The 144,179-nt window shown below is 42.7% G+C and overlaps 3 protein-coding genes across 5 annotated transcripts; 2 read left to right on the top strand and 1 right to left on the bottom strand.

The window, feature by feature from the left end:
• The first annotated feature begins 16,973 nt into the window (after positions 1 to 16,973).
• loxl1 (lysyl oxidase-like 1) lies at positions 16,974 to 36,479 on the top strand. The gene is made up of 7 exons (XM_030415401.1): positions 16,974 to 18,481; positions 23,386 to 23,494; positions 24,454 to 24,591; positions 29,718 to 29,874; positions 30,213 to 30,308; positions 31,213 to 31,328; positions 34,025 to 36,479. The coding sequence occupies exons 1-7, from the start codon at positions 17,386 to 17,388 to the stop codon at positions 34,029 to 34,031; spliced, it is 1,719 nt and encodes a 572-aa protein (XP_030271261.1). The 5' UTR covers positions 16,974 to 17,385; the 3' UTR covers positions 34,032 to 36,479.
• Positions 36,480 to 46,832: 10,353 nt separating this feature from the next.
• LOC115579730 (secretory carrier-associated membrane protein 5-like) lies at positions 46,833 to 55,229 on the bottom strand. Its single transcript, XM_030413340.1, has 7 exons — positions 55,041 to 55,229; positions 54,540 to 54,595; positions 52,932 to 53,051; positions 51,426 to 51,582; positions 49,815 to 49,916; positions 48,788 to 48,905; positions 46,833 to 48,459 (listed from the first exon to the last, which is right to left on the bottom strand). Exons 2-7 carry the CDS (start codon positions 54,544 to 54,546, stop codon positions 48,280 to 48,282), a joined length of 684 nt encoding a protein of 227 aa, XP_030269200.1. The 5' UTR covers positions 54,547 to 54,595; positions 55,041 to 55,229; the 3' UTR covers positions 46,833 to 48,279.
• A 12,952-nt stretch (positions 55,230 to 68,181) lies between these two features.
• On the top strand, positions 68,182 to 131,527 carry igdcc4 (immunoglobulin superfamily, DCC subclass, member 4). Of its 3 annotated transcripts, XM_030414895.1 has the most exons (20): positions 68,184 to 68,672; positions 91,688 to 92,002; positions 100,830 to 100,971; positions 103,566 to 103,699; positions 109,237 to 109,371; positions 111,335 to 111,487; positions 111,873 to 112,283; positions 112,367 to 112,531; positions 112,845 to 112,982; positions 113,295 to 113,477; positions 113,605 to 113,817; positions 114,490 to 114,591; positions 114,732 to 114,918; positions 117,729 to 117,856; positions 119,022 to 119,192; positions 119,372 to 119,506; positions 122,236 to 122,338; positions 122,491 to 122,722; positions 122,849 to 122,977; positions 124,384 to 131,527. In XM_030414895.1, the coding sequence occupies exons 1-20, from the start codon at positions 68,606 to 68,608 to the stop codon at positions 124,915 to 124,917; spliced, it is 3,777 nt and encodes a 1,258-aa protein (XP_030270755.1). In that variant the 5' UTR covers positions 68,184 to 68,605; the 3' UTR covers positions 124,918 to 131,527. The 3 variants fall into 3 exon arrangements, with proteins under 3 accessions (XP_030270757.1, XP_030270756.1, XP_030270755.1); XM_030414897.1 differs by lacking the exon at positions 122,849 to 122,977 and having other exon boundaries at positions 68,182 to 68,672; positions 122,491 to 122,671; XM_030414896.1 differs by lacking the exon at positions 122,849 to 122,977 and having other exon boundaries at positions 68,182 to 68,672.
• The last annotated feature ends 12,652 nt before the right edge of the window (positions 131,528 to 144,179 follow it).

The following is a 144,179-nucleotide window of genomic DNA, read 5'->3' as shown; positions in this document are numbered from 1 at the left end:
TAATTAGGTCAGTGATCAAAGCAGGATTTCTCTATCACTCGGGAGGGGGGAGGAAAAAAATACATTTTGGTGGCTCTCTGCTCTCCGGCTCTACGCAGTAACAAAAAGAAATAAAAGCGGGGAGTTTGGGGTTGAGATCTAACGCATAATTTCTTATGGAGAGCCTGCTGAGAGATACTGCACTCTTATGTAACTCAGCAACATCATTATGAAGACAGTCAGAAAAAGGCAGAGAGCCTCCATCTTTAGCCACTACCTCTGGCAGAAACAGTCAGATCGCCCACGCCATCTACTGGCGGAGAGGTGGAGGGATTTTAACCACCACTAATGACCACCCAGGGGAGAGGGCCAGGCGCCGAGGAAACTAACAGTCCTTTCAGGGACTGGATTTGAGGCTTTTGAACACTGATGACATGTATGATCCAGCATCGGCCGGTATCATTAGTCATGTGAGGGAAAATCCAGGCTCTGGGACCCACAGTGCTGCTCTCAGGCTCTGCTGCTCCTTTGTCTGCGGTGATGTGTAATTTGTCTACCTTCCGCATTCATCTGACCTTCCACTTGACAAGGCATCGTCTAAAAGACAGGTTTGTGTGCACCGGGCATTCGCGGTATCTTGCTGACACACACAATGTAAGCATCGAGCAGTGCTGAGGTCCCTGCTCCACTTCTCCAGTCTCTCATCTGCTGGAAGCACTACATCATAATCTGGAAACACCAAGCACAAGACAGGGAAGGTACACGGATAGAAACCGCTGACCCGGGTGTTTTTTATATGAGGTTTCTTTTTCTTGAGTTATGAAATATATACAAAATTGAAAAAAAAAAAAAAAAAAGGCGTGATCAATTTGATAGGCATGACTGGACTGAAAAATGAGTGTTGCCTCGCTTTAATTGCAAGTATTGAAGTTTTTGCGGCTCACTGGGTTAAGCATCCTATTATTTCATGAGTTCACTCATTCTGCGCAACCTGCTTAAAATAACCCTTGTGCAAATTAAGAGACTTTATATTACTGCGTTTAGGATTTTCTCATAAGGCATTCCGGGTATGGCCATAAAAATGACCTTAATCGCTGCAGTAACCATATATTAATTCATATAGCTCAAACTGGGGAGCCATATCGTCCTGATAGGTTGAAGGTAAGAGCCCGACTCCAGTGTATTCTGGCGTGATATGTCATTCCTTTCCTGACAATGTTGATTTGCCACAATGTTCGGCGTATATTTATGGAAGAGTAACTTAATTTTGTGCTATAACATGACTATGTTTAGCTGTTGCCACCATAGAACAATGACGTATGACGCCTCTCCATGGGATCCCATTTCAGAAAAGATATGTATGGAAGTGAGTGGCAAGAGACACATTTCTTTTTTATATTCCTTTTGAATTATTCCATGATGTGTTAATGTAAACGATAATTTTTAAACTTGAGACAGTCCAACTTTGTAATAAAACTAATGAAATATAAGAAAGACTACACACCCATTAAGTAATGTCGATAGCTTAAAGCTCGCAAAAACCCAGCCGGTCCCGTACGTTAGCTAGCTCATAGAACCAACAATCCCTTCACATAACTGCATTTGTGTGTGTATAAACATATATATATCTATATATACTGTATACATATATATATTTGGAAACTTCTTGCTATTGCTTAACCATGCTAATATTGATGCTATCAATCAATGATAGTGAAGTTTATCTTGCTAGCTGCGATGGTAATGGATTACATCCAACTATTGGCCAGCGCCCCATTCTCTGTGTGACAAAGAATTCGACCATTAAACAGGAGGAACCACTGACTTGCCTTTAAAGCTGCTGTCGGGGTTTCTTTTTGCTAACTTACTGTCAGATGTGCAATTAGCAATCCCCTCCCTCCTCTCTATGTCAGCAGACTTACATGACTCCTTTTTTTTAGGCAGCCTCTTCCTTTTCTTAAAGCATTTTTCAACACTTGGCCTGTTTGGTGGTATAAGAGAGAATCAGAATCAGAAGTAAGCGAGAGCTGCTGTAACACGCTGCCACTCACACGACGCCATCTTTAAAAGAAGTTGGAGACATCATTCAGAGCACTGGAATTGGTAGTTTTCTCTGTTTCGCCACCACTGGTGTCAGTACCACAAGAGGAGGATACAGTTCTCTCTCTGCAGGGTTCCCAATGAATGGACCGTGGGTCCTGATTGGATAAGGTGAGCAGGGATATCAGAAAATGTATTTACATTTTACTGCATGAGCAGGAGGACATGGGTTACTGACCAAACACTCTATAACAGTGATGACTGTTGTAATATAGAAATTAACACTTTACAGCAGCTTTAACTGCTAATAAATGCATAATAAAGTATGTAATACTTTTATGAACTCATCAAAAAAAAAAAATGGTCAAGGTTTTAAGACATGATAGGCCAAACCCAATAAATAAGATTATAATGCTATTACAAACAATTATAACAACATTTTATTAGGCCTTTTTACAACGTTCTAATGCAGTCTACGAACTCTTAACAAGTTTCTCATGAGTGCTTGTAATTTGTTTCATAATCTACCGATATATGTTTTTATTACGCCATTATTACCTATTAACTACACTTTTTTACAAGGACTATAATATGAAACATTGCTCTTTACTACAATTCCCTGAAATACATGAATCATTCCTTGGACGAGTGGTTTGTTTTACAGTAATGTTTTGCAGAGCTTAGTGTACAGCCATTACCTAATTGTGTTCTTGCTTATCAGACACAACATAACTCCCTCAAGGAAACTGTTTCAGTAATTAGAGAGCAGCACATTTCTCCCCCCTCCCTCATTTTCTCCTGCCCCTTCACTTTCACCTTCACCCTCCAGAGAACACGGACCCTAGATACTAATGCAAGTTTTCCAGCAAGCTGCCAATTAATCCGCGTTGACCCCCAAGTCACACAGATCTGTCGCTTCCCTTCAAATACCCAGGAGCCTGCTTTCCGAGGTCTTAACCTTCATAGAAAAGAGCATCTCGGACCACAGATGAGTGCTGAGGGTACAGATTTAATATGCGAAAAACAGAAAAGGAGTGAAAAACATTCCGAATGTGTGTCACCGCTAAATCAAAGTTCAACGGCGGTCAAAGTTCGATGACCTGCTGGCTCTCAGGTATGACTCACTGTCCTCTGGTCTCCTACATAACACCAAGACATATTTTACGGAGGTAACAGACAAAATAATGCTTTTGAAAAATTTGCAGCACAATGTGGGTTACAAGAATGGACGTACGTGGGTTTTAAGGCTTTAGGCTTTTGTTGCGCCTAATGCGCAAACAGCCCCCTTATGGGCAATTTATTTCACGAAAATTACTGAAATTAGTTTGTATTTTCGATGCACAAGAGGGAGAAAAAATATGTATGTAGCAAAAGAACGAATCATGTGTTCTGTTCGCTCAGTAGTGCAGCATCTTTGAGCAACAGCCACCATGACTAATCCAAGATGAAATGAGCTAGAGGGAGGGCACAGGGCTAGCTTCAAATGGAGAGGGGAGATACTGTTCATACACATACACACAGACACACTAATAGTCACTTGCTTTTACACTGAAATCCTTCTATGAGTGTGGAAGATTAAATCCTGATAAATTACCTGTAAAAGAAAGAAAAGGGGGAAAAATATGCTAATTGCATTTCCAGATTTATGATTTTTGTGTTTAAATAAATCGCGGACAAAGGAGCAAGCTAGAAATGTTGATAGGTCAGGAAGTGTTTTTCCCAGCTAGTATTGAGTGATGGAGTTGCTGTAATTTCTGCAGGGACTGCAGTACGAAAGAAAACAAAAAATTGTGAAAATTGTAACGTAAATGACCCAGCACAAATCACAGATCGGGGAGCGCTGTCCGTCGCCACAGATTTAGTGATGGCTCCGTCCGAACAATGGGTTACAGCCTCCAATTCTCTGGTGAGCTGCTCAGATGTAATTGCCTGCTGTTGCTCTTATCAAACTCCTGCCACTCTCATGTTGCGCTTCCTCTCTCTGCCCTACACTTACCCCCTGGGAACCTCTCCGGAGTAAACAGAAATTACACGAACAATGCCATTTTTATTTTTTTTTTTGTCTTTTTCTCACCTCGTGAAAGAGTCTGTGAAGTGAAATCGGTTGTCACGTCTCCCATTCAGAAAATCGAGAAACACGAATAGCCCAGTGCAAGAACCAGCTTCTCTTAGTGCTGACCACTGAGAATTTGGGGGATTTCAAAATAAAGGCGTGTCTTAACGATGGAGGCAATATGAACCAGTGTTTTTACTTTGCATCGCTGCCATTGGATCGTTGATCACTGATCGTTCCGGGGCGATGTATCGTTACACCCATAGTGGCCACGATACAGCCTGCCTGTGGCTCAGATCTGGCAAACAAGAGTGTGCCGCCAAAGTGTCATCATTCCACATGGTGTCTGATCCAATTTTGCTTAATTTTGTTTTGTGTTCCCCTGACTATCTCCAGATAATTGGAGTGTGCCTCGCTCTGGTTCTACTGGGAAATGGTTTTGGTGCCAGTTTGTTACACTTGCATTGCACCATTCTCAACGGCAGCCAGTGCTCGTTGGGGTACAGTAGAGAAAGACTTTCAGTTTTAGCGTCTGGTGTTCGAAAGTCTTTCCCTTGATTGGATGTTTTCGGACAAAATGCTGTGGCAGTGTGTGTTCAAGGATTGATACACAATCTGCAATGATAAAGAGGCAGGCCGAGAGTGGATGTGTGTGTGTGTGTGTGTGTTTGGGGGGACGTGCAGAGGGCCAGGGGAGTAAATAAGAGTGTGGATGACAGCGATGCACCTCACTGTAATAAGTAAACACATCACAGCCCCATGTGATTTATTGCAGGGCTAGGATGACATTTTCAGCTGCAGGACAAGGAGCCAGGGTCCTGGGTTTTTTTTTTTGTTATTTTATTTTATTTTATTCACATGCAGAGGACAAATCCTGCATTCTTATTCTCGCATTTCCCCAGTGAAGAAAGGGCAGCGTGCTTATCTGGCAAGAAGAGGAGAATCCAGACGCCTGGGCTTGAAAGGGGTGAGAGGTACGGTATTGGAAAATAGGGGTGGGAGGTTGCAGCTTGATAAAGACCCGAGAAGTACACCATGGACCAGAATAATAAGTCGCTCATGTCAGTGATTCCTTTGTATGTATATTTATTATTTGGTTAAGGATTCCCACCTTCTGCAAAGGGCACACTAAAGATGCAAAAAAAAAATAATCCTGATGTTGCACACTTGCAGCTAATCCTGCTGAATTGAAATTTTATCAAACTGAACTTTTAATATCTTTTTTTGGTGGGGGAGGGGAAACGGAGATCATGAATTTGTACCACCCTGTTTCATCAAAAACCCACTGGGGCCTTGTCAACTTGTCGGTGAACATTTTGCGCTTTAATAAAAGATCTAAACTTTAAATGGGAAAAAAACCCACCAAATTATTTATTTTGATGTGAATCAGTATTGCGGGGTTGGCTTCGCTTTAAAAGTACAAAAACAGCTTTTTAATTCAAACCTGGACCCAAAATAGTTAACAGGAGAAGAAAGGTCTGGCAGAGCAGATCCCAAGTCAGCATTTCAGGGCTATTATGCCTGCCAAGGGAAGCTCATACACAGTAAAACTTTAAACACAGAGGTGTTGACAAGTGCTAAAGTAGTCGGCCTCCTCCGCGCTGCAGTGTTTACATACAGTCGTATACTGTAAACTATATTAAGTAACTATCGTATAAACTCGGAGGGTGCAGCGCCACTAAAAAGCCACCGTCTTCCTCACACCCTTTGTGCTTATCTTTCACCAACAAAAGCAAAGTGTGAGCTTATTGTCCTCTTACACACGGCGGAAATTTATCATATACAGCAAAAGATAAGACTTCAGCATTAGCGGGATTTCAAAGTGAGAACAATGCTAGTTATGCTATCATTTATTTGAGATTATCTTTTAAGATAACAAAGAGGATTTTCCCATCCGTGACTGCGGTTGACACAAACAAGATGAATGAATGTGCGAAAGGATTATGAGAGGATTCGCGTTGACAGGTCTAAGGTAACAGTCCAGGTAACAAGAAAAGCTGACAGACCACATTCGGCTCTTAAAAAAAAGTGATTGTAATCAATAGCAGGTATTTCACTTCATGGATTCCTGAGGGGGACACCAAAGTATAATGAACAATGATATAAAGATACGTGACTTCAGGGTTGTACCAGCATGTTGGAAGACGCAGCTGCTAGGTATCAATATTTTGTTCCGCATTGATTCAAGGTTCAACCGTGAGGTAACAGGCAGACACATGCATTCATAACTGTAACTGTATTAAATGTCAGACATCTTTCAGCCCAGTCGCCAGGGTCAAAATTTTGCCGTTATACTGTATATACTGCACATGTCCTAGGCTGCGGATTGTATTTGTATTTCCACAAAATGTGTCATATCACTTTTACATCACATGTTAACTGACTATCCTATCAGGAGGTAAAGAGGATGGTGGAAATGTTTGATGGTTTTTTTCGGCATTTGTAAACATGACACCCCTGGATATTTGCAAGGAGAAGTCAGGACACCTTCTTGCCGTGTGTGTGGAGAACAAAACACGTTGCTATGTTGAGACAAAACGCTGTTTTTCTAACCCAGGTCAAGTTTTTCTGTGTTTTTGTTTCTGTCCAACCCTTTGTGACAAGAGAAAAATAACATTTTTCTTGGTTAGCTACCCACTTCGGTCGGCCTGCACCACCAACACTCCCAGAAACAGAGCAGGGTGTGTGAGGTGCAAGTTGATTGGCAGTGGACCAAACCACTTTGAGACACACGGAGGGGGGTGGCGGGATCTTTAAAAACACATTGTTTTGCATCTTAAATGTTTTGAATGAATATTAGTATATAACTTAAAATTACGTGTTTTCACTGATTCAGGTCATTAAGGGGAGACAAATTGCTTTTTTTTCAGATGAAGGGGGGATCCGGACCCTCCCGTCCCCTCCCCATGACTTCTGCCTTTAAATGAAATCAATATTATTCAGAGAACTTTTTCATACCAAACACTTCAGAGCATCTTAACATGCATTTGCCCGTGAAAGACCCACAAGGGGGCAGTCATTTGTTGATGTGCTTGACAGTTCAGATGTGGTTGGGAGGGGAAAGTTGAGCATACCGCCGCACCAGTCATGGAGAGAAACAAGAAACCATGTACGAGGGTCGAACACTGACCATTCGGCCGGGGCGTGTTGTTGGCATCAGCCTCCTCTGTCAGTCCGCCAACGGTGGAAGACGGCGAGGACAGGAGAAGGAGATAAAGCATCACCTTGTATCTTCACCTCTATCAGGTCCTGTGCACGGGTTTGTCTGGCAGCCAACACTCCCTCTGCCTACAGTGCGATCATCAGGAAATGCCTGGGAAGTGTTTTAACCTGCCCACCTTAATCCAGAATGCCAGAACACTAAATCAGGCAGCCCAGAGCAAATATTCCAGTTGTTTTTTTGGCTCGCCGCTGCAGCGGGTTTGCACAGCACTCTCACTCTGTTTCTTTTCTCTCAAGCACTTTGGCATTGACCCTGCATAGCAGCATACATTACAGGAATACTCTCCACAGGGCCAAGGCAGCATGTGTCGGTGAAATATTTATTACATATATTCGACAATGAGAAACACATCCCTATAGTGCTCTGGAGCAAGGCACCAAGCTGGGCTGCGGCGCGTCCAACAGTGGAAGACTTTGTTTGGAAGGGGCAGCGTTTGAGGTTATGACTGCATGTGACTGTGAAGCAGGGCGTTATTGCAAAAGAGCACATGTTCTCAGCACAACCCTCGCAGGATAAATAAAGGTTTAAAAAAACACACTTAAGCGTTGGCCTCTGACTGCAGTGTATGTAACAGAGATATTCTGTCATCCTATTGGGACTATCCGGCATCTATTAGTTTAAGATTGATTCCACATGTTCTTATTTTGGGTCTTAAATCAACGTGAAATACGATTTGTATTAACTTCAGTAGATAATCTCAGCTGTAGCTTGTACTCGCGGTGAAGTTCCTGACTTTGCCGGGATCATTCTGAATAATAAACATCTAACGCCCTCGATCCCAGGATAACAATCTGGGCTCGTCCCAAAGGGGTAAAGGGGTGTGACGAAGCTTAAATTCCCACACTCGCCATCCTACCCTTCTGACTTTAAACAAGACGACGTTTCAGAGGTGGAATTTCAGGAAGAAGCTCCACATTCAACACCCGACTGAAATGATTAAGATGCTTCAAATTTCTGAGCAAATCCTTTCCCTGTGCAACCCGTTTTCATGTGATACGTCGGATTTTATCCCTCAGATGAGAAAACGACCAATAGTCTTATTGCTGACCATTGGTGTGAAATTTCTGAGCCCAGAAAATGTAATCAGTAGTGAAGGCCTCTCATCAAAATGAATAATGATATCTGGCCAGGGAGGCTAGTTCCCCTTTTAGAAACACAGCCTCTCGGAGGAGATAAGGGGAAAGAAAATAGTTGTTTCGCTTTTCTCTTATCAGTGAGAACTGCATAATGTAATCTGACTCAATGGCGTATCAGATCAATCACTCTGTCTGGCTGAGGAGGGAGAGGGGGAAAGGGACAGAGAGATAGGGGGTGGAGAGACTATACGGACTTAAGAAAAAAAATGCGTCAGTAAAAAAGGAAAAATCTGTACATTATACAGACGATATGACAATATGTAACTTATTTCCTGTCACATACACTCCTGGAGTACACAGGATTATGTACGGAATCAAACCAACTGGTAGTTAGCACAATAAGTTAGAACCATCGTTATACAGGAACCGACACGTAATATGTCGGGGATAGTGCATATTGTATGGGAAAATTGTTTCTCTTTTATCATTTTATTTAACTGTTGCAAGAGAGGGTTGAACAGTGTAACATATGATCCGTGTATGTCCACCTCTATATGTTAAGTCGCGTTCGGAAATCAATACTTTTCAGCTGGTAGGACGGCGGCTAGCAGAACAAGCATCTGCTAACGTGAGTTGTTCAAAAACTCTCTTTTTAGCAAACTCTGTGTACACAAACAATGTTCTCAATGCTCGTGTTCATGTGTAGAGACTCGGGTGATACTACGAGCAAAGTTTCATGTTGTGTCGAGCCTTCTTAGTGTTTTAAATGCTATCGTAAAAGTGCCCGTAGCACTCCCATTGAAAATTAGTTTGGCCCGAAAACGAAAATACAGTAATTCGTAATTATGATTTTATATGAAGGTTTGACTCATATACATTCACAAAAAAAGCCTAAGTTGCATTTTGGCGAGAGTTTCGCTTTAGGCTAGTGTTAGCAGCTCTTATTGAAGATCAGTCCGGTCGCTAGTGCTTACTTTTAATGAGACCTTGGGACAATTTACAGCCACACTTTTTGACGACATAAACCGTATCGGAAGTCAGGACATCTTCAGTCGTGTTTGTGGCGACAACCCTGCATGTTTTAAGCCAAAATATCATCTTTTCCGAAACCTACCATGTGGATTTTGTGCCTCAACCTGACTAGAGCATAAACACAGCAAGTTTTGAGAGAAGAAGGGTTGAAAGTGGAACCCAAAGAAACACGAAGTTGCAACATAAAGAAACGCAACATTTTTGAATGTGCAGTATGGACCTTCTGCTGCTAGGGAGCTCTCTATCGAAACAAAACCAAAGACAGAGTGTTGTGTGGAGCGGGGACACACAGAGCCGGCTATACAGTGAGGCGCAAAGCCCGACCCTCTGGATGATGAAGACCCCGAGTCACAATGGACTCTGCTCTGATCCGGAGCCAGTTACCAACGTGAGGAGCGCTCAGAGATGACTTTTTAACTTTTGGGATTCAAATGTAGATTCATCTTCACTCCTGTTTATCGACCTGACATCAGCAGCAATCCGTGAAAGAAACCACCACTGTCAGGTGCTTAAGTAACTTTCCTTGCCAATATTTATTCTAGTGATTTGGTTGTGGATTCGGGGAAGGTAAAGTTTAAACAACCCAAGCTATTTTGAACCAAGATAGGATAGCTCATCTTGTAAGACCCCAAAAAGTCTGTCTCTTATAATATTTAAAGTGGAAATTACATTTGATTGAAATAAGTCAGCTAGAAACACCTGGAGAGTGTTTTCACCGTGATGCTAACGTCTGCTTAGTTAGCTAACGTCTGCACGGCCAAGAATCATAGGCTGGAAATAAGTTTGGCCTCCCTCGGTCTGTTAAAAATTATGAAGACTTTGTAGTGGTTTCTCTGCTCTCAGCACAGGTAGCCCGTCACCCTAATGGCGTAATAACATTATTCTGCTCTCCGAGAGATAATTCACTCCGCACCTTCACAAATCCACCGAACGCAGGCTTTTCCATTATTTTCGTACACTATTCTGAATGTGAATGCGTTTCGGGAGTGCCTGCCTTTGTGTCTGTACAGAGCAGGCCCTTTGATGACTCTTTCTCCTTGAACAATATCAAGCGGAGGTGTGAGATGATTTCAGATTCAGCCTGTTGTCTGTCTCTATGCTCTGTATCCCGGCTCAGCCAGCATCTGATTACCAGGACCTTGTTGTGTTGTCAAGAGAATGTAACAAAGAGGGGAGGAGAGAGCCGAGAGAGAGAGAGAGAGAGAGAGAGAGAGAGAGAGAATGAACAGAGGAAGGGTAGTTCTCTGGGACGTAGAGACAACAGCACGCAACACATCTGTGGAGATGACTCTCCGGGGACCAGCTGTGGATTTCTGGAGCTAATTGAATAGGCTGCTCCAACAAATTTGCAGGCTCCTCTCTCTTTGGGAAACACATGACAATGGAATTCTCCGTCTTGCATCACTTGCCCCCACCCACACCACCTTACCCGTCTTGACTTTGTTTTCCCTCTTTTTCCCTCTTTGCTCGATATCTCCCAGCACTCATCGTGGTGCATAGCGTGTGCTCGCGGTGCCCACAGACAAGCGGTAGGCGTTTACTATGCCAGTCACTTCCTTCCATCTCCATGTCCCTGAGAGACCTAATTGATATTCCAAAGCAGAGTTGGAGCCGCATCTCAGGCTCACCTTAGTCATTAGTGAGCCCCACAGGGCTGTTTGCATTATAATCTCTGATTTAGATTGTGTGTTGCCTCCGTGTCCTTCCCCCGAGGTTGAGCTGCGTGTGCAAAAGGCCACCGTCGTAGGGGATCTGAGCTGAAATTAGCCCCTGCCTCTGAAGTTTGCATACGAGATGAGGGTTACAGGTCACGAACTGGCACTTAAACAGACAGATCAGATGTGCAGATTAATGTCGTTCCAGGTTCTGTCACAATGTGCGAGGAGTGAACACCGACATCCAATGGTCCATCTTGACATTTGTATGGTAACGAGGGAAGTGAAAGTGCTCATAACTCATGAAATCCGGCTTATTTATGGAAGGAGCATGAGAGGAATTGCAAATCTTCGGGATCTTGAAATGTATCCTATCTACTGTACTGCATAAGCCAAGTATTTGGGGCGTGTTAATGCACATCTGTGCATTGCTCAATTGTTTTTATTGTCTTCTTTTTTTTTTCTCCGCCACACTCTGGTGGATTTTCATCATACTCATCAGCATCAGACAAGCGCAGATATCCCCCACAGCTGGTTCCCTTGGCTAACCTCAACCAGAGTTTAACATTAATCACATCACTCCCCTCCTAATGTCACATCACTATGGGGAGGGAAGCTATTGTCAAAGCTATGTACCTGTTTGGCAATTATCTCCCTGTGTCCTCCCTTCTCCATCCTTACCCCTTGATTTCCACCACCCACCTCATTGCTACAGTGTGTTTTGAAGGTTCTTCGAACTCAGGGTCTTAATTATAGATGCATTAGCTAATATGTCTTTCTTCAAGGAAATATATCAGTACTTGAGGGCACAATAGAGATATATCACCTTTTTGTTTTTGGCTTTTCCTTTATTTTTGAGGTGTGAACATGGTGTAAAAACCACATTCCACAACACCTCCATGTGCTGCTTCTCCTACAGTTGCTTCTCCTTGGTGGTCCAATCGATTACCGGAGGAATTTGAATGCTGTAAGCAGAGCTTTTATGTCCAGAACGATCCCTCTGGGAACAATCAAGGCAATCTTGGCACTTCCATCTTAATACGACTTAAACATGAGAATAGCATTTAAAACACTGGGGGGTTCCAGCCTGGCACATGCAAGATCATCTATATGTTGCTTTAATGTGTATGAAGCAAGTGGTGTTCTGATTCTAATCGCTGTAGCTGCGGGCTTGTGAGCTTTTACTGTATCTTGTACTGTAATGTCGAGCATGCATTCGGTGCCTCATAACTAAGACCTGTTGTTGTGTAAACACTTTTTAAGACATTAGAATGATGCTCAAAGATCCAAGAAAAGAGTATCCTCTTCTGCAGCGCACTTAAGGTGCATACTAATCATTTTCTTAGCATTGCTTTAAAAGGAAGATCCCAAGGAAGGGTCCATTTTAATGCTGCGCTAAGATGAAAAAACACATTTAAATCGTCTTATGACTGAAGGCGTTTTTATCGCGTCTGTCTCGCGGTATCTGATACTGAGCCAAGAAACAGAGTGCAGGTGCCTGATGACTCTCCTTGAATGAAAATTAAATTAATGGAAAGCAGGTGGGTACTTCAAAGGCTGACTGCGCCGACGGTATGACCAAATGTGCTTGCAATCGCCAACCTCAGCTGTTGTCTCTGCCATGGCGGAGTGGAAGTTAGGATTATGAATGGAAGTAATTACTTAATATTAGAGACGGCGCAGATGAAAGACAGGGGATCTGATGTGTTCGTCTGGAGTCGGCAGTTATTACGGGGTCAAACAACAGACACAGATCGTGGTTCAGCGTTGCCGCCGATTTCTCTTTATGACTCTTATAATTAAAAAGTGTCTACCACTCAGAGGTGTGAGGTAACAAAGCACAAAGACTTTGTAACTGTTCTGACAACTTTCTTACTTTTACTCCCCGCCACTTGAACACAAACATCTGAACTTTCTCCTCCTCATGTTTTCAAAACTGGCTCGGTACTTCATGCCTTTGAGTGGAATTATCGATTATTCATATTTGGTGTCATTGCACACCGCCTTCCCAACACAGAAACAACGTGACAAGACTGAAACAGACAGAGGGCGGGACTGGAATGGGGAGAAAAGGCATGTTAGTGTCATGTATCCGTGGAGACCTCTGCCTGGATTCTTGTATTTTCTCTCTCTCTTTTTTTTTTTCTTGGCTGCTCTTGGGACGCTTTCCAAACCCATCATGTTGGTATTTGACATCCTGGAATGAGACTCAACAATCAACTATGTTTGTGGTGCGTTTAGGACCAGCTAGGACAAATCCTGCTGATTCTGATCCTATCTCAACTGTCTTTGAATTATATTAATATGACATGAGGTTCAGTTGGTGATCTGTGTCCATTAGAGAGATGCTTTTCTACTTCCAGTGCATTTCAGAGACTGTACTTTCTTCATTAAACTCGAGGGAAGAAGTTGTATCTGTACTTCTACTTGAGTAAAGAACATGTGTAGTTTTGCCACCTCTGCTTCTACTGTAGTCTGGGCTCTGTATTGTCTTCTCTGAATCCATGTTTGTGTTAAGTCAGTGTACTGGATGTCTGCTGTACTGTCACACGTTCTGCTTTCCCCGCACTGATAAACTCATTTCACTGCAGCAGTGAATAATTAAAGTGCCCTATTTTAACAACGTCGCGACACATCAAATGTATGCTCCTAAACAACGATTGCACATTTCTGTAAAGCTTGGATTTAATAGTAATGAAAAAATCTTCACCGTGACCCAATTTCTTTTATTTATTTATTTATTTATTTTTTTTTTTTGCAAAATAGTTGGTAATGTTCTTCAGAAAAATGCAGTCACAGCAATCTTTTAATGTTTTCCTAGCAGATTAGAGCTGGAGAGGGAAGCTGTTGGACAACAAAGTGCTGAACGTGTCAAATTCTTGACCGATTTCAGGAAGTGGTTGAGTACACAAATTTAGCTGTCACAGAAATCTCAGTTTATAACAACATATTTCCTGAACCAGTCTAACTCTTTGAACATGAATGCAGAGTGTGTCTTGAACGTGCAGGACAGGAGCCGTTCCGACGGCTGCACGTTCTTCATCCGTCTTTCCATCTTTGCAGTATATCAGACATTTTCCTTCTGGAATAACGGGGGGATCAAATGAGTAAACTGCAAAATGCAACTCTTGCAACATCTGACAGCCGCAAAGTTGAAAAGATGTATTTCTTTTTTTTTTCACGTAATAAATATTTTTTCTTTTTCCTCCATAATTACGAGATCTGTTTGTCTCTTTATGCAATCTTGTGTTGTCAGCTGTCAACATTAGGGTGAAATTTGCACGGCACTAAAACCTGTTTCCATGGAGAGCAGGCATCTGTTTTGACAGAAAAAAATATGTGGCAGCCAGCCTGATTAAAAACATTTATCAGTTCAGAACCTTTGTTAGTTGGATCACAAGACTGTGTTTGGCCACGCTGGGATCAACACTGTGCAGCACTTGAGTTTCCACTAGGAAACAGAACCAGGACATAATTTGTCACTGTGGAAAATACATTAATCAGTAGAATTATGGGCTAAAAACACTAATACATCTGTTGTATCATAACATTTGATAACTTTTATCTGCCATCTGCATTGACACAGAGGATGAATGTGTTTGTAGGTATATAAGAGCATCCCCAGCTCTGATTCTGTGCAGCTAAAGGTTGCTCTCAGCAGGATGCCTGCTCCCTGGGCTTTCCTCCTGTGCTGCATAGTCACTTAGATCAATGCGCTCTTTCACCAAACTTCACAGAGTACATGGTGTTTCCAGCAGACAGGAGACTCACACAGCAGTCGCACAAAAACAACCAACCTTGCCTCTCAACTTCGACTAATCTCTGTGGAATGTCTCAGTGACAAGATTTCAAGGCATCCCGAGGCTCGATGTAGCTTTGCCTCCTTTAAGCTGCAATTTCTGTCCCTGAGTTAAAAAAAATCCCCCGGGATCAATCTATAATTAAGAAAAAAAAAAAACACTGAATATAACCAAAACAAAAAAAGTCTTAGGGCGTGTAATACAAATGCTGGGAGTTAGAGACGAAAACAAGACTGATCCAAGAGATAGAAAGATTCCTGGCTGTAAGAAGCACCAAACAAAGTGACAGTGGAAGCTCAAAAGAATCTGACACTGTCCTCCCACAAGGAATTTCCCTTTGTGCCACTTTGAGGTAAAAACCCCTCGTACGGTATCGCCGCAAGCAAGAACTAATTACATTGTGAGGAGCTAGTGAAAGTAGAATAATACAAGAAGATAGGCTAATGGGTTGTGGATTTGACTTGATTGAATCAACGGTGACTTCTTGGCAGAGGTATGCACTCTACTGCGTGGCTTTTATAGTTTTATCATATAATTGTCAGAAATATCTCTCTGTGATTCGGATTCATTTCAGAAACAAGATGGCTTTGTGCACATTTTACACACTTTATCTCACAATCTATACGGTGTTACTTTTGAATTAGCTGTTGTCAGGCAAAAATAAAACTGCTTTTGTTAAAATAGAAGAAAATTACAATGTTGTATCGTCACGATCACGCCTGTGTCAGCCTTTTATAAATGTGTTTTGAGTCATTGCACAGGAGAATGAGGGGGCCACTCCTGTCTGCAGATCCATATGTACTGTATATATAAATAGTAATGATATTATATCAATATCATATCAGTATTGATGCACTCTGCTCCACCCTCATGCCCCATCATCTCCCCTGAAGACTGCTCACTGCATTCTGTGGTGCAGAAATGATAATGATGGAGCTTTTCTTTGCAGTGCATTTGCCTGTTTGTATTAGAGGACACAAATTGAAATCAGCATGTGTGCATCAGGCTGTTTTTCTGGAGCCTGCCTCAGAGAGGCACAGTGAATGCTGACTGCTCCACCCCTGGAGAAATGCTTTCCTTTCTTTGGTCTGTGGTCACTGCGGTCACTGCCCATGCGACCCATGCCAAGGAAAATACGTTGCAAACAGCTGATTCCGCATGCACTCCATCAAGCCGAGCAGCGAGCAAGCTGTTTCAAATCCCACTCGAGTGGTGTTTACTAATGACTCGTTTCTCAGAATATTTGTGTAATTCAGGGTCTCAGAGTGCAACAGCGCTTTGATGGTGCTCGCAGACAACAGCACACGCAGTGTTGTCTTGGCGGGGAGCGCTGCATGTATGCATGTCTTTTGTGCATTCAGTGTTCGACAAGCAACAAGGGGAATGAGGGGTGGAGAGAGGTGGCGCTGCATGTTTGTGTGTGTGTGTGTGTGTGTGTGTGTGTGTGTAGTGGGAGGAGGGTTTTGAACACTTTCCTAATTGACCTCAGTTTGATATTTCTTAGGATGGGGTATATGGGGCAACACATTTCCCAACATATTCACCTCGTAAACAGAGAATTGTTTTAAGAGGTGACATTATTTCGCTCGTCTGAGGTCATACTGCCTATTAACAGACAGTATGTTCTGATTATTTGCTCATTGTGCACTCAACAGCATTCAAAAAATGACTACACACAGGGTTTTACAGTATGATTCAGTATAAAGAGCCTGCTGTTTGTTGTATCGGTTGCATCACTGGTTCTTTGAGACAGGGCGCCCCTGTTAACAATTAGGTAAGTTCACATCTGTACTTGCTTATTGCATTTTTTTTTTTAAAGGTTTTAAAGGCAAAGCAACAACCTAACAAGCCTTGAAACACCTGTGGATAAAACAAAGTCACGCTTATTTTATCTTTACAAGATGAGAGAAGGCCCAAGCCATCGGGAGTGAGATGTGTTATATGTCTGAATGCCTTTGCAGATGGTAATGTTGACTCTGGAAGCCTCATGGAGCCCTGGCTGCTGCAGGCCAGGAAACATCACTAGCACTAGGGCCATGTGGGACCTCTCCTTAAAAAAAAAGTTTGAGATTTTTTCACAGCCCATTGTAAGCAATCAGGCAAATAGAGGCTTGCAGTTGTGCAGTGCACAGGCACTTCTTTCTAGAAGGCAGAGAGCAATGCTCAGTCTACTGACAGGCGAGCCAGCAGACCGACAAGAAGTCAGGACATATTCTCATAGCACTAACAGACGGTAACACCACCAGTGGGTCTTCTGAAGCCCCACTTTCACTCTCCTGGGTGTGATTGCTCCTGGATGCACATTCAACCCCCCTCTACTGCTGGCAGTGAAGACCTGCAGATGCACTCAACCACAGGCTTACTTCTCAACCCTGCATCTGTCTCAACACTCACGCCAAAGCTGTACCCACGGGAGGAGGATACACATGTTTTATTGACAGAGCTACAGGTGGTTTGAGTTTTAGCTGCTGGTGGACTGGAAGGGTTTTTTTCCTGTGTGGTGAGCTGTGGCATCTTTGGAACCAATATGTTGCCTATTGTTGTGGCATGTTTGGTATTCATCCTGCTGGGCTCAGGGCAGGCTCAGGTTGCCACACAAGCTCAGGGGCAGAGCCAGAGTCGGGACCAGGAGCAGGACAGCTCCGCCACCCCTTGGAGGCAGGTGATTCAGTGGGAGAACAATGGCCGGGTGTTTAGCCTGCTGAACAGTGGAGCTGAATTTGTCCCTGCTGGGGCGGGGGCCGAGGACAGGGGTTCCAGGGTGGTTGTGGCAGATACGCGTGGGCGCTCTACACGTAGACCTCAGGGAGGCAATGTCCGCCGACAGGCTCCATCAAGAGGATCCTCTGAGACTGTCCGCGGGCAGACAAGGCATCCATTTGGCTTTGGGCAAGTGCCTGATAACTGGAGACAGACTGCAGGCGGCACAGGTGGCAGCCAGTTCCAAGGATCCTCTACCACTCGCTTCAGGCCATCCACAGGCTCTTCATCATCATCATCATCATCATCATCCTTTTCTTCTTCCTCTTATAATGTACCATCCTACCCACAGTACCCACTTCCTCCTCAGACTCCCTATCAACCGTCACCTTACGACTCTAGTTTTGTGGAGGGACCAGTCAGGAGCTACGAACCACCTTTTCAGCCTGTCGCTGGAGGATATGGTGGTGGAGGGTACGGTGCTGGACAGGGGTATGCTGGAGGAGGGTATCGAGGGGGTCTGGCCCCAGTAGTCCCAGGCTCTCCCTCTGATTTCACCGACGACGGCTACCCTTACTACCAGCCCTACGGCTACGCGCCCAATCCTGTGGTTCCTGCTCGTGCTGCCCAACCACCGTTTGCAGATGGTCTGGACCACAGATACACCCACAGTCTCTACAACGCGGATTCTGCTCCTGCTGTCCCCGTCCCTGATGCCAACCAAGCCCCTCCTGTGATTGTGGACAGGACAGGAGCAGCTGGTCAGCAACAAGTCAGGAGCCCTCAGTATGAGCAGTTTCCTCCATTTGGAAGACCCCAGCCTCCTTTCCAGCAGCCCATTCCTCAGGGCAGAGGTTCTCCAAACTCTGCCCTGGAGAACCCCAGTATAAACGTTGGCAGCGTTTATCGACCGCAGCAGAGAGGTACAGTTAGTGATATGTTTGGGTTTTGTAAACTAACAGAATGTATTTTTACTTTCCCATTTTGTTTGGCCAACTTTCGATATTCTTAGGAGAAGCTGTGACTCATGGGTGTTTGTGGGACATCAATAGATGCAAATTTGGACCGGTGTTGTTTTTTAAAAAAAAAAAAAAAATCCAAATATTTCTCGTTTTCAGTGAAAACAGGCAACATGTTCACTTGCGAGCATCCACCCAAGGTATTTCTGTCCTTGAGGCGAAAAAAAGAGAAGGTTGCCATGTGAATTCTGTTATATGAATTTGAAATATGTAGCACCCAGGGGAGTAATGAGCTCACCACCCCCTCAACTACACAGTCATGTTTTTCCAATATTTATCTTGCGTGTTTGTCAGATACATGAAGTAATCAGAATGAAACAGCTGCTTAAAATTCAACCTCTTTTTTTTTTTCAGTTTACAAACAAAGCAAAGTAGACGCAAGGTTCATCTTTCCCCCACTTGTGCGGTTATTGAAACCAGGTGTTGAGCAAGCCCTGCCAATGCACAGAGAATACACACAAGAACCTCTGTGTTTCTGCGCGGGGAGTTCTGCGCTACACGAATGCGGACTGGTTCACGAGGCATGTGGAGTTGGGTAATGTTGGTGACCTCATAGAGGGGGGCTGGTGACAGGGGTTGTTGGTGTGCAGTGGCTGCCTCCCGGGCTTCAGGACAGGAGAGGGGAAACAAGGGAGGGGGATACAGTGCTTCGCCACTCTCTGAGAGGGAGGGGAGAGTGTGGAAAGTCCCTGTAACACATGGGGTCCATTGCTTCAGCTACAGGAATTTAAAGAAATATTTAGTCAGAGTTCTTCGGAGGAACGAGGAGTGTCAAATGTGAAGTGGAGCTTCTGTTACATAGACAGTTTGTTTTCGTAACCTTTCATCACTTCACTGTGCAGGAAGAGGTTTCTCTCGGGCCTGTTGTTGATGGTGAGGGAAAGTTTAACTTGAACAACATGTGGAGTTTTCTGTGTTTTCTGTGACCACCAGAGGCTGTGTCTGGCCTGAGCTGAGAGGAAATAAGGACCGCCAATGAGCTTCTCGGCCTCTTAATAATGCAGATTTACCTTTTGTTTCGCTCAATGATCTGCCTTACTGTGCAGCAGTCCCTCTGTAGTGTGCTGTGAGCCCCGCAACCATCATTCATTAGACACTCTAGAGCTGTGGGCCATTTCTGCAGAACAAAAAAGCAACATGTGTGCAGATGCCTTAGTGCTTCGAGTAATCATTGTGATAAAGATTCAGCCATTGGGAGCTTTTGAAAAGCTGACATTTTTATTGCACTGCTTCATGGCACAGCATTATTATTCTTTTTTAATAATACAAGACATGCAGCGAGGGCTACTGGCTGGAACCACTCAAACCAAGGCTGCTTCAGTAAGGATTCAGCTTTGGTACATGGGGCTTGCTCTCTACCAGGTGGGCTACCTGGTCATCTTCACATTTTAACAGTTAACATATAATGATGTCATTAGTGATGTTTTGTATCAAGTTTTCAGACAATTTTTTTTTACCCTAATTGATGATAACTGGGCTTCCATGGGCCTGGGTCCAATTTCAGCCTTCTGCTACTCTACTGAAGGCAAAAGCCAATTGAAATAAACTTTAATAGGGACTGCCATGAGCACAGTCAACTGTGCATAATTAAGGATTTGTTAAAGCTGGGGTTAGAAACAATGGAGAAACCAGTAAAAGGAAGCTAAATTTCAAAAGTATCCAAGTGAAAATATCACACCTCCTCCCTTCAAGCCCCACCTCAGACATGAACACATGAATGACAATATGGAAGTACCGAAAGACCAAAAAGGCTACCCAGTGCGACAGTTACTCCGGATGTGTGTTTTATTGAAGTTGACATATGGCTGTTGCTGCCACTGCAGCTCTGTTTGGCGCAGGGGCTCTGTGCTTTCTGCTAATCCAACTACCTCATTTCCCACTCACATATAAGACAGCACCTTATATTATCATAATGAACATAAACGACGAATGTGTTTATTGTTATTACTCATCAATGTCAAGCTTCTTTGTAACTTGGGGAAATTTCGGCTGCGTTTTCTCTGACATTCTTGTGCCTGTAGCTCGTTAATAGCTTCAGCAATACATCCACCGAGCGCTGTGGTAGACTTCGGACATAGGGAATGAGTGCAATGGGCAGAGCGTGCCCAGGGAGGATTGTATGTATGCAGGCAGACAGGTAGCCTGTCCAATGTTCACATTGAGGCTGAAGGAGATGGTTGGATGGGCTCGCTGGAGGCCTGCAACAGTCCACGGTTTACTGGATTTTTTATTTTATTTGTCAGTGCATTTTGATTTATTGATTGCTGCTGGGATGCTGTAAGAGATTCTCTACAAATATAAAAAGAAATGCTTCCGGCATGCTTCTTCTGAATGTTACTAAGCATCTTATAAGGACTTCTGAGGGCAGTCTTACCTGTTAAGTAACGCTTATTACAAGGACTCGAATATAAAGCTTTACCATACCAATTACTCTTCCTTACTCTCATATTCCCGCACAAAGCCACAAGCAGTATAGGTGAGAGTAATTAGACCGTAACTGGTGCAGATTAATTCATTACGGCAGCTGCGAGGCAGAGCGGCACTTATTTCACTCATTAGTTTAACCATAATATCTTCAAATAAAGGGAAATGCTTTCAGCATCTCGCTGTTGCTGAAATTAACCTGTAATACATCAACTGGCCACCAAAAGTAAAATGGTTGAAACCACATAAAATGTAATAAAAAGAGAGCATTAAAGGCATATAAATGACCTGATAAAAGCTGCAGAAGTAGTACTTAATCACCAAATGCAATTTAGATTTTTTTTTTTTTTTCATTTTTTTAAATGACCTCATTGAATTTCAAGTATTCCAATCTGTCAGTCCTCGGCAGCTAACAGCCTATGGTGTGTAGAGCATCTAGAGAGGGAGCCCTCATGTCTTATATTAGATGCTATGAAAAGCATGGCAAGACTCAGTTTCTTTTCTCTGTGCCCCACTTAGAGTGTAATGTGTGGCTTTGTCACATGCTGTCGAGAGCTGATCAGCTTTGGCTTTCTCAATACACTTTATCCCTTTGAAAGAGACCCAATTTCACATTTCAAAAGATTAGGGGCCAGAGAACAAAGCCTTCCTGGGGTGAGGATAAAAAAAAAAAAAATGGGGTTGCGAGTGCTGTAGGAAAACCTCGGCGTTTCACACTGGTCTTACAGTGTTTACATGGACTGCCCCAGGAAGCTTCCCCCTGTCCTATACGTCAGCCTCAGAGAGAGCTGTCAGATGGGATGTTTACACAAGGCCCGCAAAGGCAAAGCTTATTTAAACTTGCAGCCGGGGAGGGGGGACTCACCTGGACGTTAAACGCTGTGCAAATACAAAATAGGAAACTTCCTATCTGGTTTCCATAAACAGACTGTAACGAAAGGCCTTCATGTGAGTCCAAAATGAAAAGATAACAGTGTATTCATTTCATCTATTTTCCTTTTGCTTCAAGCTCGCTGCGATAGGAATGAAAGGTTTCACATCGTTTTGGTGATTTTACGAATGCTTCCAGGCTCGGAGGTCAGATGGTTTGACTTTGAGTTGCCTGAACAAGCTCACATTATAGCCGTGTCTGGCCTTTGTGGGCTAAACATAGAGGGGTGATAAGCTACACCAGAGACCCTTTCTGGCATGGCCTTTGCTGGGAACAGGACAGAGAGACATTCACTCTGACAACTCGGGCCTGCTTTTTTTTTTTTTTTTTTTCACTTGTTTCCTCAGGTTTTCTGACAGACTTAGTCAGTGGCCCACTTTAAAAAAACAGCAGTGGTGTGAGATCACTGTTGTTTCTCCATGGCACGCACACTCTCCCTCTCTGTGTCTCTGTCTGGCTCTCTTGCTGTATCTCCGTGCACCTATGCCTGCCTACATCTCTTAATCTCTGTCGCTTGTTTGCAGAAACCAAAGTAGGAGAAACACAGGTCGCTTTGCAGCAAGCACGCCCGTGATACTGTAGCTCAGACAGTTCCAAGTTTAGCCTTATCCCCAAAAGATATGGCTCGTCATCCTACATTTACTACATTAAAGGTTAAGATGAAGTGACGTGTTCATGTTAAGATTAGTGTCGTGGAAGATCACATCACGTTAGCCGAGATGGGAGGAAATCATTGATATAAACATTTTCCCCTAAGGACAAGAAAGATTTGGTCAAAGGAAAAACTGTGCAGTATTCTACAGTGGAAGTTAAGGTATTGCAGTAGTTTTGCAGCAGTCATATATGTCTCAGACTTTGGGGGATTTTTCTCACTAGAGGCCAAACTGTAATTGTGTTCTCTCACCCCAAACTCACCCCTGTCTGAGAGGCCTATGGAGCAAAAGTGTCTCATTAGGAAACCACGATAACAATCTGGACTGCACAGTAATTAGTCGCCAAGGGCTCTCTCCAGAGTGACCCAGTCTTGAACTGCGGGCCCTGTCGCTGAATTGTTGCCCATCATATCCTTCATCAGCACCACCGTAAATACCAGGTAATGAGAAATTGATGACAGATATGTAAGAGAGTACTTCTGTTTCTGGAATGCAAGGGCTGGAATTTAAAATAATCACAAATCACCCGTCACAGATTACCAATCACTGATGTTCAGATTGCTAGACATAACGCAACAAAGACAATAGCAGCATTAACTTCACTTAATAAGACTGTTGAAATATGTTGTATGTTATCATGTTTGGGTTAGCATTTCCCTCTTCTGATTTAATATGTCATTGTTCTTTTGTTTTCAGTTTTAGAACCAGATCCATTTACTTTTACCCAATGAAACCAGGCTGTGTGTTATTTAAAGCAGACATATGACAGTACAGGGTGAGCAGTCCGTCTATCGTTTCAGGTTTGCCGGATCTGGTTCCTGATCCCAACTATGTCCAGGCTTCTACGTATATCCAGAGAGCCCACATGTATTCTCTCCGCTGTGCTGCTGAAGAAAAATGTCTGTCAAGGTAAACCCCATTCTTGATGTCCTTTGCCGGCTTGTGTTTATTTTCTTATTAATGTACTTTTCACATGTTCTTGCCACTATGGGCTCTGCTTTCATGTCAGTAGAAAGATGATTGACAGGATGGTGTCCTGTCCAGATTGTACCCTGCTTTGGAGCATGCATTAACATCAAAATGCTAATACTATGACAGCTTCCTATTTTTCACATGCTGCCTCACCTTTAGGTAGCATTGACCAGCAAGTGAACCATCCACAATTGTAACATAGCCTTCAGGATTATAACAGCTCGGCGCAACAATATCTGAAAGAGATAATGAAAAAAGTTGACCAACAGCACAACATAAGTGAACTTAATCCTGGTCACCTTCGGGGATACAGGCTATCGTTAGTTTCATTCCTCAGTGGTGGTGATAGCATCCCCTGAGCCCCGGGCCTGGGCCCTTTGACTGCCTCTGCACTAAGGACACTATTGAAATGATGGAAGTGTGCTGTCCCCACGGCTGCTCTATTTGCCCTCTTCCCATCACAAGCAGAGCCATCCCTCAAAGCCCTTTCATATCCTGTCTGGGTTTGCAGCAATCACCGACAGATGGGCTGTTGTAATTTGCCATACACTCCATTGTCAACAACAGCCGCAAGACGAATGGCTTAGATCTTCAGCGGTATTGTGAACTCGAGGTTGTGCCTCCTCTTTCGCACAAAAAAGTGAATCGTGCAACAGAATGCTCCCTCACCCCGTGTTGAAACTGTGTGTTTGGAGAGATGGCTGTAATCTGTAGAATGAATTATTTAGCAGATATACTCCTGCCTCCGAGCCTTTCCAGTGCTGCTCTTTTTTCTTTCCCTATCTTAGTTATGAGAAGCAGACATGCCGACATTCTTTTTGCAGCCACTTTTGCAGTTTCCCCTCACTGTTTTTTTGTTTTTTTTTGTCTAAATGTAATATGTGTCCGCCATTCAGCACTGCCTATGGCCCCGAGACCACCGACTATGATGTAAGGGTCCTGCTGCGATTCCCACAGAGGGTGAAGAACAAGGGGACTGCCGACTTCATGCCTAACAGGCCACGTCATACATGGGAGTGGCATAGCTGTCACCAGTGAGTACTTAATGCAAAGCAGATTTTCCCAATCAGCTAGTTATGCTTTACTGGCTACCATACTGGCTGTTGTGGTTACCAGGGAGCTATTCAGCAAACATTCTTATGTCAAATCTGATTTATTTCTTGAAAAATGTATTTATTTATGCTACTAATGTCTGCATACAAAGGCTCGCATATGTTGATCAGCGTACCCATAATTCAAGTTTTTGCAGCATTTTAAAATGGACAGATCTGGTGGTTTGTTTTGATCATGAAACACGCTCTAAAAGTTGTACAATTCCTGATCCACAGTAGCTGTAGTGAAAGTGAATTTGTGAATTTGTCATATTCCTTTAATAATATTTAATACACGTACTGAACAATGATCGACGATGATTTGCATTTCCTGGGCCACTCAGGATGAACTTTTTCTCAACTTAAGAGGCACTACAACTCTGCTCTGCATCCATTAAGGCACCACAATGTTGAAAAGCAGGGTGACAAATGGTGATTTATTTAGAGAATTTGGTGATCAAGATTAATTTGCGCATGCACTAAGCACCTGTAATTCAAACCTAATTGAACTCGTACAAATGACATAACCATTGGAGAGTACCAGCAACAGGCGTACCAGATGCTAAATTACAAATCCTACAATGACAAAGGCATTGACCCCCATCCTTCTATGTGGGCACTCTAGCTCTTGATACTATAACACCTGACTACCTCCTTTGCTTCTGTCATAATTACTAGTGGCACTAGATGTCACTGCGTAATAAGAAATTGAAATATAGGTATTAATGAGCTTCTTGCAGAGATGATTACAACGGGCTGAGTCTGATGTTAACCAACCTAAGAACTCCAGTTGGCCTCATTGTATCCAGGTAGACTGATTACAGAATTAGGGTGGGATTGCCATTTATCTCGCGATAGCCTGCCCAGAAGGTCAGACTGCAAGAAAAGACAAGACTTTCCCTTTTCAGCATAGATAGTAGACCTATATTTCACTTTCCTGGTCTGAAGAGGAGATGGGGATCATGCCTATAGAGTCCCTTGGAGAGCCAACTGTGTGAAATAAAATAAGGGGATGAAGATGATAGTACTGTGGCTTGTGCTTTTGATCGATTTAGCAAACAGTTTTTCCATTGGGTCTCTCTAAAGGACAGATTTTAGCTTGCTTCAGCTGGCCAGTCCTGGCATGTCTCAGGGGGAATGCTGATGAAGTGATTTTGGGGGTATCGTCATTGTTTTTTCCGACATTATATTCCATGTAGACTGTCTTTTATCTGAGTTTCATTGAGTCCACCCACTAATGCTAGTGCCAGGCTCTGCTTTACTGTCCTCATCTTGGAGGAATGTTGACCGGCCGTTAGGAGATTGGCAGTGTTGTTGCTGTCTGACATCAGTCTGCAGTTACACAGTGGTTCCCAGGAGGCAGAAAGCCAAGGCAATCATTCCATTGGCTGTGTGATCAGAATGACAAATCAATCCATTTTCCTTGTCAATCTGTGACACCATATCACAGAGCTGCTAAAGTGTGATGGCATTGATATGGGTTACTGGGACAGAGTGTTTGTTAACAAAGAAATCTCTTTAGGGAAGAAAATCTCTAGCCCAGATTCTCACAATAAACTTTCCTGCCCTACATTCCTGTTGAATAAGCTGTACAGTTGACAGTTTTGCTTTTTCGTATATTCAGCCCTTATCTTTTCTCACTGGAGTACAAGACGAACGGAAGGGAACAGCATCCTCTTGAGTATCTGTGCTGTGGACAATGCTGGAATTCTGTATGGATTTTACAAAAATTAGGACACAGAATTCCACATAGGAGTTATTCTTTTATACAGTTTTTTGAAACAGGAAACAAGTGGAACACATTAAAATCCTCCTTAGGCTTAGACACAAAAAACACTTGGTTATGGTCCGAGAAAACATCATGGTTTGGCTTAAAAGACCTGTTTTGATCGCCATAGCCGGAAATGTCCCAAGCTCATCAAAACAAATGGTTTTGTTGCCGACAAAAGCGGCTGTAGATGGCTCAACTTCCCACGAAAAATACCCAGATTTGGTCGCCACAAACTCAGCTGGACATGGCCCGACGTTCCATCAAAAAGGTCACAACAAACATGGCTAGAAACTGTCCCAAGTTCACCTTATCCAGTATATCTAGATAGCCAGTGGTGTAAAGCTTGCACATCTTTAAACACCACAACACTGCAAGTGAACTGTGGTCACACGTTTGGCAGCTCTATCACCTTTAACGCCACCACCACCACCGTCCCCTCTGTCTCCTGGTCTGAAAGTTATCTAATAAACATGTTATGTGGATGTGATATGGCACACTTTGCACAAATGTTAATATGGTACAATGACTGGCCTCTGACTAGTTCAAACTTGAACATATCTGTGGTTTGCAGGGAAGTTAACGGTTACCACTATGTCCTGGCGACTGGACTGTGTTATGTCCTCGTGACCTGGTTTCATTTTTGTGGGAGGCCAATGTCTGGCACTGACACTGTTAAATACTTCTCAAAGAGCCCACTGTTGTTCTCGGTTTTACACCTCAAGCTGTGATCTGAGGAACCCTTAAAGTCTTGTTTGTTGCAGCACAAGTGGAAAATGACTCATGACTATGACGAAGGATAGGAATGTTTTGTGTAGTACGATTACAAGTTATTCTTGTTAAATCCTCTATATGTCCTTCCAACAACACATTCTCCGTAGTTGACATAGTCAGTGAGGGGATCCAGGAATCCGAGGAGGCAGGGGACCCTTCCAGGCACCTCGCAGTCCAGCGCCTCCCACTCCCAATCTTTCCCTCTCCGCTTCCCACCCTCTGCCTTTCTAGTTCGCACACACACATACACGCATATACTGTAGATAATCATCTCAAGACTGCCACAGTAATGAATGCCAGTTTCGGGAATACAAACAAAGACTGCGCTTCAACTTTCCAGGCCCTGCAGTTCCCACCCTGGTTTATACATAGACGTTTGAATATACACTCTCATGTATTGTACAAAATGCACGTGTGCCCGCTTTTCTCCCCACGGTAAACAAGCCTATAAACACACACGGCCATGTACACTTGCATGTTAACAGAGACAGACGAGTGAATTATGCCCATAGTCAGGATAAAGATAGTGTTCAGATAACAGCAGACAGGTTTCTACCTGAGAGCGGCTCATAATTGATTGCCTCTCCTTTGGAAAGAATGAGTCCTTGAATGGTCACTTGCTCCATCAGTGGAAAGTACCCACTATTCCTTCCAAGTCATCCTTCAACCTTTAATGACTGTTCCAGTAAAAAGCTGTTGCTGTGTTGAAACATGGGCCATGAAGTAAGGCGAAAGGGCAATATTTATATAGTCTGAGTTTGTCTGACTGTAAGAGATCCAGTGCTTACCTCAGCTGCTACAACAACTTAAGTCAACACCACTTTAACACGCAATTTCGGATTCAAAGGATCATGGAAATAAATAATTTCAGTAACTGCTAGGAGGTGAATTTAATCCTGTAATGTATAATTTAAGTTAGTTGTCTTTCTTTGGAGCATTTGGCGAATTGCCGAAGGCTGTTTTTGTATTCAAGACTCCTCAAGGTGGGAAGCTCGAATACGGTACTGCTTGTGTTCACGGTTGCAGGTTGTATAAATGTAGGGAATGTGACAAATTGTCAGAGTTTCACTGCTTGCTGATTGATTCTTAACCTCTGTGTGAAAATAGCTTACATTAGCATTCAGCCACTTCCTAGCTAACATTGCCGTTTGACAGTTTTATGCCATAAGAAAGACACAAAATTAATTATACAAGATCGATGCACATCTTTGACATTTGTTTCACCCTGGAAACAGAGGAAACTGGCCGTCGTGTGAATACGGCCCATTGGAATCAACAGTTTCAAAGTGTCATCAGAGCTTTTTAAGTAGTTATGTGGCTTTTATTGTGTTACTTGTGTGCAAAAGTATTCTGAAAAAGCAAAACATGCATTGTGACAACACACAAAATGTACTTGAAGGTGCAGGGTGCAAGGATTTTAGTTGAAGTTGTTCAATAATTAACAAAAACTTTCAACATAATTTGAAAAAACAGCAGTTTTGATGTTATGACCTTTATATATTGTGTTGCAGATATATCTACCAACACTGCCCTGGTCCATAAGCTCTCATGCAAGACCACGATCTACATGGCTAATTGAGCTAACTAGCTAACAGCAGCTACAGTTCGCAGCAGTTTGCAGTGACTCTAGTGATATACTGCCTCCTTTAAATTTTAAGTATGAATAACATCCCGTATTGCATCTTTAAAACACTTGAGCACAATTTGGTGATAGCAGGCGGTACCACCCCATTTAAGTATGCTCCTGCACCACAGGTATGTGCAAGGTAGGCTTGTAAAAAGTGAACAGCATTCTGGGTCACTTTGACATTTGGGAGAGGTCCAAACCATACAGCAGTTGATATTGCAGATGATTGCAAATGGACCAGCTCATTGACAGAGTCACTTGGTTCACATTCATATTCAGTCGAGATGATCAGTGGCCATGTGCATCCAGGCCTTCCTAAGCTGCTAAAGCTGTGCAAACAAATACAAACACACTGCAACCAGCACACACACACACTGTGATATACACCCACAAGGTTACACACACACACACACACACACACACACACACACACACACACACACACACACAACGGCATACACTCCAACGCACACGCTCACACACAAACACCTCCGATCTTCAGACTGATACAAGCTAATTAACAACATTCATACATCATTAGAGTGTTAATGTCGTGCTTCAGCAATACTTTACTGCTGCCATTAATTAGTATCCATTGTCCTTTGATACTTTATGATGTGTTCAGTCAAGGTGCAACATCACTTACAAAAATGTGAACAGACGAGGTCAACAGGTTGAATATGCAGTCTATAAATTCACCGTTTGCATAATCTAAATCTGAACAAAATGTTAATGTAATCGCCGTAAAAGCCTCATAAACTTAATAAACTGACGATAATTTTTGCTTAAAGATTGTTTCTCAGGCACACATGGCACAACAGATAACAAAAGATTAAAACTCTTTGGTTGCTCACCTTAATAACTTCACTCAATGCATGGCCCTCTGCTTGTTTCCGACAGGCACTACCACAGTATGGATGAGTTCAGCCATTATGATTTACTGGAGGTCAGCACTGGCCGTAAAGTGGCCGAGGGACACAAAGCTAGCTTCTGTCTGGAGGACACCACCTGTGACTTTGGTCACCTGAAGCGTTATGCCTGCACCGCTCACACTCAGGTAACACAGCAAACCATTATGATAATTGATTGTTAAATTCCATGTGTCACCAACAGCGCTATGACTACGCTTCCTATGACCATTATCCATCCACTTTAGCTATGCTATGTTAGACAAATGCATCTTTTTTTATTGGTATTTCCTATTTCTCTGATGAACAAGTGACAGATGTATTATTGTGCAATATTTTGGAGGATGTTTCATCAATTTGTCTTTAACTCACTGGCTTGCTTATGTTTATTGCTGCACACGTTTTGTCCACTGTCTTGAAAACGCAACAGTTTTTGACTGACATCAGTATTCCTTAAGAGTGTCTCTCCTCCCCTCTACTCCTTCAGGGTCTGAGCCCTGGCTGCTACGATACATACAATGCAGACATCGACTGCCAGTGGATCGATATCACGGACATCCAGCCTGGAAACTACATACTAAAGGTAGGAGTCAAGTGAGAATCTTTTGTGCATGGAGGTGGCGAGTTTGTGAACAGCAGAGGGCCGCACATCATGAAAGACAGGGGAAGGCCTAGGTCACCAAAACAAATTGATCTGGGTTATAAAAGAGTTATAAACTCACTGAAGTTTTTAAGGTTTCTCGTCGTCTGGAGTTTTTCAGGCTGCAGCACTTTGTGGCTCAGTGGCGCTGCTTTCCCATCCATCTTATTGTCCATTTTTCATGCATATTTTATTTGGCCGGTATGTACAAGATGTACTCACCAAAAGATCTACAGTATGTGGGTCGCTCCATGTCAAACCAGATACAGCTTGTTGCTTTCATTAGAGAGATAACTGCTTTATGTGTATTATTTTTTTGTGCCAAACAATAAACTATGAAGGTACAGAAATAATTACTGTTTGTAATTGTAACTGGGACTATTTTTTTTTTTTCACTGTTGCACCCAGAAACAGTGCATAACGGATCCAAATGACTGAAAGGCAAAAGCAGCTCTCATATTTTTCATTATAGGCCTTTGGAAATGGAAAAAAGTGTTTCCATATTTCCTGCTGAAACTGCTGTTTGATTTATGATGATTTAATATCAGCAGGTCTAACACTGTCAGAACGAGAGAGATATGGAAAGTATTGTTTTGTTGTGTCTCAAATAGTAATAAAGTCATAAAGTTTGAAGAAAATCCAAAGTGTAACAAAAAAAAAAGTCGATCTGATTTGAAACAGAATGACTCTTGCATTCTTGTGGTCAGTTTTTTTTTTTTTTCTTTTTTTGTTTGCAATACTTTGGAGGTTGTTTCATCAACATCTGTTTTGGGCCCGTCAGCTGTTTGTTGAAGTGTAATGATGATTCCTGTGAATCAAACTGTTCTTTCTGTCCTTCGTCTCTCAGCTCCAGGTCAATCCCAAGTTCCTGGTGCTGGAATCCGACTTTACGAACAATGTGGTCAGGTGTAATATACACTACACAGGACGTTTTGTTACAACAACCAACTGCAAGATAGCACAGTGAGTAAGACACATAATGTGTCAACTTTCATGACCTTTCATGGTAATTTATTATGAATAATTTAGTCGCAGTGTTCTCAGAATCTGCTGCTTGTTTGTGCGAGTAAATCCTGGACGATTTTCAGATCTGGCGCGTTTGTAAAATGGGAGCCGAGGGGCGAACTGTAAATCAAGATTTGTGTCGTGTTCCCACCACTGAGTTGCACTCGAACACATCACACGGTGGCAGCTCAATGCAGTTTTATGAAGAGCCTCACAGTGTTTTGAATTACTTAGTGGACTTAATGGCTTCCCTCGCTGAAACATTTGATGATTTAATGAATGATGTTCTCATTCTCCAGTTAAGATTAATAGCCTCTGAAACTTTCATATCTTCCCTCAAAGGCAGATGTAGGAGTGTTGAACTTTTTAAATAGCGCTATTAGGAAGTGTATCAGTGCACTCAGAATTACTATCGTATCCTCTTGAAACAGAGAGTGGATGTACATGAACAAAGCATCGTTAAGTGCTCTCACCGGTCTCCTAAGTTTCACTGCTAGGGTGAGATATATACTTAGGAATACTCTATGTCTGCCTAAGCATTTCCATAGTTAATAAAAGCTGGTTGTAACTGTCGGGTACTGTTAATAAAATGATTCCGTTTGAACATTTCAGGAGCCCTACTGTATTCCCGTCATTCAAGTCTGATATTTGAACAGTTCCTTTACTGGAAATCAAACTCCACTTAAATCACGTTCATGCGTGCATTTATGTCTTCACTAATACGACATTATGTGCCAAATGTGGTACAAGGTGTAGATATTAAAAAAACGTCATCTTATAATAACAAATTAATAAGACATTTTCATTATTATCATCACATTTGAACTAAATACATTTTAATTAGAGACAAAATAGCAACCATGTTAATAAAAGTACATTATGATCGTCGCACAGAGGTGGCATAATTGCCTATTTATGTTGTTGAAAGAGTTAGTCTGAAAAAAGAATTTTTCATGTGACTGTTCAATGCAGTTTTGGAAATGACAGATGATGTTTTTAAGACTCTCCTGCGGACAGTTATTTTCGGAATCAGTGACTAACACCCCCTCTCTACTAAGCCCAGGCTTTTTTGTGCAATGGGACTGTGTACACTCGGCATTTACAGTACACCTGAGTTAACTGACCCTGCAGTGGACCCGGGCTTTTATCACCTCGGCTTGGCTTTGATCTAAACCCAAGACCTGGTTGAACACGTTATGCATAGTGATGACGCGTTATAAAAATCTGGTGGCGGCGCGTAAATAAGGAGGGAATTTGTGATGCAGTCCATTAGAGGACGTTTTATTACTTGTAACAGCGTTGGAGACGGAGCCCTGTTCATTCCTATGAAAGCTGCTCAGTGGTGTTTTGAAGCCTATGAAAAGACCTTGACTGCCGAGCGAGCCAGCCAACTTCTGGTTTGGAACCCGGCTAATTTGAATGGAGATAAAATAAGTTAATTGACCGGCTCTTCTAGACTTTCCGATGGCTCAAATTATAACAGTGAAACAGGTCACTTTGCAGGGGTTGTAAAGCTCCAAAGAATGTATCCACTGTTTTACAGACGCTTCTTTCACAGTTGGTCTATTTTTTGGGTCTAACCCTAACCCTAACACTAACCCTTCTGTTACAACTGTGACATCCGTGACGTACAACGAAACACTCGCAACCCAGCTGCCTTGCCTGGGGGAAGTGGGAATGGGGTCAATACGCAATTTAAAAAATAAACATTTAGAAAACCTGTATAATTTTGTAATTTTGGCATTAGCATAGCAGATCTCTACACACACCTTCTCAAAACATTTGTTTGCAATAACTCCTGGGTAGAAAACCCCTTCAAAACACATCAGCTTACATAAAATTGAACTATCTTTTTTGAAGCTATTTCAAAGTGTATTCATCCAGTTCATCTAAAATGCATGTTTGATGCCGTCATATCTTATTAATAACAACACTTTTATTAGACTTACATTGGAGACCTAATTTATCTGCTCGGCCACAGACTGAAGAAGATGACAGCTGGAGTTTACCCCAAGCTAGCAGTTAGTCCGAGGTTGCGTGGTCGTGTAGGTATCAAAGACGCCGGCAAAGAAGCACAGTACATTAGATGAACACAGTGGAGGCGTCAGATAGGTCGGGACACATGTTTTTTACTATATATCTTCAAATGTTACAGTTAGGGCTGTAACAGGGCTTATTAACAGTCAGTTCCAGTCAATAAAACAAGTAACAGGAAGCATTCATGATCTTAGATGAAAGTGTTATTCCAAACTCCAAACAGAAACTGCTTAATATGCCAATAGATACACCTGTATTGCATGACTGGCTGTCCTGAATCAGGAAATGAGCAACAGAGGAGAGAGATTTAGTCATGTTTATGATCACGGATCCACTCGACCAAAACTGGTTTCAACCGAACTCCTCATCAGACGGCGGTTTTAACGTACAATCTGACTGTTTGGTAACCGCAATCAAACGATGAAAGACAGAGGGGAATTTCTGTTCAACTGCACAAACAATTTTGTAATTCAAGACGTCAAAGGTATTTAATAACTGTTTGGTTTGATCCCAGCCAAATGACTCGTGTATCTCATATAGCGTTGAAGTTCTTCTATGAGTCTGGAGTATTGCATTTCCTCTGACAGAAGTTTCTTTGTTGTCTGTTGATTTTTTAGGTCTTGATCAAGCACTGGAAGGCTGCCACGCTCGAGTGATCCTGACTGCTATTCCATTGACATGTGAATGGAATCCATTTGTTGTTGGTTTCGTTGTTGATGTCGTTTGTCTCTAATATTTTTGTGCTGTTCTGGTATGTCGGGCCCACGGCAAAACAAGGCTTCTACTGGCACTGAAAAAGAACGAGGGGGGGTTCAAAAGTAGACACTCACACACATCGTTCTATAATGCATACCGCACGTCGATACCCTGGTAATGAATCAGCAGTTTACATCCCTGCAATCTACACGAGAACATCGTCCTACAAGCTGCATTTCTTCCTTTAGGATTTAGGATAAAACGTTGACTTTCAAAAAAGGTGTCGTATCTGCACCCAAAAAAATGATGCACACCCCCGGAAGACTGTCTCTGCTTGAATTACGAATAAAGCGTGGAACAGTACAGGTGCTGAAATGAGTGGTCCCAGACAAGTCAGGGTTCAGCTGCGGTCCAACGAATAAAATTAGGGGACAAAGTCTTCCCAGGTGCATTCATCCGTGCAGTGTGGGGACAGACAGAGATGCCCAGTGACTCAGAAGAACTGTAATGTGTTAGTTTGTTTGTTTTTTCCTCTTCACTGCCTCAGCGGGTCAGGCTGGGATACTGTGATTCTCTGGGCACATCCTGTTTAATGTTGTGTTAACAGCACGAGGAAGACAGCAGGTCATATTTGCATTTGTCAACGCAATCAAATTATAAGTCAACATACAGACAGACTGTCAGCACAGGACCTTGCATATTAGTGTTGTGTCCCCGTTCGTCCTTTCTTATTTCAGTAAAACAGGAACAGGAAGCTCAACTGGCAGAAAAAGGATGCTTTCCAAAAAACAAAACAAAAAAATAAAAAAAACAAGACTCACAGTATGTAAACTGTATGTTTACGCTGTCTTTGGGTCTCTTCTTCAACTACCAACACTGGTCTGATGGCACATAGGTCATCCATGTCACCTTTTGAAGAATGTATATACAAATATTCCACTGATGCATGACTTTAATGATGGAGATTATTTTGTTGTACCTGATTATACTTTGTTTATCCCAGTTTGACCTGTTACTGTAATTGGTGGAATTCCGCGAACTGCTACAGACTTCGTAGAATAATGCAGAGCTTCAGAAAGCCGTCTCTACCTACCTCTCTGATCGAGTGAGCTGTTGTTTTCTGTTCAGTGTTTGGTTTCCGTTGAAAATGCAGTTCACTGTGGCCTCCTACCATTCTGTCGCAGCACATAGCTTAAACCCTTAAGGGCTATTGAATATATACAAAAAAAAACATGCAATGTTGGATGCAAACAATGATTTAGTGATTAATCAAACAAATATACAATTTTAATCCTTACGAATTCAGTCTTTGTGGGTGAAATGTTACATCACAACAATCTAACAGCAGCTTTACTCCGTCAGCAGCTTTACTCCGTCAGCAGCTTTACTCCTTCAGTGGTATCTGTTTACAGTGCAACCAAACAATCTGTAATTTTAATGTAGAATCTATTAATTCATTAATTCATGCTGAACATGGTGACAGTAGTCCTCCACACAGTAGCAGGAGTCAATAACCTGCCTGATAAGATGGAGCTGTGCAGCCTGTGGCATTCATCTCATCCACCCCTGCAATATGTAAAGCGGATGTGCATTGTGTTCTTTTGTGGACACATCATAGTCTTCCTTTTCCTTGGACTGCTTCACAGTTAAAGCCAACCAATGTTTCACCATCACAACACTGAAAGCTGCTGAGAGCTGTTGGTTTTTCATTAAGTGTTTAATAGCTCTGTGTTCCAGCAGTGATCACTGTCAGTAGCCCATGTCTCTCCAGAAGGCAGGTTGAAGTTTTGATTGGAATCGCAGGGATGGCGGACCCTGCCACTGACAATTAAAACTACAAAAAATATAATTAAATGGTAATTTTTTTTTTAAAAAAACATCAAAAAACATTTTACCATCATACAGGACCACTTTAAGGATTATAAGGATTATAACTTTTTTTGCAATACCAATTTGGTCTCTATGTGTCGATGAATGTGCAATTGTTGCTGTCAATTGGCACAGTTTTTTTTCCCTGTGTTTTCATCCTGCAGTTTCTACGTTTTTCGTGTTGTTTTTTTTTCAAACAGAATGCTTTAGTGCTTAAGGCCTAGCCTTTGGTAATTTACTGCCCATAGCACACAGGTCTTTAATATTTTACTGTAAGTAGTCAGTTTTTTATTTGATCTGCGTTTTGCTTTGGTAGCTCATGATCGTACTGTACGCTCGCTGAAAAGACGCGACAACGTGTGATTCTGACATTCATTGGAACAACAGCACAAGAGTGGGTGACAGTTATACAGCATCATTGACATGTGGTGATGAAATTTGTATTTTTCTAACAGTGAACACAATTTTGTCAAAAATGTCATATACAATAAATGCATTTACACATTTGCCGTGTGCACATCATTAAATGTGAATGCCATGCACCGCTCTCATAGCAACGGAGCATTGCGTTTGGTATCGGAGAACATCTGCAGAGCTCGTATCAGTAGATTCAAAGGAAATGCTGTGTGACAGGTGTGACAAGTTACTGAAATCATCCCCTTCATAAAAGATTAGGTGTGATATGTTTAATGCATTAGGGCATTTTCTGGGCTCTCTATGCAATTTTGTCATGTATGATTCAGGCAGGGATGGAAAAACTGACCTTTACGGATGCAGAAAAATACACACTGCATACGAGATGCCTGCAAACAACAAACAGCGAATGCATCATCAGAGGTGGCGGTACCGGTGCCGTGCATAAGTGAATCAGTCACACTTGTTTACATGTTGTAGTCGAGGCTCCGCCATCTGACAGGTTGAGGTGTGCGGAGACGTCCCGAGGAATAATCTGATTGGATTATACTTCCATCATTGTCACACGCAGCCAAAGATCGACTCATTTCTACAAGTTCAGTCCTCTCCGAAAGTTTTTTGTTTGTTTGTTCCCAATGAACATTTGACACTTCATGTGACGTTCTCTCGGCAGCGAACAGAAAGCAATCGCATTATGCATGAAGAGTCATTTCAACAGTGACAGAACTCACTAAATATAGAGCCACGCAGTGTGTAATACTGTTTGTTTTATCAGAAGAGAAAGGGATTCATTGACAGCGACTGGGAAAGAGTTGTACCACACTGTCATTTGGAAAATGGAAATGCAGACTAATGAACAGCGCTCGAGGAGTGATTACAAGTGTCATGGCTCTTCAATTACTAAGATTCAAAATAATATGTTGTCACTTTTAACAGGAAATCGTTCGAGTGTGAAGAAAAATTACAAGTTCTAAAGAAATAATCGACTTGGTAGAAACATGAACCTTCAAGTATATACAAACACAAAATACCCCCCATAACAAGTCAATCAGGGACGAGGCAGGCTGAAAGTTAAAATTTTTCAAGGTTTTTTTTTTTGTTTTCTTTGTTTTCGCGACCCAGCTGTTTTCCTGTGGCAGCTTTTTATCTTATTGATTGGAACAACATTGTTCTCTCCTCTGAAAATGAAATGTAATTGTCGATGTCATGAGGATAAATTGATCAGAAGATTTTAGCTGTTCCTGATTCATTCCTGTCGTTTTGCGCTTACAAATCCCTGTCGTCGCCGCCACATCACCACATGAAGAAGAAAGAAAGTTGAAAATCCAGTTCATTTTCAACTTGGCAATATGACTGAAAGCACCAGAGGACTTACTAATGGGCCTTGCCTGAAAATTGAAAATACAACTCAATCAGTTCTCTAAAAAAAAAAGTCAAAACTGGACACGAAAACCCCCTCGCAAAGATAATATTCATCTATTGCATTTGATTGTGCAGTGTACCTTGTAAACAGCTAACAGCGCAGTTGGTCTCCGTTGTGAAATATGGTGGCTATTTGGAAAAACACATGGACTTCCTGGCAGAAAGTATTTCCTGTCCCCCAGAAGAATGAGAATCCATTATCTGGTTGTTTTGATACGCCTGTCTCACTCTCATATTCGGTCTGTCCTAACAAAACCCTGACCCCTGTGATGGGACTTCCTCCTGGTATGGGGCTGTTTGTTCAGGCGGTTCGCACGAAATCGCCCCGGTGCAGCTCTCCTCTGCCACATTATGTTGTTGTCGTGAGAGTGCCGCGGTGCGCGCCGACGTGTGCTCCGCTCTGACCGCGTGTGTTTATGTTAATGTGTTTGTGTGTCCGTGAGAGAGCGAGAGAGAGAGAGAGATGGTTAACTCCTAATGAGGGAGAGAGGAGCCAAATGATGCAATGAATTGTTTTCACTAAGAGGTATTTCAAAACCAACGAACAGACGCTGTCTAGATCCATTTTTCATAAGCCTGCCACTCTTTTGTGCCTCTATGCTTTCTCATGCAGCTGCTGGTTAAGTAGCTTAAATGAAGCATTATATTCCTCTGTGGGGTATAGGCTGCAACGCACAATGTCCAGCAGGAGCCTCTTGTACAGTGTCGGCTCCGTGTTCTTGTTATTGCTAATGAAAGGAACACACTGCGGCGCATTCCCAACAGCAGCGTCTGCAACGGCTGTCAAAGCATTTTTGAGCTTAGTAAATGATTTAGGACCATTTTCCTTGCAACAAATGAATATGCAATTGTATTTATCAGGAACGTTGCTAGGGGGTGTTTCCCCAAGTGAATCCAAACAGTGTGAGATTCGGAGCGGAGCATATAAAAATACCCCAAGGGGTGTGCAGAACAAAATCCAGCAGACACACGCTGCATCGCCGAGATATGGAATATACATGATGCACAATGCCAGAGATGCCAACGTAAGCATTTGGTTGTGAGAAAGTGGAGCAGGAGGAGACTGGAGGGAGAAATGAGCAGCAGCAGCAGCAGCAGCAGCATGTAGCGGGGGGAAGTGTTTGCGCATGTGGCCAGAGCAGCTTGTCAGATTAGGAAGAGTCAGGCGGTGATAGTGATCAGCTGACAGGATATGCGGTGTCATTGCTTTTTCCTGATCTAAGAGTTAAAGGCGGGTAAGACACTCTCTATGCAGAGTGAAACACTTTTGCACTTGTCCGAGCAACTTAGAAGCTCTAGAAGAGTCGCCTTTAAGGCGCGCTATAATCAACACAGTGTCACACTGTTTGACTTTGTTTACATTTGGCGGACCCTGCCACCTCTTTAGCTTAGCTTCAAACAGCGCTCTTGTTTCCCTCTGGGAGCAGCTTGTTTATTCACTTCTGCAAAAGCTAAATATCTCTGAGTTGTTATTACCTCATTAATATTTGTAAGTATTAAAATTCCCAGTTTGAGAATTAGTGCCCCTTTAATAATACATTCTCTGACTGTATGCGAAGCTGATTCAGTGCACAAGCTCAACGTAGCAGCAAACGTGCTGGCACCTGATCAAAAGAACATGTGGCAACATATTTGGCAGCGTATTAGCATCCTGAGAAAAGGGAGAGGCTCTACACAGATGAGGACGCTACATCTTAATCCATTACACGTGTAAATGCTTTAGGCAGAGTTTTTTTTTTTTTTTGTCTGATCACCGATAAGCAGAAGATCTGTAGGGAGCATGAAAAAACACAACCCCCCAAGACAAACATTTCCCCTCACAACAAGCTGCATTTACGTTACCAGCCAACCTATGTAAAGCAACAAGCGTTTTTTTTTTTTTTGCAGCTGCAAGCCTGCAACCTAATTCAGGCAACGGATCAAGTGAAGTGAAGCAGGACTGATTAGATCTTCCAGCATTCTCTGTGGCGAGGCATCATTGAATACACAAAACCCCCGCGGGAACAGGAAGCCAGGGGTTGTTCTGATGCTGAAAATGGGGGGAAAAAAAGACGAGTAAAACACCTTTTCTCGGGGGTTTGAAGTCGTCGGTCCCGGACGAATGAGGGCAGAATCTCGTGAGCGGCCTTTGGCTTAAAAAAAAAAAATCCTGGCTTTACCGTTGAAGCGGGTTGACAGAGGGCCATTACTGCTGCACTGGCTGCACAGTAATGAAGCTGGAATAAAGTGGAGTATCCCAGGGATCTGCAGTGAACACAGGCAGATTGTGGAGGCTGTTGTGCCTGTGATGACAACTTTGACCGGTCATCGTCCACTGAGGGTGTTTTGTCCCTCTCCAACATCCATCACATCCTTTGCTAAGCCATGATCACAGCGTAGTTTAAGCGGCGCCCGAGGCGAGTTGTGAGGATAGTAGTAAACAACAAATTATTAATTGAATAAAATAAATAAATAAGTGAATAAATGTCCTCCCAACGCTCTTTTCCTTCACTTCTTAAGATGACACGACGTGACAAAATCCCTCCTCCCGCCTTTTATTTTCTCTTCCTTGTGACATTTATTTAATCGTGAGATCGTCTGGTGACACTGATGACAAGGTGACGACAGTCAGCTCCAGTGATTCGCTCTCCCCCGCTGTTCCCTCCCCTCCCCATGTCCCATTTCAGCCACGGTGTGTGTGATAGTTCATGGCGAGGTCACGTCATGAGGGAGTGTTTGCGCTCAAATTATAATTATTATTTGTTTTTAATCAGGCTTTTTTTTTTTCGTCCGTGCCACTTTGCCTCGTTAATCCACATGTAGTATGTGCGAGGGCTCGAATAAGCGCCCAGTGAATGCACGCCTCTTTATTTAACAGTTCTGACTATCTCTCGGGCAGTTCTGTATTGTTTATTTAATGTTACAAACTCAAGTCCTCCTGGTGCAGAGGACTTACCCTCACATTCCCTTTGTCTTGCACACTTACAGAGTTTTCATACACTGTTTCTAGACTCTCCCCCCCGTATCAGGAAGAGACTATTGACAAGGGCTCAAACCACTCCACCAAACGAGCCTCGTCTGACCAGAGAGACAGACCAAAAAGACATAACGTGAGACCTCCATTCTTCACTCCGGCAGGTTTATGTGAGGGTAATTGAATTTAGTGGAAAGAGAGAATAGGGACTAGTCTGTGAGCCGACATTGCCAAAAAGCCCACCTCCAGACTTGAGGTCTAATTTCTGCAGAGCCTACTGTGTAGAGATTCTGTGGCACAATATCAAGGCCACAGGTAATTCATCTTCTGGCTCTAGCTCTGCCTTGCGACCTAATTAAATGAATAAAGATGTGAAGAAATCTTCATTTCCGTAGGGACAAACACATTGCGGCATGGGAAAGGTAAGAGGAAAGGCTGGTTTTGTAAAGGAAGAATGGAGGCAGAGGAGAACCCACTGGCTGGAAGACAGTGAAAGGCTGGAGACATGTGAATGGTGAAGGGGAAAAACAGTGTTCGGATTTACATGCAGCTGCATTTGCTGGCTCATTTGTTTTGATAATAGCTCATCCTGCACACACTTTATGCAGAGCTGGCTCCACCATATATATATATATACACACACAACATATATATATATATACATGTACATATATATATATATATATATATATATATATATATACATAGATATCGGAGTTAACAAACATTTCACTCCTTGTGTTAACACTTCACATCGAAAGCGATGGGCGTTATACGAGACAAAGAAGCAGCTTGTGTCATAGACACATGACACAGTCGAGTGCATCGCCTGACAGCTTAAATACCGCCTGCCTCATCACTGAAACATCTGGCTTGTATTTGGTGTCGGCAGCAGAAAAAGCACCCCTTCTTACAACTTAGTTCCCTCACTTTCTCCACTCATCAATTTTAAGGAGTATGCAAATGGACAAATTCCTCCGGCATCCCTGGGAGTCCACACGGTTACAACAACAGGGCAATAAATTCTCATTAAGGCTTTCCTTCCTTGAAAGGCAGAAATTGAAGTTGGGATATTCGTGTTTATAGTCCCAGGCAATTAGAACAAATGAGGAGATCTTGTGGAGGGAAGATAGGCTTCCAGCCTTAATCGGGTCCCCCGCCCACCCTCCCATCCCTCCGCCGGCTCCATGGGGAGTGTCAATGATGAAGTCAGCCACGGGGAGCGACGGCCCTGTGCCGCTGTGCTCAGCCTCTCTCCCCTCTGACAGGCCCATATTTCACCAGACTCATTCTCCAACCTCCACTGTCACCGTTTCCTGTGCTGTCAGGGGGACGACTCCCATCATCACATCGGTGATTTCACAGGCTGGTGGCAGCAGCACTCGCTCGCTGTAGCTGACTAACATGGCCCCGGTCCAGACAGCTGGGTGACCCCTCCTTAGTAGCTGGCTGGATGCTCTCATTCCTCTCATCATGTACATGTAAAGATGATCTAGGGTGGGAATGTTTGCTGGTCGCTGCCAATAGCTTTTTGGGAGCTGCTGTATTTGATTGAGTTTGTGTCAACACAAATATCAAAGGGTGCAGTCCCAGCTGCACTCTCGTTGTGTTTTCCAAAGCTGGGCAATGTCAGAAGTCATTTCGCTGTTAAAAGGGATAGTTCAACATTTTGGGAAATACACTGAATACGCTTTCTTGACCATCAACAAAGAAGCACGAGAAGCGCTGCACCCAAAAAGATTAAAGGTCGGCATTAACACCTTTTTCTTGTCAGCATTGTCGTGTCAACCCATTCTCACTCCCATTGCATGACCTTTCTCTTCCAACCATGAAGTGCCCCTCCGATGACATTTCTGAACATGCCCCACTAGTGTAATGTGTTGACAAAGTGAGGTAACGTTGTACAAGTAACGAGAAAAGTCAATGTCAGGAGGAGGTTGGGGTGGTTGGATGGACCCAACACAGGACTTTTTACCCTGGAGACTGGGGTTCATATCCCAAGACAACTACTTTTCTTGACCTTATCATTGTAGTAAATACTGATTGTACAGTGTAATGGCTGCAGAAGAATGACACGATCCAAGTATACAGACCAATTCCTTTTAAAACCTTGCTTTCACCGTGCTTTAGGTTCGTCCAGCCAGCTGGAATTTTCCTGGACATGCACAAAGAAAGTGGATTTGCAAAACAGGAAGAGGTATTGTGTTTTTTTTCCCGGTCACTATCCCCAGGTAACATTGGAACAACTGGATCAACTGCGGAAATTCTACTCTGCAAAAGAAAAATGAACCTCGCCAATGGAGGAAGCAAAGAAGGCGAAGAGGGAGCGTGATAGACACCGAGGTTAAACAGGAGTGAATGGACAGGGTTGGGTATTGGGTTTTCTTGGTCAAATATGGATATGCTTCAGACAGTAGCCAGGCTGTTAGTGATTGCCATGCCACTAACACTGTCTATGCACACGGCAGCACCAACAGCAGTACTACAGGGTCCCTCTAAGTCGTTCTCTGTTTGGCCCAAGCGGCGATCTTTTACTAAACCTAACCAAGTAGTTTTTGTTTTTTGTCTAGAACAACCTGATTGACCAAAACAGTCGCTACAGGGGTACTTACAGTGTGAAACTTTGAAGCAAAATGCCACTCACAGTGACCGTGTGTGGGCAGTGTTATTATCATCATTATCATCACTTGGCGTGTTCCATTAGCACATTTCAGCATTTCAACTGTCTTTTATCTATTTCAGGTCATGGCAAACTTTTGTTAGTCTTAGAGAAATGCTTTCATTTCAGCTGCTGTTATGTCCCTAACGAAGGCTGAGGAGTATTTTTAGGTCACCAGCATTAAAGGGCCGTAATTAACAGCGAATACTTTACGGAGATGCAAGCGGACGATTTAGCAAACACTTATGAACGTACTGTAAATCTTTATTGCGCCCATTTTTTCTTACTGTTAATTCTGTTTGAATCCCCGCTTGAACATTAAGTGGACGATTTGTAAAAACCCCCGGCTGCAGATGCACACTCACAGAGGCAGAGGTAAATGACTCATTGATTCCGGTCTGCTTCTTGAGGTCATTTGGTAAACTCAATCTAAACCTTTGCTTTGGGTTCTCGTCGTGTGCTCATGATCAGTCTTTGTCGGCCTTGTCGCCCCCGGACTTAAAAAAAAAGAAAAAAAAAAGGAATGTCTTAACAGAGAGCTGAAACTGAAAATGAGTAATGAGTCAGCTGAATTTCCAACCCTGTGTGAATTACCTTTCACCGCCTTCTACCTTACCACAGGTTGTCTGACTTGCCTGCTCCATGTGCACATGTGTGTTTGTTTGTGACACACCGGCATAAAAGCATGCCTGTGTTGCGTGCACGACTCCACATCTGTACACCTTTGACCGGACAGTAATGTGTGTGTGTGTGTGTGTGTGTTTAAGAGCATGAAAGGGCCCTCTATCGCCATCCCTCCTGAGAAAAATAACACAAAAAGGCCCTCTGTGCTCCGTCAACTTTAGGGCCCTCCGTGTGGCCCTCACCTCCCCTTTCCCGCCTCCTCGACATCGGCATGATTGATAATGATGAAGCAAAAACATCGAGAGTGTTAAGTCTCAGTCAGAAAAATTCCCAATCCAGGGGCCCTATAATCAATATTTTCAGATGAACAGACAATTAAATGTGTCATGGTTTTGGTTTTCAGGCTACATGTTTCCTGTTTTATTTTGTAAAATTCATCCTTGTCGTTTCCACTTCCTGCCTTTGTCTTTTCAAACCCTTTTTCTATGTACACCCGTGTTTGACTTGCCCATAATGTCTGGTGTGTTCAAAAGTGTCTTTCTCCCTTCATCTGTTGTCATTGTGCATGTCTTGCATTCCTGTGTCTGTTTCTGGTCCTTGTGTGTTCCTTGTGTTCCCCGTTGTCCTGATTTGTCCCCCCATGGCTTTGTGGTCCTCCACTGTGCTTGAGCCCGCAACTCTTTTTTTTGCAGTTCAGACACAGCAACCAGCTATTTTTTCAAGGAAAAAGCTCTTTTAAAAAAAAAAAAAAACAGCCCTCTAGCCCATCAGCTGAGCACCAAATATCAGATGGAGAGAGTTAGCTCCTAGCTGTAGAACATAGTGGAGAGTTTAGCAGCTCAAGAACCAGAAATTTCCCAGAGGAGCTCGTCTAGACCAAAAACAGAGCAAAAAGGGGTCGTAAATATTTGGACTTACATTCGTCAGGTGGCCATAAACACAAGTCCGAATTAATGCTAATGATGCTTGGTGTCTGTCGGATGTATTGGTGAGCAATTATCTGCTTACAAGAATAATGTTAACAGCTTGTTTCTGCTGAAATTAACAGTTCTTCCGTGAATATGTATAAAAAGACTCAGAACAGTTGTTGGATGCTAACAAGATAGAAGATGCTAACATGGGTACAGACAGAGTAGGGTATGAGAATAACAAACAAGGTAACGTGCATTTCTGCTTGTGTTACGGACAACTAACAATCAATATCCCACTTAAGCCCACATTAAGACACGATTTTCATTTAGGCCAAATGTTCTAGCCACACATTGTCTTTTACAGATGGACAGACCTGATTTTTTAAAGGAAAAGCGCAGTCTTAATTTGTTATGAATCAATGACTGTATTGTGTAGTTGACAGTCCTGTTTACCTGAAGACTTGTCACCACCTGTCACAAGAGATTTCCATGTGTGTAGCAATTACAGTGTTTGCTGGTGGCTGCTGGTCGGTCCTCTGGGTATCTGTACCGCTGTGTAATCTCCCCACCCCCCTCCACACGGTAATTCTATCACTCACACACTGCAGGGACATCCACAGATAAATCGATTTTAAGTGTATTTTGGATCTAATCTTTGATGGTCACCTGCTCGGGAGGATGTCAAGGGAGAAATTGCGTTTGCCCTCGTTGTAAGTTTAAAAAAATACCATTTCTGCCCGGGCGAGTCGTATCAGTCACCCTAACTATCTCAGATTTCTTAAGCTCTAGTACAGATTTTATGAATAGATCACTGGGAGGAAGAAATAAAAGTCATATAGTGCCCCCGGTGGACAGTCAGTGTGATGGGTGGACGGCCATAGAGAACCAATACTACCACCTGAAGGCAAAGAATCTGCCTCCTATTTCTAATTCCACATTTTAACAGTGTTTAAATGTGGCTGCGGTACCATTTGCAGTGTGTAATGTATTGGAAACAATTTAAAATCGCATTTTAATGATTGAGTACAATGTCTTGATTAAATGGGGCAAACATAACAAAATGTTCACAGAACTAAGAGGCTCTGTGCAGAGCAACCGTCTTGGATAACTGCAGAGGAATAATACAACAAACTTTTTGCGGTCTGTGGAGATTAATTCAGCAGCTCGTCTAAAGATCGTATTTTTAACACACTTACATCTTTCATTTTATTCAAATGTGGTAACTATAAAGTGGTTTAAATGTGTGAACGGGACCCTGTTAGATAAATATATATAGTTTGATTAAGGAAAAAAACAAAACAAGACTAAACATTTTATGAGAAAAAGGTAAGTTTAAGAAAATGTAGAGATTGTTTGCTTCTCTTCCCTCAAACAGAACAAATATAAGTTACATATGACTACCATTTTGTTATCTTTTAAAAAAGATTCCTCACTGGATATAGGATCAGAAGTAAACAATAGTTGTGCCAGAGGTCAGAGAGAAACTCCAATAAAACCCCAGCTTGGTGGGAGGAGAGGGTGAGCAATGATCTGCCATTCACTACCAACTGTCCTTGAGCAAGGTTTTTTTACTCCCTGCTTGCTCCAAGTGGAGCTGCTTGGCTGCCAACAGGCGACCAATCCAAATGACCATGCAGTACCTGTCAATGTCATGTACATCACCACTAAAATAGAGCACACGTGTCGCAACATAACACAGCATTTGACATGTGTTTCAATGAGATTATCTTGATTTCCATAGTCCTCGTGCGGAGTGATGGGGAGGGAGAATATTCTTTGCACAGAGACAGAGAAATGGAGGAAAAGAGAGAAGCAGGAAATAGAAGGAACGACCATAAATACAGACTGTGATCTGTGAAGGATGAATGAAGGTAATCTTTACATGATGGAGCTTTTTATTTCATACTAAAACCATCAGTGCCTCCCTGTGGTCAGACAGCCACACAGCACGAGAGAAGTCATCTTTTAAACACACTGCATTTGACATCAACTAAATTGACATTCAGTACAAAACCCTCACATGTCTAATGAACGATAAGTGACTACAGCACATGGGTCACATATTCACTTGTATTTACATAGAACCGTTAACACTGATTTAATAGTTCTGTGATGTTTTCAATGTAAGGTGGACGAGTCACCATCAAAGAGTCAGTGTCAAGTAAGTTTAAATGTCCTGTTTCTATTCAAATTCAGCTGAACGCTTGCAATAACACTGTTTCTTATTGTAAGACAGGCAGACTTCCTTTCAACAGAGCAACATTTGATCATTTCACAGTGCAATCATTGATGAACTGCATAGAAATATGATGACATTTAGCTGAGGTCGAGTAGAGCAGCATTATTTCAAAGAAAGTTACAAAACTACATTTGATCTTTGGTTTAACTTCATTTAAAAAGACAAAAAAAAACTTTACGACCTAACCAATTCATCATTCTCATAGTGCATTGGTACATAAGTTAAATTATACTTATAATAATTGAATCTACATCACAACTTTAAGCAACATTATGTAAATTGATGACCTGTATGAATTGTATAACTTCAGTGAGAGGATAGAATCACAATGGTACGTACATGTTTTGCTTCTACATAATGTTGCTTTAAGTTACTGTACATAAATGCTTGTATTTTTCAAAATAAAAATTGCTACAACTGCTGGTCAACACAAAAATTACAGTAGACACAGCTCCCATGGAGCCACTAAAATAATAAACATTCAGAACTAGTTTCATTTCAACCACCCAAACAGAAAACAAAACATAACATACGAAATGATATAAAACACTACAAATAATCCGCCTGCCCTTTAAAGGTCCAGTGTGCAGGATGTAGTGACATCTAGCAGTTTGGTTGCAGGGTGCAATTGAGCTGCTGTAGAAACATGGCAGTAAAACATCATGGACCCCATATAAGAGGCTCACACTAAGGTAAAGAAAACGATAGAAAATATAAATGTTTCTCATACTTTTAGGTGATCACACACTAATGAAAACATAATTATGAATATTATATTAAATTTCTGCCAATTGACGCTCCCTAAATCCTACACAATGTACCTTTAATACATAAAGGCAAAACCAGCTTCGCACAGATGTTCAGACATATTAGCCAAATAATGAAATTGTCTGAAATCACTGACAATTCTGCTTCCAAATCAATGATTTCATAAAATTGTAAAAACCTGAACATGTTACACTTAGTGTGTCATTTCTGCTACATTTTGTAACTTAACAATCCATGATATTGTGGGAAATGGTCCGATCTTCCTAACCCTGGCATAACTGTCATGACATGACTTTGACACCTCTGTCTTAGAGAGGCTACACCTGGTTATCATTATATTGTGGGCTGGAGTACTGATCCTGCATGGCTCCAGACGCTGCACCCATGGCGGCCTGCTGGGCTGCTTGCTGGACGTGGGGGTTCTTCCAGGCTCCTGTGGTCCATTCCTCCTGAGCCTTGGACATGCTGGCCCCACTGCCACGGTAGTAGTTATGGATCTGCAGACAAAGTGTTGTGACAAGTTGTGACCAACAAGCCTTTATGGAGTTTAAAAGTTATGGACTTCTCTAAGTCTGTTTAGGGAAAACTGTGTTTAAGGTACACTGTTATTATTTTAAACAATGCTGCTTTGTTGACATAAGAGAAAAAAAATAATGAATCAATCTCAAATTCTGGACTGCAAAGGCCTATGACATTATTTTCTCCCGTGATAAAATAGATAATATGGAACCTCTGGCTAAAGAAAGCATGGAAGGCAATAACAGTAAATTGATTCAAACTGATTTCCCTGTATCTTTGTAAGGAAAATAAAAGTTACAGTCTTACCCTAGTGAGGGCAATGAAGGACAGTGAGGCCACTGCTGTGAACATGATTGTAGGGACCAACATGATCAGCGCAATCAAAATATTGTAGCTGAAGAAGGACATGGTAGCCAACCAACCACTGAAAAAGAGACAGATGACTAGTTACAAATTCCAATATAAAACGGATCATTTTCAGATGACAATCGCAACATGAACTATAACTGTCTGTTATCAGATTGTGTGTCTTCCTCGTCATGATACTCCCACTGGACATCTGGATGTTAAATGCCAGTAATTTCCGTGGACTTTAAGTGCTGCAATATAAAGTTTAAAAGTTTTATAGCTCATACATGGGGATATCCGATTGCACATGGTGACATTTATAAACTTTATGGAGGCTGTCATAATATTAATTTCTGATCATCAGGCTGAGTCCGGTGACATTTTGAGGATCTCTTTAACAGCCTCTCAAGATCTAATAACAGGACCATCATTAAAGTTATATGAGGGCAATTTCTGATGTTCCATCACTGTCATGTTAATGAAAGTAGAGAACAAGGTCTTTAAAGAACACCACCACACTGGACACGGAAATGTTTCATTCAAATGTACATTTTGTAGTCTTATTAAAACAACTTCTGATTGTTAATGTTAGCTTTTGTTGCATAAAGATTAATTAGTAACGTTTATAATTGCTGGTAGAATTATCTGTGAACTTTAGTTATGACTCGTACATGAGCTGCAGCACAGACTGAGTAGGGAATCTGTGCCTTACACTTACTTGAGAATTCATTTTTTATCTAACTTTACTACATGTATTTCAAAAGGAATGAATACAGGTAGATCATAGTAGGCAGTAGTCTCTTTGTGAGCAAATTTCAAGGACTCAACATAAAATGAAATCCTTTATATGAAAGATCGATAAACATGCAAAAAATTCGGATTCTAAACCTTTTGTGCTGAATATTGCGAGTAAATTGTAAGTCATTTCAAAAACTACTCCAAGTAAACATTTTCCACGCGCCATCCATCGTTCTATGACGCTTACCAAACTCCCCATCCAGGGATGCCGATGCACTGGATGATGCTGATGCCGACTTGTGCCATGAAGACAAAAAAGAACTGCATGAAGTTGAAGGAGCTGTCACTCCTAAAGAAAAAGGAAAAGATAAAGAAATATTTCCAAACGCAAACAGAATGCATACTCCTTTCTGTGTAGAGTTTGCATGTTCTCTCAGTGTCTGAGTGGGTTTTCTCTACCATCCTTCCACAGTCCAAAGACATGAAGGCTGATTCTAAATTGTCCTTAAGTGTGAATGTGAGCGTGACTTTGTGTCAGCGCTGTGATGAACACGTGTACGCAATGTCAGCTTGGATCGGCTCCAGCCCCTCACAACCCTCCGAAGGATAAGCCGTTAAAGATAACGGATGGATCTTGTGTAATGTTATTCATGTCATCTATGAATTTAAATAGGTCATTCCCATGCTACACCACTTATGTTCAGGAATCCAAGTGCTCAAAATTTCCAGGTTGATTCGCAGCCAATCACGATGAAACTATGTCATCACATGCCTTTCAAACAATGACACAACTTCTCCCACATCTGCCTCTCTGTAGGGATGCTAACACGCCCATTGATGGTCAAGTCAGAGGACCGTGCTAGACTGCGGGTTTCTCACCCTGCCGCGGTTCTTTGGTCAGTCCACACTGGCGTTAATTTGTCAGTCTGGGTGTCAAGGAGTGGCCAAACTGTGTCAGCATCCTCCCCTGCTGCTGCACTCTGATAACAATGAGACAGACGGCGGAACCAGCACTCTCCCTCCACGGCTGTGTGCTACTGCTTTACTTTCCCCTCTGTCGGTAATGACTCCTTTCTCCTCCAAGGAGCTGTTACGTGCTTCTACGAGCCGATACCCTGATATTCACCAGAGTGAAGGGCAACATCCCACATTTTGCATCCGTGCATCATCGACTGTGCTGGAAGAAAACCTCTCTGCCAGGAAGGCTGTGCATGTCGCACACAGACGCTAAAGGGAACCTGTGCATCTGTATGACAGGGCCCAGAGGCGTGACAAAACAGGTAATGAGCTTCTCCATACATTTAACACGGCTCCAAACAAACTTTTAGTTTGACCAAGTTTTTCATTTAGTTACACCAGCACATCATGGATGCGCCCAATAACACATTTTAATTCAATTTCTTAACACATTATGTAAATGATGTAAACAGAAAAAAAAAATACATGTTTTTTTCAAGAAGTTTAGGTTTAAAACTGCTTTCTTGTGCCTTAATGTTTAGTTGCACTTGACAGGTTTTTGGATGCAGGTGCCACCACAATAGTCACACCTTGGAGCCCTGATACAACAATTTCAGACAGACAGCAGTGAGAGGAAACTGTCCTGTCCCAAATTGAACTCAAACTCGAACAGATTTTCAGTGTGTGGAGATTTTATGAAATGAGGCCAAACCTAAAAAACATAATTGAAAGGCTAAAGGCATAACCACACTGGCTGTGTCAATAGATATGATGGCATCATTTTCGACATAATTACTTTGATGCTTTATACTACAACAACTGTGCCAGCACAGTGCAGCAACACAAAACCCCACTGTACAATGAGGTGATGACAAAGCAATATTTTAAATGTCTGACTTACTTGAAGGCCTTGTAGATGGCCCTGAACCAACAGACGTAAGAGCAGGGAGTGAACATGATGAGCCAGATGATAGCCAGTCCAAAGTTGGTCACGCCACCTCCACCAAACATCCATGCAAAGCAGCCGATGAGATTCACCGCGAGAGTAGCACTGTTCACTGAGACCAAAACAGACATACTGTCATTCAGGCATAGATGCAGAAGAAAGTATCTATTGGGGTACACAGACATGCACATGCAAAAAGGAGATCTGAAAATGGATATGAAAGCAGGCACATTAACATAACGTGAAATATGAAATTGCAGTGCTTGACTCACAAGATGGCTGGTGATCCCTGAATAGGCTTTCCGGGATATCTTTTTCTAATTCTCAGTGATGTTATGAGGCTACAGTACTCCCCGCTTAAGTTGCACTTAATTCTAATTGGAGCACTGTGCTTCAGTCGCATCTTTCTTCTCTAAACTAGCAGAGAAGGCCAATCAGCTTCAAAAGTCGGTCTATAGAGAAAATGCAGAGTGCTTTACAAGAGAATTATGAGGCCAAACACAGCTGCAACATGACGGCTATTAAGGAACACAGTCGGGTTCTTAAATACACGACAGAACAAACGTTGGCTTCAAATGATTTTCACACATGCAGTGAAATAAACAAATGCATCTATGTACAGATTCAATGGTATAGAAAGCACAGTTCATGCCATGCCAGCACATTGTAGCATATGGCAAACGGCAAAGCCGAATGAAAGAAAAAGTGATGCAGAAAATTGCTACAGAGGGAAAGAAGTAACAGCACAACCAACAGCAGATTGGGACTTTGAATACCTGCTTATGGTTATTGTTTAGCAGAAAAGAACACGCCTGTGGAAAGAAAAGTGTTTGGATGAAATGAGAGTCAGAATCAGTTGCAGCCCCTGCATCCACACCCCAGTTCACCTTTGTTTTAGTTATTTTCACATTACCCTTTGGTTAATTGGCGTATTGCCCTATCCCTCAGTGCTGTTCCTAACATGCCTTCATGGACGGGCTGGGAGCTTCCAGACTGGAGTAATATCACAAACATCATTGTACTGCTTGTTTATGGTGTCATAAACTTTGATGAAAGTGCTTCTGGCAAAAATTGTTTAACACAATTTCAATGTTAACTGCCCGGCTCAAACCAAGGCCATCTGGTCAGTGCTATGAGTCATCAGCAAATAAACCAGTCAGGATAACAGCCAATAAAAAACTCTTTTTGGACCAAAGGGACCCTTGTAAACCATTGCCCTTCTGTTACATACTTCTTATCATGAGTTAACAACAGAGGGGAAGACTGTTTATGGGACCTCCAGGAAACTTCTGATGATTTTCTTTCTCTTTTCAAGGCTTCTGTTGTTTTATTGGAGAGTCGGGCAGCCTCTGCAGAGTAAGTCAGCATAAAGTTTCATAGCTGAAACTGAAGTTTATACTGTGGCCTGATGCAAGGATAATGTAACATTCTACTCTCATAACATCACTTTGAAGCACTTACACATCCACAGGTGGTACATTTTCTTGCACATGCCGCGGTGCTGCTCAGGGATCTCCTCAAAGTCCTGGTAGAAGCAGGGCCTGAGTGGGATGAATCCCGGCAGCGGGGGGAAGTTGGGCTCTGAGACAAAGGGTTACATAACAGTTAGATTGCATTTGGCTTCAAGTCTTTAAGTTGTAAGTACTTTATAGTCAGATGCACAACGATTACAGTGAAGCAGTCATTAGGAATTAAATGTTTAGATATCATTGCTCTTACAGATATGTATAAAAACAAATATTTATAAAGAGAAATCACAGAAGCAGAACAAAATCGAATGAGAATATAAGACAGAAAATAGTGCATTTGCTAAAATATAGAGAGACAATCAGCGATTTGGACTCAAGTCACTGTTTTGATGACTTTCAACTTTACTTGACAGAAAATAAATTGACTTCAGACTCGACTTGGACTTGGAAGTTAAAGGATCTTGACTTGACTTAAGGAAATGATGAGTGGGATGACTTCTCAGTGTTTCTGAGTTTATTTTTTCAGTTTGTTTTCTTCTTTAGTTTGGCCATTATTATTTCATTGTTCAAAAGTCATGGGGAAGTCACTATTTAGATTGAGAAGAAATTAAAAACTTAATAAGCTTTTATGAATGAATTTGTTTTTTATTGAATATCGATTACAACATTATAAGTATAATACACATTTAATTAATTCTATTATTTTATAACTCTATTCAACAGGTACTAATACCATGTCTTTGATAGAGAACTGATTCTGCAGGTAGGACTGGTGACTGGTGTGACCTGACCTGGGACTTGAGTTAAAGGATAAGTTCACCTGAAAAGTAAAATGCTGTCATTATCCACTAAATCTCAATCCGATGGAAAGACATGTGATGTGTCATAGTCCACAAGAATTCTTCTAAACAACTGAAGTAGATGAGGCTCCACACAGCACTTATCCATAAACCCTGAGATCCCAAACTGAATAAATAGCCTAACAGTTGTGATGTATAAACACCTAATAAACAGGTTACAAAATACTGCAAAGGTATTATGTAAGGCTGCACGATATGGTCAAAAAGTGATATTGCAATTAATATAACAGATATTGCAATCGCGATATAATTCATCATCATTATGGATGATAAAAATATAAAGTCAAATCATGATGATGTGGCATGTCTCTGCCAAACAAACATGTCTTTACTAAATCTGGAGAACAAGCTTTGTAGGCCAGAGCATCTCTGCAGCACTACATAAATGTCATTAAAACACCTCAACACAGTTCTTGCAATTTCGGATATTGCACTTTGTCATATTGCGATTATTTTGTGATTACATTTACGACATTTTAACAGATGCTTTTGTCCAAAGCAACTTACAGTAATTCATACATACAATCATACACTGATGGAGGTGGCTGCTATGCAAGGTGTCGACCAGCACATCAGGAGCAGTTTGGGGTTCAGTATCTTGAATCAAGTATCACTTACACTTTGACATGCAGACCAGGGGAATTAAACCAGCGACCTTCCGATAAAAGGACACGCCTAATCATGTAGTACTGAACACTGATATACAAACAGGTTGCAAACAGTGCTTTGTGATCACTGACCTGCCATGTAGATGAAGTGTGGAGCTTGTCAGATTTCCTTCCTCAGTCTCTTGAACCTGTTGGATAAGTGAAAACTGGATGTTAGGACTTGTTGACATGTTTAAATACATATATATATATTCATACATATGGTGGTTTGTAATGACTTGTGTGTACAGGCCACAGGTGTTACTGGACCATCACCTGGAGGACACACTCCATAGGAAGGAACAGTTTAACGGTAAGCTAAGCGTCGACACACTCTGCCGGGGGATTTAACGTGTGAGCCCTCCAGACACCGACTCAGTGCTGCTGAGAAGATTTGAACCACTGAATCCTTCCGGTTTCATTGAAGCCACTACACACTGACACACATACACACACGCTCGCAGCACTACACTCCGCTAGCTAAAACAAGCTAGCGTACCTGTCGGTGCAGTTGGTGACAGTTGGACATTTTCACAGAGAGCTGGCTATCATACACAGGAATTACGGCTTCCGTAGGAAACATAATCTTCTTACCTTCTCCGGAGAGCAGCCGCCTCTCAGTTTTACAGTCCTCAGTCTTCACTAGGAAAGCGTCAGAAACGTGTCGGATAGTAGAAACACTTCCACCAGGTCGATATCTGCAAATAAAACTAATACCCTGTTATTACAACCTACTTTCTTCTGTCTTTCTATGACCGGAGCAGTAAATCCCGACTATCCTGATTCTCGACCAATCAGCGTGCTCCACTCAGCTGTCACTTTGATAAAGACCAATAGGCGGATTACTCTAATCCTGACGTTGCACTGTTGACCAATCAGCGTTGAGCTCTCTCTGTCCAAGGTGCTGAATCTGGCCCGCCGACCGAGGCAAGCAGCGTGGCGTTAAACTGCACTCAGCCTCACAACACCATCATGGAGTCTGTAACAAGCTATCATTATGTAGTTAAGTCAGCAGCAGCTCCTGTATGAAGGCTGCAGTGTAGAAATAAATGAAAAACGACAAGTTTATTCTAAGTTTGACTAGAGAACAGCAGAAATATTAGAAATAAATGGCTGCTGTGGTCCAAATAGATTATAGGCTAGTAAATCATTTCCTTTACATTGTATTTAATATAAACACTGTCTGGCCATTTATTCTGTCTTTACAAAGATCATAAGTTTTAGAAAAAAAAATGTGATATATGTCTGATATATTAGTGGTTATTGCATTTTATTTGCTTAATTTGTCTGTCTTGTACTGTTTGGTATTATGTCCTGTGAAGCACCTTTGCAACCTTTGGTTGTGTAATGTGCTATGGAAAAACATTTTGTTATTGTTTTTATTATTGTTATTATGATAAAGGGGAAGTTGCATGTTTTGTGTGATAGGTCATCAGTATATTTCTGTTTCTTCTCTGTATCTTTTGCAGTTGTATTGCTGCTTTATGAGAATTATAATAACTATATTAACATTGAGTACCGTTTTTCTCTGCAGGACTCATCAGCATCCGAACACATAGGCTTTCCCACTAGTTAATAATAATAATAGTTTATTTTTTATCATTATCAGAGTGCCTTGGACTTTCATAGACCAATACTATGGGTGTCTATTAAAAGTAAGCTGGACAGTCACTGTTTCCTATTTGTGCTCTATAATAGGTCTATAATTAGTCCTGATTGACTGTCAGAGAGGTATTAATTTAACTAAATTACATTTTTGTAGTTTTCAGTGGTGCTGAACAACACAATGTCGTACACTTTTACTTTGTTTATATTTGGCGGACCCTGCCACATTTCCATCTTAAAACAGTGTTCTGGGGATCTTATTTTCCTTAGTTTGTATAATAACAACATTAATATTATAAGTATTAAAATTCTGAGTTTCAATTTCTCCTACATAACTACATAGTGCCCTGTATAACAGAGGGGCAGAATATTAGAGAAACAATCCAATATAACTCCAGTACAACACCACCAACCACTGTGACCTCAATTATGAAATTGAAATTAAAAATCAAATTAAAATGAAGTCACCACTGAGTTTATATTCAAATTAGTAGCAAAGCCCATGGCCCAAACCTTAAATAGGACTTGGGTTACTTTCTGAACTAAATAAGAAGGTGACTCCGGCTCTCCAGCAGGGGCCGCTGTTTCACTGCAGTGAGAGGCTCTGATAGGAAAAGTGTTTCTCGGTTGATGCCACAGGAAACTATTCCTTAGCAGGGAACTCACTTGTTGGCATACATTTGCTTGGCTAACTACGAAGAACATGTTTTTCCATTTAGTTAGTAGCCTCAATGAAGTTGCACTGATTCATTCAGTATCAGGGAGTCACATGACAAGTCCGGTGGAGTACAGCAGGTCTAGCAGCTGATTAACTTTGTGGCTGGTGTGATAAGCATACAGTGGGGTCCAAAAGTCTGGTAATATTAGTCAAGATACTTCAAGATATGCTATACTATTTTTTTTCCCCCAGTACAAATGATGACATCAACTAAACCAATTGGGACAAAAGAAAGATCTTTTGAAAAAACATTTCTTGCATGGACTCCACAAGTTTATGTAAGACCTGCTGATTTATGTTATCCCAGCATGACTTGACAGTCTCCCAACAACGCTTCTTGTGATGTTGAACAATGCTTCACCAGCTCAGTCTTTATGGGCTTCCACACGTGTCCAACGGGGTTGAGGTCAGGTGACTGGGGAGGAAAGTCAACGACAGTCAGGAATCCTTGGTTTTCTTTGGTCTTCCAGTGGTTCAGTCAAAAGCTTTGAGGTGTGTTTGGGCTCATTATCCTGCTGCTTTATCCATCTGGGTGTATCAAGTGTCTGAAGAATGGAGCGGTACCTCTCCTCAGTCAGACTGGAGTCCTTTCTGTGGAGGAGTCCAACTTCACTGTTGGTTGAACACACACATTTTATCTCCTGTTCGCCTTTGTATGTACATTCATTTCTGACCTTCAGAAATTTCAAACTTGAATTCATCGATAAATAGAACATCTTTTATCATCCACTGTGAATTGCAGGTATTGTCTAAGTCATTCTGGTATTTCTTAGCCCACCTGAAGCCTTTGGCCTTGTTTCACCTCAAGTGGTTTAGAAACTGCTACTTGTCTTCTGAGACACTGCAGGACAGCGTTCTCCTGACAGACCGACTGCTGATTGGAGTCTGTATCGGTGATGAAGGTGCTTTTCTGACTCTAAGGGAACTAAGCTTCGTGTATTGATCCTCCGATGGTGTGGTCATGCTTTGGATACAATTGATCGAGTTTCTGCAAAGTGTTTTAGTTCCTTTCACTGCCCACCTAGAAACCTTTAGTCTAGCTATGATTTGACCCTGAAGAAGCCCCTCTTTGTATAGATAAAGACCTTTAGTAATACCAGAGGAAATCCTTATGGCAGATAATGCACAGAACTTAGCAACTGATGTCTGACACTTGCACTCAATGAAAGAATGTGCTAACTGTCTTATTATTAGTTTTAAGTGACACAAACAAAGACTTTCAACATGATCGCAGATGTTTGGACCCCACAGCAAATACAACTAAACAGAAACTAAAATATCAATGGAAGTAAAATAACACCTAATTTATCAATTACCAAATCCGCAAGGTACGTGGTTGGTCAATTTTATTACCAATTTTCATTTATATTGCCTCAGTAACACATTCACTGTCATGGTTTAGTTTTTTTGGTTAGTTATTTCCTGTTTTACTTTGTAGATTATATCCTTTTGGGTTTTTACTTTCCACATCCTGTCTTTGTCTGTTTTCCCGACATTTTGTCCGTGTACACCAGTGTGTCATTTGTTCATTAGCCTTCGTGCATTAAAGTCTGTGTTTTCCCTTCGTCTGTTTTCGTCCTCAAATCAGTCCTGTGTTTCCTGCATCTGCTGTGTTCCTGTGCCTGTTCCCCGGTCCTCCCGTGCCCCCTTGTGTTCCCACCTTGGCTTCTCCTTGGCTTCTGGTTTGTCTCCAGCTACTGCATGCCTTGTATTAGTCGTATTTTCATTTGCCATCTATTAGTTGCCATTTTTATTGCTCACACTTATTGATTTTGGACGACAGCTCATTAAAACACGCTTTTCAAAGCTCGTTTTCAATCTGCCTGCCTCGCTGCGTATTGTGTTTGAGTCCCTTTTTTCTGTGACTGAATGGCATTTACAGTGTCAAGTAAGCCTTATAAGAAGAGAATATTCTCTGACTTTTAAATCCTTAGTGTCAAGGTCCATTGGTTGGCAATAACCTTGCCAACACAGACAGGTTTATGATATATTATCTCACGATTTGACAAAATCTGGACAAAACAAAACAAAAGACAGTTTTTCTCTGGGAGTTATTGATGCATCCTGATCAGCCCATGTGGATTTTGCAGCGTCATCAATTAACCCAATGCAACAGAAAGTGCATCACAATAACAATGAGGAATTAGCCATTCATTTTAGTGATATCAATGTAAATGAAGATTATATAGTCCTCCAGGAGTTGTTTTCTGCAGATTTTTATTCATTCCACGCATGTCCACAACAGTCTAGACCTGAAACAGAGGTTTCACTTTGCTCACAGGAAGCAATAATTTACTCCACTTCACCAAAAAATAAGAATTAATGAAGTTATTCACATGCTAATACACCGACTTGAATGATGAAATCAACTGTAATTGCAAGGTGCCCCGACACAAAGAGCAGGAAGAAGCAATTTGGATTGTAATTGGCTCTCAGCAACCTTCTTCTCTGTCACAAATACTTCTGCAATTAAAGTTAATAGAGTGGCACGACTGAAGTTACAAGACAGGACAAACTGCTTTAATGTGTCGGTTTAAATTCTCAATCATCGACCGTCTTCTGTTGACACTCAGCAGCTGAGCCGCAGCGAAAGTGGTTTAAGCAACTCGGTCGAGGTCATCTGATCGGAAGAAAATAAATACTAGATTACGTTTACGTGATCGTCAAACTGAACAGTAACTTTTTAGAATAAAGTTAATATATTTACTTATTCCCATATTATTCATTTACCCTTGAATTGCTTTTGTTAATAATGTACTTTTTTTCTTTATGTTGAAACTGAAATCTAATTCCCTCACGATGATATATCAAATTCCAGTTTTAAGATGCTCGTCGACTCATCTTCGTTGAAAGTAAAGACATTCTGATAGTCAGAATCAAAAACACGAGGACTGGCAGAAATGTTCATCTGTCTGACTGAACTCTCATGAACTCTCGCATTTCAGAGTCTTCTGTTGAAATAACAATTTCTTTTAGGGCGTATTACTCTTCCCAGGGTGTAATCATTAATACACAATGATTAAACATTGAATGACATCTGAAAATGTGTGTGATGAGTGTGTGCGGAGAGCAGAGTTTCTTTCAGAGTTTCTTGTGATGTGAAGTCTGATATAATAAGAGAATTCTGTCAGTCCTTTCATCGTATTAAATGTTTCAATGCATATTGAGAGTTGTTTCTGATAAATGGCCTCACTTTCTTTTCAAACCCAATACTGATCCCAGCCGTGCTCATATAACAGTCTGATTCGTGTCATTTCACTAAAGATATTGTCCTCTGACGGCTGTCTGCACAAAATGTAGAGTTATGAATTAATTGATGTAATACATGTCTCGTCTGCATTAGAATTTGGTGTCCTCAGCTACAATGGGTACCGAACGCTTCAACAATACACCTGCACACTGATAGACGTATTGTTCCTCAGCTGAATGCTCTGAACAGTGGTGGCAGGGGAAGTGATTCAAATGAAGGTTAGAAAGAAAACCATGCCGTGATAGGTAGCCGGTGAATTACATGCATCAAAAAACGCAGCTCGAAACTGCGATCCATCCGACCATCCACACGTTTAAAAAAAAAAATAAAAAATTATCCTGGTCAGAATTCTTGGCACTGGCCTCTCTGCACTTTCACTGGGTAAGAGAGGGTCACACCCACAGATGGACGACCTTCCACCAGGCCTGACTCTGGAGCTCATAATCAGTGCAGAACCGAAAAGAACAGAACAGAAAGCCAATATGAGGCGAGCACACTGCAGGTACCATGACAAATTTGAGCAGTCGTGGTCCGAACTGGCAGAGAGACGCCTGCAAACACAGAAAAATAATACAAGCACATTTTCTCTATGAATAACCACACACTTTTATATTATTTCTTAATGTATGTTTTCTGGATTATGCTTTATTTACTATCTTTTGATGTATTTTGTCAAAATATTTCAATAAAAATGTTGCCTATTGTCTTTTTTTTTTTTATTGTAGCAAAAGTGCTTTCTAAGCGTATTTAGAGCTCTATGTAAAACATAATAATAATAGTAATAATAATAATAATAATAATAATAATAATAATAATAATAATAATAATAATAATATTATTATTTATCTTATGGTTAAGAACATTTTTTAATCAACTGTTATTATCTGACATTGGGTATGCCGAGCCACTCAGTCTGGCCCTTCTCTCTCCCTTTACATCACACTGTCGCTCTCGCTCCCATCTCCCTATTAATATTCATCAGAAAGACTTTCAGTCTAGACAAGCTTCTGACAATTAGTTCTAAGGCCGCCATGGCACAGGCCTTACACCGACATCTACAGTAGAGTTGGCTCTAAGTGGTCTCTCTATCACTCCTCTTTGTCCTTCTTCTTCACCCCATCTTTCATTCTGCCTCTCTCATCTCTCGAGCAAACAAGGCCACCATTGACAGGACCATTGAGATGAGCTCTTTTCTTCGACGCCTCGCAATCTTCCGCCCGAGATTCGGATTCAAAATCTACTTTTAAAGCTAATTAGGACGAGGGCCGCTTCTTTCACGGAGTAATGGTCCCGTTCTGTAATAACAACAGAGCCCACCTTCTCCCTCCCTCCTTCTCCGGCTCATCGACAGTGCTTCACTCTGCATAGATTAGAATGGGAAAGTCAGATATCCCCCCCCCACCCCCCCCACCCCCACCCCTCCCATGAGCTTTCACAACACAGCATTGATGCAAAACAATGAGTCTTCTTTTTTTTGGGTCCTCTCGGCTGCGCGCTTTGTCATCATCCTGGATGGGATGTAGATAGGAGGCAGGATATTAAGTGTCGGGTGAGACAGTGAGAGAATGAGAGCGGGAGGAGGCAAAAAGGAGAGATGACTTGGAGGAGACGAGAGGAAATGAAGGGTGAGAGATGGGCCTGACATCTTAGTATCAACATTTATTGAACATCAGAGGCAGAGACGTACAGTGCCTTTTTTTCTTTTTTTTTTTTTTAATAGCATAACATTTGCTTTGGATCATTTAAATTCTTTTCTGCTTCATCTACTGGCTGCTAACAGACAAATTATGCATGAACTATTGCATAATAATACTTAAAATGCAGAGAAAGATGATTGCTTGTTAATAATGTGAGTTCATTATACATATTTGTGTTATCACTTTGGAAATATCTGACAGTGTGTCCTCTAAAGTGTTGCATTTGAGCCAGAATTTCATAAAACCTCAAATGTTGTCGGATATGGAGGAATTACACTACACACAGCTATACACACACACACACACACACACACACACACACACACACTCCAGTCCACTTGTTCTGTATTGAGCACATGAATACATTTATTTATCTTCATCGCTGGGTGTGTAAATGCACTTTAAATGAGGTAAAAGTTAGTGTCCGTTGTTCGACACTCAATATCCCTGCTTGATGCTCTCAATTGCGGCCCAGCGCCAGTGCACCCTGGTGTCATTGTCCTCCGGGAGAAAAAAAACCCCCTTTGCCCAGTCAGCCCCCTACCCCGTGTGCCACTGTTGTCGCGGTTTCTATGGAGACGCTTTCCTCCAGACCAAGCATGTGGAGGGCACCCCTCCAGCGGAAGGAGGTGGAATAACATTGTGGCGAGGCAATCATACACCGAGGCTCATTTACATATCCAAACATGAACCATGGACCGTGGCATACTGTGTTTGTTCACTAAACATTTCACAGTAGTCGATTGAACCTGGCTGGAAAACGGAGCACAGATGTATGATTATTATGTTTTCTAGCCACAGAAAGAGTCCTAGTTTGTTCTCAGGCTGGGGATAACAGACGGAAGACGGTTACAGCAAAAAGACTGTTTTTTCTCTCCGAATGTAGAAAACGTCTTTCTTTGTGCGCTCAGATTGCTCAGCATTCTGATCACCGTTGCCCCTTTTGTAGCCCTGACATGAATGATGCATGCTTGTGTGTGTGTCTGGGCCTGATGCCGTCACTCCTCGGCACCGCCAGCTGGGGGCACTGTTCTTTCTGTCTGTCAGCCAGTCTGTGGTGTTTTTCTTACCTATTCAGGAGACGCTCTGCTGTCGGTTGGAGCTGTATGCCTCTGACCTTGAGGAAGATGAAAGACAGCCACCAAAGAGGCTACTGTACTCAATATTCAAATATAAAAATCTCACCAGACTCAAAACTTGTGGCCTAGAGACAAGGACACGAAGGAAGGGAGGTGACAAATTACTATAGGCTATATATTTATGTTTATATATTTTTATATTTCCAACCACATTACAACTGCTATCACCTGTGGACTGCTTCCTTAAACCGCTACTTTTGAAGCTGCATGTGCGATAAGGGTTATTCTGACTTTTCACAAATCCCATTATATAGTATTTGTTAACAACTTCTAACATCTGACAGGGATAAATAAGGCGTAGTGGCACAACATGACAGACAATAAAATCAGTGTTCTTGCTCCTTCAAATGCTTGCGGAATGGAAAGATTCACAAATTAATAGGCCAAATAATAATGGAGGCAACATAAAAGAACAGCAGTTAACCGCCATTAACATATTTCACCGGGGCCGTAATTGTTCCGCTGACAAACTGCCACACAGTCATGCCTATTTCCATATAACCCAGCACTGATTCTCACACAATGGGACCCACTGATGTAAGGATGACAGCAATGAAAGTGGGTGTTGTAAATCACTGAAATGCTATTTTAGCCAAAAGAACGCATACTCATAAATACATCTCAAATAACGGCTAAAAGCAGAACGACTCAATTAATATGAATTTGTAATGATCCTGCGGCTGCGTGTTTAGCACATAAAATGCCAACTTGTGAGGGTACATGTATCATCCTGGCGTACGAACACTTTAAAAACTATGCACCGCAGAGTCGCAAATGAATCTCATAATGAAATCATCAATCTGCGTTTTATTTACAATGCACTGTTCCACGCGCTCCTCTAGACTAGATGCCGCTGCGTAGATTTATGGGGCTTCACCTTCAATGTCTTATAGCAGCGACTGTAAAGGATTACTCAGCTTATAGTATGTGTTGTCTAAGGTGATAAGACATTAATAACTATGCTGTCATCAATAGGCAGAATATGTAATGTGCCGTTAACTTAAAGGATACCAGAAAAGCTTGTAATCATTTGGTTTTGCTCAAGACTCCCTAATTGTGTCTCGTTTTGTGACATGAAATCAATCCCACATTACCGGATACATCATTATATGCATTACATCACAAAGAAATCATTTTCATTTCAATCTGATTTATTTTTCAGTGTTGAGTTTTACAACTTGCGTGGCGTCCATACAGCCCGAGCTGGTACGGAGCCCAAGATGAAATCTGCACGGCAGATTCAGCACTGTAGGTGGATACTGCAGGGGCTAGACAAGCTGATGGAGTAGGCTGAGATGAGTGTCAAACCAGCCAAGTTTGGATCACTCGAGCTTAAGAAAGGAAGGGTCGATGATGCTTTTCCGCTTCAGCATCAGAAGTGTTACCATTCCCCAAATCACAGAAAAGCCAGCAAGGCGTTTGACAGCACCCCTGAAGGGTACATCATCCATCTAATACACCTGCATTGATTTGGAGACTTGGCTGATAGCAGCGGAGAGCCAGGAAAGTTTAAAAACATGCCTGCGCCAGCATGGTATTACACCCCAAATGCTGTGGCCACTCCTGTTGTACAAGGTGCAAGTCTTCACAGCTGAGGCCCTGTAGAGGAAAGTAATTTCTTACCTCAGAAGATGGCGTGTGGGCATGAGAAATATTGCACTCTATAGGCATAAGCTGCAACATCCACTCAGATCCTTGGAAGATGAATTCAGGGTGACAAGAACAAACGAGTTGTTGCAGTACAGGAAATAGATTAACCCGAGGGTGGGATGGTGCACCGGACTGGGAGAAAATGAAAAGCAATGGAAGCCGTTCAACAGGCAGGGTCAAGTCTCCTTGTGGGAGTGATGGCTTGAGACAGAGCAGGGCTTGGATCTTTCTAGTTTGACACTGCCAAATAGGGGGAAGTGAGAGTACTGATAGAGAGGAGGAGAGGTCAGGTAGGAGGGTGGCAGAAGGGCAGCAGGGTACTCCGACAAGAGGGGAGAATGTGCTGGCGAGGAAGGTGACATTGGTTGAGCTATGGAAAGCTGAGCGGCACCAGATTGAAATCCCTGTCCAGGAGGTTTACGACATGCATTAACATTCCGTCAAGTCTCCACACACGAGGTAAAGCTTGGACACCAACGAGGCTGCTGCAGTGCAAAAAAAAAGGAGCCCTCAAGCACGTCCTGAGTTTCTGTCCCAAGGCACAAGGGAGATGTGCAACACAATTGGTACTGTGATCAAGTCCTGAAGGTCAATGCAGAATCTGTCAGGGCTTGAACAGAGCCACTAAAACAGGCCATCATCTTCCTCAGAGTTGGAGCAGTTAGGACCCAGGACCCTCAGTTAGGTCAGCTGTTGGTGGATCTGTTGAAACAGCTCAGGTTCCCTCATCCAGTGTTGATCCAGTCTTGTCTCGGGCTTGACCATGTTTTTACTCAGTCTTGGTCTTGTGTCCCCCCCCCCCGTCATGGTCATGACTACAACACTGCCCTCTTCACAGCACAGTCAACACCTTGAGACCAGATATCGTTCTTGTGTTTGTATCACTTGGAAACTCACCAAGCGCAAGGGGCGGGTTGGTGGGCTGAGGGCGAGGTGGAGAGGATTCACTTCACCACAGGTGGGATTAGAGAGAGCCCTGTGATCTTAGGATCAAAGAAGGAGAATCATGGTGCAAGTAGCTACCTAGCCTGGACCCTGGACACAAGCTGAGGCATAATGATGTCTGGATCAGGGTGTGTGATGCCGACAGATCCGAAAAAACACCTGATGAATCCAGGAAATCCCTGATCATGGACGCGCTGAACTCGATAAGCACGACAGATTGCATTTCTTCAGTTAATTCAAAAATATTCTTAAAGCCCAGGACTCAAGTGTGTCTAATCTCATCTCATGCGGTTATTTTAAGAAAGGCGTTTCATCTCCGCGCAAACACAACAGTTACTAAGATGGACATTTTTTGGACTGCAGCAGAGTTGCTCAGCTCCTCGCCAACCAATTACAGTATTGTCTGTAGCAGAAAAATCTAATTTGTTTTCAAAGAAAAACAGCAACACAAACCTATCTCCGACTGCCAAGAGAAAGTACTAAAACCTCTTGCTGTTTGACTCGAGCCAGACAAGTTTACCATCCTAATTGGTCTCGGTGGGCAGACCATCAAATGTGTAAATAATTTTCTCCGCAATTGGCCCGCTCTATCTTTGACTATCCTGGCGTTCCATCTTAGTCAGGGAAAAGAAAAACCGTGCCTGCTGGAATGATGTCCTGTAATTCCCGGAGCACATTGTTTTTATCTTGCACAGAACCGCTTTAAATATGGTAATGAGAGAGTCGTGTTCAATCACAGAGCCACCAATCTCATAATACGCATCAACCAGAGTGCACGGCCGGCCATGTCTGTCAGGGGTAACAAATTGCAGATGGGGTTTCAACTGTTGCGCCAGCATGTTCGGTTGGATTGTGTTTTTAAGGGAATCAGGTTACTCATAATTAGGAACATGTCTCGGAGCAGGTCGTCCACTCCACCCGATCAGCACCTAGTCATTTCACTTCTGCTCGTCTGGCTCGCGGCCAAAACTCTGGGCGAAACAGCGAACTGCCAACATTTGATGTCAAAATTGTACTAAAGCTCTGCATTCGGATCATAGTGCTTTCTGTAGAGTGATTTGCAAGCAGCTGGTAGTTTGTGTTCATTATTTTACGGGAGCCGGGGAGGGGAAAAAAAAGGGAAAGCTGGGAAATTGCAGCTTGACCACAATCACAGAGGACACAGCAGTGCTATTAGTTTTCCAATGCAATCACATAATCCGATGGCCGGGGCATTTGCTTTAATCAGACACCTGGGAAATGCATCCATCCCATTTCATTTCGTCAGCGCCCGAATCAATCTCATATCAGCACTAAATTAATACGCTCAGTCGAGAAAATCTGGCCAGACAAGATATTATTACCAAAGGGAACTCCTTCATTATTGCCTTTTGTGATTGCCTGTCTTTCTTCTCCATGGTGCAGGCAAAACATAAAGCTTTCCACTCCTACATGCTGTAAACCCATTATCAAAAAAACAAAAGGGAGGCTGGATTTGAAGGCACAAACGTCGCACTTCAATTCAAATACAGCAATATGACTCCATGATGATCTTTAATAGGCTTTGTTTTTCATCCCAGAGAAGCAATTTACGAGTAGATGTCCCATTAAGCAAAAAAAAAAGTGTGTGTGGCACTTTGAAACTTCAGAGCACAAAGCTGAGTTCATTACAGCCTAACAAGTCCCAGCTTTTAAGTACATGGACGGCTGTGTGTGTGTGTGTGTGTGTGTGTGTGTGTGTGACCGGTTAAGGCCTTTGTGTGTTTCCTCTCCTGCTCTGGTGAGTGTGGGGATGCTGCTGGTATCGGTGATGCTGAGAGTGCTGCACGAGGCGAGTCTTTGTCTGCTCTGGGTAAGGCTGGGCTCCAGCTGGCTCCCGCTATGTGCAAAAGTCAGTGGGTCCCTCAGCACTCAGTGCAGGAGGCGAGCCGGTTGATTGATTGGGATGCACACCACCAACGCCACCCCTCCTTCATACCCACCTCCTCCTCCTCCTCCTCTTGCCTGTTCTTGCTCCGAAAGCACATGTGCTTCTCTCCATTTTTTTTTTTTTTTTTTACCCAGACCTGCTTCATCACACACAACAAGCCTCCCTGCATCCACTCAGCACAAACAAAAAGGTGAAGACAACACACCACACCTTGATGGACTTAACTGAGATAGAACACGCCGTTTTTTTTGTTGTTGTTGTTTTTTGTTTGTTTTTTTTCCACTGAGACGTGTGCCTGGGTGCTGAACATGAGGAGTGTCTCAATCGCTGGGTTCATCCAGGGCAACACATTTGCAGTCATTACAGATGAGCGCCCATTCTCCACGCGTTATTAATTATTTATTTATTTGACCATCGTCCCGCTGAGATTAAGACTCCTTTAGATCTGTGTGTGGGGGGGGGCACGCCGAGGCAGTCAGCAGATTTATTAAGAATTTTTTTTTAAATAAACACACACACACGCACCCACACACACACACACACACACACACATAATTAGAGTAGGAGAACACACGAGGATGAAATATAACAAACGAGCATGTGCGGATCCGCTGCGCTCCGGCAGAGAACGAGGCATTGCCCCTAACGAATTCATCTTTCCAGACAGAGAAAGGAGAGAGAGAGAGAGAAAGAGGGCGCCCGAGGTAAAATATATTGTGACAAATGTGGTGAGTGTTTTCCACGGCGTGTCCGCTTTGAATGAATCTTCCAAGTGTTAGTGGGGAAAGCGTGGAGTTGGACACACACACAAACACAAAAAAAACAGGGAGGAAGAAGGGGTGTGTTAGAATCGCCGACAGCTTTTCAGGACTCCAGCGACGAGCCCAGCCAGCCAGCCAGTGTCTGGTGAACGTGCGTGCGCGCGTATGTGCGCGTGTGCGTTCATGCGTTTGTGTGTGGAGCAGCAGCAGCCAACACTCACACACACACACACACTCTTAACATTCGTTCGCAACATGGCGTTGGAGCGCCGAGAGACACGGCTCTCCCCCGACTAGTGCGAGCGTATTGTTCGGGTAGAAGCCCGGGGACTGTTCGGCGAAGAGAGCGAAACATCCACGCTGACTCCTTTTACGCACCGGCGGAGAGACAATAGCGGATTCCAACATATGCATGTCGCTATAACGGTATAGCTGGTTGTATAGACGTACGCTGCTACCCCACTGGTGGAAATCAAAGGCTGTACATGGCGGTGGAGAGTACAATTTGGCTGTTCTGTCTTCTTTCGCTGTTTTGTGGTCCATCCAAGCAAGGTAAAGCGCTCACTTGTATCATCTGCATGTTATTTTGTCTGTGTGTTTGTGTGTGTGTGTTTTCACTGGGGGTGCATGTGTGCGGCGGCGGGCCACTCGTGTTACACCAAAGTGCAGTTACTCAGAACATAAGTGGGCTGCGATAAAGGAGCCGCTGGGTGTATATGCACCTTGCACGGTACGTGCAGTGTCCCCCCTCCGTGTTCTGCGTTTCACCCCGTGTGGCCTCTCCGGTGCGTATGAGAGCTTGTGTTACTTCATGGGTGTCTCTCTCTCCCGGGACGCGCTGGAAAAAGGGCTCCGGCGTCTCGGAAGTTGCAGGACGTTTGCCCGAGGAGGGAGATCCCCCCCCTTCCCCTGCGTGAGCGGTGCCACTGAGCGGCCGCGGAGGTTCTTTTTTTCGGGGGGAAGTTTGGGATCAAACAGGGGATGAGGGGGGAGCTCGTTATAAAGATCGGCCTCGGTGTTTCAGTAAGAGTGGATGGAAAGCCCAGACTTAAATGTGTGGATTGCACTTCTTATCCCCCCCCCCCCATGAATGAACCATCAGCCCCAGTGGTGTCATCAGAGAGACGTCTCAGTCCGCGCATGATCTGGGTAAACTCGATGAGGAATGTGTCAAGGGGTCTGAGGGTGAAAGTCGCACGGTTTCTGGCTCCAGAGAGCGGAGGGAAGGAAGCGTGCTGGTCGGGGAGGAGAAGTGTCTGCCCACACAGGCGGCGGCGAGTGGGTGAAAGAGTGGCCGCAAGATTTACATGACAAAGACCTGTGCAGAGCATCAGTGGAGGTTACACAGTCAAACGCTCTCCAGGACCAGGGGAAACAGATGAAACGTCATAACAAAACAAACAAAAAAAAAGCTAAAAACGGTGAACCTGACATGCATTTCTGTTCTGAAAACTTTAGTTTTTGCGCGCAGATGATTTTCCTGCGTGAAATCAGGAGCCACAGGTGAGGAGGCAACAGTGATGCAGGGAAGCAAGATGGTGCAATTAGTAGATTACCCTCATTATCTTTGTGCAGATGTTCAGGGAGTGAAGTGGGGCTGAAATCGAACCACTTGTCATAAGACTGTGTATGTTAAAAACTCTAAAAAAAAGAAAAAAAAGAAAAAGAAATAAAAAAACACTGGTAATAACTCTCACACAGCTGCAGAATTCTGCTTTCCAGCTCTGCGAAGGCAAAGAGGTGAAATGTTCATGGCTGCATAAAGTTTGAAGTAGGGAAGCATTTACAGGTTGGCATTAATCTGTTAACAGCCTCATGAGGACCAGTGAAGTGGGGCTGAGTGTGTGTGTGTGTGTGTGTGTGTGTGTGTGTGTGTGCGTTTGAAAGAGACATATTTGATATGTTTGCCTTGCTTGGACTAAGATCTCCCAGAGGTGACACTTATAGTCTAGATACGATTCAGATGACTCCTGTAAAGGGTCCATTTACTGCACTGTTTTCACAGTTTGAATCACAGCCACTTCAGAGAATGAGTCATCGTCTATAGGCTCGCGATAATCCAGTCCTCGCGTTCTCCAGTTATCTGGTTCCAGCGCCTCAAATGGGAGCTTCTATTTTGTCGTACGCAACGTTCTAGCTTCCACCTTGTCGAACTCGGCAGGTTGGTCAGTGGCCTTTAGGTGCTGTGTCTCGTGTGCCAACTGGCTCGCATGTTCTGCGCCTGAGTGAAAGGAGGTACAACTCCGCACTGATGCCGTTACCGTTGTTACGATTAAGCGAAATGTTTTGATGCCCCTCTCATTCATGCAGCCGTTTCTTACAAGGAGAAAAGATGCTAAATGTGGTAAAATCGTGGCTACTACAGCGACAAACTCTTTCTCTGTTTCCTCTTTTCACGCACTGATTCGCTCACCTGAACAGCCGATCAGAGTGATTTCTCTTGCCGGTGAGCCACCACCGATTAAACATGCCCAATCAGCCAAAAAGCCACCGAAATAGGGCCGTCAAGTGCCGCGCTGACTAGAGCTACAGACGTTCAACAGCAGCCCCTGACAATGGCTGATGGATGTGCCAGGACCTTTATGCTTCACTCTACAGAGTGCACATGAAGGGCTCTGTGGTCAAGATATCGCTCATAAATTATGTGTCACATCCAATTAGACTTTCATAATTAAGGCAAGTCATTAACAATATGTAATATACCAAGTCCGGTTAGACTTTCAAAATAAAGCGTGTTGACAAGCAGCTCGCCTGTCACGACATGTTATGACTCTGGGATTGGCATTAACGTTGTCATACGGTTGCGATTTGTTCAGGTTTAGACGCAAAAACTGCTTCACATCAGTTACGTCATCTGTGTACATCTACTGACTGACGTTACAGAAAGCGAAGAACAAACCAGTCTCTGTCAAAGACAGTCAACAAATTCACAGGACTTTCCCTCTGGAGACCAAACACTCGTGTCCTAATTCAAACGACTCTTATTTGCAGCCCTACTTTGAATTGCCACACAATTATTGTGCGGCAGGTGCCCCAAATGTTCACAGTCTGAGTTTAAACATATTATAAAGCAGGTTTCGCTTCATGTGAACGAGGCCTCCCGGCAAACACCTGCTGCAGACCTCAACGTAATTTCAGTTCAGTTCTTTACATGTCCTTGAGGGAGACCAGGCGAAGTCACATGTGATTACTTCTGGCTGCCTGTGATGTCTACAGTGTTTAATGCAATATATTTCGCTGATATCTCATATTGGTTGATTTGCCCATGGGGAAGCCACACAAGCTATTATTTTCCACGAGCTTTAGCACCGACACTTCGTCCAATTTTAAAGTGCACATTCTCGGGAGGTGTTGTCCCTTTTTTCCTGCAACACATCTGTACGCACAAATCTCTCTCACAAATAGATGAAAGATCTTTGCTTACCGCAGCCTTTTGTCTCGCTCAACGGTATTTTATCTTTCTCTTGTGTCTGGAGATCATGGTTTTGCTGCTGCTGCAGCTCCAGAACTGTACAACACGCTTCGGAGTGATTGCTACCAGTGCGATGATGAGAAGTAGAGGCTTTTGTGCACAAGCTGTGCTTTGGCATTGAAACATCAAGGGTGGTGGAATGAGTATATCAGGAGCTGTGCGCACACCCAGGTAGGCGCCACCTTGCTGTGGGACATATTGTAATTTTATCACACAAGTTCCATTATTCATTGTTCAATTATGCAGATAAAGGCATTTAAAGGGAGGAGACTATAGGTATGCCTCCTTGACTTCCATCTGATATGGTATTAGAAGGTCAGAAGATACAATTTATATAGAGTTAGATTACCGTGCCCCGCCGGCTCCAGCGGAGACAGAATAAGGGATTACTCCCCTTGAGATCCTCCTGACAGGAGAGTGAGTGCCACGCTGGGGGCGATCACATCCCGATGATGAAATCTGTCTCAGGTAAATGGCGATTGTGATGGAGGTTGTCTGCGATAAGAGCGAAGAGGCAATGGATTTATTTACACTGCGAGGTTTGTCATTGAGAGTTGGTGCCCAACACTTTTGACATGCGGTCGCTGTCTGAGAAAGCCTTTTGAAATTGATAGAGCATCCCGTTCATGAAGTCACTTAAAGAACATTAGGCAAATTGCTCAACTTGAATCCATTGAAATATTTAAGAGCTGTCACCAAAAATTGTTTCACCTCAGAGCAGAAGCCACATTTGCATTCACGCGCTCTGCAAAGCCCTGACGGCGGCATCGTCATGCTTTACGATCAAATGAGCAGATTAGTATATATCATGTTTTATTACTAAATAATCAGCTATCTCTCTTTGTGTGCATTCTGCTGGGTTCAGAAAGTGGAGCATGAATGTCGAGGGTGTTGGTAGTGGTGGGAACTGACGCTGGTGAGTGGGGGGGGGGGGGGGGGGGGGGGGTTAGGGGGTGATTATGGGACAGGGATGAATTGGCGGGCGCTGGTGGGGCGAATTTGAGGGCAAGGGCCAGTGCTACATCCACAAACAAAGGGCTTGTTTTGTCCATGCTCAAGATCAAATGAAAATATGTCAGCTTCATTTAACGCTTCACGGTGTCTGTGTGTTCACTGTGCGCACAGTAATTAATGGACTTCATCAAAAAACATGAAACATCTGCACTCCTGCAAGACGTTATGAGCAAATTAACGTGATCACTGTAACGCCTTTGGCCTTTTTATGTGCGCATGAAAACTGTAAACACACCAGTAGCTGCACGACGAGGCGTTGGCGCTACACTGGCTGACTGTCGCATGTGAAAACTGCTTGTTTTAACAGCCTAATGGTCCGCATTAACTCTGTGAAATTATCTTTTCTCAGTCCTCCTAGTCATTTAATTTGTACCAGTGAGTGCTGAGCTCACATGATGCTTTTCTGAACCGTCCATCTTAAAGGATGCATATGCTCATTTTCAGGTTCATTATTTTTACTTTTTGGGTTACCACTAGAATAAATGTACATGTTTTAGTGCTCAAAAAAAAAACAAACCGGTTTCCTCATACTGTCCAGGTATGCAGCTCTGTATTCCCCCTCTGTCTGAAACGCTCTGTTGTTGTCGCCGCCCTCCCAAATACCCAGTCTCCTCTGATTGGTCCGTTCACACACGCCTGACCCAGCACCGCTTACAACAAAACAGCAGCTATGCTAAATCAATTCTTACACGCCGTACTAGCTGCGAGGCGTAAATTATGCTACCGTGTGACATGATGACGAGCTGCGATGTTGCAACATCTCAGAAAGGTGACACTACTGAAGAGGCGTTTCGGGAGCAGTGTTTTCTGTGGGAGAGAGGAGCTTCTGTTGGTGGGGAGTTTGAGCTTTTTAACTTGCGCACGCACAAGAACGCAACACTGACGAAAAGGGGAGAAAAAAAATTAATAAAGCATGATAGGTGTTCTTTAAAACCCACACAGTCACATTGTTACACTCTAATTCCCCTGGAGCAGCATAGTGTGGCGTGCCGTTACGAAGAAGAAAGCTACCACACTTATTTCTGTCCCGTTTGCACTTCTAATGTTAACTTGTTCGGTCAAAATGGGAATGCAGTCTGACGAGAACAGCTAATGTGCTCCACTGCAAACTTTGTGTTATCTGTAATTACATGAAAGGGGACAAACAGCAGAGCCATTGAGTATTTGAACACAGTGTAACCATGTTCAGATGAGTGAAGGCTGCGGTGACCTTTGTTCTAAAGAAAGGTATCAAAATAAGCAGCATGCTCTTGACACACCTGTGAAGGCTGTGATCCAGCCCGTTGAGATCCCCGCGCTGTTGATGTCTTATTTTTAGCTTGTTTGGACCTCACATTTGACTGCCTCGGCGCACTTTCAGCTCTAAGCGGTACTTAAATGACTCTCCTTTTATTGTGAAATTCACAGATAACTCCACAACTGAACATCTAGTTCCAGAGTTACTGTCCAGGGCAAACAAACTACAGTTATTCCTGCAATATTCTCAGGTCAGACGGGGTCATCATAGCAGCATGTTTCGCACAAAGTTAATATTTTGACGGAACACCCGAGGAGAAATTAGCTTGTAGGGATCCCAGTGCTGATGTGACCCTGTGCAAAGTTAGGCATGGTGGTGGGAGGCAAATGTTTTTTTGAGTCAACCATTTATTCCACACACTGCACCAGAGTACTCTAGGGCAAAAGTCCATTCTCTAGCTTAAATATCATGCAGATGTAAAGTTACACAAGGGGTTACATCTGCAGCTTGGCACATTGTCAGGCGAAGATATTTTGAATCCAGTAAGGTTGACGTGTTACAAATATTGTGCCGCTTTATTATAAAGTTCTAAACTCGGTTATGAGGCAAGTTTTAAGACAAAATACACAAACTTTAGTATGCAGCACAGTCATAGCGGGGCTCCAGACTAACTTTTCAGACTTGTTGCAGAGGTGGGCCTGACAATTTAATTAAGGTGCTACGGCACGTCATTTAGTTGCAGTCAACAAGGCATTTTAACTACGGCTGTATGATTTTGTGAACAAATTAAATTGCATTTATTCTGATAGATATTGAGATTGTCATGTAATTCACGATTAGCGTGTGTGATCATTTTAGCGTCACAATTTTCACTGAGTCCGAAGAAACAATGAACATCCTGATGGTGTGATTTTGTAGTCACCTTTATCAAAACTGTAGGGCCTCTGTAAGTTGGATATTGCACTTCACCATACTGCCATTTTGATAATATTGCATTTTAATTGTGCAGCCCTAATTTAACTCATATTTTATTTGTTTGAATTACAGCACATTCAACAAGAAATAAGAATAACCTCAACTATGTAGGAAATAAAGTGTCTGATGAACTCAAATAACTACATCAACCTCAAATTTTGCTTAAGTAGTAAAGAAAACATTCATTGATATAAAAGTTTAGCCTACAGAATCCAGTCTGCAGTGTTTGAACTGTGGAATGGGAGCACTGGGGCTATTATCTACAAACCCAGTTGGGGATTTTGTGAAAATATTATGAACAGCTACATTTTTTATTCTGACATGCTCAATATCAGGCACACCTGTGCGACAGTTACATATATTAAGTTGCACTTGATAGATTTTTGGGTGCTTGTGTGACCTAAATAGTCGCACCCTGGAGCCCTGTGTGGGTATGACTATTACAAAGGTTGCATCACTGACTGCAGTAAAGTTGAATGACAACCTGCATGTCAGTCTTACCTGTGCTACATTGAACGGCATGATGGCTACCACACATTTCTTGCCATCACACATTTCAGAATTTCTTCAATGTTGCCTCCAAGCCAGGAGTGTCAAAAATCTGGGGTGATGTCTAAAACAGCACACGGCACAAACGCTGAAACGTGTGTGTTCGTAATTAATTTGCCGCTGCTCAACTCAAACACTTGGTTTCATCATAGCAGCTTGGAATTGCTATAGAAAGTGCAAGAACAGCTGTGGTTAGAAGTAAGCATTTCCTTCTATTCTTGTTGCTAACAAGGTGTAGAAATTACAGCAGAAACAAGGAAGCATCTGATTGGAGGCTTCTTTTAAAGCCTCACTTTTAATATAAGTCCTTGCTGTCTTGTTGGATGCTTGATTTGCTTCTCCATTCACTTCTTTACACTATTTCTCACACAGTAGATGAAATACTACGCAGGCAGTGGGCAAATTGCTCGTGTTACTCTAGGTTGGTGGTAAGGGTGGCTTTAAAGTCTCCTTTAAAGCTTGGTCTTGGTTTCTGGCACAAGCTTTTTTCCTTTCGACTGCTTTTGGGTAACGATCAGATTCCGTGGCGCCAGTCCACAAGGCATCAGTACACCAGTGATGTCGTGGTATTTTTGGAGAGTAATCTTCATTCTGCAGTTTCATACTTGGCTGAAAACTTTACTGGAATTCCAGTTTCACATCAAGTATGCTTGTACACAGAAGGAGAGGTCAGTGGCCACTGTACGGAACAAAAATCTAACAGACAGGTCTGATCAAGCGATCAACCCCAACATAAAAGGACTTAAAGGAGATGTTATTGATCATGTCACAACAATACAATGTTCTGCTGGGTAACCTTTGGTCCTGGCATTCATGCGGATGCCACATGTCATACACTGCTAACCCAAACACTGTTACAGACCAAGCACTCCCCCCTCATGGCAAGAGCGCCTCCTGATGGCAGAGGTCGTCGATGTGGCCTCAGAAATCCCATGATCCCGATCCGATCGGGCATCCACCACCACCATCACTGCCCTAATACCAGACACCACAGGACAGCCCCAGGGGCCTTGTGTCCATGCCTTGGAGTTCAATCCACCGTGGACCCACAATAGAGTGAACTAGGTTTTGAACAGTGTGACAAAGAATTACAGATGAAAGCCAGGACCTGAGGTACCTAGCAGAATGTGACATTGTAACGATGATGATCAATGTCATGGTCAATGTTTAGGCTGATCGATGTTTTGTATTCTTGACAAAGTGTTATGGCAGTACATACTACTGCACTCAGTGTTGGTCTCCATCTTTCCTTCCTGTAAGAACTGTTGTACATTTCTCCTCCTGAACTCCACCTGAACTGTATTTGGCTCCAGTTTGTTGTGACTACACCGGAGGGCCAGCTGTTCGACCTCCCGTATAGTGGCAGCTATGGAATATTAAACATCGAATTTGTAGAGGGACCTATGTTGTCTGTAGAATGACTGGCATTGGCCTTCACTGCCTCGAGGTCACTAGAAAATATGTTTGTGTAGTCTGCATTTGTGGTCCTTCATCCACATCCTGTGACAGATCGACAGATCATCGCGAACACACCTCCTTAATGACTTAATGTAATTGCTTTTCTAATTTAACTGATGTATAATTAATGTGTTTATGCAAATTGTATTTTTTAATGACCAGGTTGTTGTTGTTAAGGTTGTTTGGGCCCAAACTTATTGCACTCTTTCAGTATTGGTGTAAATGCACACACACAGAGACCTCGTGAGACTTGCAGGGCAGCAGTGCCCATCGAGCATTGCTCAGTACACATTAGTGATAAATTAAGCGACTGCATGCGTGTGTGCGTGTTTGTGCTCGCTGAGGTGCGTTCACCCCGTGCGCCTGCCCCGCTTGCTTGTGTGGAAGCGTGGGTGTGTCAACTGCGATTTGTGAGTGCATCTTGATCCCTTCCCCAGAGAGTCCATGCTAAATTAGGATGCATATTATTTAAAGATGCCCTGGGCTGAGTTTCAGCTGGGTATATTTGTGCAATGAATATGTTGATTTTTATGGTGCCCCGTGCGCGTCTATTCATGCTGCCAGGGAGGCTATCTCAGGCACAGAAGTGTTTGTATGAAAGGAGAGGGAGACTTGAGCTCAATTTTGCACGCTGTGGATTGAAATGATTCGCTCTCTTGGGATGTTTTAAGTATTGTATTGAATGTACTTTGCCGTCTATCAGTTGTGACTTTGCAAGGCCTCTGTCTGAAAGTAGAACCTTGTGAGCTAATAAGTTTAATTTTGGTATGTGCTTCCATCTAAAGCCTTTTTGACAGATTTTCATTTACAACGAGCCCAACAAATTTCCAGAGGTTTTTTCTTTTGATGTCTTTTAAACCTTTAATTTTCCTTCTTTTCGTTTGATTTCAATACGATGCAGTTTAATATAGTAACCTTTTTTGAAGGGGTGAAACATTTCTGATGCGTCATTTCTTTTTGCTTTCACATTTCAGTCATGGAAATGTACATTTGGACTCTTTTAAATCACAACAAGCACAGTATGCGTTATTTGGAACACCAGACAAGACACGTTACATGTTAGAGTCTGACTGACACTGGATTTTAGGGGGCAGATGCCAATGTTAGGGAGTAAAATGTATTGTCTTACATGGCCAGTATTCTTTTATACATAGAATATATGGTATATAAAAAACACTAATTCTTTGCAATGATTCCTCAGACTTGACTTTAACAATAAACACAAAATGACATCAGTGAAACAGTTAACTGTCAGTGAGAATTCAAATTGTATCAGGTTCATAGGTGCTTTGATTTTGATTCATTCTGTCCGAAATCTACACAGAATGAACAATTACAGCATTTTAACTGATGACACTGTTATTATATCAGGGCCTCAGGGTACAACTGTTTTGGTTGCCCATGTGCCTATTAATTATGTATTGCAACATTTATTATGTATCGCACACATCATGTAAACACAAGTCCGTCTCCGTCTCTATTGTCCCTATATTTTTGAGACTTACTCCTCTTCTGTTACTTATTTCCCTCTGTACTGCTGTGTTACCTGTGAATTTCTCCCAAGGGGGTTCAATAGAGGAACGTCTTATTTTAACTTAAAATGGATAGCTATCATCTATTTTTTCTTAAGGAATAACATTTAAAATGCATTATTGAGTGCACCTAAATCATGTGTTGCCGTAACCCAGATGAAAAAGTTATGCACACCGGTGCAACCTGTGTGAGAAGTTAGTCTGGGGTGCTGTCCTGTATATCTATCCCAGACAGAAGAGACAATCTTGCTTTTCTACTTCTCGCGAGTGTCTCACTTTAAAAAGTCACTGTGGAAACAAACATTTAATAATAATACTGTTGTTACACCTATCCTTTAAGTAGCAATAATGTCAAATGAATGGGTAAAACATTCAAAAGGCAAAAGTTCACAAAATGTTCAAGTAGAAACTCAGACAAAGGTGCAGTTTGTGTCACCGTCCACTCTTGTGCATCTCATGAAGTTGTTCTCTCATGATAAATGATGTTATCTCAAGAAATCAGCCGCTTGTTTCCACAATATAACGATTGAGATAACAACTGTTGTTATCCTGAGATAAAGTAATAATTTATGCCTGATCTCAAGATAATGGCATTTAAAAAGTAATTGCACCTGCAGCACGTTAGTGGTGAAAGTCAATCTTAAGAGATGAGTCGCTGCAGCTTCACCTCTTTTGTTGGAGCCTTGCACATAACACACAGTGTCACATGTAATGTAAGAGCATTGTAATCATGTCGTGTCTGCTTTTGTTCCCACCTGAGCCATGTAGAAAAATGGTACAAGCGGGTGCTTTTCGGATGACGCCAACATTTTAAAAAGTGGCAGAGCATTACATTACAGGGAATGCCCTACAGGACTTGGAGTGGTATTTTCTCATAGCAGCTGTTACACTGAGTTGCACCTCAGTTGCATACAGATATCAAATGTTTCCAAGTTGCTCTGCTATCTGGATTGTGCGTTTCATCCTGCCAGTCCTGTTGTTAGGTTACAGAGGTTGTAATTGATAACTTGACATGATTTCATTCAAGCTGATGCTCAGAGTAGGGTCGCAGCTCCTCGAGAAGTAGCATTCAGAATATTTTCTGAAGAAACGCGCAGCCTTAAACAACATTAACCTCAGTCCAAGGCCTAATCATAACCTCGTTTGAATCCCGGCGCTTGATTCTATCCAACGCGCCAAATTCGCTGACAGGGTCGGTAGCCTTGAACGTTATCTTTGTGTAAACATTATCAGACTGATCGGTGAAGCTGCAGCAATATTTCTAAGCTTACCGAACGTTACAGAGAGGCAGCTCCCTACAGAACTGGACTTTCGGATTCTCTTATAGGAGAGTAAACTCTGTACAACTTGAATTGTCACTGACATGTTGTCAACACATTGTTTCAGTACTCTAACCTTTATTTTACCAGTGTGGTTTTATATCTTTGTATGCATTCGTATGTGAGAGAGAGAGAGAGAGAGAGAGAGAGAGAGAGAGAGAGAGAGAGAGAGAGAGAGAGAGAGAGAAGCGAAGCAGCAGTCTGGCTACTCTCGCATGCATTCACATTCCTTTCATTCCTCCCTGTCCTCTGCTTGATAGCAGAGGAGTTGCTCTAAAGGTATAGCCATGTAGGTGAGAAGGTGCTGGTACATTGTGATTGTAGTTTAACTTTAAAATGAAGGTATTTTGATGAGCACATGTTGCTGAGTTAAGGCAGTTCTGGGAAATTCACATGCATACAATACGCTTCACCAGACAGCGTCTTCCTTCCTGCTTTACTCTTGTTACATGTAACCATCATACAAAGCAACTCATTTAGGGGTCCTTTGAACAATCAATTTGTGCATTCATACTGAGCGCGCTCAGCCTTTAGTTCTCATTAAAATGCAGTATATTAGTCAAAGACCGCAGCACAGCTCTCTCACATCAGTGATGGGAAATGTCATTGTCGAGCACCCCAGCGTGAGCATAATATGCAGAGCCGGCTCGCTGCAGTTTACCCTTCCTCGGTGCATGTACCAGGTTAGTGTCACATGGCAGTCTCATTCATCATCCTGACCTTGTGTGAGATGCTCAACCCTGATCCTTGCACAGGAGCATTAAAAATGTACGTGTGCTGAGTAAGAAGGGAGCGCTATCTAGACCGTGTTGTCCTGTATTTTCCTCCACATACTGGGGTAACTTGACTTCACCAGTGCAGCACCTCATGCGGCGGTGTCACCCGCACAAATTCCTGCACATTCATTGCGTGAATGAGCAGATTCTGATTCGGATCTCCCGTGTTACTCCCATGTTAGTTTTATTGCTCGCTTTGTTGACTCATGTGAGTGGGCCTGGCACTTGACTTGGCCATGTGGAGGCCCCATGCTGCTGGGAGGCCCCGCATGCAAGAAACGCTGCGCTGTGATTGGAGGAGGCCAGACTGGGATGAATGAGCACTGTACATAGAGCAGGAGGCACGAGGGACTACACTAGTATGCCCCCATCTCGCATTCTCTATCGCCCGTTCTCTGTTCTGCTCCCGTTCTCCCGCTTTTACACACATTCAGTTGGACACAGGAGCCATGTTTGTCTCGCCACAGCACCACTTTATTCATGATACGCTTTCATGCCATTTGTTGGTCCAAATCGCTTTGACAAGACGGTTGCTGTGTGATCTTGAGGATCTCAAGTGCAAATATCAAGTATGTGGTTCTTCTCTGCATGCGACACTTGTGAAAAGCAGCAGATGTTTGATAGTAGTAGAGGTTCTCTACATCAAAGTATAGTGTAATTTGGTCTGGGCACTGCTCACATTTGAACCAATATTGGTACCCACTGGTACCTTTTTTCAGTATGTTACTCTCTCTGTTATAACAGATCTTAAAGTTGTAAAAAAATGTTTACCTAATTTGATCGGCATCGCTTCAAAAGGAGGAAGCTGTACGAAGACCTGGAAGCAGACTGAGAACATTTTTTTTTTAATTTGTGCGCTTTACCCAATCTGGATACCTGAAATGTAGAAACTGATGGAATATCAGCACAGTATTGTTCTTTAATAAAAAAATATTTCAATAACTTCTCCAACCATCAAGATGTTGATGAAGATGTTGATTCCTCATCAAGTTGGAGGGTTCAGCCTCCAAGAACAAGCGCAGTGCTGGCTGCAGGAATGCTAACATCAGCTGCAGCAACTGCAGGGAAACTGGCCGTCAAACATGATACATTCTTTTTTTCCTGTGCTTTTAGATATATTTCATGTTTGACCAGGGGTTTCCTAAAGTTAGACGTGCTTTGTTCAGGGCAGCTTTGTATTTTCCATTACAAATGTTGTAGCAATTACTTCCTGCAGGGGTTAACGATTGATTTAGCGTGACTCATGCAATTTGGACATTACACTGAAAAGTGTGCATGACAGGTTCAAAAGCAAGCTGACAAATACAGGAAGGTGTCAGAAAGATGTCATTACTATTTAGTTATTTAGAACTGTAGCAATAATTAATTGGCTGGATGATCACTTACTATTTTGATAATTGAATAGTGGTTGAAGCCTTTTTTTTTTTTTAAACCCAAAATGCCCCAAATTTCCTGGTTGCATCTGCTCATATGTGAATTTTTGCAGGATTTGGTTTCTTTTTACTGTCGGTCAGATAAAACAAGCAATTCCGAAATGTCAGGTGGGGCTTTATAAAAACGTGATGGGCCTTTTTCATTATTTTTATAACCACATCAAACAACCAATCAATGAAACAGTCAAAACCTTGTCACATTATTTCATAATGAAAATAACGTTTTTTTCATTTTTCATCTTCACATGTCAACAATGATCTTCTGGGAGGTAATTAGAGGGTAAAAATTGACATTTGTGTGGATTCATGTTAAAGGTTAACATTGTGTCACTTGATCTGTCTCTGGTCTGTCGCTGACGTGCAGCCACGGAATACCTAATTTAGAAATACGCTCGAAACGGTTTTCCCATCAGAGAAGAAAGTGCAGCCAATCATTTCTCAGGCCTGTCAGTGTGTGTAACCTCAGTCAACTCGCCAGCGCCCAAAGTCAGCCTACAATCTTTGATTCATTGTATCAGCTTTCTGACAGTGGAAGGGAGTGCGTGTGTGTTTGCGGTTAAGATGACTGGGTGTGAGAAGAGCCCCGCTGTATCGTCATGGGAGGAAACACAGCTGGAACTGTTAACACCTGACACGGCAGCTGTTCAGATTGTGGAGTGACTCACAGCCTCACTGTGGGTTCGGTGAAATGCTGAACCCTCTTTGTGTAGCGTTGCTTAACTAGTAAACAGTTTTGATTTTCCATCAGAGCAATTTAAGCGTCATAAAGAGCGTGCTGTGCGCTTCGGTCTTCTGACGGCGCGCAGAAAGAACTCAATGCCCAAGGCTGGGAAGACAAGTGAGGGAAATCTGCTATAGAAAGCCAAAATATTTAGACAGTAGCGAGGAGTCTGTCGGAGAGACTTTGTGTTTCTTGTTACTACACAAGCACTTCCACCTGCATGCCGAAACCTGAGAGCCCCCACCTCCCTGCAGGGGTTATCGTGTGCTGCTTCTCCGCTCAGATTATAACAACTGTAGCTTCAAAGTATTGATTTATTCTCACGCAGGGTTGTTTTTGGCCACAGGACCATGTAAGTGACTGGGCTATTGTTTACCTCGTTGCTATCGATTTAATGAAATTGAATTCGCAAACAAATCCAGCGGAAACTGCAGGCGAGCACTAGTTGAGCTTGATTTGAGGTTTTGGTTTGTGGTATCCAGACTTACAACACACACACACACACACGCACAGAAAACACAGGAGTTTCCCTGCTGGAAGACTGCCCAATGCTATCAATCAGACCATCTGTCCCTGTCCACTCAGCCTGTATTTTAGAATTCGGTGCGCAGCGATTTCCCTGAGACGAGCGCTATCTGCATGTAGGATACAATACGACATCATTCAGGACTCATAGTAATTATCTGCTGCCACTGTGTCAATTTAGCGGGAGGTACAAGGCAATCTGGTTATCACTGCTTTTGAGTGCTTTAGTGGTCCCTCTTCACAAAAGCGTCTGTAATCACATTTCAGTGCTCTCTTTCAGTCGAAGTCTCAAGGCTGCCCTAATCTTATCTGCACTCTATTTCATTCTGTAAATCCTGCTCGCTTTCTTTGCGCTGTATCCTTTCTTTCCATCTCTGACCGCGCGTTCTCCACCTTTTTAAGTCTGTGACCTCTTTCAGCTGACTTGTTCACCATGCTACTCGCATGCCAGCTTTTAGCCACGTTAACAGCAGTGTAGTTCTATGGCTGGCAATGTCGGTCCATTGGTCGGCCCACCGCTTGTCCAGATTTGAAATATCTCAAAAACTGTTGGATGGATTGCTGTGAAATTTCAGAATGACACTAAGCTATGCGACTTTGGGAATTCCCTGGATTCTCTTTTAACATAACCATCGGGTTGATAAGGGTAGTTTTAGTGAAACATCTTGACTACTATTGGATGCATTGTCAGGAAATTTGGTACAGCTATCCATTGCCCCCTTGGAATGGATGGTAATTTATTTGGCAAAGCTTTCATTTCTTTGTGGTGTGGCTTACAAAGTTTGACCATGGTTTGGCGCTATGTTCAGTATTCTGTAATACAGTAAGCTTAAGTATGCCAAACAGATTCAACCCACTTGACTTTTCAAGCACACCGAGTTTCATGCTATATAGTCATTTAAATGTGACAATACTACAGCCACAACTTTTACTTTGAAGGCGAGTTGTCTCAGTTTCCAGCCCTCGACTTCCTTGTTTATTATTTATTGTACCAGTTGGATAAAGGACAAGTGTTAACAGTGTTTAGGTTGCATCGGCTATCGAAGAACAAGCTCACACATGGCAACATACATTTGCTTTAGAATGAAATTAGGAAATCAAATCATCTGGCCCCTGAAGTGGTTTGCCAATTCATTTCAGCAAATGTTGCTAACACTAGCTAGCCAGTGCTTATATTGCTAATGTTGCTAATGCTAGCTAACATCAACAGATAATTAACATCAATAGCTAGCTAAAGGCAACAGCTAGCTTGGAGCAAACTTTAGGCAGAATGATATGCTGGGCGCATGAAATCAGCCATTTTGGCATTATTTTCCCCCACAAACTGGCAACTAATAAGACTCCTAACCCTTCACTTGCTGGCACCAATCCTCAGAATTCTGAAAGAAATTTTGAACCAAACCTTTTATTCTGCACTTCTACAAGCTCTGTAGATGTATTGCTGTTTTTAAGAACATTTCATCCACATAAAAATGTTTTTAATATGACCCTTTAACTTCCTATCTATAATGCTACAATCAGGTCAAATGTTTCATTGGAACAATACATAAACTCATTGCAAAAATGCCTGCAAAGCTGATGACATTCCCATCAGCTGTACAAAAGTTTGCCTACGTTAGCGGGCTAACAGGCTAAATTTAGGTGGCTAACATGGAAAACATGGCTAGAATAGTTGTTTATTGTCATTGTTTCAGAAATGAAAATATGAAACTAAATATCACACCTGCTACAGAAAAAAGCGAAGCGTTTTTCTTGTGAGCATGCCAACATTATCATTAATCACTGTAATGTGCAATACAGCTTCACAGAGTTGGCCTTGCTAGCACGGCTGTGAACTCTTAGTATTGTTTAAGTGCCATGTTTAGGTTTAGATATGAAAATGTGTAAAAGCCAGCACGATGCAGTATGAAAGGAAAATGTAATAACTGTGCAGGAGGGATGTTTTTATTCAAAAGCAATCTACGAAGACATGCAATATAGGAGTGGAGTATAAATATGACATCAGTGGATAAATTAAACTGTTATTGCTGAGAATGTATCTTACAGCAGTAAAGGCAAAGTCTACTAAAAACAGCAGAAAACAACAGAGTGAAATCAGTTCAGGATCAGTTGGACTCTTTTAGGAGAACCTCTTTGTACATATCTCTGGTTCCTGAAAGGCCCGAGGTATTGTATAGCTTCAATTTAGAGGCTGTGGAAACCTGAGCTGAGGCCTTCGGGTCATGGGGTGTCCAGTCTCTGTTGACAGTGAGCTGGGCCCGGTGAAATATTCGCTGTGTTGGGCCGCTCTCCTCCTCCTCCTCCTCCTGTTTCTCCTTCTGTCCTCCCAAACATTTTGTGAATAGGTGATCCATTAACAGAGACGGACTAGCGGAATAAGCGTTGATGTTATCGAGAGCGCTGCCCTCCTAAATTCTCCCTTTACCCCGCCTTTTCTTTGTCCCTGTGTGTTTTGTTCCATCTTTTTTGTGTGTTTTATTCCATTTCTCCTCCTGACGTATAGCAAGAGTATGGAAGTAGATAAAAACAATGTTGAGGATCATACCACTGCTGTATTCTTACCTTTTCAAAATCACTGTCACTGGCACAAATGCAAAGCTATTACTAATCCAGATAAGGAGTCAAAATTGATGCATTTGCTTTTCAGTTTTTTTTTATTTTTCTGTTTCTGTATTACTCCTGTCGGTCTTTTCTCATCCTCTCTCCATTCTGTAAAACGTGTCCTCTCTCTGCTGGTAAGCTACGAACCGCCATCACAATCCAATCACTACAGCTCAGTGAGATCGCGCAGCCCGCCTGCGACTGTATCCCAGAGTGCAACCTGTCCTTCCCAGCAGCTCCCGTTCGTACAGTAAAAAATAAAAAATAATGGTAAAATGGCCACTTCACAGATTCCCCCCCCCCTCCCCTTCTTCACCACAATGTGTCCTCACGAGACACTGACAGTAACTGCGTGGGCGTGCGTCTGTGTGTGTGTTATAATGGGTTTGTGCACACATTAGCTTGTGAACGTGTGTGTGTGTGCGCGTGTGCTGCATCACAAATCTAGGGCATGCACAGGTTTCTGGTGCGATGGTGTGTGTGTGTGTGTGTGTGTGTGTGTGTGTGTGGATATCAAGTGTTTTATTCCCAGATGAAATAGCCACTGAAATATGTGATACGCTTATCTTGCCTACTTTTTTTTTGTAGAGGATAATAGGTCATGTGAGTCCTCGGTTTTGGAAACGAGACTGCTTGTCTTGGATTGCCTTATCATGCAATTAGCTCTACGCAGGTTTATACAGCGTGTCTACACCTCCCTAAAAAAAGGAAATTAGTGTTTTCCTCCTTTTTTTTGTTTTGTTTCTTTCTTTCTTTGCACGGCCCTAATCACACCTCCACTCCAGTTGTGCGAGGCGTAATGGCTTCCATGCCCAACGCAGAACGGTCCCCACCTCTCGCCTAGTGAAACCATTGGCAGTGAGCTGGGAAATGGCTGCTAACAGTTTAATGACTTAATGAGACCTAATTAGTTGAAATGGGAGAGGAGCCGTGGAGGTGATACGTGTCAGAGTGCGTTGCCGCGCTCACACGCCAGTGTTCCTCCTACTTCCTCCTAAGTTTGTCAGCATGTTTTTGCTGTTCCTCTATGGGGTTTTTAGGTGCATGTGTGTGCATACATGTTTATGTTGGCAGGTGTGTGTGTGTGTGTGTGTGTGTGTGTGTCTGCATGCTTGTGGGTTTGGGGTGTGTGTGTGTGTGTATGTGTGTGAGAGAGCGCTGTGCCGCCTCTCTCAGCATTACCCAGCCTCTTCATCAGGAAGTGATGGTGGGGGGTCAGGCCTCATTTAATCAAGGAAAAAATTCCATCTCCCATTAACTTAATTAATCCAACGCCGGAGAACGAGAAGCAGAAAGAAACCCGCCTGTGTGTGTGAGTGTGTGTGTGAGTGTGTGTGTGTGAGTGTGCGTGCACCCCTGGAGTGTCTCTAAGCTGAATTCACAAAGAGGTTTGTCAAGTGAACTATAGAAGGGAAGTTTAAATGGCATTACTCACTCAGGTACGGTAATAAACCTGTGTGTAACACTGTAATGTGTGTGACGGATTTCACCCCTGTGGTGTGCGTCTGCCAAGAAGTCTGTCCGAGAGATTCAGCAGAACCTTTGTACGTGTTGAAAACAGTAATTCACTTCTCCTCACGTTAAAGGATGAGTTCATCCAAAAAAATGTCAAATTCAGTCGTTGTCTACTCAGCCTCTTGCCTTTTGTTTGTTTTGTTGTTTTCCACAGTACATTTCTATTGTTCTATTCTGGAGCTTCAGCATTGTGCCTCAATTATACTTTTGTCCGCTCGTGTCACGTCATCACCAACCCGGTGCCACTAGGCTGAGCAATCTGCCCACGCAACGATTAGCCAGCCACCAATCCACATATTTTGGGCCGGCTGGTTTCTCTCATACTGTAGGTTTTCTCAGCTAGTTTCTAGTATTGTGTGTGTCTGACTTTGATTGAATGATGCGTTTCTTCTAATTACAATGCAAGAAATCATAGGGTGTGATGATTTCAATCGTGACATAGCAGGCAACTCCTGCTATGTTTCATGGATAAGCTACTCTGCACAGCGCTTTTACACCCAGACTGTGGAGGTCGTACAGAAGCTATGAGTGTTGAGGCAAAAAAAACTTCCCATTCACACAGATTACCTTCATCTGACAAAAGCGGCCGACCGCCAACCGTCAACAGCCCGAACATCCCCCCTTTTTACTGTTGCTTTGAAGGTGTTGAGTTGAATTCTTCCGCCGAAGTAATGGTGGACCCTCTTGAGAGCACAATACAAATCAGCCGCCAAACTTTATTTTATTTGTATTTCAACTTTATTTTGCTAGGAGGTAGTGCGAGGGTGAGGATTTATTTTACAGTAAAGAACTGTCCAAGGTAGCAGCTTGACAATATCGCAACACAGATATGCAACATATGAAATCACACAGATATTCAAACAACAGTGGCCTCACAAGAACAACAGCAATATGCCTTTTTCACCGCATTCCTAGAAATAGCAATTGCAAGTTATTGCATGACTAAGGTGCTTAGTGTGGAGAAACTGTTTTCCCCAGATCCGTCAAAACTCTAGGTACAGTAAAAACAACCATTTGGAGGAGTGTTGAGAACTTCATAGAAGGGGGCACCACCATCAAGTTAATCCCATCAAACGAATCAGTCTTAACGTTGTAAATGCTGATTACATTGACCTCCATCGAAAAAAACACAAATACAACAACTTCATTCAAAGTATTTATTGCACTACTAAGGGACCCGGCAGATGAATAAGGACCACCAAACATATACATACATAGTATGCACATAAACTGTTGGCAACTAGAGTGGATAAATGATTAATAATCTAGAGAGGAATTAGCTCAACTGTAAAACAGAACGCATGACGTTGGTTATTTCCTGCTTTTCTGTGGGGATGGACGGTCCGATGATAAGACAAATTTCCCACAAAGCGTCGAGCACGGCGAGCAGACTTGGTGATCTTCGGTCACCGGGGGACAGCCTGACAGCCACTGGTCTCACTTCTTCAGGATGATGAGTTCAGGCTGAAACATGGCCCCTCTCAGGCCGTACAGGAGACACAGCATGTGTTCTCCGGTCGTCTTGCGTTCAGTGAAAAAAGTTAACTATGTAAGAAAACGTAAAACAGAATAATGAATTATTTGTTTAGCAAACGGTTGACGTTTTGCCCAAAAGGAGGATTCACCATGGAGAACCCAGGAAGGGCTGATGACCAAAAACCAAGAGTCAGGACAAGCACAAGAGACTGAGGACGGCATGTTTTGTTTGCACTTTTTGGTGGGAAGAGGATCCTTGGTGCTCTTTTACTGATTACTAATTAATTTCTTTGTTTGATAAGAGACCTGGCCTCTAATTAAAGTGGCATAAATTGATTTCTAAATAACATTTGAAGTACCCACATGCTTGCAATCTGGAAAACCAACTCTTTGTGTCGTCAATTTGTGTGACGTAACTAAGAATGGAGGCACTAAAAGCTTGTGAGATGAATTATTCAACAAAAAATGTACTTTTTCTCAAATGTAAGAAAATCATGTTGGTTAAAATCAGATACCCTCATGAGGTACTGGTATTTCCTTGTGCCATTGTTTTCAAAGTAATTACCAAAACTCATCATCAGATACCAGACCGTGAATAAGCAGATTTTGAAGCAGAGTTTCATGATATCAAAATGATTATGAAGTTCTGAAACACAAGATACATATATTTACACATTCAAGTCGAACGTTCTGAATATTTCAGACCTTCAGGATGAATAGAAGGAGAACATAATAATAAAAAGAATAAAACCTAAGGATGAAGAAGTCTGTGGATGGTACGACAAGGCTTATCTTCTCAGATCTTGTCCTTCTCTTTTCTATCATCCTTTCTCCTTAAGGTCATCGGGTCTGTGTGTGTCCCTTTGCACAAAGCAGATCTGATTAAACCGCCAACATTTTTATGAAAGAATTTAGTTTCTCCATATATTCCTGTGTTCAGTCGGCTTCACTGGTACCTCATGGAGGTCAGAGAGAGAAGGGTCAGGAGGTGATTTACAGATAGAAATATACCAGTGCTTTTGTCTGGGAGTGGGCATTGATGTCCAACCCACCAAATGATAAAGAATGAAATGGTGAGTAAGAGACGTTGCTTAAGATTCATGGTACACTGAGTCAAGGCTTGGTCAAACGGAGGAGGCTGCATGCGTATACAGTGTGTTGTCACCATGGTCAGTCAGAGGCAGAAATGTCGCTTCAACAAGTTTTCTCTCGGCATTGGAAGTAAAGCGAGGTTTATTTCTAAAACCTGAGCCACACGCACACTAGGCAAATAGCTTGTCCCAAACACTTGTTTGAGGAAACTCTTTCAGTGGATTAACCTTCAGATGTGAAAGTGCTGAGTCACCCAGCGCCTATAAACAATCTTTAAAAAAAGAGTTTTGTTTTCTAAGCATGAACATGTTTTAAATTCAAGTACAGCTCACTCTCACGCCAAAGCTCCAACAATGCTAAACTGATTAAGGTACTTAAGTCACAACAATCAAAGCTAAATTATTCATTATTATGTTTGCAGTGGTGATTATTTTCTTTATGAAAAAAATGTATATTTCACTGTATAATGGTGTCGTGTTTGCCCCGTTATTCCCTAAACAACTGATGTACCATTATCGACAAGACAAGTCATTGATCATATTCTGCTCCTCACTCTACCGAAGCATCTGACCATAGCTCTTATAAAATGCTATATTTTCCTTTCATTTATAAGACACAAGTATAAAAAATGCTGTCAGAAGTTTTATTTTACAGTACTTTTCTAGTAGCTTGTGCTGTTATAGTAGGATGTGTATAACATTTCCTCCTTTTTGCACGCAGATTACAAAACCGCTTGAAGAAACACACACACACACACACACACATCAAACGCATTAACCATAAATCATCACGCACAGGCTGGTATGTGAAGTCTGCTAAATGCAGAATTACTTTTGACCCTCTTCTTTTTCATGGCCTCTCCTTCCCTGTCTAATGCTACCCGGCCCTCCTCATGAAAGATAATTAACTGCCGACATGCCAGTCAAGATTTGAATTCCTCTGTTCTTTTTATCTCTCATCTCCAATCCGTGCTCGATCTTTCCCCTTTCCCTCGTTCATCAATTCTCTTTCCTTGTAAAATCTTCGACTGACTTTTTTCTTCTTCCTCTTTTTTTTTTTCTTTACCCTATTTGTTATTCCATCTAGATGATGCCATCTGTTGTAGGCGAGATACAGAAAAAACATAGGGGATAAAGAAAAATTGCGAGGCGTGCGTGAAAACATCTGGATGAAGCAAACCCCGTATGTTCTAGTGTGTTACGTTCAATAAAGTCCTGATCACTTTAAAACGAGTTTAAAGTAAAAAAACAAAAAAAAAACTAAATAAATAATTAATGGAGTTATGGCGTGGTTAAAACAGCAACAACTCCTTTGGCTGCACTTCATGGAGCCGCTCCTTTCACACCCGCTCATCAGCCCCTCACTCCAGGACTTCCCCGCTCTCTCGCTGACTTTAATGTCCTGCTGCTGACATACAAATCCCTTCATGCCCCTGCACCCATTTAGTTTCCAGGGCCCCTCCCCCTCCTCGTCCTCCTCCTCCTCTGCTGGCCTCCTCTCTGTCCCCGAAACACCCTGCCTCTGGAATGCACTACCCCTATCCATCTGTGCTGCCAGCGCTATTGATTGTATTGAAGTCGTGCTACGAAATGACAAATTGCTAAGGGCTGGAATTGATAAGGGGGACAAAAATAGCGAGAAACGACAGAAGTATGAATGATTGGACCACTGAAGAAGAAAAGTGAAATGTTTAGATTATAGTCGAGCTTTGAAAGTGGGCACAGAGCAATAAAAAGTTCCCGCAGGGGTTTACAGCAAGGCTCTGTTCACTATATGGTGCTAGAGTCATGTTGTAAAATGCCTCAAAAAGCGAGTATTTACTGAGTTTGCTCAACTTTGCTTGACAAACTTTTCCTTCTTTGTCCAACGCAGAAAAGCCTGTTTCGGTGGAGCTGAGCTGCGGGGCCGGACCCAGCTATGTAGTGTTGGAGCCAGGTTTGCCCCTCTTGCTGGACTGCAACCTCGGGGCCAGCGATGCACCTTTCAATGTCACCTGGCTTCAGGATGGCCAGCCTCTGCCTCTGGACGGAGCTGACTTCCTGCAGTACTTGGCCAACGGGTCCCTCCTCCTGCTGCCCAGCTCGAAGGACGGGCACCTTCCTCAGGGTGTGGAGGGAGGCTACAGCTGTGTGAGCGCCAGCGCCCTGGGAGCGCTGACTAGCCGGACTGTAAATGTTCTCCTAGCAAGTAGGTGGCCAGCATATACATTTTTTAAGTCCTGCAGTTCTTGGACATGCTCACATATGACTCCAAAAAATCTAAGATTTGTATGCTTCAAATGTAGGTCCTAAGGTTAGCTCGTAATTGTGTCTAGGTGAAATATGAGCGGTTTATTGTGGACACAGTTTCACCCACTTCATGCCCTATCCCCTTATGTAGAAAGCTCATGGATAGATGGATGATAGAAACATCTCTTGAGTAGAGGTGCTTTGGAAACAAAAGTGAAACAATAGATGGAAAAGAGCTGCAAGGTTAGTAAAATATATGATTAGTTGAGAGAAAAGGTATTAGCAACAATTGTAATAATGGATCGATCGTTTTAATCAGTTTTTCCGCTCACAAAAGTCTCAGATTTATTGATTGCAGCTTCTCAGATGTGTTTTTTTTTTTTTGTCTTTATTTGGGGTTTTTCCCCCCCAAAAAAGTTAATTAGACCAATTGACCTTTCTCACTGTGAGATCTGCTGGGGTGACTAGCAATGTTTTATTTTAACATAGAAAGAGCTTGTTACTAGGGAAAAACTGGACATATGTTTGGACCCTGTGGCCAGAAATCTCACCCTTTGTTAGCGGTGTTACTCTGAGAGGTTTGTGTATCATCACAGGTTCAGGTTGAACAGCTTCAACTCTGCAATAAATGGAACAGAGCTGCAAGGAGTTGTTATTTATCAATTACATGATACAACGAAAGAATGATCTGCAAAAATTGCCATAATGGATTCATCATTCTGATTGTTTTAATGTAAAAAATGGTCCAAATTTGCTGGTTCCAGACACTCAGATGTGGATATTTATCTTGTTTTTGTTCCGTCCCTGTTAGTAAATTGCTTATATTTGTTTTTTTCTCAGGAAAAAAAAATACGTTTGGAGGCTATCCAAGGCTGCTGTGTTAGACAAATGTCTCTGTTTTCTGGCATATTGTATAAAGGAACCGTTCAGTGCAGTGAAAAACTGGAGCTCCAACAGTGTGATCATGTAGTTAAAGGAGAATTTCGGTCGATTTCAACATGTAGCTTTATCGCTCAAGCTACCCTTGACTAGCCAGTACTGAAAACGCGAACACTTTTGGTCCACCCCTAAAAGGGGTCCTTGAACGGAGAGTTAGCATTGACAGCTAACAGCATGGGGTCAGAACTTTACACTGTGTTTTAAGCTTCTTAACATGCTCTACATCTCACCCCAAAAGGTATGCAACATCAGCAGACACCCAAGAACACAGCACTGTGGCATTTATGACTCACAATGAATAAAAAAGAGGTTAAAACAGTGTGTTTGTGCAGCAGCTACATACCGTTTGTTGACATCCATGTCGTAGACCAAACTAGTCGATCCGTCGAGCGTGCGCTTACTCCCTCACTGGCAGCGACGGAAACTTGAATTTTGCAGACAGAAACGTATTCCAGAGCGAATAGACTCATAACAGGCTATTGTAAGGCTAATGGCTCATGACAGGCTGTAACATGAACATGGACGTTATGAACAGAAAAACGAAAATGCTGGAATACGTTTCATCGACCGAAGTTCTCCTTTAAGATGTAGCTAAGGAACGAAGACAAGGGAAAGAAAAAGAAGAAGCTAATGTTAAAAGTGAAATGTGTGAGAATTGGCCACCCGAGGCAGCATTTCACCAGAGTAAGTGCTAGCAGCTGCTAACTGTAGGCCTCTAATGCATCCAGTGCTGTAGCTACTTTTAGCTTGTTAGCTCAGTTAGCCTACAGCTAGGTGTTAGTGTGTTTGCTACAAGCACAGGAGCTTTAGGCTGCCTAGGGAAAGAGGTTTTCCGGCCTAGGGCTAGCTGGTTAGCTCGCTAACTTAAGTAGATATCTCTTCTATGCAAAACACGGACCACTTTGGCATAATGTCAAAACTGTCATTTCCTCACATTTGCTTTTTCCATGTTTTAACTAAAATTCTTATATTTTGCATCTTTTAGAAGAGGAAACGTGATGTGTTTGTATCTTTGTCACGCTTTATCAGCAATAATGATCACATACAGACGGTGACATCGAAAAAGTACAATGAAATGTGATTATCTGATAAGAGCCCGTGAGTAAAGATTATTAAAGATTAGGTTGCTGTTTGTATGCACAGTGTGTTTGGATGTTTGGGTGAGCGGTAGTGAGAAAAATGAGGGAGGGAAAAAAAAACGTTGCAGGAGAGGAGGGTTGCAGCATTACCGATTTTTACGGGGGGGGGAAAAAAGACCTTGTTTTGATTCATTCATCTATTTAAAGCATTTAACTGGACGTGCATGCAGGCACGCACGGGGGCAATGCGATATGTCAGATTCGTCGAGGGAATTTCCTTGGATGGATGGAGATGAACTTGGTTGCCCCCCTTATCCTCTAGTGGAATGCTAACAAGTGTCGAAGTAACAGGTAGACTCTGAAACAACAGTATGTCACGAGGCACATGGTTAAAGGACGGAGAGTGGGTGGAAATGAAAGAAATGAACGTGAAGATGCGTGTTTTGAGGGATGAGAGTACAGGCTGCCGCTATTTAATCGCCACTCCGAGGAGGCCTCTTTCTCTCACACCCTTAAGTGGTAGTCTTTATTTAGTCATTAGCTTTGTGTAAAATGAGACAGTATCCTTTGTGGATGCCCCCGCTTTTGTCAGCTGTCACATGCCTATTTATGAGGATCTCTTGTTTGGGGGACAATAAGGAGTAAAGGGAGTGGGAGGGCGGGTGTTGGATGAATGGTGGGAAGGCGGAAAGGGCTGAAGAGAGTTTGCGGTGAGGGTGAAAAGAAAGGCTTCAGAGACCATTAAGAATGACCTTCAGCTTGCGCTTGCGTGTGTGTGTATGGCGCCATGTATGCGTGTGTGTGCAGCTTTTTTGAATTAAATCAGCGGCGAGAGGCTATGAGATGGATGCGACCGGCGCGCAGAAGGTCGAAGCCGAAACTGCCTCTGCGTTGACATTGAGCAGACACTCTCATTTCCTACTGCGTCTTCACCATCAGAAATGAGACCGAGGAGAGAAACGTCGCATAGATCACATCTGTGAAAACACATTACGAAACCCACCTGCTCCAGTTTCCCTGTCGCAGTATATGATGCATGTGGCCTTGTCTAAAAAAGCATGTGAATGTGTCGGAGAGGGAGAGAGAGAGAGTGAAAGAGAACTGCTCCCTCTTTATATGCAGATAAAAAATGTAAATAGGTCTATAGTGTTTCAGTGTCTAACTTGCTCCCCTCTCGGCAAAATGTCAGAGGCAGCGCTCAGCGTGCACGTTCCATTTTCCCAAAATGATGATGCTGGGGAGAAAAAGAAAAAAGCAGCCTTTAATGTCAATTAGACCAATTAACCTTTCTCATTATGAGCCTGCTGAGGTGAATGTCAATACTTCCTAATTCCTACCAGCTTTAGCTGGTGTCGTGAGTGTGAGGCCGTGTGCTCTCTCCTCCATACAAACGCGCTGCTTATAGCTGAAGTTGTTGGTCTTCATTAACAAAAAGGACGTTGGACAACGCTGCTTTGTCTATTTATTCCAAGCTTTAAAACAAGGTTAATGTTTTAAACCCCTTTTTAGGTACACACTTCACACTTAATTTGGTGCTTTCATGTCAGTTTTACTTCTCCATTTTCAACATGGGAGTCACATGGTTTTTAACCCCTGAGCGTCCATTATATTATTTCTGTGTGTGTTTGTGTGTAAGATTTAAAACAGACCCATTCTTATAGCACTCAATAGTAATCAGATTTTCAATGTAAATAAATGTCTAAGGTCTGTCAATACTGTAACAAGAAAAAGGAGCAGATGATGATTCTTCTTCTTCTTGGATCTGTGTGTGTCAGGAATTATGACGATGTGAAACTCTCAACCTGTTGGTTTAAAAGGGTCATAAATCCTGTAACTGCTTGTGACTAACAACTTAAAATAGTATGAGACAGACACGGCTGTATCTCAAAAACTGTAAAGACTTATATCACATATCACATGTTCGGTACCACTGGATGCAGAACAACTTTAATTTCAATACCATGCGTTTAAATCCAGTGTAAATCTGATGTTTAATGCGATTGTTAAATTTACGCTGTTAGCAGATTTTTTTTTCAATTTGTCAACTGTAGCCACGTATCACCCATTTCCACAGCAAATTGTGTGTGTCTACCTCCTACAGAAATAAACCTGGAAGAAAATAGTTCATATTTATATGTTCTTGTCTTGTGTCAGAGACTCACTCTTTAAAGTTTCTCAAAGTTTGAAACTTTAACAAGATTAATAGAGGACAAGGAGAATCACTTTGAAAGATTGATAGCTCAAATATATCTCACATTCAAATAATCATTAGGAAATGAAAAAAAACAAAAAAAAAATCTCACATTGCAAATATTTTCCAGTAGCTGTTGCGCACAGTGTCGAAGCTCGGGGCATGTGTCATTGGTTTTCACACTGTTAGTCAGCCTAAAATGCTGGGTAGCAAAGAGGTCACGGGTGGAATTATCTGCTTGCACAAGAGGAGGGGAAAAACGCTGCAATCTGATAGCTGTGGGGCCAAAGAGTGGGGCATAGATAGAGGGACGGACAAAGACAGAGCCGGGGTAAAGTCAAGGGCAGGAGAGAGGCAGTGAAAAAAGGGAGCAGGGACAGGGGCTGTTCTGTGTAATGCGCTGAAGGGTTACGAACTTTACATAGAGCGGTGCCCGAAGAGCTGCCTGGGGAAAAAAAAAAAAAAAAAAAAAAAAAAAGGAGAATGTTGCTCCTGTGGCTTTACGTGTCCCTTTTTCTTAACTGGGAGTGTTACGCCGAAAAGTTGCCCAGCGCATCGTCACAATCACGAGTGTGTGTGTTCGGCACGGTGCCGGAAGGATCTGCTTTGGAATTTCATTGCAGGGGGGACACTGGTGAAATGCTGGGAAAAGACTAATATGATTATGCTTTGACAGAGCGGAGGTGGAAGCTCAGCTGGCAGCCATTGTTCGATCACAGCATGGGCAACGTGTCTTCTCCGACCCCCGCCCTTCTTTGCATTAACGCCTGCTAATGTGCACTCTCGCTGATCAGCTGTTGTTCACCACTCACATGGAGACACATCCCCCCCCCCCCCGCCGATGAGCTTGCACATAGGTGCACACTGTGATCCAGTCCATGCAGTCCATGTACAGGCATCAAGGCACACACACACACACACACACACACACACACAGAGTAAACTGTGAGGTACAAATAGCTGCACTCAAGTTTGCACACACACACACACTCGCCCAGTGAGCCTGGCACCCTGTCAGGAGCTCTCTGGCAGTGTTACAGGTGGTGTGTTTACATGAGGGCATCGTGCTATGTAATGGCTGGGGGTGGCAGGGGTTAATCATCAACTCCTCCTGCGCAGCTCGCTACGCGACATTCACGGCAACTTCTTTTTCTAGAAGTGAATCACATGCTTTCCGTTGCTATGGCCGAGCAAGTGTGTGAACCCCGAGTGTGCGCTCGTTGAGCAGTTTCGATACACACAGAGGTGGCCGGTCGGTTGCCACGACTCCCAGTTGGCGTGATGCGGGTTAAAGGCTAGTCCACCCAGTGTCTCGTTGAGCTTACAGTGGTTTGGAGGAAATCTCTAGGTCCAGCTTGGGGTGTTTCAGAAAATTGCTTCTCTTGTTCTCTTGTAAAGAGCATAGAGAGTATCTGGTCTCTGCACTCAGTCCTCCCTTCCATAGTTTTGTTTGTTTAAAGTCAGATGACATCCCACTGTGTCTCCACTCTTGTGCAGCTTTTAAGGCCATACTAACACCAGTATGGATGACAGTATTGGGTGAATCCGTGACCAACGTCTAAGTCGGGTTATGGGGATTATTACCCTAAAAGTCTGATCAGGCTGAGCCGAACACAGGATGGCTCATGAGGTCAGACATTTGTGGTTTTGAGTTTGTTAGACTTACAACTATCGGATGTATTAGTTTAGTAGAGACTTGGTTGAGGAAGTCATGTCCCACTCAGGATAAACCGAAATATCCCTTTACTTTACAATTCGTGCCGTTGTCAGATCAAACTTTCACCTCGTCCATTTTGAGGCTTTATGACCGGAAACCTGATAAACTTCAGACATTCCCATCAGGCTCAGGTGTACTTCTTGTTCAGGGCTAATTAGCAAATGTCACGGTGCTAGTTCTGACAGCCAATTATTCTGATTCCCTTCGCTATTTTTTTTCCCCCATACCTGTATAACATGAAGACTTGGCCCTGTTCTGCCTCTGATTGGTTCTGACCTTGACATGTTTTTCTAATCCCAGAGCCCTTGAGTAGAGAGAGTTGTGACAACGACCATCACCACGTTATCCACCAGGACTTCAGATACTTCCAGGAAGTTCTGAGCAGGCAATTTAAATGCATGTATAGAGGTACAGAAGTAAGACGTTTGGCAGTTTGTTAATACACATTCTATTGATTGATTGATTGATTTACAGTACTGGGCAAAATTCCCGGAACTATTGAGAGGCTCCAACTTCTAACATTGCTGTTAAAAGTGGTTCATTGACCCAAACGGAGATGATCCAACTCTTTGTTCTCTGCTCAGTCAGAGGGACATTGAGCACACCTTTTTTTGGACGTTTCTTGGACGGTTGGGGTTTTTTGGAAAAATGCGGCGCAGAATGGGCAGCACCCAAATAGAGTGGTGAACATTGTAGATCTTATACCTGCTAAACACCTGCAACCATATCCTTGTCAGTGGGTGCCTCTTAGGAAACTGGCGTCAGTGTTTAGCACGTAACTACACTGTGCTTGACTTCAGCCTCACATACTACAGCCTAGACTCTTAGCTCATACTAGACCCTTTGAGCATTCGATCATTGAAGTCAGGCTAGTCAAGGTAAGAGGTTTTTTCTGCCGTATTGTGGTACGGAGCGAGTCAGACGGCATGCAGGGCTCAGCTTGGAGTTAAAAAGTGCGCGAGAGAGTCAGCTGGATTCAGTGCAGCACAGCGTGTCAAGGTCTGACAGTGGAAATCAGCCATCAGTTCATTCACCAAACGAGTGAACTTGAGAAACAGCTGTTACTCAAGTACTAAGGAATGTGTCCTTAAGATCGAGCTCAAAAACTGCCAATCTTGCTGACAAACAAAAGCCCGAAGAGGGGGAGGGTGTGCGAGCAGGGATGGTGTTAGATGTGAAATTTAACTAACAACGGGATTTATTTGAAAGAAAATTACAGGACGTTGAATTGAAACCGATCTTTTCTTTGAAAAATGAAACAAAGATAATTTGTTCACACTTCATCACTGCTTCATTAAAAAAACAAAAAATGTGCGAATCAAATTTGTTCTCCCTGCAAGCTGTATGTAACACTGCGGGGTGATCTTTACATGTTTTCATGCTGTGCCGTGCCACTTTGAATCACCTCGCAATTAGCCCCACGTCGAGAAAATGTCTTACAGAGCAGGATGTAGGAACCAGAAAGAACGACTGTTACCAAGCCACTATATTTGTGTTACTTCAACAAAAGCCATACCTTGATTTGATACATTTCATAAAATGTTTTTGATATAGTGACTTAACTATATATATATATATATATATACACACATTTTATTTCAAGCCCAGTTGAGATGTGGCGTGTCTCTCTTTTCTGTTGCCCTGCTGCTTTCTTCCTGCCTTCAGTCGCCTTCTGTTCTTCTTCCTCGGCTCTCTGCTTTGATCCACCCCCCACTCTCCGCTCCTCAGTCAGAGCTACAGGCGAAGTGGCTCGGACAGCCAACCAGTTTTGTTCTCTTCTCCAACAGCCTGCAAGGGGTCAGAGGTTAGAGGCCCTCAGACGGCGCTCACTGCTGCCCCCTGGTGCTCATGTTACCAAAATTAGGAAGTGTGTGTGTGTGTGTGTCTGTGTGTGTGTGTGTGTGTGTGTGTGTGTGTGTGTGTGTGTGTGTGTGTGTGTGTGTGTGTGTGTGAGAATGTGTCAAGGCTGTGAAAGTTGGACCACTGCCAATGCTAGACCTGGAGAGAGGAATAATCTAGCCAAGTCTGATTAAATCCCCAAATTTCTCCTAATCAGGACATTCAAGGGTATTTAAATGGTCTGAACAAGTGTGTAATTAAATTACAACGTTTAAAACGGTGCCTTTAAAACCCCTAAAAACGGCCTGAAAACAATAATTAGAACTCTGAAATAGAGACCGTACTGAGGTATTGGACAGATTCTATTTAAAGTAAACCAAGTTCAATCAAAAAAGTCCCACAAACTGTGAATGAGGTCAGTGGTGGGGTCATTTATTTTATTTTATCTGTATTAATTTTCTTTCTGTTGCAGTTACATCGAATAAAAACTATAACAAGGCAGAAGTGTAATCAATAAAGGGTCAGGGGTTGATAAAAACAAATTAAATTACACATGACCCACTTTTTTTTTTCGATCTGCTGTCCATTCATTCCCCAGCGTTGTGCATGCGTCCATATTTTTGTCCTTAGATGGGCTCCGTTTCATTTTGAAGGCTGAAACCCAGCATTAATGTATCAAACCAGTTCCAACCCCACCACACTGGCTTTGCAGCCCTTTTTAACTTGGTGCACTTAGGATGTGCCCTAATGCCGTCCATGTGGACTCGGGGTTGTAGACCAACTGTGGACTGTGACTTCAGGGTAATTGCACAGTGGGTCACATCATGTGAGACCTACATCAAACAAACCGGGTCCTTTTCATCACACCGGAGTTGGATGACATGTCACGCAGAATTGTATTCAAAAAATGAATCCGAGCATCAACTTTTGATACAAGTCTTTTTTTTTTCCCGTCTGTCAGCTGGGAAATCACCACTTTGATAATCATCCCTCTGACCTCTGTCGCCTCTTTCCTCCTCAGGTCTGTCTAAATTCCATCAGGAGCCGTCACCCCAGACAGTGCCTGCCGGGGGAGCTGCCCGCTTCGAGTGTCAGATTGAGGGAGTGCCCACACCTGTTATTACCTGGGAGAGGGACAAAGTAGCGGTTCCTGAAGAGCCAAGGTGACCCTTCTGTGTGTGGCGTTGTCCTTCATCTTCCTCCCGTCTGTCTTTTCGTGTTCTCACAAGATCTCGGTCAACGAACGATGTGGTTACTCTTGGTTTGTTTCAGGATCTCTGCACTTCCAAGACAATTACTTTGAGCACACAATGTTTTTCTGTACTTGACATGTTCTCTTTTCTGTGTCCTCATTGATGTCCCAGTACTGCCCATTACATACTGTACCACAAGGCTCCGTGTCTGATGTGAAGCTGGCTGCGGCTCTGCGTTTGAGGGCTGTATTTATAAAGTTTCAAAGTTCTGAGGTTCTCGGGTCATCTCAGTTCAATCTAAAATTCTCATGAATCATTCACTACTCACTGCAGACCTACAGTATATGAGTGACTATAAAGTGAGGTCATTGGTCAAATGAAGAAAAAAAAAAAAAAAAACACTTTTGGACACCACTCCAGTCATTCTCTTTCAATTCATGATGGTATAAAATGCTCGGTTAGTGACCATCAGTTGTATACGTCCTTTCATTGATGCATTGTGGGATACTTTGAGTCAACTACATAGGAGTATAATAATTCTCACTGCTCGTTTGGAGGGCACTGCAAAATTGACTCACTACAATTCAACCTAGCCTAATCTAAAATCAATTCAATTATTTAAATCCACCAGATATGTATTTTTATTGCCAGAGAGCATCAGACTGTACTCACTCAAAGACAGATTTTTTTTTTTCCAAGGTCTGTATGTTATTCCCAGACAAATGAATTAAACTTTCTAATAATCGCCCTCACTTTAATCAAGAAAGTGAGAAAGATTTCCTAGACTTGATGGGGTCTCGCCTGGGCTCAGACCCCATCCTCCATCTAAGTTTCATGGGTATCTGCTTTTGTAGTATATGTGTAATCCTGATGACAAACCAACCAGTGGAACCAATGAAGCGACCTCCTTGGCGGAGGGGATACAACCACAATGACTAGTGTGTCAGTGCCAGTTTGCACTCCCTTAGAAAAAACTCAAAAAGCTCAGCTCCACAAATGATCAGAAATGTAAGCCTTAGTAAAGCCTTTGTGAATTGACCTCCTCCATCAAGTTCCTTTTGTGCGTTTCATACCCCGTGCAAAAAAGAAAAAAGAAAAGAAAAAAAAAGCTGCATATCACAATTGAAATAAGTTGGATTTTTTCATGGTGAAAAGTGCTCTTTAAATTATTTCCTTCCATCATTCAGCTTCTCCTACACACACAGTGGTGGTGGTAGTTTCTGTAAACTTTATCCTGTCATTCAGCTTGACGTTTAAGTTATTCCTCCAACAGTTAGATAAAAACATACTGTACATGGGGTCGATAGAAAGTCTAAGCGACAGACTATTTCAAAAGCACATTTTCAGGATCTCAACAACAATCGAGCAGCGCTGAAGAATCACCTTGAGCTTAATACGAACCTCTCACCGCAAAGCTTGTGGGATTTTTCTTTTGCACTTTGCAAAATGTAGCCCTGCTGCCACTTCTTTGACGGTTGTCTCTCACAAATAGTCTCATTTACCCGTCCACTTAAGGATATTGACAATCTTCTGGCCCCGGCGCCATTGGAATTTCTCCCTGGACTTATTGCACAGGACTAAGTGCTAATGGCTGCTGTAGCCCTGCATGACCCGCAAACAGCTCGCTGCTTATGAGGTCTTATCGGTGGGATGTGCTTCTTGCACCTCAGGCGTTGTTAATGGCCTCTCACAAAAATGAGCAAAGGGCTGGCTGATACATCACTGGCTTTTTCTCTCTCTGTTCTCTGCGGCTCCAACATGCCTTTTCCTCTCTACTGGCCCCGCTGACATCTCTTGCTCTTCTTCTGCGCTGTTAGACCCTTTCCGTCTCTATTTCTGTTACACTGCTATCCCAATTTTCTCTTCATTCACGGCTCCATGTCTTCCTCTCATTAGATCTCGTTTTTTGTCCTTTGTTTTTCGCCGTCTACCGCCACATTACCCTCCCCATGTCCCTTTTCTCAAACCCTGATCTCATCTGCCCTCACAGGTAGGCTTTAGTTGCAAACTGTTCTCACTCTAACTTTCCGAACTGTGGTTTGATCAAATTTATAGTATAGTGTGTACATTAAAATGTAGTAGGAAGCACAGTGGTGGCGTTAAAGTCATGCAATCGTGGTGTAGTTGGTTAAAGCCTAACTTTAGCTTTTTTACTGCTCGTGATGGCATCGTGTCTACAAAAAATCGAAAAAGTGGTATCGTGTTTTTGTTTGCCACAGAGCTCATTCTGCAATAATTCAATAAAAAAAAAAATCCCATAGGCTTTTTGTTCAGGATACCAGGATGATTCTAAGTTTTGAGGCACGTCTTTGAGTTGCATGACTTGTAATTGCGTCCTCTCCTCACAGCAGTTGTACACAATAGTCTCTCTCCTGAACAAAGAGAAATGGAGCCCTGTACGGACTCAGCAGGGATCCCCGTGGAGTGGATCAGCTTGATGTTTTTTCATGCTACAGGGCACTAAGCCATTTACTCACTTGTTTGTCTCCCTCTCTCTTTCGCCTCCTCGCTCTCTCACCCTCTGCCACCTCCCCTCCGTTTTTTTTTGCCCTGCGTGCAAACAGGTTCATTTCCCTTCCTAACGGGGTGCTGCAGCTTCTGGAGGTGACCAGGGAGGATGAGGGCGCCTACCGCTGTGTCGTATCCAACTCTGCCAGAAAGGACATGAGTCACGAAGCCAGGCTCGCTGTCACCACAGGTGAGGGCTGTCGCGTTGCTTTATTGTGTTTGAATGGGCGGCCAGGCCCCCGGCGGGAGCTGCCGGACCAATCTCGAAAAACACAATGCGAGATGCTTGGAAAAGTATCATGTCTCTGAAGTCCGAGCAGCAGACTATGATAATAACATGTTGCAATAATACTGAAGACATTAAACGTTCTGTTTGGTAACATTTTTAACCCATACAGGGAAAAGGTTCCTTCCCGGTGCCATCAGACTTAAAGCGCACACTCCATAGAACACACATAATGTGCTTTAAATTATTATTACTGTCAATACTTAACGTTATTCTCTCAAACCTTATGTTCCACTCACCTCTTCTCCCTCAGTATTACTATAGTACTATGATAACTTTATTTATCCCCGGTGGGTGGGTTGGTGGATGGGTGGATAGATGGATAGATAGATGGATAGAGCTCAAACAAATATTGCTCTGCATGAAGAAGCAATAGGAAGCACACACTTTAAAGATGAGGACTTCAAAGATGCACCATTATGGAATGAATCACAATTCAATGAATGCGTACTCGTTGACAATACTTCAGCTGTGGAGCACCAGTTGAACAGCTGCTGTTATTGAAAGGAGGACACACAGAAGTAAATCTACACAGCCATCTCTGCTCATCTCCCTTATATTATAACCAGAAAGAGGGGAGCAGGCTGGGTGCAAGGTGATCAAAACATTGCATTAATAGAACCGTACAGTTACATGAGCACCCTGGTTGTGGCCGTCATCGCACATTGTGAATACAGTTTACATAGAAATGAGTGTAATTAGTGAATTAAGTCACTAGTTTTTTCCTTCCCAACCCTCATCATGATGTGGCTTATCAGGACCGTGGAGTCGTAGAGTATCTGAATATTTAACTCGATCCACTGACAGCAAGTTAGGGTAAGATTTGGTGGTCGGAGCAGATGTCTGACACTTTGGGAACCGTTAGCAGGTCGGCCCTCTGCTAGCCAAACAAAGGGAAGCGGTGGTCAGTTTGTAATTGCTGCACATTTCCTAAAGATCTGAGACTTTTCCCCAGTTCTGACTCTTTGTGTTTGAACTCCCTCCTCAACCGCCTTCATAAGACGGCGACTAAAAACTGTCAGTCGCCTTCACCCTTTGCGTCTTGTGTGCGGTGTTATTTCGACGCACTTTGCTCTTCGTTTCTCATGAAAAGCCATTCTGTTATGTGCAGCACTTTAAGCTGGTGTGGTGTTATACATTTGGTTTGGTTGTCCTTCAGATTTCATTTATTACACACACATACGCACACACACACACATGGGTTTACAGGTATTAAGAGACTTTTAGCTGCTGTCTACAGTGGCATTGAGCTTGAGCTTTGAATTGGGGCTCGCTTTAAGTACCTGACAAGGTTTTTGTGTTTATCTCTCTCACAAAGGACTCATTCTCCCGGTTTGGTAGATGAACCACAATTGTTTGATATTTTTAATCAACTAATAATGAGTATGAGGCAAGTCAGACACAAAGTTGATTTAAAGATAGAACCTAACATTTCTGCGTTAAATTGTTCAAAAACAACCAGAGCTTTGTTATATATTTGAGTTGAGTTGTGTTCTTACATTATACCGATTTTTGTCCAACCTTTTTTTGCTAAACTTACGTGAATAAAACTTTGCATTGGCAGTTGTTTAACTATGAAGACTCCGGCGATCCCACGCTTTTTATGTCCTTAGTTGTGTTTTGATTGGCAGAATTTACATATGGTGCGTTTTAAGTCGTGTATTTATGTAGGACTCACTTCAGAGTCTCCGAACAACGTGCATCTTAAACTGCATCACAGATCATGTACCGCACAAATAACAGCAAGTCGCGTCTTCACTGCGTTGGTTTTCTGTAATTTGCGTCCGTTAACTACGATCGATATTATGGCACATCTTGACACCACAGAAGAGGTCAGGAAAGAAATTGTATCCTTTCAATGTCAAGTCCATCAATTCAGAACAACTTGGCAACAAACAAACAGAGGATACATGTTATATTACGATGTACCCTTGTGAAAAAGAATATACTAAAGGACAGTATATTAAATGTCAGCCTACTTGAGCATACTTGTAGCCAGACTAATCATCAGTACACTTCAAGCAGACCGACAGTGTGGACATGAAAATAGTGTACTTTCTGCTTCACTAGTACTGCACTTGCTATTGAGTGTAATGTCTAAAAGTGTGTGGGTGCAATTTACAATATACGTACAACAAAGTACACTTGCTTTAAATACCTCTTGAAGGTACATCTTTGTTTTTTGTACATTGAAGTTGAACTTAATGATGTTTATTTAGCACCAAGTTTGAAGTACATTTAAGATATACTTAAAATTGAGCACATAAAGTACAAGTATACTTGTCCTGTAATGTGTTTTCTATACCCAAAGCACATTATAAATACAATAAAGTATACAATTTTTTTTCCACAGAGGTAATTATGCTCCAATCAGTGAATCTCAGAGCTGAACATTAAATGGAACGAGCCATGCCGAAGGTCAATCTGTATACGGTCTGCATTTTATCAGACTAGTTTGGCATTAGCATACATACACCGTCTTTTGTCCTCAGTGTTTCGCTTTCCGTTGCGATCAAGTTTAAAAATGTTGATTCAAATTCATAATCTGCATAGTCATTACAATTCAAAACATGCACCAGAAGCGAAGGCATCCTCTCTTTCTTCACACAACATCTGCTCTGCTCCTTGAATAGTGGAGGAGCATATTTGGAAATTAGTCACAGAATTATATAAGGTGTATTTTAATGGATTTTAACACTTGTAATGACGAGGGGGAAGATTTTTCTGGGCTTTTCATTTCTCTCGGTAGCCTTGACACTGTCGTGGACTCCTTGGAGGAAACTACTTAAAGTCTTATTGTGAGCAATCGTATATAACAGATGTCAGATCTAATGCCACCACTTCACTGGTTTGCACTTCAGAGTTCTATGAATAGAATTTCTCATCACCCCGTTGACAGCTTGATATTGAGGTGATCAAATCCCCACACTCAGTGTAAGAGGCTTTAGAAAATATGAAACGTTCAAGCTGCCTTAGATCTCCAGTTTGTAGTTTGGTCCAATTCCTTCTTTACCTCCTTGCCGCACCCACGCCCATCTGATCCGCATGAGACCCTGGCAAGAGCGCAGCCAGCAGTGCAGTCCTCGCAAAGGCAGAATGACCCACTTAAAGCTTTATGCATAACCAAGGATTTCTGTATGTAATCTCAATGATTAATTTATAATGTGTTTACAGAATGTCGGGCCTTTTCTGGAGACCATTAGCATTATGTGCTGCTGGGGCTGCCCAGGCTGAACAAAAACAAAAAAAAAAAAACTGCAGGGAGATAAGGCCCCCCCCACACCAGCCGTACCTGGGAGACTGATACGCACTCAAGATGGTCCCTTCAACCAACAAACAATATGCTCTTAATAGCATCGTTAGTCACCCAGGAGGAGAGATGTACGTCAGTTTAATAACCGAGGCCACCGTATCAACCGAGTTAATGGTTCACCCTTTTCCCTCGAACAAAATGATCCTGTCTTTTCTGTTCTTGTGTTACGAGGTGTCATCTCTCACCCCCTCTCGTCATCTCCCGCCACTTAGTCATTTTGATTATGGCTTATTCCTGGTTTTGCACATCATGTCCTGAGCAACAACAACATGCGCCGCAAGGGCTTCGATCCCATTTCCCGGCAAATCATCTAACATCATGTCCAATCGAGATCCAGGTCGAATCCGGATCCCGTTTGTGTGATGATGTGACTTCCTGTTTTAGAAACACTCACTACAAACTCCTACGAAGTCATCCTCGAAAGCTCTCCTACTCTCGTCCCGTCTCCCGTCTGAATTATTACTTGGGCAGCTTCAGCCAGCTATGTGTTAACAGTCAGTACTTCCTCTTATCTGGAGTCTTCCCATCAACTTAAATGGAGGTAAAAATACATGGATGCATCTGGTTTATTCACTGTTGACACAGAAAACAGGAACAGTGTTCCTTGACTACCTCATGTTGGCAGTTGGTTGCAAATACAAAATGTGCATGCTGCCACCCACTGGGCAAAGGATGCCCCTGCCCCATCTTACCCATGTCGTAACTTAAACTTCAATGCAGTTGAACTGCTGCAAAAGAAATCACTGCAAAAAGTGCCCACGTGTTGACGGGTGACATATAAACCAAAATTAATAAGATACCACACCGATAATGAGAAGGAATGTCCGCTTTGGTTCGTCCATCAGTCAGACATCTGCCTTCCACAAACTGAGGGTGTTGCACCAAGAAAGATTAGGCGGTAACTTTTAAATTATCATGCAACAACCTCCCTGGATGTTTGTTAATGAATAACACAAATCACTACTCCTGACTAAGTGACACATATTGTATTGAGCTGATAAATGCATGTCTTCACAGCAATTACGATGGAACAAAAAGGGAGGTGGGGTTGATCAGTAATAACGATAATATACTTTATTTATATGGCACAAGGTCACAAAGTGCTTCACAGAAAAAGGAAAAGAAAAGAGAACGCGAACACAGATGAAGAACAGCAGAATTTAATAAACTAAATAAAACACCAGGATTTTAAAACGTAGTAAATCAAGTAAAAAAAAAAAAAAGAAATAGATGGCAAGAGGAAATGGTGTAAACACAGCAACCTTTACAGAATTGCACATTGGCACATACATGGTAGGCCAATCTTTTATGTAATCTGGGGCGAGGCCATTTGAAGTTTTAAAAGCGATGAGTTGAATTTTAAATGGGGGTTCAACAACAAAAGAGAAGCCTTCCCTTCTAGAGGACAAAATTGTTCGTAGATTCAGTAGTTACTCAAAGACTAGGGGAAAAGTAATTTAACAATTTGAAACACTATGTAAGGATGTGTAGCAGCAATCCACTGGAAAATGTTGTTTAATTAGTAGTTTAATCACATGCTGTGCGCTGCTCCCCAACGCTGTGTCTAGAAAGGGTGTGAAGAATAATGTGCAACTGCTTCAGATGACTCGCAATCAAATGGAAGAAAACTCCAACCAGAGCTCAGTAAAGGGAAGAGAAAATGGCAGACCAGTGTTTTTAAAGCTGACAAATCCCTTCACTGATCTAATCTTTTTCAAACTAATTATTTCACATTAGTGCTTTTATTTGTGAATCCTCAAATAATTGGCGGTTAAATCCAACAAATCCAACCCGGAGCTTTTTTTAAGCACATCCTCACTGGAGTGTTGGCTTGCCGGTAGTTGAACACGGAACAGTTCAGATAAACTTCAACAGTGATTGGCGATAAATGGGACTGCACTGTATCTTTATGATCAAACTGAATTGTTGTGTTAAACTTGATCGGTGTAAGCAAGTAAAAAAGTCAGTAAGTTTGCGAAACAGTATTTTAGAAGTCACCCACCTTGTAGCACTTATCCAGTCATCCAGTCGTTGGCTTCAAACTGGCAACTGTCCAGTTACAATCAGCAATTCTTCTCGTATTTACTGGTCCATGATACCAAAGTAAACACTCTTCTTGTTGCCACAGGTTCTACAGAGACCCTGAACAGAGTTGTGATTGTTGCGCCGCCTCAGAATGCAACAGTCGTGCTTGGCCGCCCCGCTGTGATGGAGTGTATGGCACAAGGCCAGCCGAAGCCGCTGGTGTCCTGGAGCAGGCAAGGTAAACGCTCTAACTCGCCTCTTTTCTGTTGGTGGTTCTCATCCTGTTTGCTTTTCTTTTTTTTTCTACACCATCTGTCGCACTCTCATTATCCCCGTCTCTAACTCCGCGCGTCTCTCAAACACAAAGAACAAACGCGTCGGGAGCGGAGTTACGTACCTGTAGCTCAGAAGTTACTGGTTTTACTGATGAAGCGCTGCCTCCTCTCCACCAGACCTCTGTTGTTCTGTCGTGCACCGAGCCGGGCTCCACCTAAGATGATTTGTCACATTGATTAATTCACACCTCCGTAGCTTTGACACACACAAACACACTTGTAGTGTTGATTGGAACTCTGTCACGTGAAACTTGTGGAATTCCGTCATGCTGTGCTTTAGCAACGTCTCTGCAGAGTCAAGTGCTGCATTTGAAATTCATCTATCTTTCACAATTAATATTTCACTACACAGGGAGTTAGTTGAGTTAGTTGAAGGCTGGATATTGTGTCAGTTGTCAGAAAGTAGTCTATGCTGTGGTTATGGTCATGTGTGCAGTGATTACCTCTTCAGCTCAGACAATTCACAAGATGAACAGATGAGTTGAGTTGCCCATTAGGGTAAATAGAACCTGATGTTAGCTAACTCAACACTGTCTATATTGTATTTTACATTTTATTTTGCTCCTTACCTTTTACAACACATTTTGATTAGATGGGATGCATTTTAGTATTTTGGTTATATTCAATTTCCATTCATTACATCACACTGACTATTTGCCTTTTACCATCCATTTTATTTGATGTTGTGATTTGATTTATTATTTATTTACTTTAGTTACACTTGTTTACTTTATCACGTTTTATATTTAGAGATCTTTAAACATATATTACATACTTTAGCATATTAGATAGACTATTGCACATTTTAACGGTGCATTTATTGTTTTTTTTCTAATAAATGTACGACTATCACTAACATATTCTGCTCCCTCAAAAACTTAGATTTCGCAAATGCAAAGATTGTGATGCCTAGTTCTTGTAAGATCATGCCAATAATACAAAAAACAAAACAATTGGAAAGTTGTTTAAGTCAGAAGACTTATTATGATCCCACAGACACAATTTTACCAAAACATATTTATTATTGTTTTTGCATATGTATTTTCTACTCTGACTGATATTGGGTTCACAGAGAAGAAGAAATGCCTTTTTCTTGTCTGGCAATTTCTTTGGTGCTGATTAAAATATATTCAGAAGTAGCCTATTAATAGCACAGTACTGATAACTGTATTACTATTGATGATCCAGGCCATTATGTTACTTGGTGTCAGATTATTACCCAATTCTGTGGTACTGCCCAGCCCTACAAAGGCGTGGTTGGTGCTTAGTAAGCATCTTGTTCACTACTTCTTTATGTGGCATCGTCAGTATTAGAATCATTACATTTAGCAGCTGCTTTTGTCCAAAATAACTTACAGTAATTCATTCATACACTGATGGCAGTAGCTGCAATTCAAGGTGCCGACCAGCACATCAGGAGCAGTTTGGGGTTCAATATCTTGCCCAAGGACACATCAATGTGCAGACCAGGGGAATCGAACCAGCAAACTTGCTCTACCCCTGAGCCACTCCTGTCTATAGTTGATGATTTTTTGACTTCAGAGGATCTGACAAAAGCACAAAATGGCGGTCTAACTAAATAAAGGTCTATATAGTGACTAAAGGAAGATTGTACTCACAGCCTATGACTGTGCCACTGCAACCACCTCAGTGAACCCAGACTGAAATGTCACAGAGCCACCTGTTGGTCAGCCGGTGGAACTACAGGTCGGCTCCCCTGCTGCTCAGAGTGCTGCCCCTCTCTTTTGTGCCGTTTCTCAGGCGACCGAAAGACCAAGAAAATCATCTCCACTTTTCTCAGTACCAATCTCTTTACTTTCATCTGTGCCTGTCCTGTTGTTCTTTGTTGCCTTCTCCTTTGATCAGATGGAAAGCCGATCTCCACTGATGTGGTTGTCCTTGCAACAAACCTGGTGATTAGGGACACGAGGCGTCACCATGCCGGCGTCTACGTCTGCCGGGCGAACAAGCCCAAGACCAGAGAGTTTGTGATTGCCGCTGCCGAGCTGCATGTGCCTGGTAGGAGTCATTTTATGTGCTGTGCAAATTAATGACAGACTAGAGTTTTCCCAGAGCCGTTTCACTGTGACTCTCATCAGCTTCCTCCTGATCATCCACCGTCAATTAAGGTGTGATGGTACTTTAGAGAAAGTAGAAGGTAGTTTCCCATCTATGTAGAAAAGTTTTACTCTTGCATAGTCTTGTGTCTTAAGTCATTAGTGTCAAGTCTGTCTTAGCTGCAGGTAGATGTAACTACCCTTTGGGATGAACCCCGAGGTCTAAAGGTTGGAGACAGAAACCATCAGCTCTAACATCCCTCCCAGCTTTATGGAAGTGCAATCATTGGAGTGACCCCTTAATTTCATGGTGCCCCCAAGTCAGAGCTTCTTTCTTCTTCCAATAGCACCCCCAGTGATCCTCCAGCCCCCAGAAACCGCATCCCTCTCCCGGGGCAACACAGCCAGGTTCGTGTGCAACAGCTCCGGGGAGCCTCCTCCGGTGTTGCACTGGCTGAAGAACGGCAAGCCCATCAAGCCCTTCAGACGCGCGAAGAGCCAAACCCCTGGAGTCCTGCTCATCAACCAGCTGGCACTGGAGGACGCGGGCTACTACCAGTGCATAGCTGACAATGGGCTGGGCACGGCATGCGCCACCGCCAAGCTGACGGTGATCGTGAGGGAGGGTCTGCCCAGCCCTCCTCGCCACCTGTCCGCCACGCCCTACTCCAGCACAACTGCCCTGCTCACCTGGGAGAAACCGGAGTACAACTCTGACCAGATCATCGGCTACTCTGTGCACTGCCAGCGTGCCGCGGGTGTGTCTCCGTGCACGAGAAGGTACATTTCCACATTCCAAAAAAAAAAAAATGTACATGAGTAACATCTCCGTCCTTTGCAGGCTCGGATAACGTGGAGTACCAGTTTGCGATGAACAACGACACCACCGAGTACCACGTCAAAGAGCTTCTCCCACACACTGCCTACACATTCTTCGTGGTGGCTTACTCTCCGATGGGCGCCAGTCGCCCGTCCCTGCCTGTTACCGTAGAGATGCTGGAGGACGGTGAGTATTAAGACTAATGCACAGGTAAAATAAGGCAGGCCTTGGACGCTTCACCGGCTCACAGAGCGAACATTATTAGCTTGGCTTGCCAACCTTGTAAGTCCTCTCAGACCTTTAAGAGCTCATAAATCATCAGTAGCATCTGTTCATGAAGTGTTTTATTTTAGAACCGCCACATCTTTGCATCTTACGTCAGCCAGTTCTTTTAGAAAACAGAGTTGCTGCACACTTTTGAAGGGTTTCAAAGAGTAGATCAGAGAATTGAATGTTCGTTATCACACAGTTCAGTATGTCCTCTCATTTCCTCCCGCAGTGCCGAGTGCACCTCCTCAGCTGTCGATAGCCAGCACCTCCCCCACAGACATCAGGCTGATGTGGCATCCATTGTCCTCGCAGCACAGTCGAGGAGCTGTCACACGCTACCGCATAGAGTACAGCACCTTGGATCAGGGTGAGAAAAGATGACCTTAACTGCCGGTGAAAGCACACGTTTAGGAGATTTGATTCAGGAGATACTCCCACTAAATCTCATGTATGTTCGTTTTGAATGAGTTATTCCATTAAAAAAAAAAAAAAAAAGCAAACTTTCTGCTTTCTTTTCTGAGTCTTGAATCATTTCCTCTGAGTACCCGGCTCTCCAGAATCTACAGGGAGATGAAGTTCACTCCCAAAGGAACCAATTTGACATCAGCTTGTCCTTCATTCCCTTTATATAGATCTGTGGGTGTGTGTGTGTGTGTGTGTGTGTTTTGTGTTCCCACAGTGGACAGTGTATTCTCAGTTGAAGTTGGGGGTAATGAGACTCAATTCACGCTAAGAGAGCTGCAGCCAAACCAAGCCTACCGACTGAGGATCACAGCTGGAACAGGCGTCGGCTTCGGGGTTCCCTCTGAATGGGCCCAGCACCAGACATTAGCCCAGTACAACCACAGTGAGCACAGCCTAGGTAAGGGGAGACACCAGACCACTATGCTCTATTAGCAACAGGTTACAGTACAGCTGGGAGTTAGTGTTAATGTCCTCATGTGGACATTTTCAGTCAAGTCGCTTTCTGTTTGTTTGAAATTTTTCAGTGATCTTTGCCCCAAACGAGCTCAAAGTCAGAGCCAGACTGAACACGCTGAATGTGACATGGCATCCCTCACCCAATCACACACTGGTCTCCGGCTACAAGCTGTCCTGTCGAGAGGTCGAAGCAGACGAATCGGTGAATGGAGGGAGGCCAGCACAGACCCACACCATCAGGCTCCGGAAGAGGGCCAGGTATCATCTCCTCACCGGGCTGGGTAAGTTGTAGAGTCTGACGCTCCTCTTTTCCTCGGATAAATATTTGCTTAATCCTTGACTTTCAGCTTTTCTTTTTTTCCCCCAATTTTTTTATACACACTTAAATTATACCCAGCTTTTCAATAGCCCTGTTCAATTCTGAGCAAGCAGATTGCGTTTCACCGCTGTCCCCGACAGTGTTGCGATGGGAGCAATATTTCTTTTGAAAAATAAGGAAGGGATAAAGTCAGGCACCTCTGAAGAAAAAACGAATGATTAATAATTCAGCGCTTGTTTCAAAATTGCAGACTTGAAAGGTTACGCCACCAATTACACGCATCAAAGTGTGTTTACAGATCTCAGGGCGTACGACTACTACTACTACTGACTGCATATGTAGAGAAAGTAGCATAAAGCCTTTCTTGGCTCCGGAGGAAGCTGCGTGTAATCTGGTAAATTGCATCCAGTAATGTCACCAAGTGGTTAAGTGGGTAAATTTGGCACCATGTTTGGAAAAGGAAGGAGAGCGTGTGGAGTGAACACAGTGAGCGCTCTGGTGCTGGTTCTCTGAATGCAGGTTGTAGCGTCGTTGTCATTTGTGGTTTACAGGAAGCAGGTACAGTATCCTGACAGACAGTGGAACATTTTAGTTTTTTGCTCTGTATATTTATTTGTACGTTTCTGTCTCTCAGTCCCCGACCGGCAGTATGAGGTAAGGGTTTGGGCCTTCAACAAGCAGACAGATGGAGCAGCTGCTGTCTGGAAGGGGAGGACAGACAAGGTTCACGGCAGAAGTAAGGTTTTTATAGACATCATGGGCACGAATGCATGAATGGATGAGTGTCTCCTAAAAAAATTTTTTTTTGAATAAATAAATAAATAAATAAATAAATAAAAGATTCAAGCAAATTCTGTGTTTCCGCTTGCGTTGAAGCACCCGCACCACCACCACGCCCCCCGCCATTGCCCCCAAGCAGCATCCAAGCCATGGCCAACACTTCCACCACCATCTGGCTGCGCTGGGAGAAACCGAGGTTCAGCAACGTACGGATCATCAACTACACGGTGCGCTGCAGCCCGGCGGGCACCACCAACGCCTCCTTGGTGTCCTACCACACCAGGTCAGCGGAACTAAACTTCATCATGTCCGTCATGTTTAACTTTTGCCAAGAGATGCTGGTTCAAAACTTATTGCCATGTTTGGCCGACATCTGAACATCATTTACACCACAAAGCCCGATACAAACCTGAACGCTGACAATCTTAAGTAGCAAGATGTTAATTTGCTCTCCAAAAAGAAACATTTCTCACACTTAAATGTATCTATTAAGATTGAATGAAGTCAGAAATTTGTTTGTGGTTAATGCCATTGAATTCCCTCGCTGTATAAAAAGCTTTAAGTATACCGTCTCTGCCTATTAGCACCTGAAGAGCAGTTCTTTTATGTGACACATTTTTGGTCTATAAGAGCACCTTGGCCTCTCATCTGACAACAAACTGATGCTTTTACCCTTTTAAAAAGCATCATTCACGAAGTAAAAAGCAAGATTGGCCTTGCATTGTATTTAATCCAAATCCATATTAAGGAGAAATATACTCACTTACTGTCTTCACAATTCTGGGCGTATAATAGCAAACCCAGTATCACAGCAGCACTTGATGAAATAGCCTTGCGATTCAGTCTGTTGTATTCATGTAGATGGGCACAAATTCTCCTTTTGTGTGTTTCAAAAGTTTAAGAGAAACGCTCACCAAAATGTAACCTAGGGTCCTTTTAAGAATGTACCCGAGTCAAACGTTAGTTTGAAAGCATAATTACGACAAAAGCACCACTTTTAAGATTGACCGTATTTTCGTTTTCGGGTCAAAATCATTTTCAGTGGAGTGCTAGGGGCAAATATTATATTTTTAAAACACTAAGAAGGCTCGACACAACATGAAACTGTGCTCGTAGTATCACCAGGGTCTCTACACATGAACTTGTGCTTTGAGAACATTGTTTGTGTACACACAGTTTACTAAAAAGAACGTTTTTAAACAACTCACGTTAGCAGTTGTTTTGCTCACCACCGTCCTGCCAGTCGATAAGTGTTGATATCCGAATGCGACGTAAAATGGAGCATTAAGGTGGACCGCTACTGTCTTCCGGCAACAGCTATCCACGCGAGATCTCACGTGACTTTTCCAGCTTCTGATTTTAGTATTGTTTCTTATCTGAGGCTCGTTTTTTTAACTTCAATTATCCGTGCATTTATACGGAACCAAGCGAGCAAAGTCTCATGTTGTGTCGAGCCTTCTTAGTGTTTTAAAAATAGCGATTTTGATGTTTACATAGTATTTGCCCCTAGCACCTCCACTGAAAATGAGCTTGACCTGAAAACGAAAATACGGTCAATCTTAAAAGTGCCGCTTTCGGCGTAATTATGCTTTTACACAAACACTTGACTTGGGTACATTCACAAAAAGACCCTAGGTTGCATTTTTGCGAGAGTTTCACTTTAAGAAAGACTCCAAGCAAGAAATGGTGAACCAAAAGGCAAACTTTAATGATGTCGATGTAGTGAAGAGAACAGGCAAAGGGAAAATCCAAGGACCTAGGTAATACAAAACTTTCAAAAAAAAATTGTACTAGTCAAAATGAAATAATGCCTGGGGAACACAGGCAGGACCGCAGATAGAAACATGACACGCACACACACCCACACACACCCAAAGCAAACACAGATGACCTAACAACAGAACGAGGGAAAACACAGACTAATCAGGGACAGGTGAAACTAATCACGACAATCACAAGGGAGGGAAAACAAGACACACAAGGACAAATCTTGCAAAATAGACCATGAACCACCTGAATCCCAACTCCATGACAATAGGTTTACTGCCATGACTATTTCACAAACTGATGTTTTATTAACCAAAATCGCAATTTTTCCCAGAACCTCAATAAAAACACTCTGTTGCCAACCTTCACAACAGACAGGATGTTGCGGCAGTACTGTGAGTAAAATGCTGACAAACCAGCCCCAACCTACATAGAATAAAAAATATGCACGTCTACAGGATACTAGGATACTAAACAAATACCTCTTGAGGGGATAATCTCCCTGAAATGTGGTTTTACAAGCTCGTAAGTCCAAGATGAATAATTAAAAACTGAAGGTGTATAGGGGCTCAAATTTCAAGGGGCTCAGTTAAAGATAAACAAACCAAAGAAAACCTGCAGGCTTCCTGCTATTTGTAAGGCAAGTAAAACTGGCACAAGTAAGGACGGCCCTGATGCAGGCAGCCTAGTTGACCGGGGACTTTTTGTGGTCACTCAAGTTGGCTGAAGAATAAACACAATTTCCCTCAACTAGAATGAAATGGGGCCTAAACAGCCAAAGACGGATGAGGTCTGCAGTGTGTCAGGGTCAGTGCCATTCCCCACCTCTTCTTAAGCCTTCACAAAAGGGCGTCGTCACACCCTGATTGGCCGGGAGGGGAACGCCCAAATCGGCTTCCACTCGTTAATTAGGATTCAGTCTCCACACCCTGCACACACGTGATCTGAATCCACTGCTATCAGTCAGTTGGTAACTATTTACAGGAATCCTATAGATTAAATTTCGGGGACTATTTCACAAACCGCCATCGTACCGTGTTCATCATATTCACTCAAGAATTGTCTCAAGGGTGTGGAGTTCTTGGGCTAGCGAGGTGCACGCTTACCCGCGAGCATCACACAGTAAATGACTGTCAAATGGAAGGCAGGCAATAAGAGCTAACCATATAAAAGGTAATACATTTTCTAGCCTAGAGTGGTCTAAATGAATTAGACAAACTCGGTTATATTTTTTTTCCCTGTCAGCGCGGGATAGAAACCACACACACACACACACACACACACAAACAAACACTCAACCCTCTCTGCTGTGTCTGTGTGCCGCAGCTCTGCTCAGGAGATACTGCTCGGGGCGCTGAAGCCCTTCACCCGCTACGAGCTGGCCGTGCAGTCTAATGGAGTGGATGTGGTGGGACCTTTCAGCGGCACAGTGGAGGAGTCGACTCTGTCTGACCGTGAGTCTCTGCTGTGCTCCCGTCAACGCTCGCTTGCTCAGTTTGTGCTTGTATTTTTTAAAAAAGAGCAGAGGTTCAAAGTCGAAGACCTCCCTGCTGTACTGACTGTGATCACTTCCAAGTCTCTTTTCACTCACTTGATATTGATGAATCAAAACACTCCTGTCCCTCACTACCTTTGCAGTGTCCTTGGGTGAGTCACTTGACTGAGCGGTTCAAGGGGAACGTCGGTGTGCCAAAAACTGATTTCACTTAGTTATAGCGGGCCAGTTCTGGTGCGAGGTGTTGACGTTTTGTAATTGTGTTGGAATAAATCTGGAAGTGGAAGAGGAGGATGAAGGGTCAGTGAACATATTCTGTTAAATAAAAAAAAAAAAAGGTTTTGGTCCTTTCGTATATTTAATTCAGCTCAAAATACAGTTAAAGTGGACCTACAGATTTCACCCAGTCTCCTCTTTTTGATTTGCAGAAACTCTTAAAATACATAGTTTTTTTCATTTATATTACCTCATGCTCTTTTATAAATAATGCATTTCATCCGGTCCTTAAAGCGCACATTCATCTCTTCAGTGTAGCCTGATTAGACGCGCTTAAAGTGTTGATTATGTCAGTTTTGCTGCATGCCTGATTTCGTTCTCCAGACGGCACGGTGAAGCTGTGCAACTTGTGCTCTCTGAAGCCTGCAGATGCTCTAATGTATGCATGTGCAGGTCCGTGTGAGTGTGAGTGCATGCTCACTCATGTGTGGATCAGTGTGCTGGCTGGCCATTGGCCAGTGGACACGGGAATTAGTTTTTGGCACTGATGGCTGATAACTGGCCGTAATGAAATGCCCAGGTGTAGCTGAGGCTCCCGTGCTGGCCGGCAGCTCCGTCTGTCAGCCAAGTAAGTGTGGTGAGTGGAGAGCGGGGCCGCTTTTTAATGACATTATTATCACCAGTCACCCTGTCACGCTCCCGACTGCCATGTATCATCACCTGAGCCCCAGCCCATTCCCCCGTTGCCCTGCTTGTCCCCTCTCCTGTACCCAGGTGGCGCGGACACGAGGACGCAGATGGTCTTCACACCACTTGTCAAATCCCCCACCAAGACAATATACATTCCCCAGCTGTGAGGCCTCATTTCTGGGCTCTAATTATTGACCCAGACCTCCTTTCTCCTTCAGGGCCCTCCACACCTCCGGAGGAGCTGCAGCTGAGCGCTCTGGACTCATCGTCTGTCCTGGTGAGCTGGCGCCCTCCGCTGGAGCCAAACGGTATCATCATCAGCTACAGGATCTTATACAGCGGCAACCTCAGCCAGCCCGAGCACTTGTGGGAAAACCTCTCTCAGGACGGTGGGTGACCTGTTGGCTGGCATGACCTGCTAATTTGCAATGAAAGCAGCAACCTTTGACTCCCGTTGTTGTTTAGTTTAACTGCAAAGTACCGTCTAAACTTACTTTCTAGCTCAAGTGAAATTGAGTGACTAAAGATTGGCCTTGATGCTGTTCCTGTCCCTCTCTCTTTCTCTCAGGGAGCATTACCAGTGTGGAGGTGCAGGGCTTGTTCAGTGGCACCCGTTACTTTTTTAAAATGGGTGCAGCTACCGAGGTGGGGCCGGGGCCTTATTCACCGATAAAGGATGTTCACACCCCTCTCCCAAAATATGGTAGGTGTCACGTAGCACATACATAGGTGACAGGAATAACAAAGAAAAGAAGTAACAGCAGTTTTAGGAGCACTGATCGTAGCGGTGATCGTGGTTTTGGCAGTTGCAGAGGTCGATATGGAATATGTTTAAAGAAAAAAGGAATATATTATGTTGATTATTTGTTTGTGAATGGGAACAAGGGAGAGAGGAAGAGGCAGGTTGCAGTCTCAGTGTCAGGAGGGTTTAAGGATGAGAAAGGGACAACACTTATCAGTTTACAAGGAGCAGATTTCTCACTCTGAGAATGAAGAGGACGTAACATCTCTCTTCTTTTTTAATGTCTTTATGTTCATGAAAAGGAATACTTTACTGGCTCATGACTTGTTAATGACCTCACAAGCAGATACGAAAGCAAATACCAGGCATAATAATTCACTGAACATGTGAATATTGTGAAATGTAATAACTGCTGAATGAATATTATATAACACCGAAATTATTGTTGTGTTTTTGAATATTTGTTAAAATGTTATGTAGGTTATTGTATATAATGCAATTTATATATAAAAGAAAAAGCCCAGATGTAATGGTTTAGTTTTCACTTTGTTGTTCAAATTCTCTGACTTGGCTTGATTCTTTTTGGCACATCTGACTGATATTATTCCCCTCAGTTTATCTGTCACACTTTTGTCTTTTGGCGCACTACCAGTCCTAAATATCTCAGTAAGTTAACGCTCCATGTGTTGTGTTACTGCAACAGACGAGGAATAAATCTAAATAAATCTTGTTAACGCTACGATACCACCGGCTCTCTGGGAGGCACAAACTGAGGCTATGGTGTGCTCGAATTTTAATCTATATGACACGTGCCGACATTTCTATTCAGTGAAACTAATGAACTGCTAATATACAATATAAACTACCCAAGTTGTGTACCATTAGCAGCAGGGGGGAAATATTTATTACGGTCTGTTGTAATCTGTAACATTACTCTTACCCGTCCAGCAGAGAGATGGGCACTTCTGTGTCAGTCTGCAAACATTTCCTCATCCTCATCACTACATTTATTATTGTTTTATGCCGACGCTTGTCCCGATTTCCTTTAGCGTCTTGGAGTTTTAATTTCTTCAATTCACACTCCTGTGATTTTTCTTGCACAAAATAAGTATGATCATCTGTCCTTTATCGGACTGATGTTTCAAACTTCTCGATACAGATTGTTTGTCTTTTTCCAACCCGGTCATTTCCCGACGGCCATGCAAAAAGGCCCTCAGTAGTGCCAGGTTTGTCTGTTGTTGTCTGCTGTAGAAACATGGCGGTGCAACATGGCGACCTCCGTAGACGGAGACCCGCCCCCCTATAAAGATATAAACAGCTCATCTGGAGGTAATTGAAACACACAATGACTCTAAAACAAACTTATGAATATAACATTCCACGTCTGTTCTAATAGTTGCAACTACATATCACACACTGTACCTTTTAATTATTCAGTTGTGGTTACATTTACAATAAGGCGTTCAGTTGCTTCTGAGACTCTCTCTCTCTCTCTCTCAAGTACACACCATGCATCTGCACACATCTGCAAACACACTTTCACACTCGTGCCTGTGCACACACACATACACGCACAGCCTTCCCTCCGTGAGTTGGGCAATTTATCCCTGCCATCAGGGAAAGTGCTGCTCGGCGGGACGCTGTTATTTCTCCTCTCCTATTCTGCTGCATTTGGAGGATGAAAATTAAGTGTAGATATCAAAGGGGCGGCCTCATCAGCGACCCCCAGGGGAGAGCTTTGAATTACTGCTCTCTTTACCCAGCAAAATCGCTGCGCAAAGCACTTTTTTTTTCATGTTACTTTGCGTTTAAAGCATGCGATCTCATTATAAACTTTATAATTCCGTCCGTCAGCGTTTCGGCTTTACCTGTAATTATTAAATGCCCCTTTTGTCTTTAAACAGAGGGAGTCATAAAAAAAAGGGGTTGTTAGCTCCGCTGTGAACTCTTATATAACACGCCCGTCAAACTCACTGTCCTTACAGCGTCCTTACAAACACTCCCATCAGCAATGAAGATAATCACACTTGGTTATTTTAGGCATTCCATGTCTCTCTCACACACATCAGAGAGGGACAGTGTTGTGTTCAGACTATAATTTACCCATCTAAGGGCCTAATTTATGGTAATTGATAGTCAAAAGGCAAATATATTTGGAATATTTAGAAAATCAAGCTTCCTTAATGCAATGAGAAGTGAGCGAGCAGTGTTGTGTTTGTTATTTTCTTGCCCCTAAACTGTAATAAAAAGACAGAGTAACAGGTTTATTTTGTTCACAAAGGCCGTAATGGTGTTGCCAGCGTGCTAGTGTGAATGGGACTGAGGAGGCTGGTGGGTGGGTGGGTGAGATCTCCTGCCATCTGTTTCCTCTCCTCCCTGTGTCCAAGGCTGCCAAAGTCACAAAGCATAAATGAATATCAATGAAGGTCCGCTCTCCCTAGTCGAGTGTCGCCTCATATCTCTCCACCGCGGAATCGATGCAAACTTGCTGAGTCTCTTTATACCCGCGCAGTAGATATGAAACTAGATGTGTTTTTAAAAAAAAATGTTTTTAAAATACTTGGATATTTTAATATGCCGTTCTAGATATGAGACAGAGGTAGATACTGGTAATAGATCAAATAGCAAAACCAATATGGCAAATGTAAATCTGTAACGCCATGATTGTTGTTTTTCTGACATTTTAACAGAGCTGGACATCCACGCAGTGACAGGCATCATAGTCGGTGTGTGTCTCGGACTGATATGCATCCTCCTCTGCATGTGTTTCAGCTTCCGTAACGGCAAATCCAGGTAAGGAATCTGTAGCGTGTCAGTACTCAAACAGTGCCCATTGATCTTACTTCTTTGAGTTAATTGGAACAACTATTTTAGCTAAAATCAACCCAGGCGACTGTTTTAACGCACAACTCCTATACCATCCCTCTCATCTTTGCTCCAAATAGGGAGGTGTCTGGGGGCCTGGACTCCACAGCTGTGACCCCTCAGTACAGGAGAGGAGGCAGCCCCGCTTCCACCAACGTGCCAGAGTGCAGCGATAGCCACGAGCTGGAGACACTAATGCCCCCCGGCAACCAAGAGTCTGGCCAGCCGCTAGAAGAGGCCTCAGAGGAGCAGAGCCTGATGGCAAGTGCTAATCCGAGGGAAGGGGAGGATGCCCCCGCACCTGAACCCAAGGTCAAAACCTGCAACGGGGCAGCTCTTCCCCAGATGGGCCTCTGATACCCTATTATTTTTTTCATGTGTTGATAGAGGGATAATAATTGTAATTTTGGTGCATCCACTGTGTTGTTACTCTTGCAGGCTGCTTGGAATGGCTCTGTGAGCCATGACTGGGCCAACAGAATCACTAGATACAGAGACACCATAACAGAAGACTCCCCAACACTCATTAATGGAGCTCTCAACACGCTAATTACTGATAACGGCACGGTAAATGAATAAACTAAATTCAATGATTAATCTATTTTAGCAATCAGCCTGTGTCTGACAACTGTAGCTCACTGGGTCAAATGGCGTTTTTAATTGACTGACTGCCAAACTACACCCCCCTCAGTAATTGTATTCAAGCTCTCTGTTCCTGCACGGCACAGTTAACAATAACATTGGAGAAGATTTACCACTTAAAATTTGGGGTAATTTATGTGCACTTCATTCAACAATGGGTCCTTGATTTCATTATAAGTTTAACAAAAGAAGGCTTCTCTTTTTTGGCTGCCGAACCTTCCACTGGCATATTTTCTTAGCAAGAGGTAGCAGGCTTAATAAGCTAAGCTAACTCAATGAATTGATTGAAAACACTGTTGCTGATTTTGTAATGGGTTCTTTAATATGCATTTGATGGCTGCATGTATGATTTTGTGCGCAAGTTTGAAGCTAAAGTTGACTTTCCCAGGCTAACAGTTTGCATACCTACCACCAGATAAACCACACATGGTAGATAAAGAAAGAGCATTGTTCTTGTAGTGTAGCGTAAACCCAGTTAGTCCTATAGTTGGCTTAATAAGTAGGGTAAGGAAAAATTTGACCTCATACTCATTTTATTTACTTATTTATAACATAACATCCATTTGGCTAGTTAGCTTACTTACTTGTTTGTCATTTCAAACCGCATTTTTAAGCTTAGATAAAAGGCTAGGGTGAGGACTAATGAACCTAATTATTGCTCAATTAACAATGCTAAGGTTGTTTCCCCAAACTGAATTAAGAGCAGTATGGATAGAACTGCTAACTTTAATCTAAACTTTGATAGCAGATTGGCCTCCACACGACAGGGAACATAACCCGTATCCGTAATCTGCGACTAATGGCTGTTCAGTTAATTATGTACTCTTTTTCTAGTAGATAAAAACACTGTTAAATCTCTTTGGTGTTGGTTTCGGAAAGGGCAAAAAAAAACACAATCCAACTTCGACATATGGAAGAATCTAACACTTGACAGGCCAGTTGGAGTTGCTAAATTATGGATCAATGCTGTTTTGCAGGATAGCAAAGGAAGGACCCACCATATTTTGCCTCTGATTAGTTTGTACTCGCTACCTTCATTGGTTGTGTTGACTAGCTATAGCCATATAAGAGGTTACATTTAAGCATGAGGAGTGGTGGATGGTGATGGTTAGGGTAAGACTATTATGGTGTCCTTATGTTCGTACACTGGAAAGATAAATATCACTCAGAGGAGGGGTTTAACGATTAGTGAAATGTGATGATCGTGATTCGTGATATCGTTGTGTTCGTTATGCTCTGTGGACTGTGCTTGTGGGCTACTTAACCAAAAAACAGTCAGTGTTTTAGTTACCTGACTAGATAAACGGTAACAGTGGCTTTTTGTGTTGCAGGACTCATCTGATCGTCTGTGTACATCCGTGTGCAGTAACCAGGTCGAGGCAGAAGTCATTGTTCACTCAGAGCTGACAGAGCCCGGGAGGGAGAAAGAGGAGGAGGGCAGCAAAAGGGAGATGGATTCTAACACCCCCAGAGGACCCTCATTATCCGAGGACAGATATTCCCCTTTGAGCCAGCCATGCCCACCAGGCGAGGAGGACACACAAGAAAAACTATCACTGGCTCAAAGCCCCTTGAGTCTTTCCTCGATAAAGTTGGTGGCTAATCACAACGGGGAGCTGGAAGGCATGGGAGACCAGCCGAATGCAGACTCAGAGCCACAGCAAGACATTGGGCTAACCAATGGCTTCCACTCCCCAAAGACGGTGCATACGGTGCTGAGGTCAGAGCATCTGGAAAACGGAGACTCCAGACACTGCCCCTCGGCACCAGGGAAGGCCATCTCTGCCGGGCTGTCCCCTGCCCCTTTTGTCAGCTCCGGCCTTGTCCACTCTACCTCAGCAGCACACAGTTATCTGTGCCCGTAGCCTCTGCATGTAGGGCATCGACCGTGACACACACATACAGACATCAGACTGATTCTCTTTCTTTCACATACCCAGGAAGAATCCTGAAGGATTATTTTTATGCACCTCATTATCGGATTCCTTTTTTTCTCCCTTGCAAAGTTTTTATAGGTACTTTGAATCCATTGTTTCATACGTGTGTATATACAGTCTACATATACAGTATATTTTTAGTGGTAGAGTACTGTATATGGGTATGCATTCTCTGGCATTGCAACCATATTTTTCCTCTGGGTTCTCTTTCCTGTCCTATAGGAAAGAAAAGGAAAGACTTAACTTAACGAAGCAGATGGAAGTGGATAAAAAAGGAGGCTATTCCCACTGTGCCGCACATGGCTCGGTTGCACTCAGGAATGAGAAAACCTGGAATGTTCTATTAGCGAATGAGACGGGCTATCATCGTGGATGAGAGCATCGGAAGCGCGGCTCGATGGGCCTCCCTGGGCTCTGTCGCATGGATGCGACTTTACCGAGTGGCACTGAGGAATAAGCCTTAAAGAGTATCTGCACACTCTGAGGGTGCAGAACACCTGTGTCCCTCTCCAGCCTCCTGTTGTCTCAGGGTCCACGCACACACACACACACACACACACACACACACTGAAACAAACACAGAATTATAGCTGATTCCACGGTATCTCATGGTCACCCATAAACACACATTTACGCACACACATTTCCTGACTGGAGTGTGGGGGTCTCAGGTGCCTAATTATTATAGGTGCGTTTATAACCTCTGTATATTTCTATAGATGATTATAACCAGTACAAATACAAAAACACATGTCAACATGAAGGAAAAAACACACAAAATGTAAAAAAATATGTGGAGTATACAGATCTGGTATACATGAAGTACTTTTCTTTTTTTTTTTCCTAAATGCCATTTATCCATGTGGTGTGGGTTTGGAAAACCAGGGACTCTCAGTTAAAAACTAAAAACGTGGTTTTGCTGTATTTTAGATGGTGGATATCTCATTTTCAAAACAAAAGTATTTACATGTACATGTAGGGTTTGGTTTTAATTATGTTGGTGGGAGAACTAGAGGAGGTTCCGACAACCCATCTGTAGATCACTCTTCTGGTTTGGGTCCTATTTAGGGATGCACCAATGTGAGATTGTGCCATTAGTCGTTATTTTAAAGTCAATCACTTTTTTAAGACGAAAGCCTTGCCATGTTTCTAATTCGAGGTAATATTAACTTGTTTCTATAAGCCTATTTAATTCCAGCTGCACAATTCTCTGTTCTGCTACAGTACCAGAAATCACGATAACCTGACTCGAAATTCTTACATTTATCATATAGGAAAGGATGACAAAAATAAATACATTTTTAAAACAAACTCTTATTAAAAAAAATATATATATATATATCCATAATTGGTCGATTCATGAAGCTCAGTAAGTCAGAATTGGTCGTGGCGGTGAGTGAGGGGAACTGGTGCATCCCTACTCCTTATCAACAACACTACCTCATTTCTTTTCAGGACGCTTACCAGTTTGGTTTTCTTAGTTTTACGTAACAAGCACCTTTTTAAAGATCTCTTTCTTAACGTGTCTGGTTTTACAAGCCTCTGTTATTCGCAGAAATAATCATCCGACACTGACTGTACGCCCTCCTGTTACGTCAAAGAAATGTATGTGGATTTAGTGTACAGCAGCTTTACTCTCAGATCTCATAAAGATTGTGTCACTCAGTATTGTTACTGTTTAAAAACATTACATACATTAACACCTAGAGTCGTTGATACGAAGCCCCTGAAATGAGGTCTGAACAATTTTGTCAAATCCAATTTTTGACCTGCTTCAAATTAAACTAGGCCACCTAGAGACAAGTAATAGTTCTTGTGGTTTGACTCTCCACCTGCAGGTAATGAGTGTTGCTCCTACGTTTCCCCCTTTTTACAGGTTCTGTTTGAGTGTGTTTGTGTAGCAATGATTTGTAAAATGTTACACATTTTAAAGGATACACATCTTGACAGTGCTGACCTTTTGAAGCGATGGGGTGACGCACAGTCCAAAGTAGAGGAAGCTATCATAATGTATTAGCTGTTTTGCACCTTTCAGTTTGATATAACCTCCTCTGTCAGAGTCATAACTATTCCACCGAAGAGGAACAATTAGCAGGTGGTTATGAGACAGGAACAGGATTGTTTCTAAATGTCTTTTAATAAATCTGTGAACTTTTGGTCCTGTTAGTGAGTGAGCTGAGCTAACAAGCTAATGGACTGTTATGAAGTTGTAAGCTTAATAGCTTTAGTGGAAGAAGTTCATAGAGGAGCAATGGTTTGTAGACGGTCAGGTAACGAGACAGGATTCAGTGGTGTGTGTATACATCTTTTAAATAAACTGTGTGAACGTTTGGTCCTGATAACTACTGAGCAGAGCTAACAAGCTAGCTGACTATTAGCTAGGTTGCTAACTTTATAACTTAATCAGAGCAAGAACTTTTCCACTAAAAAGCAACGGTTAACAGACAGGATTTGATGGTTTATGTATTTCTTTTAGATACAATGTGAACTTTTGGTCCTGTTAGTGACTGAGCTGACTTTACAAGCTAAAGGACTGTCAGCAAGCTTGTTAGCGTAACAGCTTAAATTTCCCCCTATCAGTAACTTTTATTGACTGACTGTTTTGCAGTGTTGAACAAAACTACCAGGGGGAAGTAAACACAACAGTAGTGAAAAAAACATAAATAAGTTCTAGAAGCTATTATGACTGACTACCGTTAGCTTGCTATTTAGCAATTCAACAACTAGTCACTGCTTAACACTCGTTGCCTGCAGGTGGTACAATCAATAAAATGACAGCAGCTTTAACTTTGTTTGCTCTAGGAGTCAATAATTGACTTTAATCAGGAGAAATAGTGAGTTTGTTAGGTTGCAACTTGGTTCCTCTGGGTGCGTCACATCAAAAAGACTGTTAAGGATGTTAACATCATATATTAACTCACTTGACTCAGAAAGGGCAAGAATGAGTCTGAAATAAACTGTACATAACAAATACATCTGAGTGATTCCAAGATAATGACAGGTTGGGATCATAATAACAATGACATTAACAATAATGATAATGATAATAAAAATAATAATAGTAATGATAAAATCTACTTCAAAGATTGACAGAATTAATCTGAGCGTTACCCTGCTGTACATGATGTCTCATCTTCTGTCAGGTGGCTTTGTACAACCCTGTTTATCTTTCCCATTTATCTACTCATGTCTGTGCAAAGTGTCAAAATCTCACCAGCTCAACTCACATCAGCAAACAGAATTGTAAAATGGCTCCTCAAGTATGAAACACCCTGAACATGTTTCTCACCAACATAATTGTGTTTTTTCTCTAAAACTTTTGTTTGATTTTTCTGAAACAAAATGAATGGATGGTACCTCAAAGAAACTTATTTTTTTAGCCTCGCCATGTATGTAGTGAACATGACTTACATGTTTTTACTGCAGTTGCAGTCATATAGGGACAGAAGTGAATGTGTTCTTTAGCAAACCTGGGTCAAATATTCATTGGATTTGGGGGGTGACTGATTGGGGTTTGCCACATCAGGAAAATTCAGATTGTCAGTAACAGAAATGTTTGTCAAACACCTTAGACCTAAAAAAAAAAAAAAAATGTGTGGCACTCATTGTACTGTGCTACCTGGCTAACCATACTGACACAGTGCATAAAGAGCAACTCAACAGCAGACTCACCTATGGCAGGAAACTTCTGCGGCTGCACCGCTCGACTCATCAATCTAAAGTGGCAGGCATGTTTTATTTGTGGCCACACTCCAATTAGTGATGTCAGAGCAGGTTTCCATCAGCTGTTAAAAGGTAAACACCTGCTGTGACATCATTGATCGTGTGACAAATTAAATGTAGATTGAGCGGTGCGGCCGTAGCTTTCTGCCCAGTGGGACTGATGATCATTTGCCCTTTACATGCAAGTAAGCTAAAGCAAACCACCAAAACTATGTGCGTGTATTTTTGATTCAGGTTCTTTACTGATACTGTTTCTCATCATCCTCAAAAAAGCCAGAGTTCAGAAAGAAGCATAATATCCTCGAAAGCATTCCAGTTTTTATATCGTACACACACCTGTCTCAGTCCAGGTCGGCCATGATTTGCAGTGCTACCTTAAGAAGAGACGTGCTTAAAACCCCAGACTGTGTTCCCGCTGCTCTCGGATCTGCCCTTAGTGATTCCATTCGCTGCACTGTTTGCAGACGCTGAAGAACAAGTGAATGGAAGTCACTGAGTCAGGGTCATCACGACAGCGTTTTCTTTCAAGGAAGTCGTGGTGACAAGAACGAAAGTGACTTTTTTCAAACATTTTCATGTGATTGTTTATATGTTTATAAGGTTTTGTGAAGACGCCTCTCATCCAGCACGGCCATTTTGAAAAAAAAAAAAGATAATACACAAGCAGCTGTTCACACTTTAACTATGGAAGGCATTCAAAAACATTCTGTGTCTCTCTACTGTAACTACAGACAGATCAGAGCTATTTCGCAATCAAGTAGACATAAAGTACAACATAAAGTGAGGTAAATTACTAGTAACATATGCAGATTGTCTACAGCACTGCACCACTTCCATCATATGGGCATTGAACACGTTTGGAAATTAACTGATATTTGCTAGCCAGTTGCAGTTTTTGGATGGTAAAAACAAAGACACCGTCACGTCTGTGATGCAGTATTTTATGATGTAGCTGCCAAAATCTAATGTCTCACCTCAGCTGGCACAGGGTAGATACATTTTTAGGCGACATGCAGCATTTAAAGTCCACACATTTCATGTTCTTTTTCAGGCCACAACGATTGCAGTTGAATCCCACTGTTTTGCCTTTGTTTAAAGTCTCGATGCAGTAGTGGATTATTACGGTGTATGAAGTTGACACAGATGATCTGAAAAGGGGGGATTATTATTAAAAATAAAAAAACCTGCCTCCAGCATAAAGGATGTACGCTCTCCTTAAAGACGCTCTATTTACTCTTTTAACCACTATCTTTTGAATATACCGTGTGAGATTTTTATAATTTTTTCCTTTTGTCTCTTTCGTCTTTTTGTTGGCTAGAACAATCAGATTTATTTTTCGGGGAGGGAAATTACTCGCGCTCTCGTTTTGCAGAGAGGATAATTACTTTGATGATTGTGTTGATGTCATCCTCCTTTGTAAGGGTTTTATTAAACAGTATACCTCATGTTGGTAACTCATTGATTTGATTCTGATCAGTTTCTTGATACTGCACATTTTTGTAACCAGTAGGACACACACACACACACACACATATATACATCTACATATACATATATATATGTATGTATATGTAAACGTGAGCATCCTGTTTTGTGAGCCAAGTTTTTTCATAGAGGTCAGGATCGACTGTTTCATTTTACCTCAGTGGGAGTTTTTTTTTTACTCATTACAGTGGCCTGAATGGTCTGGTCTGGTCTGGTGGTGACGGGGTAAAGAAATGAAGGGAGGAGGGGGTTGGTGGAAGTAATCAAAACTGACTTTTACATTGTTATTCCGCAAGTCATTACGAGCAAGCTTTTTAAAGGGTTTAAAGCGCGGTATCACTCAAACATAACCCGTGCTTCAAACTAAAAATCACAGGAGAAAAAGCAAAAAAAAAATGTGTCTGCTTCTGTTGAATAACAGCCTAAGAGTCACTCTTTGGTGGAGTGCAACACAAGGCGGTAAGGCAGGAAGACAGGCTAAAGGGACATCCTCCCAGGGCAGGTCATACCTCTCAGCGCAAACAGCCATTTCCGATTAATTGTCTCTTCTCTACTCAGGTGCCCCATCTTTGCATAAAAATTGTAGAGGATCATACCAGCATATCAAACTCAGATACATGTCATTTGTTGTCAGAAAGAAAAGAAGAAAAAAAAAAACCTCATTTTGTCCTTCTTTTTTTTTTTTTTTTTAATAAATCAAGGAAACTGTTATGCATAAATGTTACTTTGTTTTGTACAAATCTGTCTCTCTGGCTCTTCTCTGTACATTCTGGTACTTTGTGGTGCTGAGCTGCTTCGTCCAGTGATGTCACATGTTTGTGCATTTCTTTTTTCTTTTTTTTTTTCGTACGTCTCCTTCCTCTAGTTTTTGCGTGTACCTGCTCAGTTGTGCTTCTTCGGAATGTGTAAGCACAGACTTGGACTCTCTGTGGTCACGTGCCACCAGCGATGCTCTGCAGCTACTCGGACACCTTGGTAATAACCGCGCGCCGACCGTCGGAGCAGATTTTAGGAGCAGCTGATAGATGAGCACTTCTTGGGCCGTGAGCAACTTTTGGACTATCATCTTTACATTTCTAGAAGTGCAATTTTCTTAGTCTGTAAAACGACAGATGGATTACTCAGTGTTAGCCGTGGCGACCTCAGCCGCCATTTCTTGATAGGAACATTTGCTTGAGAAAATCGTCACAGGATAGGTAGTGCTTGTGGTTGGTAGGAATATTTCCACTGTGTTACCATACAGTATGTGAAAAATGTCAAAACTCACAGCTACTCTCAAGATGTCTGTGGAAGCTACTCTTCTGTAAATAAACGTCAAAGAAAGATGAAAGTCTGGTGTTTGGAGTGTCGACCATTCTGTGCCTTCTTCAGCCACACTGGAGCCTCCCTTTGATTGTCTTTGCAGTCACTTTCTATCTTTAAAAGATTTATCAGTCGATTTAACTCACTGTGTGGCTGCTTTTCGTGGCATTTACATTCCCCCAAAAATGACATTTAAGATGCCAGGGAGCTGGGCTTCTTGGGTTACTTCTCATCATATTCCAATCATATTGACCTTTACGTTATATATCAATGTATGATATATTGTGCTGTGCTGGTTAACATTCATAGATTAAAATGTAAATAATGAATCTCATCTTCTTGACTGTGGATAGGAAATGTAAAAGGTCTCAATTTGGGTACGGTAAATACGAAGCTACAGCTAGCATAGCGGCTAGCAGCTGGTAACTTTGTGGTTTGACATAAAATACCTTTAATGTATTAACATTACGCATGTAACAACCTATGTTCTTACAGTGATATGGGACCATATGTTGTCTTAGATTTTTGATATGGTTATTTCTGGTCTTTTAAAGGCTGCATCATGGTAAAGTGATGTCATTTTCTGATTTCAGCAGGCTGTTCTTGCTCTAACACTTGCCTTAACTCACCAACCCTCCCCTACCTCCTCCTTTTGCCCTTACTTCAGCCATCGGAGGTCGCCGTCTAATGTAAAAGTGAATATGGGTTGTAAAAAGTGTCTTTAACATTCGACCTACAGTTCTGACGAGGATGGTGTGGACATAAGAGTGAGAGTATCAATAATCTCATCTAACGCTCGACGAGAAGGCCAAAAAACATAATGTTCCAAATGCTGTGATTTCTATGTTTATATATATATATTAGTGTGTGTGTGTTTGTGTGTAAGGAGGAGACAACATAAAGGGAGGAACTGAATGGTGTTAACGTCTTTATGTCTTTAAGGTTGCTGCTAAGAAGATGTCTCTACAGCCCAGGCCACAGTTAAATAAACCATAAACCCTGCATAGTAATAATGGGACTCCCAGCTTCCCTTTGGGCTCACACCACACATTAGCCCGCTAACATGTCCTCAGTTGCTTTGTGCCCCACCCTTTTCACTCCACCATAGCCTCTGGGTAATCATCAGTCATACTTAAGGTGTTCCTTCACAGGCCACTGGGGGGCAGTGTGATCCTTCACAATGATACCTCAGTAGGAACAGCCACCTGGTGCCACTCCCATTAGCAGAGAGTGCTGCCTGAGTGTTGGACAGCATGTGCTGGTTTGACCTCATACCTGCCAACACTTTTCTCCCTCACACTGATGTACCCAGATTTTATTTTTTTTTTGTAAAATACGTGTGTGCATATGGAAAGCAACACATACATGTGTTTGTATGCATGTATCTATGCAGATATGCATGATGCATGTGTGCACAGGGGAGACAGATGGATGGGCTGACTGAAAAAATAGACAAAGTGCGAGGTGATGGAGATAAGAGGGTGAGATGAGGCCACAGAGTTAAGACAGGAGCACTGAGGCGACATCACACGGCTGCGTCCCCTTAGAGTTAGATAAAAGCCCTCGCTGAGCGACAGAGGGGTCGGCCTCACTATCTACAGACGCTCATCACTGTTAATAGGAGGGCAGGGCTCCTCTGCAGAGGTCTGAGCGTGGACCCGTGCACACAAAAACACATGCAATCATTCTCATACTTTACTGCACTCGCCCGTGCACCTGTCTGAGTGTGTGCACTGTTTTCCTGTCCACCAGCAGGCACAGTGGTCTCTTGGCTGCTTCAGCATGCCTCATATTTCATCGCAGAAGCAGGCGAGTGGAGCGCAGAGAGTCAGGTGGAGGGCCGGACTCATGAGGTAGAGCCCACAGCCTGTGGGGAAATAACTGTGCGTGAAGCTCTTCAATCAGCCCATTCATTCTGCCTCTTCCCCACTTGTGCTACTACAGTACTACAGGCTCCACCTTCAGCAGCAGCTCTACTTGTTTTTTCCCTCCCCGCTGAACTGTCTGCGCTCTCTGACAGTTCAAAGCGTACAGCAGAAGACCTCCTGGGTTGGCACATATTTGCAAATCGGTCTTTGTGCTCGCGGAAACGAGGGGGTTCTGCCAGCAATATCCAGCTAGCCACAGTGCAAAGATCAGAGTCAAAACTCCGGCAGCAGAAACGCCACCGCGGAAATACCTATTCATGAGCACAAAATAAAGGGATGTTTACTTATTTTATAACATGACATTCACACGGCCGTGACCCCAGTTTTTATGATCTTTGCCAGACAAATAACCACCGTGAGCATCCAGTTTGTACATCTTAAAACATTGTATCTTCCCTGCATGTTGCTGTAAATCTTGTCCTCTATGTAGTTTAAAACAAGGCATTATGTGCATTAGGTTTGAAAATGTCAGTTTATTCATCTCTGGATATTGCCTCGGTCAATTTCAGCCTCTCACACTAAAAGCACTATATTGACCGCATTCCCTTTTCTTCGACTATTCCTGCTTCACATCTCCATATAAAAAGCTGCTGGTGTGGTAGTGGGGTGTAATTGTATGACATGCGGTGATGACATCATGGTTACAGGTCTGGTGCATGACCTTAGCTGAAAGTCATTCCATCTCTGCTGTCTTTCCTGCTGTTTGTCATTAACACAAAGCAGAGAGACATAAAGGAAAATCTTTAAAAAGGTGCAATATGTAATTATTTCAGTGTAAAACATTAAAAAAATAAACAAAAATGATCATGAGAATGTGAAGCAATAACAGTGTTGGACGTTGTGTCAAAGACATCCATTAAGTGTGTTGCAGAGATACAGTAGCTAGCATGCTAACCAGCTAGCAGTGTAGCAGCAGTCGGCAGTTACTCAGGTCATATGCTGCCCCCTGTCTGTTTGGAGTATGAATTTCGACAGGTGACCAATTCTTACATAAGTGAGATTTCCATGTCTTTCTTAAAATTGTATAGTGGGTCTAGGTGCTTTATGAATGATGTGTATGTAATAATATGTTCCATTCACAGAGAAATGCTTCCAGCCCAGTTTCTAGAAACTGTAAATGAGCTGTCAGGACTTCAGTACGGTTGTGATGTCACAATTACACAATGACCACCCTCAGGATGGCCATGGTTGCAAAAACGGTTGCAAAGCTGATGCAAAAACACGGTGAGTGGTGCCTGCTCAGGCATGTTAGAGCCAGCCAACCAGAGCAGACTAGGCTTTGTAGGAGGGAGGAGCCTAGAGACAAGCACTAAAATTGAGTTCTCAAAATGAGGGTGAACAGCGGCGCTGCAACAGTTGACAGTATAAAAAGTAATGTGTTTTATGAATACTAAAGAAATTTAAATAACCCTATCATAGCACCCAAATATGAATACACCCAAATATGAACCTAAAAATGAGCAGTCTAGGCAACCTCTCAAAAATAATATTATGCTACGTACACCTGGTATTTAAGCCATTAACTCTTCTTTATGTGCAAAATGAAATAGTTCTCCAACTGTAAGATTTCACAACCACACAAGGGTGGTTATCTACATGCATTAACCCATTTTCTTTTTTTTTTTTTGTGAATGTCAGTATCTACATTTTTCTCCAATTTATGTCCATGCATTCATTTGGCTGTTCTATAAAAATTCCCCAAGAAGTAATGCTACTGACAGATAAGACATTTTCTCAATGTCAACCCTGCTGCGCGTTACAACCTGCCAATCAAATATTCCCCAAACTAAACAGGCACAGCCTGAGGAGAAAGAGGATGAAGGAGGATGAGGCGAAAGATAAATGAATGAAGTCAGGGAGAGGGGGGATTTGAGAGGAGGATGAAAGTGGAGGGAGTCATCTCCTTTATTTGGACTACATATCTCTGGAATTATATTAAATCCTGTGTGCTTTACAGTAAGCTTTTATACACCCTATAGAGTAGCTGTGAAAGGTGAGCTCACAGGGCAGAGGCAGGGAGCTGTCAGTAATGGCTGAGGACTGTTTGCTCCGGCTTCTTATCTCCCCCGGGGTCTCTGTGCTGCATTCCATTCACTGTTGGCTGGTCAGAATAGGACCCCAGAGAGGGAGCAGCTTTAAAACTCACTGTATAACAATTTTCTATACTACAACCGTGGGCAGAGTGTGACACTCTTATTTGAAGTAAAGAAGTGATGCCTCCCTGACTCCCTCGTCCAGGCGAGTCAGAGGAGAAACGATATGGATGTTGTTTTTTGATATCTAGTTTTTTTTACTTTTATCAATGGTATCCTTCAGTTTCCTGTCCTACTTACAGGCCAATAATAGTTTTGAATCTAGTAATGGATTGACATCACGCCTGTCTCTCTGGCTTTACGTTGGGCCAGCCATGAGTTGATCCAGCTATAGTTGTGAGCCAGCCTTGGCAATGAAAACCTTCAGCTTTGGGCAATGCATGTGGATTAAAGCCTGCATGTTGTCTGCCAGTGAGGGCTCGCTCAGAGTAAAGTGCTGGCTCCTGGCCATCAGTCATCCGACAAGGGTTTTACTTGCTCCTACATTATATCCAAGTCTGACCTGATGTCAGAGCTGCAGGAGCTCAAATCTCTGCATACATTACACCAGGCCTGTCAGACTCGTATAAACACATGGATTCTCCACCAGTCTTTTTGCCCGCTAGCTACACCAACTTATGCAGTCCCGCTGCTTTGTAGGCAACAGCAGCGACAAGTAAGTTTATGTGCCTAATTCGGGCTGAAATATGGGACTTGCATGAGGGTATATGAAGCACATTTTTTTCTCCCAGCTTTTGTTGTTTGCTCCGTCACGATGGCAGAGGAAATACAACACAACACTACGAAAACGGCTTCGGTTATTCCATTAGCCAGTGTCAAATGGCACTGAAGAAAAAAGTCACGAAGCCATTCCATGGACAAAAGAAAATCATTCATGGGCTTGCTCCACATCTAGGGCTAATCAGCTCAGTGCTAAACTAACACAATATTCAAACTATAATCCCTTACCAGTCAAAGGCGTCTAGAATATGTCAACGCAATCACATATTATAGTGTTAATTTGCTAAATTGTGATAATTACATGCAGGTTCTCAGGGAGGAGAATCTAGAAATTGCCACTCTAACACATTTGTCTCTCAACACAACACATTATCCTTTTAATGTGTGCTGAAAACAAGAGTGAAGTCCTGCGTCACGACCAACGTGGTGGTGAGAATGACTCATTCTTTGTGGAGTTTGTGCACAAAAGCAGGATGCTGACTGTGGCAGTGTTTGGTAGTGCAGCCTTTGCTAGCTGGGACTGATGCTGCAGACTTATTTCCACATCAGTGAATGGTACAGGCTGAATCTCAGCGGGCTGGGTGACCCACTTTTCAGCGCTCCAAGTGTATGTGAGCGTCATGCGCTGCACACCACACCGCACTCGGCCGTTATCTAGATTCCCTCACATGTCAGCCATTAACGTCACATCCCAGAGAGCATCAGGAACATCATTAAAAATAATTTGTTGTATTTCCTTCACAGGCTATTGCTCTAGTGTTACCATCCCAGCCCTGATGAAGGAGCTTTGCTTGGATTGTTGGATGAATTTGAAGTGAAGGAACAATGTCAAAAGTTGGCTCATTGATCAGCCCAATGTTATTCTGCTTGTAGTGCCACCACTGCCATCTACTCTGTGTTGCATTTAGTTTGAGGTACTCGTAATTATTTCTCATACCACTACAATTCAGAGGTTGTCCTTTTTACCCCGTTTACAATATGACTGCTCACATACACGAGTGCAACTGAAATAACTAGTGTATTAATCAGCAGACAGAAAACTAACTGGCATCTACTTCAACAATCATCAAGTCATTCTTCATGCAAAATGCTAAACTACTTTATATTTCTTTTTGATTATTGAGGTTTGGAGCTAACTTGACAGGATAGGATCTAACTTTACAGGCTAGTAGCTAACTTTACAGGATATGATCTAACTTTACAGGCTAGTTGATAACTTTACAGGATGGGATCTAACCTTTCAGAATAGGAGCTAACTTTACAGGCTAGTAGCTAACCGTTAAGGATAGGAGCTAACTCTACAGGCTAGAGTACTTACCAACAGCCTTCAAGATGAGGATCCAGTGTTTCTTAATGTACAGACTGAGAGCATGATGGAGTGTATTTCCAGAGCAACACTCTTCTCACAAGGGACATCCCTGACTTTGTATTGAACTATTTTTCAGAGGTGAACAGCTTCAGAAAATCTCTCCCTAACGGTGATCTCAAGGTTGTTTCCTCTGACTACCAAGAGCTTTGGGGTAGGCTACTGTTAGGCTACTATTATATGAAATATAGTCGTTCAAAGTAAATGTTTTAGATGTCCTGACATAGTCCATTGCTTTGGTAATAACCAATTAAGAAAAGTGAGGAACAGGTTTCTCAGATTGATTCAGACACTAAACCAAAAGTTTCCCCAGTAGCAACACAGTGACTTTTGAAATAGTGAATAGAATTAATATTCTTGCAACATATATTTGAAAATCTGGTTATTCAGTACTTAACTGGTGTGTGGGAAAATTCAGAGTCTGGTATTTTAATGCTCTTTGGATTTAATAAGTTTTAAAGTGAAAATCAATACATAAACAGTTTTAATCCTGGGCTAGTTTAGTCTTAGTATTACAACAAACTCCCTTGAGTCAGGATTGACATTGGGAAATCACTAATAAAATAACATCCGCTAAAAAAGGATGAATTTATTCACTCATGCCTGTGAGAGCTGAGCATCCAGAGCAGCCTGGGCTTTTTGGGCGGCAGTCCTGGAAGAGACAGTCACTAGAATGGAGTCGTGAATAGAGGTGCTGCAGCAACACTAAAGCATGTAAACTCTTTCTAGTGGACACCGACATGAAAACAAAAAAAACAATTATAGGATTTCTAATTTTCTAAACAATCATTGATTGACGTCTTCTCGTCATACAATTATGCAAAAAATGGGTTTGATTGAGAACTCCATCACATGCCTGTTGCCAGGTCAACTCACCTTGTTATCATTGTGTCTAGGTTTTTGTGTAGAACACCTGTGAGAGTGTGCAGGACCATTGAGATATTGACAGTTGGGGGTCTTCATAACTGCTGTGTGCAACATGCACACAAGGTAATAGTCAATCAGGCAGTCGATGTCGGTGATAAACTAGTGATAGTTTAAAAAAATACAAATCATACATTCACCTAAGTTTTTAAATAATTTTTTGCATGCATCCTTTATACATTTATACTACTAATAATATAATAATATAACATATATGATTTTGAAATGACAAGTCAAACTGTACATTTAAATGAGAACCATTGAAAACCGGCCACTGGAGAAGCACAAACAACCAGCCAGCAGCTTTTACCAAACTTTGCAATGAAAAGAGGAGTAAGGAGGCACCAGCTGAATGTAAAGGTAGCTTTCTGTGGGGCTTTTATAGTCTACTGATCGCTCAAAGCGCTTTACAACACTTGTCATACTCACCCACTCTTACACTGATGGCAGAGGCTGCCCCGCTGGGCACCAACTGCTCGTCGGGAGCAATTTGGGGTTCAGTATCTGGCTCATGGACACTTTGATACACAGCTGAGGGTAGCTGGGATCTGAACCAGTGACCCTCCGATTACTGAGCAACCCGCTCTACCGCCTGAGCTACAGCCAGCAACAATTTTTAATGGGGACCTAACAAGATTGTACCTGTCTTTCTTACAGCTTTGGTACAGCTACAACCCCTCTGTGAAGAAAAAAAAAAGACTTTTTTCAACATGTACACATTAGAAGGTGTAGTTAAACCCTTTGAAATGGTAAAAGCACCGTTTAAGTTAAATTTTAATCAGCGGCGGCACAGTAAGTGCGCTCCAGAGGACTATTCAAAAGTGAAAATTGGGTCAATTAAAGAACACTCAAGCACTAGCTGTAAAACTGCAGAGGTCAATTTAACTATAACTAAGTATTCACATAACAATACCCACCTGCTGTGTTTAGTCGTGGTTTGACACATTCAGAAAGCACTCACACACTCACACTGGGGAGCCTTTTTTCAGCTAATCAAAGTTAGAACAGTCTTCAAACAAACCTTATTTTTTAATCACGGCCAACGTGTGGCCGACATCAAGGATGAGGACCGTTATTGACTTGCCACTTGAAAACACTGCCTGCTGTTTTCTTCGAAACACGTGCCTCGGGTCTCTGCAGAAATGAACATAAACTTTACCCACTCATCACACATGTAGAGCCAGTTCATACATTCCGAGTTAGCGGACTGGGCGCCCTTCTCTCTCAAGCTACAGCAGACTGTGCAATTACACTACACAGTAAGCTTCGCGTTTTACATTTGAAACTGCTCAAGCTGCACTGAACCACCAGTGACCCAAAGGTTTCACACAAAGCAGTCAAGAAAATGGCTCGGGGGGGGGGCTGAGCAATTTATGCATGGCTTGTTGTTTATTGCTGGGCTTATTTACACTAGATGCCCGCGAGGTGCTTTTAGGGCCACGTGCCTGTAAAATGTGTTACGGAATTGCAGCGTTATCTCCGCCATTATTATTATGGCCATATCACTCACACATGCACGGGGCGTGGGAGTGGGGATAGTGGTGGGAATAATGGCGGTGGCGAGTCTTGTTACTTGGCAACCTCTGTGTGTCATTGCATCAGTCATCAGGGGTAATGGCAGCCATGACTGCTACAGTTTTTTTTTATAAGATGCGTGCCTTGCCTGTTTTGATGTATGAGATGCAAAGTGCTGCTGTAAAAACAGGTCCTTAATGTGATCCTCAGTGCGCATATCTAATCTGGTTTACACTGCTAATGCAAAAGACTGTCTGGCTGGAGGGTGATGTGTCCTTGCTGTCTTATCACTCATCGACATAGTCCATGTGTAGCCCCCCCCCCCAACTTCATGTTTCAAGTTTACGCCACAGGCTGTCAGCTCGGGAATCATGACATTATTTTCATTCTTCACTCTTACATTCTTCTCTAAATCTCATAAATATGTCAGTCCTGACATATACACACAACAGTAGATTTTTACATTATTCTCATGCGTGATACACAGAGAGATGTACTTTAATTTACTGTCTGGTGCAGGCAAAATAAATTCATGAACTCAAAAATTCAAGCATGAAGCGTGTTTCTAAATATGGAAATCATAAAGACTTGTTTAAGTGGTGGCATGAGCAATCCAGAGCCCTTAATATAATAATATACTTTGTACCTTCCCCTCTTGACAAGAACAGCTGGTCCATCGCCTGGAAAGATACAGAAAACAACAGGCACAGGTTAATTACATATTTGAGATGCATTGCCTGGCCTGCATCGTTCTGCATCTCTGCGATGGATTTTTAGATTTATGAGAACTCAGGAAATCTTCAGAAGAGTCTGCAGAGGGTGAACGGGCGCTCTGCTATTGGGTCAAACCTGAGAGCTTCTGCAAAGCGAAAACAATTAAAACAAAAGGGAAAGCCAGGCAAGAAGCCGGTTGATTTGAATCATGGGTCTTGGCAGTTGTTTTCTATTCATCAGATTTCATCTGCTGGCAATCTCACAGGGGCTTGATGCAGGAATGGCCTGGGCTTGACCCTCATTTTCTGTTTATATTATAAAGCCAAGGTCTGGCTCCTGCCCAGCACCCTGGAGAAATACCCTGCCCCTTGTTATCAACAAATCTCCGAGAGAGGAGCAGTCAGACATCCTATGAAAGGCCATTCAGAAAGAAACATGTATTAAACATGCAGGAATATTGGGATCAGAGGTGTTGCTTTACTTTTCTTTCTTCTTCTCCAGTTGGTCAGAGCTGAAGAAGCTTCTTGGATGAGAGGTGAAACGTCTTCAGGAAATTGAAAATACGTCCAGTTGCCTACGATACAGCGCTTAGAATAACCATGACCTGGATGACTGAGAACCTTCGTCAACATAAATGGTGATGCATTACACAGCGCTTTTGAGACCGTATATACTGGCTGCTACAGTGGATGAATAGCCTTCTCCATCGACTTTAAGTAATAGTCAGAAAAGATTGGAAGTGTACTGTTTAGATGAAGTTTTGAACGAGCTCCATGGTGCGTTGATGGCTATTTGGAAACGTTGACTCATGTACATAAATCACTGCCTCAGCTGGCTTTTGCTGCAGATGTATCGGTTTCACCTCTGACACGCTCGCCAAACGAGCAAGTATCTCTCCAAAGGCTGCTGCATTACTCTGCAGTCCACTGAGAGGGAACATCATTCAACCAGAAACTGTTGCAAAAACCGCTGGAAGCATGATGAGTAATGGGACAGTGGTCGGCAGTAGGCAATTTGAGGGGGAATGAGGGGGACGCCATCCTCCTTGTTAGCAAAATGACCAAAATGCATCCCCCTTATTAACCTGCCATCCCACTCCGCCACCAAGGCCGGTAAAAGACGGACCGCACTCTGGCACCAGTTCCAGATGCCACCCAGATCTGGACCTTTAACCAATACAGTTTGGGGAATTATTATATTTTGACAGAGCATTTAACCGGTCCTGCAATTGTAGCCTCAGAGGGACTAGCAGCCAAGGAAACTCACAGAACAATTGCATGTTTCCTCCAAGGATGGGAATCTAAAATGCTGGGAGGTTGTTGTGCTGCTGTGGTCTAGGTAGCATGTCAAATATTTGCAATCTAAAAAATCGAATTTTCCTGACTTATCAGCAACTGAAAAACTGATTGATGGTGAACATCTGGAGGGAAATTGGGCCGTATTTCAGGTTAAAACAACATATTTGATCGCCTGTTAGCTAACGTTAGCATCACTATCGATACGTAACATTAGCTAGGAAGTGGTTTAAATGCTAACAATGGCTGTAGTCCAACAGAAGCTAAAGATTATCATGTTTTCAATGGGTCGTTTCAGTTGCTGAACAATCAGGGAGTGGTGAAATAATATCAATTTGTCAGATTCCCTATATTACCACTTGCAACTTGGAACACTGCAGTACGACATGAGTTCTCCCACCCCGAGCAGAGGGAAATGTCCGCGTGTGAATAGGGTCTATCAGATCTTTGAGTATTGAGTCAGTCCGTGAGATAGATTTGAGACACACTTAGCAGAGATGTGGCAGGAAGTATTACAGAAGGAGAAATACAGTGAGTGGTACAGAGAATAGTAATTCACATGTTGTCCTCCGAAAAAAAGCGAAAGACAAATAAAGCAGTGGGACTGAAACAAAGCATTCAGGTCTCCCCTGATGTGAGTATGTAATGCATGTTGTCAATCATAGAAATGTATATTACATTTACTTTCAAGTAATATAATGGCTGGACCTTTTCACCGCTCTGTAACTGCAATTTGAGCACATCAAGTCGGGTGAACGAAGTCACATAAAGTATTCGCAAATTGGACTTGGGTCGGCACAATAAGGGCACGATGACATATTGAATGCAGCCCATCTCAGACTGATTTTTCAGGCGGGGACATTAATGGAGCATCATTGTCCTAGAGAGAAGGTTCTGAGACACTCCCAGCCAAACAGATGACTTGTGCCACGAGGCCACGAGGACAGTAGCTCAGCCCGAGCATGCTCAGCTGATTTATGATTTCAGCGCTCTGCCCTCCGCTGAGATGATTATGCAGGCGGCTCCCTGGGCTCTGAGCAAGACCATAAAGGTTATTAGAGGTGCTCCACCACTCCACATCCAGCCATATGGAGAGACCGTGGACAGATGAGTTTTTAACTGCCGCAGTGTGGATCCCAGCCCTCAGAGGGGTCCGGGATCACTTTCTACGCAGCTTGTCAGGAGGATTCAATTCAGAAAAAAACACTTTTTGCTTTCTCTTACACAAGTTTCTAATCTCAGGCTGAGCTCGGACTTATCACAGCAGAGCCGCTATCAGCCTGTCTATGTGGTTCCCACCATGAACCTGACTAGGTCTTGCCAGAAGACTGTGTGCAGGGCCTCTGGGGAGAGAGGGGAATCGATACGGGATTGACTCTCCGTCTTCGGCGCTGATCCTCCCAAGCTCTGTCATCTAAAATCATTTGCTTTGCCATGTATGTGTTTATTGGGACTGCCGATTTAATGCTCGTCAGCCTGCACCAATATCGTTCGGCTTAGAAGAAATCACCGAAGGTATTCTCCATGGCTCGTTAAAGGTATCTTCATTTGGAAGACAAATGACCAGATGCTAAAAGGTAATGAATCTCTATCTGACCAACCTCTGCAGCCTGTCCTGAACTATTTCGTGAAGCTTACATGCAATCACATCTGTGTGCAGACTGGACCAACACATTGGAGGAGTAGGATTTACCGTAAGACTGGTTTTAAATCAATAATCACTGCCTTATTATCTGTTTTATTGGAACTATAGCTGCATTAGGTGTTTTGCCTGAAATTGTATGAGCATATTAAGAAATATTTGATCAATTTGACCACTGAGTGAACAGTGTGTAATGTTAAATATACTGTGTTTCTACATAAATGCGTCTTCGGAATGGTGAAGAAGTGGTGTGGCGACTCAGCAGGAAGGCTGCCAACTCACGTTTTGGCTTTGGTTGTCTGCGTGTGAAGATTCAAATAATCTCCTGCCCTCGTGACCCTGAACAGGAGTACACAAGTGGGGAAAATGAAAAGAGTAAATTACTGCAGACATGTTCTTTTGGCTTAAGTCTGCTTCTTAATCATCAGATCAATCTATTAGCAATGAAGGTGTTGCTGGACGGTCATCAGGGAGATTTATTTC

The sequence above is a fragment of the Sparus aurata genome, chromosome 4 (genome assembly GCF_900880675.1).
Source record: "Sparus aurata chromosome 4, fSpaAur1.1, whole genome shotgun sequence".
Lineage (NCBI taxonomy): Eukaryota > Metazoa > Chordata > Actinopteri > Spariformes > Sparidae > Sparus > Sparus aurata.
Note: the sequence above shows the minus strand (reverse complement) of the source record. Positions and strands in the feature narration are given on the sequence as shown.

Coding starts and splice junctions, on each gene's coding strand:
- LOC115579730 (XM_030413340.1), bottom strand. Junction 48,906..49,814: donor ATCCCTGGATGGGGAGTTTG/GTAAGCGTCATA, acceptor TCTCTTTTTCAG/TGGTTGGTTGGCTACCATGT. Junction 48,460..48,787: donor CCTTCATTGCCCTCACTAGG/GTAAGACTGTAA, acceptor CTTTGTCTGCAG/ATCCATAACTACTACCGTGG.
- igdcc4 (XM_030414895.1), top strand. CDS start 68,606: ATGGCGGTGGAGAGTACAATTTGGCTGTTCTGTCTTCTTTCGCTGTTT. Junction 112,532..112,844: donor CGTAGAGATGCTGGAGGACG/GTGAGTATTAAG, acceptor TTCCTCCCGCAG/TGCCGAGTGCACCTCCTCAG. Junction 114,919..117,728: donor TTGGTGTCCTACCACACCAG/GTCAGCGGAACT, acceptor TGTGTGCCGCAG/CTCTGCTCAGGAGATACTGC.
- loxl1 (XM_030415401.1), top strand. CDS start 17,386: ATGTTGCCTATTGTTGTGGCATGTTTGGTATTCATCCTGCTGGGCTCA. Junction 18,482..23,385: donor TTATCGACCGCAGCAGAGAG/GTACAGTTAGTG, acceptor CTATCGTTTCAG/GTTTGCCGGATCTGGTTCCT. Junction 29,875..30,212: donor CCTGCACCGCTCACACTCAG/GTAACACAGCAA, acceptor CTACTCCTTCAG/GGTCTGAGCCCTGGCTGCTA.